This window comes from Protomyctophum parallelum (genome assembly GCF_964188405.1).
Source record: "Protomyctophum parallelum genome assembly, chromosome: 2".
NCBI classification, from domain to species: Eukaryota; Metazoa; Chordata; class Actinopteri; order Myctophiformes; family Myctophidae; genus Protomyctophum; species Protomyctophum parallelum.
The window spans coordinates 32361410-32484361 of record NC_139699.1 but is presented as its reverse complement, the minus strand read 5'-3'; the positions used below and the strand labels follow the sequence as shown (position 1 = coordinate 32484361).

Below are 122952 nucleotides of genomic sequence, written 5' to 3'. Positions count from 1 at the left end.
GTTGAAAGGGCCTATAGGCATCCAAGAAGATCCAAGGAATCCAGAGGAAAATGTTTTGTATGTCACCATGCAGGCATGAGGCCGATTTGAAAATGTTGGGTTAGCGAAAACAAAACAATAGAGTATAGACTGATAAACTTTGCATCAAGTAATGGGCCAAAATGGTGAACGCTTTTGAAAACTGTAATAGATCAATATTCATGAATGGGTAATTATTTTGTACTGTGTATAAAGTTCATCTTGGGGCATTGTTTTATATTGGACAATGTTTATGAAGGATAATAGCCTATACAATCAAATTAACTGATCAGTTCTCTGTGTCACCATGACTGATTATCATGCAAACATTGATGGAGCACTTAAAGATTGATTCAAACCTTTGGGATACTGCTGAATCCAATGTGATTATTATGACCACTGGTTCACAGTAATTGCGACTGTAGGTCTCAGATTACTATGAAAACCTGTCCGTCCGTCAGTCAGGTCACAGCCTCCGATCAGTCCATTACGCCTCGTGATATCATGCCGAGTCCTGACACGTCACACCACCATATATGGCGTCTATCACGCCTCACGACACGCTCCATATATGGCCGTCTCCATATATGAAGATCACAACACTGACCTCATCAAACCCTGGATAGCCATACATAGAGAAGACTGGATCATCAACTAGATCTGCATACAGTATAATGAGTATATGGAGCTGGCCTGCAACTCTACATCTGACCTCAAACTCTTAGATCTCCATATATGGAGCTGACCCGTTCTGACATTCCTTATGTTGATCCTCCCCACCCGTCCTTCCTTTTCTATGTCTCCCTTTTGACTGATATACCTGTCCATTCGAACTCTAAACAGGCCCGCCCAAAGTTATTTGTGCAGCCGTGTCTCGAAAACTAGAGTTCTCAACAGGCCCAGAAATTAAGGCCCGGCCCTGCCTGGAACCTCATCAAACCCTGTACACTCAAGGCACTGCCCCCGCTGCCACCCATAGATCTCCATATATGGAGCTGACCTGTTCTGACATTCCACATTCCATATGTTGATCTGACCTCATCAAACCCTGTACACTCAAGACATGCTCCATGCCAGTATACAGAATTCATTACATAATTGATCTGACCCCCCATGCCAATATGTGTGTGTGTGTGTGTGTGTGTGTGTGTGTGTGTGTGTGTGTGTGTGTGTGTGTGTGTGTGTGTGTGTGTGTGTGTGTGTGTGTGTCACAGTCTATTGTGACACAATTTGTATATTTCATACAAACCTGCACTTAACTGATAACTTATAATTATTTATAATTATAATTACTTATAATTCATTTGACTGGGGTGGGGGTATTGCATGGTTCTTGAGGACTTTGGGTGAGGACGTTATGTTCATTAATAAGTGCAGTGTAATTGTACTAAGCCTCAGGTTTTATACATGATAGCATGCACGGCTTGATAGACGCTGTGGATATGCACGGCTTGGGATATCCGTGGATATGCACGGCTTGGTTTAATTTTGCTCTCAAGATAAGAGTTAATAAGGGTCCTTTTTGGTTGCCAATTCTCCATCATTTACCTGGGGACCCCCTCCAGGACCACTCCTTTATAGCCTGGCGCGGCCAGACTCATAGCGAATACATCCTCGCTATGAGTCTGGCCGCGCCAGGCTAACTCCTTTACAGTATTTAACCTCGGTCCCAGGCTTACTTACAGTATCTCAGCACTAGTATGGGCTTTGGCTTGTAGAATGTGGGCGGGACTGACGATGCCCCTAACCAACCAATCAAGTCGCGCGTCAAATATCCAGGAAGTAAAAAGTGAAGAGGAAGGAACTTTTCCTCTCCTCCCTTCACAACAAAAATGGATTGGAATCAAGACAGTGATGTAAGTTGCTTTATGATGATCGACCGTCGGCTGACCGTATTATTCCCCGTTTGATCTCATTGTAACCTTACTGTGAGCGTTTAAGACCCCGCTGTCAAGTATAGTCTTCTTTTCGGAATGCTATCGTGTGTTGACACTTGCTGACAGGTTGTTAGCAGTCATGTTAGCTAGATCGCTGATCGAGGATGTGCAGTGCAGGCAGCATTAGCTCTCGTAGACGTATTCATCGATTCTGACTACGAGATTGTAGATTTAAAATGTCAGAATCGATTAATACGTCTACGCGAGAGTCCAAATCTTTAATGTATCATCATGCATCTGTGGTGATAAGGTTGTGCCAGGTCAGGTGCTGCTGCTGCATGCATGGCGCGTAGCGGAAACCTCCATCTACTTAGCCCAGAATCGAAAAAAACTACTCTACTACTAGCTAAGATGATGCTCGTTCGAATTCATCCGTTTCGCTTTCGTTATTCCATCTCTGACTTGCAGTGTTGCTACTATTCAGTCAGTGGCAGTGCTATTATCGACGGTTTAGTTCAGTTGGCTGTACAGCATACGGAAACGGGGGGCTGATCTGACGTGCATGCATGTGTTTACCAAGGGTGGATTCATCATTCATTAGATTAGAAACAGCCCATGTGCATTCTGCCTTCGTGTGCGTTCTCAAACAGCATAAATTAAATGATCTTTTGAACACATTCGGTGTTGTGATTCAGTGAGAGTGGCCAAATAACTTGGGAGATGGAATATGTCACTCAATCTGTGTACCAGGCTGTAGCACGACATTGGATGGTGACTCTCGGCAGAGCCAGCTTAAGCTTTAAGCTCCTTCAGAGTGTTATTGTCATAGTATGTGACAAATGAGACATGACGCACGTTATTGTCAGTAGGCTACCAGTAAGACGCCCTGAGGGCGAGAAGCGACCTCGCCCGTGTGCATTCATCCACCTGCCTGGGTGACGGCAGACTGTTGGGCGAGCCCTGGCACTTTGGCATGGGGGGTCAGATCAACATAGGAATGAATTCTGTTCTCCATATATGGAGCGTGTCTCAAGTGTACAGGGTGGGGAAGGAAGAGTCAACATATGGAATGTCAGAACAGGTCAGCTCCATATTGGAGGGGTGATGTCATGAGGTGTGACCATATATGGAGGTATGATAGCACGAGGCATGACCATTTATGGAGGTGTGTCGTGACACACCGAAATGCATATTTTCATAGTACATGCGAATGTAGGTGACATGTCATGAGCTCAATAATATACGATATATTCAGATAATTCATGCTAATTGTAAAAGCCAACTCTGTATGTGTAGTGTACCCTGAGACTGTCCCCTGATATAAAGGACAGCAAGTCCCCCATAATTTGAAAGTATGTATTGGTGCTTACTGCTTAGTCTTTCATGGTTATCCAGATTTCCTTGTTCATCTTTCCAAATGGAGTATTCTAGAACAATTTGCCCGTTTTCTGTTTGTTTGTGTCCCAGTGTCCCAGCCACAATGATGATTGCCAACACGGACACGGTGTGGGTCATTCACACAGTCATGGACCCAGAGCGCCAGGATATGGTGGGATGGTGCATGGGTTCATGCCTGGCCCTGGACAGTTTGGCAGAAACACAGATCAGGCAATGGACAGTCAGCCATCGAAGAAACGGTCACACATGGATGACAGCAGCAGCTGGGACATCATCAAGGCAACACAGTAAGTCAATTTAGTCATTGTGGGTCATTTTTTATGTTACAAAATGTAATGGAAACAACCCCAGTTCCAGGGGCCACCATACACGTTCACTTTAAAAGTCGGAGTTTGCCTCCCCCCCCCCCCCCCCCCCACACACACACACACACACACACACACACACACACACACACTCGCTACACACACTCTAGTATCATTGGAACAAGCACACACTGTTTAACTTTCGTCAGAAGCTTTTACATGGCGGGAGCGTCGCGGTACAAAGGCACAAATTAAATCAGAAATTTTGATGGCAGAAAGAAGATCCAAGGACAGCTCTCCTGGAATCCGAATTATGGAGGTTTGAAAATCCTCCTTTCAACTGGGGGTGGTGAAAGGGTGTCCTGATTTTAGGGACACTTGGAAATTTACCATATTGAAATGCAGAGTTTTTAGCAAAAAAAACAACGTACAAATTAAGGTGTGTGTGTGGGTGTAGGTGTTGTACATGGAGAGATTTGTGCAAACAGTGTGGTTTGGTAGGAGAAGGCGAACAAAGGCAAATGTATAAACCGTCGGGCCACCTTTCCATTAGTGTAGCAAGACAATGGAAATGGTTATGTTGACTGACAGAATTGGACAACATTTGCATTACAGTCCTATTTGAATATTTTCCATGACAATGTTTGTTACAACATAGCATTGGGGCACTAAGCATTAATGGAAATGCTGTAGAATTATGAATGATAAATACAGCCTATTAAATGATCAAGCTTTCATTGGTTGTGCAAATGAGAATGTGGGCCCCAGGCAAACGGTAGCAGGAAGAAGCAGATACTGTATATTTAAAAAGGCAGTTTGTTGACTGCCTACTGCTAGCCTACATGCATCTATGAAGCTGAATATCTGATTTGCTTAATCACATCTACATTTAACACACAGTATCAATAACATATCAATAACATAACAAATATTTAGATAAAAGTCATCAACATCAGTCACTGCTACATTAACGTTAATTAGACCTAACTTACCGTACAGTAATATGTAATGTAATATTATGTTGATACAAATCTGATATGTCCCAAAAGGCCATTCAAACTAGGAAGGGTATGGCCTGGTCAGCCTGCAATGACATGCATACGATCTGGTCAACCCAGCTTAGTAAGAGGTTCAAAGTAAAAAATATTTAGGACGACCATCGAGCCGATTCTACTCTATGTACGCACTTACACCGGCCTTCTAATGAGAGCGCAAAATCTCTCTTGGAAGAGCCACCCATCAACTTCTATAATAATATACGGCAACCTTCCCCGTGTTTCTTCACTAGTTCGATCCAGAAGAACATGAGGTTATATCTTATTTTCTTCTCTGGAATCCTCCCTCAAAGCAGACCAGAGGTAGAAAACTTTCGTTCCCTGATGTCATCGCTAGGGACACATGCATCAGTAAGAAGGAACTGGGGGTGGCAATGAAGGACCGGGAAGTCTGGCATGGTATTGTGAAATCCATGATCTCGACCGCGGTCTAAAAATGATAATGATGATGTTGGTACAGGAGAGACAGTGTTGTACCATAGTATTGAATTCATTGTATTTCCATTTTCCACACATCTGATTTGTGTTTTGATATATGGGGTAAGCTGAACCTTCAGCCACATGGTAATGTTGCATCATCGAAAGCATGGTTTCTGTTTCTGTTCAGTGCCAGGTAGCCTAGAGCTTGCCTACTACAAATCTGTATCCGGTAATGTAATAACACACACACACACACACACACACACACACACACACACACATACACAGTTTCCATATCCGCTGATTAGACCAGACATGCAACCTGGCAAATCAAATTGATTCCAATGTATGACGGAGGATACTGACGACTGGCGAAGATTGACTGAATTCCCTGAAATACAATTATTGAGTTTTATATTTTTTATCATATCATTGTAAAGGACTTTTGAAAGTGCATAAAAATGGAGACCATTTACCATGAAAGAGTAACCCAGAGTGAGTTGTGGCCTACCTCAAGTATACACAAAACCACAGACTGGTGCCCTGCCCAGGGATTTCCTGTAGGCGGAGCCAACATGGCTGCGGTGTGAAACAGTCAGCTCTTCTACTACAGTGAATGGTAGAGTGACTGATGTTCGTCAGCTCACGTGGCAAAATTCTACTTTGGCGCACGTAATTTCAAATACGTGCGCCCGCCTGAATTTCGTTGCGCTGGCGCTTTGGCATGGGGGGGGGGGGGGGGGGGGGTCAGATCAAAATATGGAATGAATTCTGTACTGGCCATACAGTATATAGAGTGTCTTGAGTGTACAGGGTTTTGTGTGTGTGTGTGTGTGTGTGTGTGTGTGTGTGTGTGTGTGTGTGTGTGTGTGTGTGTGTGTGTGTGTGTGTGTGTGTGTGTGTGTGTGTGTGTGTGTGTGTGTGTGTGTGTGTGTGTGTGTGTGTGTGTGTGTGTGTGTGTGTGTGTGTGTGTGTGCATCCGCATCCTGGTGGAGACCTGTGCACCAAGGGGCACTTTTTCTAGTTACATCCTGATATGAAAGAAAATATTTCTAAGGTTATGTGTATCCTATGGACAATCAAAATAGTTTGGGAATATTTAATTTTGTGGCATTATTATTATTATATATGGCACGACTATCACGACACATATGTGAAAAAGGTTACGGACTCCTGGAGTAGAGCAAAGGTCACTGTTAGATCTGAATCTGACTTCTTATCTCTGCAGTTAATCATGTCTTTTGTCAGGATAGCTAAGCATGTGGGTGCACACAGTGTATTTTACATGAAATTCTACTTGAAATTCTACTTGAAAACTTTTCATTCAACGACAACAACTATGACAGTGACACAGACGCAGAGAAGGCTCCCTTGACTCAAATACACCAGAGTAAGGCCAAGTGGGGACAAGGACGGACACATGTACACCGCACAGACGAACAGTCTGGTGAGACATAGGAGGACACTAGGCAGGAGGCAAACCATAGTCCTAGAGACCTAGACCCAGTGCCTTATGTCCCTCCAAATTTCGTGACATCAGTTTTCCCCGTTGTTTTCTACCATGGAGGGCGGGGCGGGCGCTCAGATCGGTATATTATCCAATGCAGTGATCCATGCGGCACCCGCCCCTCTATACCGGAAAGCACACTGGCTGGGCCAGGCTACCTCTATTGTGGCTCTAGCTATGTCCTATTAGTCCTGGCTGCTGAATGACATTTTCCCCTAGGGAATAAACGGGCAAAATCTTTAGCTCACATCTTATACCTTTTATTCTTTGTAGGTTTGGCATCCTGGACCGGTGTAAAGAGTTGGTGGACGCTGGATATGATGTAAGACAGCCTGATAAAGAGAATGTATCACTTCTGCACTGGGCAGCCATCAACAACCGTTCTGAGCTTGTCAAGTAAGTATTGGAACTATGGCTGCACGTTATTGACCAATACACACACAAACGCTTTCATAGACCGCTCATTCCCTAGGACTAGGAGCCATTCCGTAGAAATATTACCTTGTTCCTTACGTAAAGCAGGAAAACAGTTTTAGATGTTGGACACAGAGATACTGAATCCTTCAGATGTTCAATCAAGCAACCCTCTGTCATGCACATTTGGTTCCATGAAATGCAAGCATTGCAAAGACAACAAAATCATTCAATTTGGAAATTTAAATGCAAAGATAATTGAAATCTAAATTGAAAGGAGAAAATGCAGCCTTTTAGCATCAAATATGAAATATGGTTTGACACCTGCAACCAAATGGCCTAGATGCTTTTGGATAGCAAGGGGTGCAGTACTTAGTTTAGAGTAGACAGTACTTGTTTTAGACTAGTCATTTGGTTAGACCAGTCATTAGTCCTACAACTACAACCTACTGACTGTATCTCAAACCCTCACCCTAACCTCCCACGGGGCAGCACACCTAAACCTAACCTTAACCCATGTCTAACCAATGACTAGTCTAAACTAAGTATGCACCCCGATTAGGGATGGGTATCATTAGGATTTTTTCGAGTCCGGTACCGATTCCGGTTCTGCTTATCGATTCCGGTTCTTAACGGTTCCCTATTTCGGTTCCAAAATGATATAAAAGAGGTCAAATGTTTAACAAAAAAGCTCAATGTCAATTTAAGACATGTAATGAATAAATAGTGTAACATCCTCTTCCTCCTCATTCAGTTGAGCCATTTGTGGATAATATAGTAAAAAAATAAATGGTATAAACTTAAGGTCAATTGTTTTTCACAAAGCTTTGATTTTTAAGACTTTGATTTAAGACAGATGAATAGAGTATAGACCAACATCCTTTCCTTTAAAGGTATATTCAGTGATTTTACTCAAAAAACCTTAGGTTTCGTTTTTGGCTGTGGGACCCAGCCTTTCGTCCAATCAGGATAGAGAGTCAAAAACGAAACCTAAGGTTTTTTGACCCCCAGGGGTTAACTGGGGACAGGGAGGAACTCCTTATATGGCCAGCACACTCTATAGTAGGGAGGACTATCACAACAAAACAAAAAAATAAGTGATATTTGAATTAAGTGAAATCACTGAATATACCTTTAACAGTTGAGCCATTTGTGGATACTACAGTTACCTCTTACTACTACTGACAATGACAACAAATATGCCTGAGAGACTACACAACATAAACATCACTGCAACACAAAGTCAGAAATCTAGAAAAAAAATTAAAGATAGTCTCATGTGGTGCACAGTCTGCATGGCATGTCAGAGCAGAGTGTATACTGTATACTAAAGACATGTATAATGAATATTATAACATCTTCTCCTTTATTGAGCCATTTGTGGATAATTGGTGATTATTTTAAATGTATCTATATAATATCGATTCTGTATTTACCCAGGGCAATAGTGTTGTAGGCTACTTCTCTTATTACCAATAACAAATAAAAGCATGTCTGAGATCTGAGAGCGACACACACACGATTGACTGTGTAAATTAGCATCGCTAATGAAGGGGAGGGGGCAGCGCATCAATGGGGGATCATTGAAAACAAAGGCGGCTTGCATGCTGTGGTTTGCTACTAACAGAAATGTGCATGCACACAGGCTGCCCAAAGTAGGCTATATTTTGTTGTTTTTTCGCCACCTCTCGAAGTTAGACTGGGTATCCATTCTGGACCCTACGCCGTGATCACACACACACACTCACACACACACACACGGGTGCGCACTCGAAGTGAGTGCACCAACGCTTTCTCTCCTTGTCTCATGTTGATTCAATGCTGCGCAGCCAGCGTGCTGCGCACGTATGCAGTGAAGACTCAGACAAGGCGCAAGATTCCTGTCCCCTCTTAAAAGTTTCCTCCCATAAACTTCACTTGAAAATTACGTTTAAGAAACTTTAATAATGATGATGCCTCAGTGCCAGGCACAGCGCGTGTCACTGTCTCTAGACTCCTCGACAACTAACTCCATGCAGAGAGATGGCTCCGCCTCTGCAAGCCACAAGCCCACAACTCGTCGCTAATGCAACGCAATGTAGGCTTGTAGATCAGCTCTGTTCCCTGCGCATCTATTAAGGGAAGAAAATAAATAAATATCGTGTGACTGCGTGTCTGTGGGAACCGATAGAGAGAACCGAAATTGAATTATTGTAATGGGTACCCGGTACCCAGGCACGTTCGGTTCGGTACATACTTAGTCCAGAGATTCGGGACCCACCCCGAACCCCGATAGGAAGATAGCATAGTAGTTTATTATTATTTTAACAGTGATGCTGATGCTAGCATTATTTTGACTGTAACCTGTCCTGACATTCCTCTTCCAGGTATTACATGTCTATGGGAGCAGTCATTGACCAGCTGGGTGGAGACTTGAAATCTACTCCTCTTCATTGGGCTATACGGTGACTATGAATTCATGAATACATTCATGAGTACATGGATTTTTTGGTTCATGCAGTTTTTTGGATACTGTGTGTGATCACAACACTGATCACCGATTCAGGATTGGCTTAAAAACAATTTGGACCCAAACAAAGAATGGTTTCCGTTTACCAAGGTGTAATGACAGTTTATCGATAACTATGACTCATTTTGGACATAACTATTAGAATAACTATTAATAATTTGATAACAGGTCTTTTGTTTGTAGCATTTGAAATTGCATACGTGCTATAACATTTTTATAACATGTTTATACCACTAGCTATGATCCACAGGGGGTTCTCAACGTTTTTGGCTGGTGACCCCCCGGAAATGCTTTGGCCATGTTGACTCCCGCCCCGCCCCCCTCCCCACACCAATACAAATTGACTGCTAAAATAACTTTAATAATAGAGAAAATACATCATAAATAAATACTGAAACCAGATATAATCATTAAGGAAAGTCTATGCATGTACTATATATGTTTTTGTTTTTATATGGGGAACCCCAAAATAATTTGGCGACCCCCTGAGGCAATCGCCAATTGAAGAGGAGATGTTGATGTTGACTTATGTTGTCTGTGCAGGCAAGGTCATCTGTCCATTGTCATCCAGCTGTTGCGGTACGGAGCAGACCCTTGCATAGCAGATGGAGAAGGCTACAGAGGTCTCCACCTGGCCATCTTGTTCCAGCACATGGCCATAGCAGCGTATCTCATGGCCAAAGGCCAGGTTGGTCCTCTCCTTACTGTGCTTTTACCCATTCTAGGTGGGAACCCCTTTTGGTGTTAGCATTATGTCATGCTTTAGCTATTGAAAAATAGCAGATCTACAAGCTGCGTGCTACGAGCTTGTAGGTCTGCTATTTAAAAAAAAAAAACGAAGAACCACTGACATAGAAACATAGCTTTTTCAGAAAACTGTCAGAATGGGTTAACAGTAATGTCCTATCGTTATTGCGCTTTCATGAATGAACATTGCATTTCAATTTGAATCCTAGTATGCAAATGTATGTGCTCGTTGCCATGTTGTATTTGCATGCGTATCATAATATGGTACATAAAAATACAACACATATGTGATACAATAAGAAATCATTTGCCCTATATGATGCTTACTGTAACACACATTCAGTATTGCATTTGTAAGTCACACTTATACACACTATTTTTATTATTTTATTTTGTAGTTATTTGCTGATTTCTCTCTCTTGTTTTGCTGTTTCCAGGAAGTTGATGCCCCTGATTATAATGGACAAACACCGTTAATGTTGGCAGCTCAGAAGATTATAGGGTAAAGCTCTGTTCTTTTTAAAGAGAAAGGAAAATGTTACGTTTAGCCTGGAGCAGTGGTCACATCAATGTTGTTTTCTCTTCACATTAAATCCAGATCTGCAGGTTTTCTTAACTTCAGACAGGAAACACGACAGAATAGATTAACCATTTATTGCAACAAATGGAATACAGTTAGATTTGGCATTAAAGGCTCCGCTTATGGGAGATGTTCTCAGAATTTTGTCTAAGCAGCATGATAAGCAAAAACCGGGAACGTTAAGCAAAACCCCCCATGGGTATACAATAACAGGCGCATATCAAGACAGTTAATGAGATTAACTTGAGTCATGCAAACCTGAAACATACAGCTTGAATGCATTTTAACATTAAAGCCATAGAACATTGTATCAGATTAGAGCTATGCAACATTGAATTCTAGTTTACTTTTAGAGCCATGTGCAAAGTTTCCACATTTGAGCAATACTTAAGCAATACATTTACATGGATATTTAGCTTGAATCAGCAGACATAAATTCACAAATATTTGAGCCTATGCCAGACTCTTGAGCCTATGCCAGACTGATCAAAAGGTGGAGGCTGGGGTGGTGGAGGCAAGCTTGCGTGCAGCAGCATCAGTGTCTGTGAAGCAATGGAGAAGCTGTAGTGTAGCCGAGAACCGAATTTAAAGCTCAAATAACATGCATTTTAAAACTGCTTTTAATATTTAATATCATATTGTCTATGTCCATCAAAGTTATTTCTAATGGTTTGAGCCTCAATCACCACTCTGATATAACCAGGCATTGTCATTTCTTTCTGGACTTTGAAAGCAGTTTTAGCTGCAATACCACAATGTCCTGAGGTGGTGGGGGTGCTGATATGCAGATTATTTAATATTTGAGTCATTATAATACTGATGCTAGATAAAACCAGGCTTGTTTCCATTCCATGCCAGCTTGGAAAATCAACAATGGTGGACATTGTAAACAAAGTGGAAATGCAAATTTGTCTGAAGAAGGAGGAATTATACAAAGTAGGGTGACATTGATTACATCACGATGAGACCAAAATCAGTTGAGCTGTTCCTGAGAGCAATTTCCATTAAAGCACCTATATGATATGAAAGCCTGATTGTTCAAAATTGGTTATTTGTGGGGATAGAAAACACACATGGGAGCCCCAAAAACACAAAAGAAATGGAAAAAGTTGAATTTTATGTTATAGCTCCTTTAAAGGAACCGCTCTGTTAGAGCGTGAGCTCTGATTGGAGTATGGATGCATGACGTAGCGGTCAGCTGAGATGTGAATGAGGAATAGGATGCTAGGCTGATTGAAGCGATCAGCTGACTGACGGCTGATTACAGCTGAGGCATACAGACTTGCATGTCCCTGTATGAACTAACGCGGGCTCCATTATATACGTTTTAACTGGTGTATAATAAACTTCAATATTGGAAATAGCACCACTCTTTTTGAGTGGTGCTTAACCACTCCTACATGCATCAGTGTGTGTCCGTATGTCCGTGTGTGTATGTATGTCTAAGCACGGAAGTACCTTCGTGTGTCACACACACACACACACACAGTACAAATATCCTCAGATCTACAAGCTCACAACACGTTGCCGTGTGCAAGTACAGTACTATGAAGTACAGTACAGTACCAACAGCACCACTCACAATGCAAATGTGTGTGTGTGTGTGTGTGTGTGTGTGTGTAACTCTACCCAAAACCAACAGTGGAGCTTGGCAATAATTGGGAATATACAAAAAACGGTGGGATTTGTGGATGACTAAATTGGGAGGAAAATTTAACGGAACAAAGAAAAATCGATATAGTATAAATGCAGCAACAGTGCAGTTAATCTATGATAAAGTGGCGTATGTATTACATTATTGCCTGTAAATGTTGAGATTGGCTGATAAATTTCAATCTTCTATTGTAATGTTGCTAATCAATGTTGGGCCGCCGGCCAAATAATTGCCTAGTGAAAAAATTGCCTGGTGTGAACTAACCATAATTATTATATAACCACAACAACCGTGAACTCAAATCCAATTCAAGGACCCGTCATTCTACTATTCTCCCCTCTTGTGTCTCTAGTCTGTCTCGTTTAAAGTGTATTTCTTATCCTTTTATTAATAATTATAATCCTATAGGGCAATTGTGGTGGTCAATGTAAAAGATACAATTACAGAAATGTTACTGTACACTGTGCCACAGGCCAGAGCCCACGAACTTCCTGATTAAGAACAATGCTTCAGTGAACGCTGTGGACAAAGTGAACAGAAACACTCCGATGCACTGCGGTGTGCTGGCAGGAAACGTAGACGCAGTTCACCTGTTGCTGGAGGCAGGAGCCAGCATGGACGCAGAAAACATCAACGTGAGCCTTCTCCGCACACATGCATAACACAGAGCTTTTGTTTTTAATTTCACTCACCCCCTCACCGATAAGGCCTACTGTATCTGTCCTGACCCCTTATCCATAATTTATACATTATGGATAATTATTATGGACTGTTATAAGACTGTTATTCGTCTCAACTGCTCAATTAGTGCTACTTGAAATCGTCACTGTCTCTCAGAAACCTCTTTTTATGTTTTTAAATTCAAATGGCCAGCAGGAGGCGCTGAAAGTGTTAAAAATAAGCCCATCTACAAGCTCACAAAGCATTTCAAGCATTTAGATTGGCTATTGTCACTATTTTAGAAATGAAAAGGCCTAAAGAAAATAGGGATGCCAGGTAAAACTAGAAAGTGTCTGTATCTGAGTTCTATAAAGTATAAATATTTAACCAGTAAAGTGTAGTAGATGTGACTAAATAATAACTACAGTAGATACATTGGAACACATGTTCTTTTTTTTAACTATGTAATTAGTGTTGAACATACAGTAAGTCCAAGGTTCCCACCCGACAGTGACAAAATACTTGTAGATGTGTAGGAAATGCTAATGTAATACATAGAATGCTGTAGTGATTGATGGCCGTATGGCGTATCCACAGGGTCATACTCCCATCGACCTGGCCCACCAGGTAAACAGCCCCCTACTCGTCCACATGCTCAACCACATTAAGCAGGAGAGGATCCGTTCCAACTCTCGCTGCCTGCGGATCGTCAACAAGTACAAGGTGTGGAAACCACAAGCACACCCACACGACACTCTCAGACTCACCTACACGGGCAGACATCAATGTAATTGTGGTGTAAAAAACAAAGACATACGCTATGCCCATATCTAACATCATCTTATGATGTATCTGTCTGCAGGTGTTTTTGCAGTTTTCGTTCTGCGTTGCTATGTTAGGGACTGTGGGTGCTATAGTTGACATGAGCTCTGAGTCCTGGCTGCTTAAAGGGGTCCTGCTAGCTTGTGTGTGCGGAGTGGTCAATCTGGCTTCAAGGTAAGGATGTAATTACTGCTGCTTGTGTTCTTCTTGAGTGACCATTCTCTCATCATTCAAAATGAGGAACTGCTAAATAAACAATTGATTTGCTTCAATATACAGGAGAAATAAATATATTATACAGGGTCCAAACTATATTTTGTGATTCATAACACAGATGAACGACACGTTAGCTTTGCTTGTGATTGTCAATTTGTCATACATCTGAGAAACATCCACTATTTCCTCCTTCCTGCCTGGTGTGCTAACGGTATAAATTACAGTTTTCATGAATGTCAACCTTTTGTGCATTTGAACAGGAATTTGCCGAGTCCAGCCTTCCGATCTCTTATTCCGGCTACAACTCTCATGGCCACAGTCTTCTGGATGCTGGTCACCTGGTGCCTCTGGTTCCTACCTGATATCCTTCAGCACACCCTGATGTGTTCAATAACTTTGGTTTAGTTGCACTTTAAAAGATTAGAAGGTTAGACGGTCAGCTCAAAGTTATATCAAACCTTGATACTCCATTTTTACCGTTGCCTTTAATGGAAAAGCTACCAAACTCCTTAACCGTTCATCCACATGGTCCGAGCGCAACAGTGCAGGTCCTGTTCACGCTCAATGCCACTGCTCTCCTCTACTATTATCTCCGGGCCTTCGGGACAGACCCAGGAGTTGTCAAGGCAACCGAAGAAGAGAAAAAAATGGTAAGAGATACAATACAATTTTGATATAAAATTCTGGATATAAACTTCCACTGTTCCACTTATTTTTTCTTTAGTGCCAACTGAGGTACCCCTGTCTTTTTCTTGTGGCAATGTCTGATTGATTATTGATGTGTTTATTATATTGCCTGTTGCTGTCTTTTTATATTGCACTGTTTTTGCTCTTTTCTTTCTTTTTATTATGTTCTCTAATGTGTGTTTATATTCTATTGTTTGCCCTTTGTCTTCTTTTAATCTGTACTTTGATTGACCTGGTCATGTTAAATGTGCTATATAAATAACATTTGAGTTGATGATAACCTACGTCCCTATTACAGCCAATGACTAATCTAACCGTCTCAACGTTGATTAAACTAAAATAGCCATTCATTGAGGCAAAATTCTGAAAATTGTGAGTGACGTTTTTTTGTAAGTCGGAATTAAATGTGCATCTTACTTCATCACAAGGTTTAATGTCGATGTGCTTTTGGCTGATAGCCAAAGATAACTCAGCCCGTGTTCCTTTAAATAATGGTCTGTCGTACAATACTGTCTATTTGCAATACTGATTATTGGATTATTGTGATTTTTCTCTCAGAATGTGTTGATGCTGGCTGAAGCTGGTTGTCTAGACCCCAGGATTTTCTGCACATCTTGCATGGTAAGGCACAGTGAGAAGCGACACACCATTCACTTTAAGAACCCTAACCCTAACCCTAATTTAATAATTACTGTATGTGCAAGAATGCATATAATAATAATAGAAGTTATCAGTCATGAAAGGTAGGTAAACCCCATGAAAACTGTCTGTTTCTTATGAAAACCGTGTCCTTGTCATGACATATTTTACAAAAATGAAATGAAAACATGAAAGAATAGGTCGTAAAGGTGCCTTAGAAATTCACCAAGGCAACATAAATTGAAATTCACCCCTGTACTTATATTTTCCACAAGGGAAGTGTAATTATCTTTATTTTTGGTTGAAAAGTAGTAAACTAGAAAAGTGAAACTTTCCACTGTCCTTTGTTTAATTATATAATGTTTTCCTACTTTTATCCACTATATGTTCTTATCTTTTGTCAAAGAATACCACTTTACTGTATGTCTTTGTGTCGTCCCGTCACAGTTGAAGAAACCCATGAGAACCAGTCACTGTTCCACGTGCGACACCTGTGTGGCTAAACAGGACCATCACTCCATATGGATCAACGGCTGCATCGGTGAGACGGCCTGAATGTGTGCTTTGTGCCAGGATCAGACTACAGTACAAAATACTTTTGTCTTTCACGAATGACGATGGTCACCATGACTATGTCAGATTCCGCAATTATAGTGCCATGAATTCTTTCTGCGTCTTGAACAGGAGACTGGCAACACTACAAGTGTGACACTGGTCAAACAATTGCAGTCTCATGTAGTGTTCCCCAGTGGACCCCACATTTCCACGTCAATCAATCAATATGTAAATGATCTGACCCATGCCACTCTGTGTGTGTGTGTGTGTGTGTGTGTGTGTGTGTGTGTGTGTGTGTGTGTGTGTGTGTGTGTGTGTGTGTGTGTGTGTGTGTGTGTGTGTGTGTGTGTGTGTGTGTGTGTGTGTGTGTGTGTGTGTGTGTGTGTGTGTGTGTGTGTGTGTGTATATATATAATGTCTCTAACCAATTGTCTTGTATCTGCTGTCAGGTGCAAGGAATCATCACTTCTTCATTCTTTTTCTGTTGTCCCTCATGATGATGGGAGCATGGATGTTCTATGGCTGTATCATGTGTGAGTTAGCTAAAATCAATATCCTCAATGCAGACCTGTACTTTTTCCAATTTGGTCCATTATATATTGCTATTTTCATGCACTCTTTATTTACTCTCAGTGAGTTGTGAAGTTGTGATACTTTTACTTACTTGTTATTAACCACAAATCACATTATTAAATGAGTTTGTCCATGTGTAAAGGATTATTATTCTAGTGTTTCCAGTGTAAAATGCTGTGGTGTTCTTTCAGACTGGTGGAAACACTGCCCTCTGCATTATGAGGAGCAGGGGGTATGGGGCGTCTTATCAGCTGTGGTGAACTGCTCTCCCTGGGTGCTCAGCATCTTCTGCTTGGTCTTCTATCACACCGCCTGGTCCTCCGTATTCGTGCTGATGCAGCTTTACCAGGTGTGTATGTGTGTTATTATTATTATTTTCTGATCATGGCTACAGTTTTGTTGCGACTAGTTGCATTGGTGCGGTCTGGCCTTTCGATGATGTTGTCCGCACCATTAGTCAATTCCAGCATGGCCCTCTGTATTATAAAATGTAAGGAGCCATCTCTTCTGTGTATGGGTGCGACGTCACAAACCAAACACCAACCAGAACCTCACTAAATGAATGTATGCAAGGACATTGAGAGAAACTAAACGACTGATCCCTTGTGACGAGGACGTCAATCATGGTTTGATGTTTTCGCTGTGGTGCATCGCATCACTGTCATGGCAATAACAGTAAAGTGTGTTTCTCTTTTTTAACAGATTGCTTTCCTGGGTCTTACGACCGCAGAGAGAATAAACCTGATGCACCACCAGAGAAAACAACCACAACCCATCTCTCTGAGACAAAACCCCTACAAGTGAGTAACCTTTGTTTACAAATGTCTTTGTTTTAGTCTGCAGTCTGAAAGAAACACCCCGATGATCTGAGATCTGCGACAACTGTGTCATATTTTCATCAAGCCTATTCTATATAAGGGTGCACGGTGGCACAGTTGGTAGTGCTGTCGCCTCACAGCTAGAAGGTCCTGGGTTCGATTACCGCTGGGGACGCTGTGGGCACTGGCGGCGTGTTCCCTCCTCTGCGTCATCAGTGCCCATACCCGAGGCGGGGGTTGGCGATAGGGCCTTTCTGTGTGGAGTTTGCATGTTCTCCCCGTGTCCTGATGGAGGGGAAAGGAACTGGTCGGAAAAAGGAAGAAAGAAAAAAGAAGCAGCTTGGACTCCTCATGCATAGAAGGAGGCATGAGGTCAGTTCGCTGCCCCCGCAGGTTGGCAGAGGAAGTGTAGCGCCCAGGATTACATTAGATAATTGGCACTGGGGCCCCTTTTCCACCAGTTGGTTCCCAATGGGAACCGGTTCAGTTCTTTTTGGTTTTTAGTCCATGAGCCAGAGCTCCAAAATTGAAACGTTAATTATGAATTGAGTGGGCAAAACCATACCTATATTAGATTGTTATCACCATGAAACTTCCTCAATTGAGTACTTACACGAAGACAATGATTTATTGTATTACAAATTTTACATTTTTAATATGCAAATGAGGCATTATGTAGGAAAATATGCAAAATAATCGAAAATATGAAAAAGCTACTACTGTGGAAGGGTTATCATGTATTTATTTACTTGTATTGATCCTATAAACAATTTAATATAGTGTATAGTTCGTCCACAAATGTTGGACCTCTGGCTCATGGACTAAAAACCAAAAAGAACTGAACCGTTTCCCACTGGGAACCAACCGGTGGAAAAGGGGTCTGGGTGAAAAAGAAAACTGGGTTACAAAATCGTGGGATAAAAATTTAAGTAAAAAAAAAAAAAAAGCCTATTCTAATTCTATATCTGTTCACATATACAGAATAGATATATAAGATATATAATAGATATGTTTCATTCTCAACTCAAGACTCACCTCTTCACCCTTGCTTTTAGTTGAGTTCTATTGTTTTTTTGTTTTTGTTTTTTTTTTATGTGTTTATTTTTATTTTATGTTCTTATATTCGGTTTTGTTCTCTGCTATTGTTCTATCATTTTAACTACTTGTGTTTTATTGTATTTTATTTTTGTGTCCTGCCCTGTGAAGCACTTTGAGCTGCATTTATGTATGAAAAGTGCTATACAAATAAAGTTTATTATTATTATTCTCATTGTCAAGCACACTGAGGGTTCACTGGGTGAAATAATGCTTTAAAGTTCTGTTTGCCTCCTACGGAAACCTTGCAATTCATTTCTCCTCTGACACCTTTTCTGTACTCTGTACTTTTCTGTACTTCTCACGTTTCTTTCTGTATGTAGCAGAATCAATGTAGGCATTTCACACCAGACACCAGAGTGTGAAAAGACTCAAACCCCTCCAGACACGCTGCGACGCAGGAAACAGAGAATAGATGTGTATTCTTCTGTCTGATACACTCTGTCGGCCTTGAGTAGCGGCTAGGCGATATACATTTAAATTAGAACTGCACTCTGTCGAGTGCATACTTGCTTGTTGCACACTAGTAGGCCATACATGGCCAACTAGTGCGCAAGCAGAGCGCGCAAGTACTTTCGGCTGCTGTAAACTGTCAAATCTCATTATCTCTGTGAAGGAACGTTTGAAATGTCTAATTATTAGGTGTAACTATTTGCTACCTACCTACTTTATGCATATAAACACCTAGTATTATTAAGTATGGTTCAAGTTTCTATCTATATAAGAAATACAGTTTTATCGATGTAGATATATTCTGGTTCCCTTTTTAGTTTTTTAAAGAAAAATAAATCATTGATATGTGATGAAAAAAAAGTATATAAACTGAATTAAAATATGTTATACAGTATAATTATTCTATTATTTATTATAAATTGTCAATTGTTTTAAATGTATTTCATCTTGGAATATAGTGATATTAATACTAAATCATGATCAGAGTAATAGGTGTCTAGCCTAATCTTGACATGAAGGTGACGTAAGACATACGTATACATATACATATACTATATAGAGTATGTAGTTGTAAGTTGATTAGCGGTATACTGTGGTTACTTTGCGCCAAAAACCGTGCCAGCCAACCCGCCACTTGATGCGTATGCAAATAAAACAGCACATTGTGCCTGATTTGCTGGCACCAGAGTACATGGTGTGTATATGTATGACTAGCTCTCAATGATGACGTAAGAAATATGGTCATTTATGTAATCTGGTCCCAGCAAACCAGGCACAAATCTGCTGTTTTATTTGTACATTTCAAGTACATTTCAAATATCATGTTATTTGTGACTGCTGTTCTCTCACAGCAATATGGTACTGGGCTTGAACTCCACTGGGGCCTTTAATTATATTTAACGATCATGCCCTCCTTTTCTTCCTGTGTAGCTTGGGTGTAGTTCGAAATCTGGTCGCCTTCTTCCAGCTGCGTTGCTGTGGCCTGTTCAAGCCGGCTATCATCGACTGGACCCAGCAGTTCCCGCTCGGCCGAGACCAACACACTTTTGGGCCCCCCGACCTGGTCTGAACCACTCCCCATCCCTCTCAGGGCTGTGGATCCATGGTTCTGGACCAAATGGACAGGGCTTATTTATTTACTGAAGCTTTCACTGCACGTGAAGGGAGACCACTATAAAATAGGGGAAATCAACACAAAGCAACGTGCAACAAGTTGGTTTCTTGAGATGCTGCTGCCTTGATACTTGACTATAAACGAGCAAATGGGAGGTCAGCGACGTGTTAATTTGGGTAAAGCTGAATCAACGGTTTCTCTTTCTTGAAGGCTTAAATTGTATATGATGTTTGTATAATCTTTTTTTTATAAACACTTCTGCCTATTTTTTAATCACATGAAACGATCTTTAAGATGTATTTTATGGGTTTTGTAAAAGGGAAAAAAAAACAGGCATGTTTAATAATGAATGACCACTAGTACGCTGATATTGACATCTTGTGCCTGTCTTTTAAACCGCCTTTCTTTAGTCTCAGTGCATGCAGTCTCTGTGAAACAGGTTTTATAACAGATTATAAAACAAAGATCCAATTTTTGTGAGACATTCTTACAGGAGGACGAGCAACTTAAATCAATGGGTGATTGTTATTCTCTTGGCTGGTGAGTCCATGGTCAGTAAAACATTAATGTGAGTGGAGAACCACTGTTAACGGTATGTTTGAGAAAGATACACATTTTCTACATTCCAATTTCAACACACAAGGATGTTCTCTTTTCATCAGCCTTAATTATTACCCTGAAAAGAGAATTGGTAACAAGTTGCTTCAGTTACAGGTTATTTTGGCACATTATAGTACATGAATGGTCCTTACGATTCTTTCTTGAAAACATAGCAAGGCGTTAAAAGTGGTACTGTATGCTGCCATTTCATTAGCAAGATGGCTGCAGTTTACACTTTTTTTCCTGAGATGCCTCAGGCAGCATTTCCGTTAGGCCGATCCTAATGGAAGTTAGGATCGGCCTAATCCTTTGCTAGGATTGGCACGCAGACCATAATTCCAACCTTGTCCCTAACATTAAAGACAGGGCAACAGATGATTTTGAATGCTGGAAATTCAACTAATCTGGAAAACATTGTACCTATGTTATAATGTGGCCTTCACTTAAACAATGAATATGCTATCATTTTCGAGTGGTGCCTCTAGACAGCTACAGTATGTGTGTGTGTGTCTCTGGCTGGCTGGCTGTGTCCGAGCACGAAAATAGCTTTTGGTTGGTTTTCACAACCAAGTGTCACTGTTGCGCAGCCTAACAAACGCACACATATTAACTATGATTTGGGGTGTTACAGTACAGTACAGTAGAGGGACCCCCACACGGTAACTCGCCGGAACCGGGTTAGCACCCTGGCCGCCTTCCTGTGAGTCTGGAACTTCCGGGAACCCCCTGAGGACCCCTACACAGAGTTTCACCACTCACTTCACATGGGTGGGATTTTTTTATATCTGTGTTTGAACAACTCCAACATTTCCCATAATCCAGAAACAACATTTTATTTATATTTTTGTGTAAAGGCTGTGACGTCCGTTTTGAAAGTAGTATTTACCTGCCGGATACCTTGGTGCTTGCACCACTCAAATACTGTACAGGGACACTTCATCATATACATTTACTTGTAATCATAGAAAGGCTTCCAGAGTGTATAGCTAAGCTGGTTTTGAATGCTAGACATTTACAATATACATTCACAGGCCAATATACCATCCACAGTTAATATAACTAGCAACTTCCTCCACTTGTGATGTCATTGTGCAGTTCATGATATAATTATGTAAAAAGCAACTGATATTGTTCTCTAGATATGGCATATTATGTCCAATATATGAAGTTGTCTGTTATCTGTTGCCCTACCTTTAACCAGCTCCAACTTAAATCCAAGCAATGTTATGGTGTTGTTGGTATATTGGACACAGAACTTTCCGCCACGAAATATGTGAACGGCCTACCAAGTCAGATAAGTGAAGGAGGAAACTTATCTCACAAATGCAACTTGTTAACTTGAGTATGTTGAAAAACGATTTGCAGCTTTTGCAGATGCCTTTTGAAAGCAAAACGTAGCCACATCAGCATTTTGGCCAGTGCCACTATATTCTCCACTAGACAAGTTGGAAGAATTTGTCACAAATTTTCAAAGTCTGACCTTCCCGCGAACGCAGCATGTTCTTCCTCAAACTGAATTAAATTCAACCGAGGTTGGTGCACGCAGCACCACACCACTTTAGTGTTCAGCAGTGAATCTACTTCTTGTATTGAATCACCACTGAGTGCAATTTGTTATGTACAGAACTTGATAATTAAAAAAGCTATTGTATCGTGCAGTGTAGGTAGGCCTATTGGTTTTTGTTGTCCAATACACCACACCACAGAAGGTTACTGTATGTGCTAATGAGGTACTTGCACTGGATACACAACTCAATAAATGCAAGAATATTTTTTGCACATTTGTGTATTTGTTTGATTTTCATGAAAAATGTGCTCATTTGAAAATAAAGGTTCTTGTGGATCTTTACAACATTTAAATTACAAATTTGTCCATACATTTGTGACTATGTAGCCAGATGTTGATTATCCATTCTTGGATCCCCATTGATGTCACTGCTAGGTGGGTTTCTGAAGTGACCACAGCCCTCCTATGACTCAAAGTGAGTAGATTTTTTTTACCACTTTATTGTGAGGACTAATTTATGAAAATAGCTTGAACAATGAACATGGGTGAAGTTGTCCTTCAATTATGACACTCAAAATAGACATTCTCGTACGTTCTGTAGTTGCATTATTTACCCCCTCAAGTACCACTGGGGGTCCCTGCCTGACCCAAGATGTAAGACACGTACTGTACACACCATAGGGTACACACACAATTTACTTGATGTATTGAAATCCAGTGTCCTCTTGTGGTTATTCTATTTAAACTAATGATTGATTTTTGTAAGCTTTATAAAATAAACACTTCTTGGAAAGGTGATCGACCAATTTGTAACTAATCATGTAAAATAAAAATAAAACCCTGAACTTATAGAATAATAATATACCCAACAACTCTTTCAATGGATTTGATGAACTGTAATTAACAGAGCAAACAATTGCAAATTCAGCAGGATGTTTTGTTCACATCATTTTATTTCCACATCATGAGCATTTGACACAAATCCAAATGAGAAAGTTAAATTAAATGATAATAAATGTGATTATTGCCAATAGTTATCTCAATGGTTTGTGGTACATTTGGATCTGTTGTGCAGTGAGAGAGGGCCTCATCCTGTTGACAGATTTGAGAAAGTATTGGTGTGTAATAGCCGAGGCCTCCATTCCCTCTTCTTGCAGTGTCAATAGAGCAGCCTGAAAAAAGAAAGAAAAACTGTGTTAAGCCTTTCATTCTATGCCATTTTTCTATGCCAACACGGGATATTGCTACAGTATATACTTGATTACATGAAGACGGGTGTTAACCCGTTTTGACCTGAGATCAGATTCTAAAAATGTCTGTTTGAAAATGACAGTTTTCTGAAAAAGCTGTTTCTATGTCAGTGGTTCTTCGATTTTTCAAAAATAGCAGACCTACAAGCTCGTAGCACGCCACTCGGTGGCGCGCTATGAGCTTGTAGATCTGCTATTTTTCAATAGCTAAAGCACAACATAATGCTAACACCAAAAGGGGTTCCTCGGTTCCTCGGTTAATAGCGTATGTTTTGCTACACATTACCTCTTTACACAGATTCTCCAGATCAGCTCCAGAGTAAAGCTCAGTCTGATCCGCTAGCTGTTCCAGACACACATCGGCAGCCAGAGGCATCTTCTCTGTGCACACCTTCAAGATGGCCAGACGAGCCTGAGTAAGCACAAACAATATGTTCTTTTATGTTATTATTACATTTGAAGGAGACAAAGGAAGTCTAGAAGGGCCAAGAGGTTTGACCCAGTGGTTTTGTGGTTTAAAACAACAACAATGTGTTCATACTTTTTATATATATATATGCCACTATTGCCTCCGCCAGGCCGAGACCATGTTTTGCCCCTTGTCCGTCCATCTGTGAACAGCTAATCTCCGGCCAATCAGTTAAGACGACGGGTGGGGTTTAGCCAATGGGATACTGCCTAAGAAGGCATAAACGATGCAAAGTGTCACCAATCCGTGACGCTTGACAGGTCAGGTTGGCCAATCAGGGAAGCTGATGCATAGTTGCATACACTTGCCGAAACACAGGCGTGTTCTGCTGAGCATCCTCAGCAGACCCTGGGATAGATATGTTTTTTCCGTTTCACTGAAATCGTTGTTTCCGACACAACCCCGGGTCATATGAGACACATACATCAAGTTTGAGGCCGTTTGGTCGGACGGCGCCCGAGTTATTAGATACACAAAATCTTGTGTGTGTGTGTATGCCAGTCTGTGTGCCACCTTGAGATACAATGAGAAATTAATAGCATCATAATTAAAAAACACTGGATGCATGACTTACCTGTTGATCAGGTGGAGGGACATAGATTATGTGGTCTAGTCTCCCAGGCCTAAGGAGGGCACTGTCTAAGGAGTCTGGTCGGTTAGTCGCAGCTACTATCATCACGTCATTGTTGCATACGTCAAGGTACTCCAACTGGCAGCAAGAATGATGCATGCATGTTAAAAAAAACCTCAAGACTTATTATATATGTACTTTGTGGTACAATGGAGTATAAATTAAACATGAGTCAAACCCATCACTGGATGAGATTATATTATGGTTGAGAAGATATTATGTGATTTAAAAATCTCACCTGTTTTTCTGCGTGGCACTCCTCTGCCCCCTCTACCTGGAGAACCTTTCCTGTCCCTCTCCTCTCCAGGGTTTTAAGACCAACCCCGTCCAACTCATTTAGAAGCACAGAGAGGAGCCGCGTCTGCACACTGTGAGACGTCTGACTGTCTGAGCCAATCAGAGAGTCAATCTCATCCAGGAACAGGATGCACGGCGTGCAGGCCCTTGCCTGGCGGAACAGCTACTCACATAGACAGACAGAGAGACAGACAGAGAGAGGCATTTATGTTGGGAACGTACAGCCAAATAAATGGAGGGCCTTCATGAATAGCCTGGCAAATAAGCCAGACTCAAATCACACTGTCGTCCACCGGCAGGCCATTGTTTTTGTGCCAATGGCTGATTCGGTTTGGCTTATTAGCCAGTCTACTTCATGAGGTATTCTCAATTTATATTGTATTTCTTTACCTGAGCTAGAGCCTTCTCGGAGTCTCCTACATAAGGAGAGTAGAGGTCAGCCCCGCTGACAGACAGGAAGGTACAGTGGGAAGAGGCTGCTGCAGCCCTGACAAGGGTAGTCTTGGCACAACCTGGGGGTCCATACAGAAGCACTCCCCGGGGCTGCCTCAGGCCCAGACGAACAAATGCCTCAGGATACTTCATCGGCCACTCGATACTCTTGATGTACAGAGAAGATGTAATTGTGTTTACATGTGATCATTATATTACAGAGGTATTGAATATTGCACTTTGGCTTCCATTGTTAAATAATTTTGCAATGCAAACACAAGAAGCTTGTTTTTATGTTGTGTGTAATTCAAGTAGCATGCTACGGTTTATGACAGCACTTATGTACCTGTCTGAGTTTGAGTTTGACCTCATCTAGACCTCCTATCTGCTCCCAAGAGATTGGCACAGGCTCGGTTCTCCCAAGACTGCTCCTAAGGCACGAGGGACGTACAGTCTTCAAAGCATCCTCAAAGTGCTTCATATTTACTGTCTGCGGACTGTCTGCAATCTGAAATAAGTTCAACAACAATATGATTTCTGAAATTCTCAACAGTCACTGCATTCCCGTTTGGAAACTCCAGATCACTGCACTCAGGGTTCACAGTCACACTAGCAGAAGATTTGTCTGGCTGAAATGTGATGGTTGTGGCTTGTTTGATGAACAAAGGCACACAAATTGTCAATGTATCATCTTGTTAGCTGGCTAACAACAAGTACATTTAGGTCATACTATGATTATCATAGTTGATACATTACACAGTACATCTAACTTACAAAAATGCAATCAGTCAAAATAATTGCAGATGTTTCTTGTTGCATCCGAATCCCACTCTGTAGTTCTCCACTTGCTTGCAGCCGACAACATGCCCACTGACTGTTATGTTTCATGTGTCATCAGTTGAGCCACAACTATACATATTGTTTATATATTGTAAGTATGTCACTCTGTCTGCAAATTACATAGTATAGATTTTATACTTTGGCCCCCAAGGAGAATGTGTCCACCAGAGGGTGATCAAAACACAGCTCAACTGTGCAGTGTGAGACACATTTCCCTTGTTTTACGGTATGTTGTAGTTGTAGTTACCTGTGAGCTGTGCCGAACAGCATGCATGGCAGCTTCCCTGCACAAGGCACTGAGGTCTGCTCCCACATAGCCCGTGGTCCTCTTTGCCAGGTCTGCCATATCTACAAATGGACACAGGGGCATCCTTTTACACAGAGCAGAGAGGATAGCCTTCCTCTGCTGCAGGGTTGGAGCACCAATGATGACCTAAAAAGAAATACAAGACAAATGACTTACTTTATTATCAGTCAAATACATAAACCAGGAAACTACTGAAGCTAATGATCCATACATACCTCTCTGTCAAATCTTCCAGGCCTGCGTAATGCTGGGTCCAGGCTGTCAGGCTGGTTGGTAGCTCCGACAATAAGGAAGCCATCAGATGGGTTCATCCCATCCATTAGGGTGAGGAGCTGTGCAACCAGGCGGTTCTCTGGTGCCGACGATCCCGTTCTTCTTGGACACAGCGAGTCCAACTCGTCTAGGAACAGAACACAAGGTCCCTCTTCTGCTGCAGCCCGTGCACTCTCAAACACGGCACGCAATCTCTCCTCACTCTCGCCTGGCCGTGACCCCACCACCTAAAAAACAATTTTATCACTCTGGTTTAAAAATAAGGTTGCAAAGAAGTCCTTTCCATGTTTCTAGGTAGATAAGATATTCTTCTCCTAAAAGGTCAACACCAGTAAGCAGATTCAATTAAAAAAACATTAAAAGAAATAAGGATCCATACAGTAAAGCTTGTAAATGCTACATTTTACTACACTGATTTCCCTTGGCAAAACAAACAAGTTTCATTGACATTCTTGCTACCTCAGGTCCTTTGACTACAACCAGGCTGGCTCCAACTTCCCCCACCACGCTGTGGACTAATAGGGTCTTCCCCACACCTGGAGGCCCGACCAGCAGCACACCTCTGGGGCAGGACAACCCCAGAGATATTAGAGTAGCAGGATAGAGGAGTGGTATCTGGAGCATTTCTCTCAGGGATGACCTCACCTAAAACGATCATCAAAAAAGACAATTGTTACAAAACACAACATCCAGCTCCACCAGGAGGCCGGCTTTTGAAAAACATTTTTTTTTATATTACCGGTACTCCTCCAGATTCTGTCCAAAAATTCCGCAAATCGTTACACACTATCTCTATAGTCATGTGTGCAAGCCGGATCTGTCGGATATTTCATATTCCATCCTCATTGGCTAACATTGGCTGTCAAAGTTTGCAGGATTGGCCCGTTTTGAACAAAAAGCCTCAAATCATGAACGCAGCGTGCAATTTACGTGAAATCTTTCACAGACTTTCCTACTAGGCTGAGGAATATATCCCACCCTTTTCACATTGGCCTATTATAGGGCCACCAGGAGGCCACAACCTGACCTGCCCTGGTGGAGACCTGTGCCCCAAGGGGCACTTTATCTAGTTTAGTCTCATTTATCTAGTTTAGTCTCGATTTTGATAGGATCAATTTACGGATATTATTGAACAATGTTTTGTCAAAAAGTGCAAAAACATAGATCTGATTTCAGTTTATATATAGAACAATCAATTACAATCTATTTTATTTAACCCCGTAACGTAAGCCATATTGAATATACTGATCTACAAGCTCACAAAGTGCTGCGTGACATGTTTCTAGATCTGCTTCTGTTATTCTTTTTAAATGTTTGAAAGAACATTTTATATATTGGCCAAACCGAATAACCAATGGCTCTAATTTTAAGTATGATTTTTTTTCCAGCTACTGACCTCCTCCAGGCCGCCCAATGGAACACTGGGTTGGCTCTGTAGTTGACCTTTGTAGTGCCTCAGAGTGTGAGTGCCAACAATTTCCACACCGGTCTTGGGGGTGATGAATCCAGCATCTTCAGTATCAGGGTTGATCCTTTCGACAATAACATATTTGATCTCTGTATCGAAATCCCCAAAATCTATCACATAATTCCTGTGAACATACAGACCTTTCAGCAGATCTTTCACAAGTTCATGAACAAATTGTCTAGGTGCTTTCTTCCTGAACTCAGCACTCTGAAACACCACGGTTACGCCCACGCTTTTCACCTTGGGGCAGGTTACAGGTGTCAGCTGGCAGGGGTTCAGGCTGTGCAGTGTTGGAGGGTGAGGGACGAGGTTGGGATTGACGCATGTCCAGTTTATCTGAAGGAAGCCCTCAGCCAGGTCGGGTCTGGGCCAGGCGGTGCATAGACAGGAACCCCCAGGTACGGACACCAGCAGAGGGGAGCCCAGGTTCAGTCCTAGAGCTGACATCAAGCCTGGGCCCATTCTGCATCTCTGAGTTCCTCTGTCTGCTACATCCACTGTCAATACTCTGAGAGACATCCTCTTGCAAATTATGACTATATATAACCAAGACTCTCACTCTACACAAGGTGGATGATCTCAGGCTTTGCAACCCTGCTTAAACCTTAGAGTATACAATAAGACAGACAGACGTGTACACACACACACACACACACACACACACACACACACACACACACACACACACACACACACACACACACACACACACACGTGAGTAAACAAGTGAGGATAACAAGTTACTTTTATAGTCTTTGACGATTTTGACGATTCATCTGTCAATTTTGTGTTGAATTCAATCATTTCTATTCCATCAGGTTTAGTCTGACTCTGTACTGTAATCTTTTTATTTATTAATTTTTTTGGCTTTTGCCTTTATTTTATATATTTTTTGTAGGGATAGACAGTAGGCTGATGGGAAATGGGGAGAGAGATGGGGGGGCGACATGCAGCAAAGGCCGTCGGGATCGGGAGCCAAACCCACGGCACACTGCCAGACTGGACTACCAGCCAAGGTGCCTGGACCGCTGAGCCACGGCCCAGGCCGTAATCCTTTTAAATAGTCTTGAGAAAAGATGCTGCTATTTGTCCCAAAGTACTGCAAAAAAAAGCTATTTATTTATTTTTAAGCGTCATACCCTGTATAACATGTATATAACGATGTGACATATTTCAACTGTTTTTATTATATTTTGGCAATTTTCTCATGCCAATAAAGCTGAAAACCTCTGAGTTCTGTAAAGAATGTAACCTTGGAATTTGGATCAAGTCAGACTCGATTGATTGATTGAAATATTTATTAACAGTTTGCAGAATGGGTACATTTCACATGAAAGAACTTGATACAAACTACAAAGACTGTTACTGTGGACTACACATACAACAGCTAGCTGGGTGACCCAGCTAGCTTGAAAATAGTGGACCCAGCCTGGGTCCACTATTTTCAATTCATCCGAACATTTAGAACAAATATACACTTCTGTAAAAACAGGAAATCATTTAAGGAGGTAAAAATGGAAAAGAAACAAACAGTAAGGGGGCCAGTTTCGAATTGCAGACGTATAGGTGCCCTTTGAGAGCGGTTTTGAAGGAGTAAAGAGATTCGCATGTCTTAGTGGCTGTTGCCTGTTGGTAGGGCGCATTCCACATTTTGGTGGCATATAGTAGCGAACTGAATTTAGTCCCTTGTTTGTGCCGATAAGAACATCTATGTCTTGATCTAGACTTGGATCAATACTAGATGTATTTTTATCGAGTCTGGCTTTTACTTATTGGTATCTAAAGTCAGACTGTCTGACTCGATAAAAATACATAATATGAAAGTCTCGCGGATAGCCCCCAAATACAGAAAAGGTAAACAAGGGTCCCGAAAGGGGCTAGTCTTGACTCTTCATCCAAGGCTAGTCTTCATCTAGCCATGGTTCATGACTCTCGCATTCATACGAGAGTCATGATAATCATCATGATAATGATAATCATGATAATGATTATCATGATCATGATGATTATCATGATAATGTCATGATAATCATCATGGCAGTCATGTTCCAGGGCTAGTCTTCATCCAAGGCTAGTACGAAATGTAACGTTAGCTTACCGGACAGGGTGAACAAGTAGACATTTGGAATAAAGCGTTCAATCAATCTATAATGACCAAAACTGTTACATTAACGACGCCGACAGAAAAACTACCAGCTCAAGCGTGTACACAACAAAAGCCATGTGGTGTAGCGAAAAAAGATGGCCAACCAAAACGACCTGTTTATTTTAGACAAACTATAGAAGAATGTGAATATTTAGCTCGATTTTACTTTGGTCACTACTACTAAACAAAAATACAGTTAAAATCCTCTTTTGTTTGCAACATCATCCGGCTGTGATTAAATCAGTAGTAGGCCTACATTATTTAAAAGGAATGTCATTCCTGTGGTTTGTTTACAGTTGTCCAGCCATGACGCCAGTGCCGAGGCTCAATGCTGCAGCGCCATCTCGCGACGGTTGCCAAAGAAGCAGTTTCTTCTGGTGCTATCAACTTCAAGGCTCAGAAAAGATCCACGCAAAAGTTGTATATAATATAGATATAGTAGAGTGGGACAAAAGCAAATGCTCTGCCGTTATTTGAAACCCGACTTCTTCTACTATACTATTTTAATATGATATGGAGTAAAAACAAAACAATATGACTATTAGACTATAATTATGACTAAGACTAAGTAATAACTGCCGCCTCAAAGCTCAAAATGTATTAAAAGAGAGGCGTCCCCTGGCGTCACCTCGTGTACATGTAAGGAAATGTAACTTTATTCTTCATTCTCACTTTTGTTTTTACCCTAATATTATTATGCTGGTTGTGTTCATGTCAGGTAAAGTAGAGTAAACATGTTTTAAGTTGCAATAGTTCTGCACTTCTATTGTGGTCACAACTCACAAGTCACGTGGCCCTCTATTTATAGTTAAATAGAGCTCTGATATCAAACTGCTGGACGTGAAGGTCGTTCCTTTGCAAGCAAAGTAGCAAACACTCCAGCAGGACTGGAGCAGGGTGCGACTGCTGCCTGCACCCTGCACAGGTGATCTACAGCTAGCAAATCACGACAGAGATTGGTGCACTGACGTAACACTGAAGCTTTGCACTCAACTTTAATCTCACTGGACAACTGAAAGGCAAGTTTAATGGAGTATGAATGAAAGGACACAGACAAATTGTTCTAGAACACAGAATGGCTGACTGAACACTAATTGAATGAGTGAGTGGGTCCAGTGGTGACCTGCCAACATGTATGTATGGCAAAGTTTTGACACATTTAGCTTGAGGTCTGAAAATGGCATTATTGAGAGTAAAGAGCACACTATAGAGTTTGACTTGTGTGAAGTTAAGTAACACAGACAGACAGAGTTGGGTGTGTGTCTCTTCTCTTCTGTTTGTCTTTTGGAGTTCTGTAAGTTTATTCACAAACATACTATGTTGAGATTGTTATTACTCTGCTCCTTCATGCTACCCTCTGCTCCTGCCCAAAGCCCAGTTTTGGCACAGTACCCCTCCTATGCCGTCACATTCCCAGATCTCGCGGTCTAGTCTGGAGTGTGTAATCAACCCTGGGCCCAGTGTGTGTGTCCTGAAATGTCACTGCGACTCTAGGCCTTGCAGCAGTGTGTACGTGTGGGACTTAGGACTTCACATTGGGGGAATATCATGTATTTAATGCTTTGACAGCAGACTTCTCACCTCCATCTTTGTCTTTCTGCAGCAGCCAGCCAGTGGAGTCTTGGGACCGACACTAGCCATGTCGACCATCCTGCGATGCATCTCCAGTTCCTCTGTCACCTTGTTCCGGCAAGGTGTTCGCCAGAGGGTAGGTCGGAGATGTTTCAGAACCTTCCCTGCATTACACGACCAAGCAGTCTCTAAAGGTAGGGAGCTATGCAGGGTGTTGTCTCCAATCTATGTTAACCTCAGTTTGTCTGTGGAATGCAGATCTCTCTCTCTCTCTATCTCTCTCTCTCTCTCTCTCACACAGCATGGGAAGGGAAAAAAACAATGTTTCATACATAGACTTATGAGTGGAAAATCCACAAATTCACAGATCAGTGCCTTTTTGCAGCAATTTGTGTGGAGGGCTTTTTCAAAATGGGGAAACATACTGTAGGAAATAAACTTAGCTATGCTCAAGCTACTCTGTGACCATGAGTGTGTAAGAGGTCAGTTAAAGGTGAAACATAGTTCTGGCTCGTCTGTATGAAACTGAATCTATGCCACCTGTTTCACTCATGACTGTAGTCTGCTGTGCTCGGTTGACTTGACTTTAGTGCTCAGTGTCTTTTTGGTGAAGTTTTGTAAGTTACTTGTGGCTTTACTCGATTTAGCACATGTCTGAGAGGCAATGCAGGCCTCACGGTGTAGGCTGGCCCACAGCCAATCAGCTGCTGCAAATAATGTCTCCATGGCGGCGGTGTCACTGTACTGTGTATGGACAAATATGTGAAACATGATGCTGTACCCAGTCGTACTGTACACGCATGCTCACAGGGTTTTTTTTGTGTCAAATGTCCTACGGTAAAGTATGTTCTAGCTCAATATTGTAGTGGAAAGAAAGATCTTTGGAATTTTCAAGTGAATGTTTTCGTATATGTTAATTTAATTGTTTATTATATTGTCAGTGTTCACGAATCACAATACCACCCATACTGATCAGGTTTGCCAGTTTCGCTTTGTTCTGAAATTCAAATTCAAGGCGAGAGTTGACCTATGATGTCTATAATGGCCATTACATCAGCCTGATGATTATTTTCTGAAGTTAAGATCACTATTTTGCTGCAAACGCAACAAACGAGGACAATGTCACTTCCACTGAGGGTAGTGGTTAAAAACCAGTAGTAATAGCTTTCACAAGTAAACTTTTCAGCACAATCAAGGCAGCATTTCAGAGCTCTACAACAGATTCTTATGAAAATAAATCATACTCGAGAAGTGAGTGGAGCCTTTCATCATGCTGATTATGTATGATGATATTGGCCTGAAAGTTTTTTACCGTAAAACGCCCATAGACTTGGCTGCCACACAATGTCACGGGGAGCACCCACTTACGTCATAACAAATGTATTTTGCCCTCAACCTCACCTGAAAGTTTGTACAAAGGCAATTGTTTCGTAAAAAGTCCATGGACTTGGCTGTCACATGACGTTACGGTCGTTACGGGGGCACACACAAAGCCACACAATGGAGAAAAAAAAAAGTGTGTTCAGGTGTGGACCTGGTGGTGGGTGTTGATCAAATATATATATAAATTTATAACTGATATGAGGTTAGAGTTTAGTGGCTGGTTAAGACTGAGGTTGGGGGCCCAGGCCGTAGCGTAACGGTCTGGGCACCGGACTGGTGATCCAGTCGCGGTGTGCCGCGGGTTCGACTCCCGAACCCGACACGGCCTTTACCGCATGTCATCCCCCCATCTCTCTCCCGTTTCCTGTCAGCCTACTATCTGTCCCTTAAAAAATCAATAAAAAGGCGTAAGCCGCAAAAAAAAAAAAAAAAAAAAAAAAAAAAGACTGAGGTTGGGGTTAGATATAGTGTTAGGGTTATTAATGTCAGACAACGTGCGTCGTCGCTGTCAAAACGGTAGCCGTGATCAACGCAGAATGCTGTAGAGCATCTACTGCAGCATTCAATGCTTTAATAAATAATCATGTATGATGATGTTGGCCTGAAAATTTGTACGGCATAAATAGTTCAATTAAAAAGTCCATGGACTTGGCTGCCACATGACGTCATGGGGGCACCCACTTACATCACAGCAAGTGTATTTTGACTTGGCCTGAAAGTTTGTACGGAGGAAATTGTTCCGTTAAAAAGTCCATGGACTTGGCTGCCGCATGACGTTACAGGGGCACACACAAGGTCACGCGATGGAGCTGCAAAAAAGAGCTAATGTCTCTTAATGTGTGTGTTCAGGAGTGCCTTACAAGGACCTGGTAGTGGGTGTTCCTAAGGAGACGTTGCAGAATGAACGGCGTGTGGCACTGTCACCTGCTGGAGTGCAGGCACTGGTCAAACAGGGCTTCAGAGTGCAAGTGGAGACTGGAGCTGGAGATGCATCCAAATTCTCTGACCAGCTGTACAAAGATGCTGGAGCCACCATTACTGATGCCAAGGGAGCCTTTGGATCAGACATGGTCCTCAAGGTTAGTACATGGGCCATCCCTAATCTGCCATTTTTCTTTTTTACAATTTTAAAACCTTTCCAAATGGCTGATCTACAAGCTCACAACGTGTTGATGTAGATTGGCTAGTTTTAAAATGGCAAATATGTTTAGGGATCAGGGGTGGCTCAAGATGGGGCCCTATAGTCTTTGAGCAAATCTTTCCATCTGGCAAGGCTTCAAGGAATACATTTTTGTTAGGATACCGATTTTCTGTTCTAGGTCCGTGCCCCAGCTGTAAATGAGGTAGACCTTCTGAAGCCCAAGTCTACCTTGGTGAGCTTCATCTACCCAGCCCAGAACCCAGATCTGATGGCCAAGCTGTCCGAGAGACAGAGCAATGTGTTGGCTATGGACCAGGTACCCAGGGTCACCATTGCACAGGGCTACGATGCACTCAGCTCCATGGCCAACATTGCCGGGTAGGAGAAGTAGTTTTGAAACCCATCAATGCATTGAAAGGGACAAAATCATGTTTAATCAATGCTTTTAGTAGCCGTCTACTGACCTACCAAGATCTCGGTAGGCTGCATTCTGTGTTGAATTTGATCTTGATGACGGTTACCAGCGATGAGTGGCCAGTTAAGACTGATATGAGGGACTTACGTGGCCGGTTAAGACTGAGGTTGGAGTTGGGGTTAGATTTAGGGTTATTAATGTCAGACCATGCAAGTTGTCGCTGTCGATACAGTAGCCGTGATCAACGCAGAATGCTGCCTACTGAATTTACAAGATAATGCTGGAGACTGTTGCGGTAGGTCAGTAGATACTGAATAGATCTATTGCAGCATTCAGTCCTCTGATTAAACTTTTTGGCCCTTTCAATGCATTGATGACATTCAAATCCTCTAAGTAGACCTATGTGTATTAAGGCTGTCCCCGAACATTCAGGGTTCGAACCTAATCTTAATTAATGGGCTTGAACCATTCGTTTTTTCTTTTTTGTAACTAAAATATTTCTCGGCGAGAATACGATATGCATAATAAGAGTACTATGTTCATGTTGTGTTTACATGTTACATGTTTAGATGTTATTTATAATCAGGGGGGCACACAACCGATGCGCCAGTGCGCATACGTCGTCAAAATGTTTTCTGCGCGTAGATCAAAGGCATGCAAGGCGCATGCCCTCCCCCCTCAAATTAATTAGAAACGAATGGTTCCTGCCGAAGGTTCGAGTCCTAAAAACAGGGCTAAGGGTACAGCCTTAATGTGTATAGTATATAGACACATGCACACAGAAATGAATAGCTGATTGCAAATTGTCCATTCCTTTCTTATGCAGGTACAAAGCTGTAGTTCTGGCTGCCAACAACTTTGGCAGGTTCTTCACTGGTCAGATCACAGCTGCAGGAAAAGTGCCCCCAGCCAAGGTAACTGTCTAAGTAAATATATTTTACCAGCCAACCTAATTTTTAAATGTTCATGTGATGCCATGTAGTTAAGATTTGTCTTTTTGCTACGGGTGGTGTCGTACTGTAGCATAGTAACCAACCATCACGTTGAGCCAGCCAGCCCTCTTCCTTCTTCCTTCCAGCCTGGTACATTTACATTGTGATTGGCCAATTCTAACATTATAATTGGATCCTCTTTGACTGGCTCGTTTGGCCAGACAAAACAATGTGAAAACCTTGTAGTGTCCTCTGCATTTAGGCTGACTAGAATCTGAATAATTGTTGTCTTATCAAGTTATCACAGGCTTATAGGTGTAAAGACTTTTTTGTTTGTTTGAGTGCGCTCTTGTAGTTTTTGTGAGTGCACCCAGATGCCCTTTCCGCATTCTGTATGAGTGCACTCATTTATTAATCTAACATAGAAAGTTAGAAACCAGTGCCGAAATTATCTCATAAGTGTGAAATGGACGTATCTCTCCAATCACAACATTCAAATATCAGAAGAATGCTGTCTGAAAAGAAATTGTTGATGCAGTCAACAGCAGCAGACGTAAATCACTTCTAGCCATCAACAACGATAAGAGTTTAAAGGAAACCTGAAACTTTCCTCACAAAAATAAAGTTTGCCTAACGGACAATGCACAACGTCACTGTCTGTTTCCCATATTGAATGGCCTACTTGCCAGTGAACCTGTCTGCTGAGTATAGCACCCAGTAGTGGCTTTGCTGGCCATTGTTCTCTAGGCATTGCAACATCTAATGCCGTATGGCACGCTGGCTGTTCTACTGTGCAATATACCCTAACCCCCCCCAGGGGCCAACAGGCTACCACGTGATGGAGTGATAGTTTTTACGATTGATAAATGCGTAATCATTTATGGATGGTGGCACATCAGATGCACATGGGTACAATCGATTGCACCAATCGCATTAGGAAATCCAGCAATCTTCTAAAGTTGCCTCTTAATCATTGTAGACGTGTCCCTATGCTGCTGCTCTTTATGACAATAAAGGAGTCATGTGTCCCTCCAGGCCAGTGGGCTACCACGTCATAGTAGAGTTATTGTTTTTACGATTGATAAATGCGTAATCATTTATGGATGGTGGCACACATGGGTACAATCAATCGCACCAATCGCATTAGGAAACCCAGAAATCTCATGAAATTGTCTCGTAATCACTGTTTTCTGAGCATCATACGGAAATTGGATATATTGCAGAGAAAGGGACATGATGGCTGGCAACAATAGTGGCGTCATTCTGCTAATGGTTGGCGTGCCAGACCTATCGCAGATCTCTCGCTGAGGTCCTGGTGACCTGTGTTACTTTCAATCTGTTCAGCAACTGCTTTATTGGCACTCATTGTTAGTACACACACACACACACACACACACACACACACACACTTGTTAGAAACTGGCTATATTATAACCAGGACAATATCTTAAAACCTGTAACACCTGCATTGACACAGGTCTGGTGTGATCGAAAAAGTTCCTCTTGTGTCTTACATTGTTTTTAATTGCTTTCAATTATGTCACCAGTTAACCCAGATAATATAAATGGGCATTTCTTAAATATTTGCATTTAAGGATTTATTATAGTTAAAACATCTGAATATTTAAACCTAAACGCATAAACCTAAGTCTTGGTGTAGCCATGTTTCCAATCACTAATTTGCGGGTGGAGTCAGTCCCCTTGAGAAAAACTAAAGTGCATGTTGTGGACAGGTTCTGGTTATCGGTGGTGGAGTAGCTGGATTGGCAGCAGCAGGAACAGCCAAGTCTATGGGAGCCATAGTTAGAGGATTTGACACCAGGTAGAGTGTGTGTGTGTGTGTGTGTGTGTGTGTGTGTGTGTGTGTGTGTGTGTGTGTGTGCACACACAACCCCTCATATCACCTCTATTGTGGAATTCGGTTTTTTGTATTTGGATGCTGATATATATATATATATATAAAGTTGATGGTAAAGAAAACGCTCTATACTTTCCTGACCACCAGACCAGCTGCTCTGGAGCAATTCAAGTCATTTGGGGCGGAGCCTCTGGAGGTACACGTGAAAGAATCTGGTGACGGGGTTGGAGGTTATGCTAAGGAGATGTCACCTGAGTTCATCGAGGCTGAGATGGCCCTATTCGCCAAGCAGTGTAAAGAGGTGGACATCGTCATCACCACTGCTCTTATTCCTGGTGAGTTTCTTTTCCTCCCTTCACTGCCACTTAACCCATTCTGGGCTGGTGTTAGCATCATGTCATGCTTTAGCTATTGAAAAATAGCTGTAGGTCTGCTATTTTTGAAAAATCGAAGAACGACTGACATAGAAACATAGCTTTTTCAGAAAACTGGCAGGATGTAGAAGACATTTTTAGAATCTGATCTCAGCTCAAAATGGGTAATTCTGGGTGCCTGCCATGCAATGGCAGAAACACAGGTTGAAATCCGCAACACATACTTAATCGCAATAATCAAGACACGAAACTTTGACGTCTATGGCCGGCCGCACGGTTTACCAAAGCCCCACAATATATACATCGAAACGTGCGGCTCGGCCGGGAATGGTGTGCTTGTGCTTTTCTTTCGGGTTACCGTGCCGACGTAATTCGCAATAAACGACGCGAAAAATGCCCCATGCAAAGTCAATGGGGAAACACGGGTAAAAACAGAAAACGACACGTTACTTTGGAGCCACATTACTCTGGCATATTGTTACGTAGAAACACGACTTTGTCGTGGTTCAGACGGAATTCGAATACGTTGCACGGTTTGCCCGCTATCGCAGTTCAAAGTGTGTTTGGTCTGAGCAAAAATCTCGATTTAGAGTGTCGCACGGCCAGAGAGAGAGCGGGTCAGAGGGACAAGCCAATGTGAAGACTGTAGCGAAATTCTCCGAACAAATTGTCCTCACGGCCAAAATATTATCTTTAAACGCATGGGTTTCGGTAATTTTGTAGCCACACTCGTCCTCTTTCACCCAATGTCACAACCACAGCCCAGATTCATACGGTACGTGAACTACAGCCCTGAAAGCGACAGGTGTACCATCATAATGTGTCATACAACTCCATGTTAAATGCCTGAATGAGTCAATTTTTTCATCACAAACACAATTTCTTAACTCGCTCTCATCACCAGGTTTTTTATCGTACCAATACCACGATCGCACACGGCGTACCTCAATGTCTCTGGTCACTCACAGCGAAAACAAAAATCGCATTTGACGTTTACTTTTTGCGATAGAGCAATTTGTTCGGACATACGTTCTCTCACTGAGTCAGTGTGGTTTTAACTTTCAATAGTGTTTGCATTTGCATAGACTAGCCCTAGCCCAGGTGAAATTGATACTTTGTTAATGATTCAAGGTCAAGTTGACCACCTCTCAAACACGCGCACACACGAACGCACATGCACGCACATGCACACATGTGCACGCACACACACACATTGAAAGTCAATGGAGAAAATCGGGGAAACACGTAACTCTGTCATTTCTCGACCGTTTCAGAAGCAGGGCGGCTCGCCGGAACCGGGCCGCCCCCCCCTGAACAAAACCAAATGGACCTTTACAGCTCAGACATCTTAGCATTAGCATGTTAGCATGATAGCATTAGCATGTTAGCATTAGCATGTTAGCATGTTAGCATTAGCATGATAGCATGTTAGCATGTTAGCATGTTAGCATTAGCATGTTAGCATTAACATGTTAGCATTAGCATGTTAGCATGATAGCATTAGCATGTTAGCATGATAGCATTAGCATGTTAGCATGATAGCATTAGCATGTTAGCATGTTAGCATTAGCATGTTAGCATTAGCATGTTAGCATGTTAGCATGATAGCATGTTAGCATGATAGCATTAGCATGTTAGCATTAGCATGTTAGCATTAGCATGTTAGCATGTTAGCATTAGAATGTTAGCATGATAGCATTAGCATGTTAGCATTAGCATGTTTGCATGTTAGCATTAGCATGATAGCATGATAGCATTATCATGTTAGCATTAGCATGTTAGCATGTTAGTATTAGGTTGTTAGCATGTTAGCATTAGAATATTGGTGGCAACGTAATGCGCAATAAACCAAGACAAAATACCCCATTGAAAGTCAATGGGGAGACCTGGCTCACATGTAACCAAATGGACCCTTCTGAGAGGCTAAATGTCATCAAATGGTGGTCCGTGGCTCAAACGCTGCACAGACTTGGCGAGCTTCAGGCACCCAGAAAAAAATCTTGAAATTTTGTTTCTAGTTCTATTTTGTTTTCATAAAAAAACCTGTTTTATATAATTATTCACATCGTGTATATAAATCAATAATCCTCATACACTTATTTCTTACTTCTTCTCCATTGCCTTTCTGTACGTATGCAGGCAAGCGGGCTCCTATCCTGATCAAAAAGGAGTTTGTTGAGTCTATGAAGGATGGCTCAGTGGTGGTGGATCTGGCTGCAGAGGCAGGGGGCAACATTGAGACCATTAAGCCTGGAGAGCTGTATGTTCACAAGGTGAGTACATGAGTGAGTTGTATTATGGTGAATAGGCCTCATCTTATCTGCCATTTCTGTTGGGACTTCCTACTAAATCATAATAACTGACATATTTAAACCGGCTTAACATGTTTCTTTATCCAGTTCTGATATCCAGTATTTTAATCCGACATATTCAGGGTTTTCAGATCTTTATTGCCCTGGTGCAGCACCGTGCCAAGACAAGCCAAGGAAAAAGAGTAGAGTCAAATATTTAATACTAGAATTTCGCGGCCTCTTTGCGGCCGCTCATCCCAGAGTTACTTTGCCGCACACTATGGGAAGAAGGAAATTGCGGGAGTTGACTCCACATGTAGTAACGGATGGGTTATTAGTTATTATTACTGTATGTGTCCTTATTAGTGTAGTGTAGTGTAGTCAACACGTTATGGCTCATACACACTGCCCGGTATTTGCTCCGATTATGCTGTCGGGGAGCATTTTTGGCGCTGGCCGACAAAACCCCTGATCTGACGTTACTGGTAGATCGTGATCTACCTTTTGGGCACCGCTTAACTCAACCTTTTTTGTCCCAGGGCACACTTTTCATAGCCTAAAATTCTCGGGGCACACCTAGATATACGGTTTGTGTACACTGTATATATACCAGTGTGTATATATAGTAAATATATATATTATATATTATATATATATATATAAATATATATACATATAGAATATTAGTGGTCCATGACATGAAAATGTTTGAGAACCACTGCTGTAAAACAACATTGGACAATGATGTTTGACAGTCAGCAATATTGTTGCTTATTCTAGATTTATTTTCTGACTTGATCTGGCCTGTTAACATTTTCATAGACCTGGTTGCTTGTTTCCCTCAGTCAATGTGGCAACCCTGGTCAATGCCGTGTTGACTGTTCTGTATGATGATTTAGCTTATCACACAACAGCTAGGAGGATGCAGCAGGCTTTATGTCTTTATGTCCCCGAATTTATGGATATGGACTTATGGCTCCATCGGTGCCTCTTTCTTTAGTAGAAGTAGAAATTTTACGTGTTGCTGACTGTTTACCTCCCTCTCACACGCTCGCGCATACACACACACACAGCTGACGTCCTCTCCCACCGACGTCAGCTGTTCATTTATGTCCTTATTCATACACGCTTTGAGCTGAGAGAAGCTATAAAGCGCCTTTTAAATATGACAATGCTGTATATATATCAGCTGCACAGTTCAGGCAAGTGTCTGTGGCATATGTAACTTTAACAAAATAGGTTTGACAGCTTAAATCCGCGTGGCAGTGTTGTGTGTGTGTGGGACACAGGGTATTGTTGTGTTGTGTGTGTGTGTGTGTGTGTGTGCGTGCAATCAGAAGTACTGGCAGTAGCGAAATAACAAACGCGATCTGTCTAATCGTAGTAGTTAGGCACAAAACAAAGAACTTTCTAAGAACAATGTTAATGTAACTAAGACATTCGCTGAGCGACCTATATTTTAAATACAGAGATTTAGAAGGAATAAGCGAAATGGTGAGGCGACTATAGGTAAGGTTTCTCTGCGGAGAGAGGGAGATCCATAGGGGAGATCACATTACAGCAGCCAAAGAGGGAGGGGGGGGGCTGAGAGCTAGTGACGGGTGTGGCTTGGTTGAGTTGGTTGAGTTTTCATTGGCTAGTGGCCACATCTGTATGGGCACATCTTTTATGGGCACATCTTTTCATTGGCTAGTGGCACATCTTTTGCGCCACGTGACAACTTCTCCAATATAGAATAGATTATACTACAGGCAATTGGTTGAAGATCTCAAGCTGTGCTGAAATGGGCATGACAACAGCACACCTAGACGTTAATAGATGATTTGAGAACGGATTAATCAAAAATCCAAAAAATGGTGTTAAGAAACTTCACTTCTCTAACTTCCCTACTATTTTGAGGGCAATAATTAATCCATCAAAATGAATCAAATTAAGCGCAATAATAATTAATCAAATTAAGCACACTCTTTGGGCGCGCACTGGAGATTGTCCCCCCCCCCCCCCCCCCCCCCCCCGGCCAGCACCGGGGCAAAGCTTTTTCCTGCAGGAAACACTGCATTTTGAAGGTAGTCTTGAATGTGTGCGTGCATCTCAGTTGGAATGCTGTATTGACCATCATTGTGTTTGAATGAAAACTCTTTATTCAAGGGTGTAACTCACATCGGTTACACTGACCTGCCGAGCCGCATGTCCAGCCAGGCTAGTACGCTGTACTCCAACAATGTGCTGAAGCTGCTCAAGGCCATCAGCCCAGACGCGGACAACTTCTACTATGACCTCAAAGATGAGTTTGACCATGGAACTTTGGCCCACGTCGTCCGTGGAACCCTGGTTATGAAGGTACGTCTTCTTCATTCCATTAACTGAGTTGTCTACTGACAACCCTGCATGTGTCATGGCGTTCCTTTCTGTGGGGGAGAGAGATGGTTTGAAGACTGCTTGTGCCTGACAGGCATTTAAAACCCCATCCCAGCCAGGAATGGCTCACAGGAATTTTGGCTTTGACACATTGTTTACGGCAGGGAGGGTCAGGGAAGGCAACCTCAGCGAGATGTATCAGTTTACCCCTTGTGAAACTAGGCATCATTCAAGTGTCTTTAAAAGAGAATGTATTCTTTCCAAACCACTTGCAACTGGTTCATGATTGCTGTTTGTTCAGTGTAATCTCATAAGCAATCCACAACTTTGTGTTTGAAATATTCCCATCCCACGATGTGAAATGGCAGCCTCTTGATGTTCCTTTCACACGCACATCTTGGACACTAGGTTTCGCATTCTAGTTTGAACCTTGTGTTTTGTGTGTTTATGTTGCAGGATGGCAAGAACATGTTCCCTGCACCCCAGCCTAAAACGATCCCGCCGCCCCCCGTCAAACAAAAGACAGTGGCTGAACTGCAGAAGGAGAAGGCTGCTGTGATCTCTCCTTTCAAACAGACCATGACCAATGCTGGCAGCTATACAGCAGGTCAGATGCAGACATATATGCATTTTGTACTGTAGCTGTAAATGTCAAACACACACGCAAGTCCACAGATGCTCAATGATCTCTCTCTCCTGCATGTCTTTAGGTGTGTCCACGTGTCTGGCTCTGGGCATCATCGCCCCCAACACAGCGTTTACTCAAATGGTGACCACCTTCGGCCTGGCAGGGATTGTGGGATACCACACAGTGTGGGGCGTGACCCCAGCGCTGCACTCGCCCCTGATGTCTGTCACCAACGCCATCTCAGGTAAGTGGTCAAATGGCATTTGCGTGGCGTTCCAGTTTTGAAATGCGGACTTGAGTCCCAATTTTAAGTACCGGGTCTTAAGACTTAACTTAATACCTGGAGGCGTGGCCAATGCTGTTTGGCCACTCAAAACAGCCAAATGGCATGGACCATGCCTCCAGGTCTTAAGTTATGTCATAAGGTACTTAATACATTTCAATTAGACATTAAGGGCCCTGTTTTGCGTGTCTTAATTTATCATTGCCTTCTCTCTCTTTTAGGAGTGACAGCAGTTGGTGGTCTGGTTCTGATGGGAGGCGGTCTCACCCCATCCTCCCTGCCTGAGACTCTGGCATTGACTGCTGCCTTTGTTTCCTCCATCAACATTGCTGGTCTGATCTTATTCAAAATAACCAATGAAATTTAACTCACATTTTTGAGGGTCTGTGTAAACACAAACATTGAAGACAAAAGTATGAAAAACACAAACATTGAAGACAAAAGTGAGGACGCAAATTGTGATTGGCCAAAATGAGATGATGTATGATGATAAGAGCGCCCCTCACTACACACGGGAGTGATTTATTTATTTTTCAACTAATGATGTATAACCGAGAGCAGTATTCACCACCCCAGTCAAGTGAAGTTGTTAATGTCCAGAGCTCATGTTTTTGTGCGTTCAAGGTGGGTTCCTGATCACCCAGAGGATGCTGGACATGTTTAAGCGTCCCACAGACCCTCCTGAGCACAACTACCTGTATGCCATTCCTGCTGGGGCCTTTGTTGGGGGATACGGAGTATCTTTGGCTGCTGGATACCACATTGAGCAGGTGGATAATCTGCATTTTTTTGGGGGGACGGGGGGGGGACTGCACTTGCACTTGACTTTAACCGTGATAGTTTTCTCCTCCTTGCTGTAGATGATGTATCTGGGATCAGGCCTGTGCTGTGTCGGGGCCCTGGCAGGGCTCTCTGCTCAGCGCACTAGCCGCCTGGGAAACACTCTGGGTATGATGGGGGTTGCGGGGGGCATCGCCGCGACCCTGGGTGGCCTTAAACCCTCCCCTGAGCTACTGTCCCAAATGACTCTGGCCATGGCCACTGGAGGAACTCTAGGTATGTATGTGTACCCTTTTTGAAAGGAGGTACAACTCCCGAACATGGTAGAGACAAAGTGTACAAGTGTTTGTGTTTTAAAATGGGCCTACAATATGGGCCTACAATATTTCTTTCTACTGAACAGGTTTTAGTAGGAACACTGAAAGAGCCCCTTCATCAGGATTGTCAGAGGATGAGATAAATGATGGCTAACTTGTGTGTCTGTGTGGGTGTATAATAATGCCATATCAACATAAACCAAACGCACATATATCATGGATATTTGATTTTCAACATGCACTGTTGTCAGTCACAACAGAAGCTGTCAAATTCACTCTCTGACTTATAATAAGTCAGAGTGAATTTGACAGCTTCGTTATATACACTTGCACTAGAAGCATGCAATTCGAGAATATTAATACCATGAAGACAATTAAGTGATTCAGTAAAAAGATTCAGTAAAAAGCTGAGCTGAGATTTCCTTCTAATAATGTTCATTGCTGATGATCAGCATCACTGTTGTACTGTATAATATATATATATCCTTGGTTTCTTGGTTTTCAAAAATAGTTTTTTTACATTCATGGGTTACATGAAGCTTGGATTATATAAATGGTCAAGAAGGTCCACATTCTCAGTTAATCTCACATTTTCTGGTCGTTGAGGTGCATTCACATTGAGCACAACATGATTATTATTGTGAGCGATGCAATGACTTCCAATCGGCTCATCACTCCCTCAGGTACATCAAATGTCAAGACGATTGATCAAACTGTTCTCGAGATATGCTGAGGATGTCACACAAACGACGCAGAGATCCAGTGCATGTACAGATGCATAGTTGCATACTGTATATATGATATTAAGCCTATGATGCATCAGGAATCCGATCTGTTCTAGTTGTCCCCCTTGCCAGAGAAGTTGTAACTAGCATTAGGAAATTGAAAATACTAGTTGTCCCTCTTGCCAGAGAATAGTGCTTGCACGATTCTTGCTCAAATGTGAATCTCAATTAATTTTTTCTTCGCAAGAATTGAGATCACGATTCTCACTGTTTCCCTGAAAATATTTATTAATAAAACATAAGAGTAACTAAAAATGAATTGGCTGTAGAGCCAACTAGTGCTGCAAAATGTAACAATGCTTCACAGAATGAGATTGCATAGGTGATCTCGATCTTTTAGTTTTTGTTTAATGAATTGTGCAGCACTTACCACAGCACAGTACCAGAGCTTGCATTAGGAAATCAAAAATACACAGGCAAGAGATCCTCGCACATTATAACCACATTGGGTGTTCTAGAGGTCTTAATTTTTGACTACTTAAAATCATGACACTGCCTCTTTCAGTCTGGAGAACAATTGGACAGAAGTGTTAATACTGGCGTGTACTGGAAGCTTGGCAAGCAATGACACGATGATGAATGACTTCATGTTATTTACTTGGCTTTTCATTTGAATGGGACTGTTCTGCAACGTGACAGAACATCAATCATCTTTGTTTAGATTAAGAGATGAGGATGCTTAACTAATAATAATTTCAGATAGAGGTATGATAAATGGTGACTACGCACACGTGCGAGCGCGCACGCACGCACACACACACACACACACAGCGTGCCAGAGCATGTGAGTTTACTTTGAGTTTACTCAAATTAGTAACCCAATATAAAAAAAAAATATCTGAAAAAATGATTTGCTTTTTGACAACATACTTTGGAGCGTGACTCAATACTATTTTGTTCCTTTTGAAACTAATTCCCAATATGTAAAGGAAAGTAATTGGAAACAGGTGGTAGGTACCCTTTTGACCAGATACATTCTAGCTCTACAAGTGTGTTCATTTTAGTCAAGTTGCATGAGAATATTTGTGGCTGATGATTGAGGCTGACATAATCACCGACATTTTAATGTAATAAGAAACCCTTTCATGTATCTGTCTTCATTCTTTTTATAATTTTGTGTGTGTGTGTGTGTGTGTGTGTGTGTGTGTGTGTGTGTGTGTGTGTGTGTGTGTGTGTGTGTGTGTGTGTGTGTGTGTGTGTGTGTGTGTGTGTGTGTGTGTGTGTGTGTGTGTGTGTGTGTGTGTGTGTGTGTGTGTGTGTGTGTGTGTTCCATTAGGTCTGACCATTGCCAAGCGTATTGAGATCTCAGACCTCCCACAGCTGGTGGCAGCCTTCCACAGCCTGGTGGGGTTGGCGGCCTTGCTCACCTGTGTTGCAGAGTACATGATTGAGTTCCCCCATCTGGACACTCACCCATCGGCCGGCGTCATCAAAACGGTGGCATATTTGGGCACCTACATCGGAGGAGTCACCTTCAGCGGATCACTGGTGGCCTACGGCAAACTTCAAGGTTCAGGATGCTTCTCTTAAAACACACCAGGCAGCACTTAAATTCAATTTTATATTATTATATTGACAAGTTGTCTCAAGGCACTTTTATGTACATTTCCCCCCTGAGCAAGCAATAGTGCCAAGGGAAAAACTCCCCTTAACAAGAAACCTTGAGTAGAACCAGGCTCTGAGAGGGAGATAAGGGAGTGTAGATGGCGGTAGTCCCATGCAAGTCTAGGGACAGCCCTAAGCTTGTATAATTTAGGCATTTAGCAGACGCTCTTAATCCAGAGCGATTTACAGTAAGCAGCAACAAAAGACATGGTAATACATCAAATACATAAACATTGTCATCATGAATCATGCGTATGCTAAGAACCTAACAGTGGAATCTTCTATCTATAAATGTCTCTGTCTGTGTGTAATCCACGTAACTCGGAAACCGTTCGCCCCGCCCACTTCAAATCCGACACTTGTTCCACACCACTACAGGGGTGCACGTGCCCAGTGTCGAGTCGGTCAGACCTATGGTTGTCCAGGACCACCACAAAAATACCTCTGCCCGGGCTCTGGACAGGGCCCATGTCCATATATGGAGCTGGCCTGTTCTGACATCACAGCACTCCATATTTGGACGTGCCTGACACATAACTCCAAAGATGGCCTGTTTTGACATCTGGACAGGGCCGCTGCCCAGGGTCCATATATGGAGCTGGCGGTAATTACCACTTTAACAACAATCTCAACAATACCACCCCAGCATCCAGTCCAGCCTATAATTCCAAGTAGGCCAGTGCCCAACGGGCATCACTGTAGAGGCTCCAACAGGCACCGCTCTAGTCTATATAATGAACTATGCATACTGTATATACTATATGGTGCTATGTCTACATAAAATGCTATCCAAGTTACATAAGTTGGTCCTTTGCGTACGCCTGAAAGGTCGTCAGGGCTACGGCAAGTGCTTACGGGCTAAGATGGAGTCTGAAGAGGTGGGTTTTCAGACTACGGCGGAAGATTGGGAGTGAGTCTGCAGTTCTGATTGCAATGGGAAGTGCATTCCATAGTTTTGAGAGTTTGGGACGTGTAGAGCGTTGTCCCGGTGTTTTAGTGAAGGTACCTCCAGCTTCCCTGCGTTGGCTGATCTGAGTGCGTGGGAGGGCTTGTAGGGTTCGATCAGACTAGCAAGATATTTTTGGTTGCTTTGAATGCCAGCATCAGAGTTTTGTACTCTGTGCGGTCGCTGACCGGGAGCCAATGGAGGGAGCAGAGAAGGGGTGAGACATGTAAGAATTTGGGCTGGTTGAAGACCAAGCCAGCTGCGGCATTTTGGATCAATTGGAGAGGCTTAAGTGTGGATGCCCGTAAACCATTAAGGAGGGAGTTTTGACATGACTGATGTCTGGATAAGGAGCTGGGCTGACTCCTGGGTGAGGAAGTGTACTGTATCAAGAATTTCACGGATTGAACATTTATCATTAATCTGTGTGTGCAAACTTCAAATTCATGTAATACGTATAATAAATAGTGGTTTGAACAGTAAGACGGTGGTATAGATAGCCTCATACAGATCTTTGATTTTAGACACTCTTGACATCTTTATAAACATACTGAGCCCTGGCAGATTCCATCCTTTCATCTAGTTAAAGCTATATGGATCCACTGGTAATTCCAGATAGGGACACAAGCATTGTATGCGTGACATACAATGGCCTACCAGCATGTGCACTTAAGCCTCTCCAGCTGATCCAAAATGCCGCAGCTCGCTTGGTCTTCAACCAGCCAAAATTCTCACATGTCTCCCCCCTGCTCCGCTCCCTCCACTGGCTCCCGGTCGCTGCTCGCACAGAATACAAAACTCTGATGCTGGCATTCAAAGCAACCAAAGGTATGGCTCCCCCATATCATGCAAGTATGATTGAACCCTACAAACCCTCCCACGCACTCAGATCAGCCAACGCAGGGAAGCTGGAAGTACCCTCACTAACAACGCCGGGACAACGCTCCACACGTCCCAAACTCTTCTCCCTTCTGGCTCCAAAACTGTGGAATGCACTTCCCATTGCAGTCAGAACTGCACCATCACTTCCAATCTTTCGCCGTAGTCTGAAAACCCACATTTTCAGACTCCATCATGGCCCATAGCACTTACCCTACCCCCTTAGATAGCATTTCTGTAGACTTAGATAGCATTTGATACAGACTTATAGCATGTTATGTAGACATCACTATAATTGCATTGTATGTAGTCATAGTACATATGTATAGTATATATGTATAGTTTATATGTATAGTTTCAGTATATAGATATTCCACTGTTACTTTCTTAGCTTACGCATGTTTCATGATAAATGCTTTTTATGTGATGTATTCCCATGCTTTTTTGTTCTTGCTTAATGTAAGTCGCTCTGGATTAAGAGCGTCTGCTAAATGCCTAAATTGTGACAGTGGCAGTCTGGTTGTAGTTTGTCCCACAGCAGCCGTTTGCAGACTCTCCGATGACTAATTAACATAGTGGTCCTTTTTACCGACCCACCACTGATAAGGACAGCCATATATTTGTTTTTCCCAGTTGTCTATTATTGCTATTATAATAAAGGTGTTTAGACAGCATGATTAAATGTAAAACTGCACAAAAGGATTCAGTCAATACCAAAACTTTATTTATTTATTTATTGCTCCTTTCTAGGCGTTCTGGACTCTTCCCCTCTGATGTTGCCTGGACGGCACATGCTGAACGCGGGCCTGATGGCAGCATCCATGGGAGGTATTGTTCCCTTTATGCTGACTTCCAGCTACACCACTGGCATGGGATGTCTGGTGGGCGTCTCTGGACTCTCCACCATCATGGTAAGCCCTCACTTGAAAAGAGAGCAGCCGTTCATATTGTATTATGATGCATTATAGTCGGTATTTAATACTAAGTGTGTTTTGTTATTATACTGTATTTAAGAAATTGACTCTCGGAAGAAAAGTTTGTATCGGTACAAATTTGACGAAGATACTTATTGTAACCTTGTAGGGTGTGACACTAACGGCAGCCATAGGGGGCGCAGATATGCCCGTGGTCATCACAGTGTTGAACAGCTATTCTGGATGGGCACTCTGTGCTGAAGGCTTCCTACTGGACAACAACCTCATGACCATTGTCGGAGCCTTGATTGGCTCCTCTGGTGCCATCCTTTCCTATATTATGTGTGTGGTGAGTAGTAGACACAAACGACAACCAGCCTCTTAATTGTGTGTGTGGGATATTTTACAAAAAACTAAAATATGGGGTTGATAGACTAGTTATTGCAATTTGCATCACATATCGAGGGCCCTCTACACAACGCAGAAAGCCCAAATGAGGTACATATGATCTTGGGAGTCCTGTGACAATGCGCTTCAAACTTCAGACTTTTTCTTACAAAAAGCACAATATAGTGCAACAGCCAATCTACGGCAATGTGGAAGCGCATTCTGAGGGGTTTTAATTGAGGGCACCACAAATGTGGAAAGTTGAACTGCATGTGGTAGGAATGCTATTTCCTAGTCCTGACGGATACAACCCATGACTTAAAGCCCTGAGTAGCCTGACGCATATGCGCATACATTTATGCACTCTGCTGAGTGCCCCTTTTGTACACTGTAAAACCGTGGTATTTTAACTCAAGAGCATTACTGTACACAGTAAAATCGTGATATTTCAACTCTAAAGAGTTAAAATATCACTAAGAGTTAAATTAACTATTAAAATGATATACCTTCACCCCTCTTCCTCCAAGGCAATGAACCGTTCCCTGCCTAACGTGATCCTGGGTGGGTATGGTACCACTTCTACAGCAGGTGGTAAGCCCATGGAGATTGTTGGTACTCACACAGAGGTGAACGTGGATCAGTCCATTGACCTGATCAAGGAAGCCAACAGCATTATCATCACGCCAGGTACACACACGCATGATTTTTAACTAAAATCTTTGCTTCTGGTGCGGTCCTTCACATGAAAATGTTAGTATGTGCACCAATGGTATAATAACATTATGTTTTTCAGAAGACTGTTATAGAGGGTATGCGCGTGACATCATCATACCAGGAAGTTATGCAGGAACGCCTACTGAGTGGCAAAAAAAAATCTGGCCTTGACAGCCCATACATGCAAACAGAAAAGTCCTATATGATTGCATTAAACAACGTTAGACTCACGTTGCCACTCACTTTATGCCCTCTATAGGATTTAGACATTTGTAGAATCGGCCTCAGGTCTTGATGGGTTAACAAAAGGTCTGATTGCATGCTGTGTTCGAGTACAAGCTCAGAAAACCAAAGACAAATACATACATGTAGGCCTTTACTATGGAACAGTCCAGGACCATGGACAGTTTGTAATATTAAAGATTAGATTTGGAGAAGCCATGAGAGGGAGCTGTTTGTCCAGAAATTATCCCATATTGATGAACTTTATTTTATTATTCACAAAACAAATGCAAGGGCACTCGTGTGGTCCGACACACTGGTTTGATTACAGTGCAAATCGTGTTCATTGTGCACCGACTTCTCCACAGACTACCAACAAAGCAAGGAAGGGATGAATTGGGGGGCTACAGAGGACACTTATTGGGTCTGACTGGGTAGGACTGTTCCAAGGAGACTTGATTAGTGGCAACACTGAACTCTACAAGATACCTGACCAGGGTTAAACAGGGGTTGCTCAGATGCACGGAAAGGGGCTCTTTGCACGCAGGGTACCCACCGCACACAGCTCCAGAAAATGAGGATTTCCTTTCAATAATGTCTCCCAGACATGGAACCCCTATTATTAATACAGAGAGACCGTGGTCAGAGGGAATACCACTAGGCAGAAAGGACATTGGGGAGATGTAAAGGGGGGGGGGGGGGGGGGAGAAGTGGAGAGGATTTATTTTATTTTATTTTTGCTCTAATAAGAACATGCTTTCCATCTGTTGCACTACAAGGTGTAGTCTGTGCACAGTGTGCAGGTTGTCCATTTATCACTAACAGACGTTAAACCTTATAACACTATCTCAGTGGGAAGGGGAAAAAAATTTACCACAAGAATTGGGTTTGACTTAAATTAATAACCCACATCAACATAATAAATGGGGCCAGAGAAAAGGTTTGAGAATTATTTTAGTAGGGTTCAGTGAGAGGCTCTTCCTCTATGAATGTCACTCTCTCCGCATTTTTTTGTGTGTAGTGTGTAGTGTGTGTGTGTGTGTGTGTGTGTGTGTGTGTGTGTGTGAGAGACAGAAGGATGATACTGATTGTGTTTGAAAGCCCAGGGTCATCTGGCGATTGAGCTGCACAGTTCAGGTTTATTTGTTTGTCTCCGTGGGGCGATTTGGTTTACAGCAAGGCATAACACAGGCAGGTAACATGAAACACAGTAAAAAGGCACATAGTACACATAGAACATTAAAACAGGATGGCAGTTCAAGGTATCAGTGTAACATTATAATTCATAACTTTTCCAGAAAGTTGTATAAATAATTAATACAAGTGAGTCAGGTGACAAGTTACCTCCTCCTATCGGCATTTAGAGCCTGGATAGCTACAGGCACGAAGGAGAACTTATACCTGTTGCTTTTGACCCCTGGAACTTTTAGGCGAATGCCAGAGGGAAGCAGCTTGAATTCAACTATGCACACCTGTAGTAGGTTGCCCATGTGAAAAATGGTTAGAAAGGCATTACAGCAGTCTCAAACATGCTAAGCTGTGCAGACAATTTAAATCTACATTTTTACAAAACCTTATGGCTACTGTTAGTTTGCAAATAGTCTTTACATAAGTATGTATTATATTTGTTGCCCCAAAGGTCACTTAAGAAAGAGCATCCCTTTTTTATTTGAAATTTGGGTTCATGATATTATTACTGTAACGATTACATTGTGCAAGACCAGGATGTAAAATCATATCCGTCATCTTTGCCCTCATGCCTGTTTTCTTAATTGTTGACTTGAGGTTTTATAGAACTTCTAGGGAACATTACATCCTCTCCTCTCCATCCTAATTCCTTCTCCCCTTCTCTTATTCTTGCTCCATCATATCCCTTCCTTCTCCTGCTCTTCTCCATCCATCATCTCATCCCTACTAACCTCATGAGGTTCCTTGATATTGTGCTGCTGTTTGTGGTCTTGCCATCATTACTTTCCTGTGTATATAAACAAATATTCACTGTTGCTGCTTGTGCTGGTGTCGTGCAGCAAGTTATTTTTGTAGAACCTGTGGAGTTCTTCATGAAGCAGTTTTATTCTTTGCTTGGTGTTAGTCTAGTCTCTTCCGTTACATTACGTAGCATCCATTCAATCTATATATATTTTTTTCAACAAGACGAACAAGTCACTTTCTGACTTGGCAGCAGATTTCACCTGTTTCTGTTTTAATCTGCAGCTAAGCCAATCAAGTGCAGCTATGGGAAACTGAACAGTAACTGGAAATGAGTACCGGTATACCAGCTTCGGGAATCCCAGAAATACATTATGAACAGCCTTATGCACATAAGTTGTAATTATTGCAGCCCTGTTGTGATCACAGGAATATTACTGGGTCATATTATGTTTCCCTTTAGCCAAAACTGTTCATATCTGAGGTACAACCTTATGGGTACAACCCTAACCCAAACGGTTCATATCTGAGGTACAACCTTATGGGTACAACCCTAACCCAGGTCTGACTATTTAGGTGCTAGTTAGATGCTTAGTGCTGGGTGGTGCTGCTAGTTATGTAACATGGATGAATGGATTTCCGGTTAACAGGGGCGGCGGTGGCTCAGGGGTAGAGTGCCTGGATGGTAACCGTAAGGTTGCCAGTTCGAACCCGGGCTCCCCCAGAGTTACTGTCGAAGTGTCCTTGAGCAAGACACTGAACCCCTAATTGCTCCCGATGTGCTAGTTGGTGCCTTGCATGGTTTCCGCTGCCATCGGTGTATGAATGTGTGTGTGAATGTAATGCACAATCTCTGTAAAGCGCCTTGGATAAAGGCGCTATATAAATGCACCATTTACCATTTTACCATTTACCGGTTTCAAGTATGCTAGTTGCTTTGTAACACATGTTCTAATCTCTTGGCACTCAAAATCACCACTTCCCATGTTGATGACGCCAATTTGCATACTCTGATCTTGCACTTTTTAAGTCACACTGAATAAGCGCATCTATTAAATGTCTGAATTATAAATTGGTTGAGCATCTTCACTCTTGGTTATACTGTAGAATGAACAGACTTTAACTGACTTTAGCCCAAGGAAGCCATTCAGGTTTCGGTTTCCGCAGGTTTTTCCAACATATTAGATTAAAAACGATAATCATATCACACAGGCAATTCTTGACACATTGTGAGTACCTCTATTTATCATTCACAATAACAATCAAGAATAAGATTGGCATTAAATTATTTGCTTTATCATTTTGTCCAATTTCTGCTGTTTGTGTAGGTTGGGGTCTGTGTGCAGCAAAAGCCCAGTATCCAATTGCTGACCTGGTGAGGATGCTGACGGAACAAGGGAAGACTGTGAGGTGAAGATCTACACAGAAAAGATACTGCACATAATGCGTAACATCTCTGTTAAGTTTAATGTTTTGATGTCCTTATTAATATTTTTTCCATTGTTTTTCCAGTCCATGATATTTATTTTGACCAGACTAGTTTGTCAAAATAAATAAAAAATAAAAAAATATTATAATAGCTAATGTATCAAAAATACATTTACAAATTGCATAAAGTCCATATAAAATGCAAGCAGTTAATAAATAATTGGCACTAACTTCTGGACACGCCCTTTGGACAGAGGTTGCACCACCTCTGCTTGTCACAGTGAAGTGGCAAATGTCCACAGACTATCCAGTTGTCATAACACACATCTGGTTGTGGTTGTGAAGGTCCTGGGGTGTAGCGTTTCTTCTGAGACGGCACATGTGGTGGAGAGGAGGATGATGGTCGGCCAACTTTGGATGCTGGCTTGTTGACTTGCTTCAAACTGTGGGTGACTGCCAGGCAGAACCTTTTGAGAGGCATTGGTTTCTCGTTCAGTAGAGACAACAATCCCTCTGGTAGAGCAGCCAGGAATTTGAGATGCACAGATTTCAATATTTAAAGTACCTTTCCTTTGACTTGGCTGGGGTCTTGTACAAGTGTACCAGCAGGTCAGAAAGATCAATGCCTCCCATATGCTCATTGTAGATCCAATCCAATGATTGACATCGGTGGCAAGGGAGTGCCACCAATGTGATTTGATTGGACAGTGCTGAAGCACTTTACATGCAGGGTTGCGCTCAGGTTCTGGACATGGTCTTGCATAACATTGCCACCAGTTTGGCCCCTAGAGGTGTAGCACCTGCTTCTAATTACTGTACATTGCCAACAGTTTGGCCCCTAGAGGTAGCACCTGCTTCTACTTACTGTACATGGGGCAGCCTTGAAGAATATGGATAGTTACCCCTTGATGCCAGATGAACTTGGCCTGGCATTGCTAGACTGACGTGGATTCACTCACATGCTCCTCCACGGTGATATCGTGGAGACACATGTGAGTAAATCCATGTCATCGGCCTGCCAGGTTAAGATGAACTGGCATGGCAGAACAATTTAAAAGCAACACTTGGCCCATGAGAGACACTCAAAAGCATCTCACTGTCATTGCAGTACTGATTATGAATTAATTAATGAATATCACATTGAAACCTGATGATTTATGGTGCAATTAGTCCTCCGATCCATGGCTGGGAAGTGAAAACACCCATGAAAAGGTTAAAGCAGTCTTGATCGGATTTTATTTTATTTCTTTCCATAACACACCAAAACCTAGTGGTGTTAGAGATGGCTCAATCAGACCGGTTTTAAAATCCAAACGCAAAGTGAGGTGCTGAACAGATTGTGTTCCGACCTCTCAAACACGATGTCCCACATTTGATTCTTGTTGGTAACCTGTGTTGCATGTCCCTCCCCCTTTCCTCTGTCTCCACTATTCAGTCTAAATAAAGTATTTTGATGTGTGGCAGGTTCGGCATCCACCCGGTGGCTGGTCGTATGCCTGGCCAGTTGAACGTCCTCTTGGCTGAGGCTGGTGTTCCCTACGATGTGGTCCTAGAGATGGATGAGATCAACGCGGACTTCCCAGGTAAACGGGGATTGATTACGTTTCTCACCAGTGTTTGTTTACTTAATTATCACGCTCCTGTTTTCATCACTTTACTCAGACGGTTGGATGCGATGGTAAACCAGTGCATGTAATGCCGTAAATGCATCCCCTTTCATTTGTGTGGAGCAACCCAGTGTTGATTGCATATTGATGTTTCGACATGCCATGTATCAGGGCAACCGACTGTTTTCATAGCGACCAGGCATGCAGTTCTGAAACACATGGGTCTGTTTATGGCGGGGGAAGATAAGTGCTGTACAGAGGAACCCAATAACGCCAGCAGTGATGATAGCAGCACACTTCATTAAACGCTAGTCGGACTGAATAAATGTTTGGGTGTGTGTTTGATCCACAGATACTGACCTGACACTGGTCATTGGTGCTAATGACACAGTGAACTCTGCAGCACAGGAGGATCCCAATTCCATTATTGCAGGCATGCCTGTCTTAGAGGTCTGGAAGTCTAAGCAGGTTAGTAGTCGACTAAAATGATTTTTTTAGTTTAAGTGGGGTCCTGGATGGGGTTCATTATCGCCCAAACCACACCAGTGGGGTAAGACGCAACAAAATGGTTTTAGCGTTCGTCACAGTGGTGTTGCATGTCGATGCAAGTGATTCAATTCAAAAGATGTGGTTGCTTGCAACTACATGAGTCTACTCTCAACTGTTTGGTTGCAAGGAGTTGCATGGCGACTCATTGGTGATTTGAGCTGAAAGTTTCAATGTCATTAAAGTCCTTTTACAATATGTCTACAGCAGTGTTTTCAATATCACCAGGCACTATGAATGATTTTTCTTTTTAATGTAAACCCAAGGCATCTCTTCCGAGAAAATGGGGGTCTATGGCCAAATTCAATTTGGCAATAAAATTAAACAGTTTTATTTTGTTGCTCTCCATCCCAGGTGATCGTGATGAAACGTACCCTAGGTGTTGGCTACGCTGCAGTGGACAACCCGATTTTCTACAAGCCAAACACATCCATGCTCCTGGGAGATGCCAAGAAAACATGTGACCTCCTCCAGGGCAAGATCAGAGACTCCTATTACTAGTTCTATCCTTCATTAACTTAACCACAAGCACTGCCTTGCATCCTCTGACTGGTCAATATTGTATTTCCAGATGAGATATACATACTGTATGTTAAACGTATCCTCAAGCACTGCCTTGCATCCTCGGACTGGTCAATATTGTATCGTCTTTCCAGATGAGATATATATATACATACTGTATGTTAAACGTATCCTCAAGCACTCCATTGCATCCTCGGACTGGTCAATATTGTTAAAGCTTCATGGACAATGGCGTTTTGGATCTTTGATAAATGTGCTGTATTAAAGGTGCCAAAAAAAATAATGTATGATTTCTGAATCTGGGTACTACAATGCATGTGATTTGTAAATAAAATATTTAAATTTGAAATTTGAAATCAATTCTTAACTGTCTGTATAGGATTCACATTGACCAGGTGTTAGTCATTTGTCTATCTGCGAAACTATTTGGTTAAAAGGGAGATTACGGTAGTCATTTGTAGACATAGAAACCAATTGCAGAATCTGCAACGAGATAGTATGTGACTTTTCCCTGTGTTTACATATACATATTTTTTCCCATTTCACCATTACATTAGTGTGGTGGTGTTTACCTGCAGAAATGTACTGCCCTCTCGCTGTATTTTGGTAGACGGGGACGTTTTGGGATCCGATGGTAATTTCGACAGGGCATTAGTCCGACATGTGGGAACAACGGTCGGACTAGCGCTCGAACATGCGCTGCTCCCGTGCTTGCGGTTATGGTTGGGTAGGTTGACTGTCGGACCAATAGTGTCTGAACTAAAGCCTGTACCAGACTACAGAAAGTGTGTGTATATATATATTTTTTTTGTTTTACCCATTTTCCCCCTATACCAGCAGTCATCCACCACTGGAGTAAACACAGGGCAAAGTTACATACTGCCTTTTACTGGAAAAATCATGTGAACACAATCTTCACATAATGTAGTACGGAGTCCATGTGCTGAAAATTAAGAACTACACTTATCTTGTGTATTGCAATACCATTTTCTAGTCAAGAGTTTAATTGCAGTTCAATGTTACAGTTCAATACATTACACTGACAGTCATTGCTTCAGAGTTTTCCAGCAGATGTTTTGGCCTTAGTGATGAGTGAGTGCAGGTAAGCAAAGAAAAAGAGTAGGTTATCATATTCTCCAGTGTAATCCTGAACCAGACAGTGCTCATGGTAGTCCTTTAGGAAGTAGTAAATAGCCTCTATAGTAGACAGGTATGTGTCAGGCTTGCCCTTCTGGTGGCGCCAAAAACACGTTTTCCTCGTGGTCAGCTCTACCTGGAGCAAACCTGCAGGGAGAGAGAACACATTGGATATAAATGTGCTCTGAGAATCTACTCCGATTCCAGAGCTCAGGGTGCTTGCGTCAAAGCAAACTGATCATTTATTTACGAATCGTCAGAGCAGATAGTTTTGTTGCCATTTTCAACTTTTAAAATGTATTCAAATAAATGTTATTTCATCCTATGTATAAACATGGTTACCTGTTTTGTAACTGAATACTCTAGAGTACCAAAGAAGCCATAAAATTTTACATAGCCGATTCACCACCAGACACTGTGCGCCGACATCATTGACACACAAAGCAAACGCTCTCATAGTGTCTCTTCCGGATTTCCCAGTATGTTGATTATCACATGCTGGGGGTATTTCTAGGGTCTGATTGCGAACATTTTCTTGATTATCGGGTGATAACGGTTGAATGGGATGCAGCAGCACAATGAATTCAGTTTTTGTCAAACACTCGGACAACCCGGCTTTTCACTAGGGTCCCTTTTCCACCGGGGTTGCACCGGTTCAGTTTTTTTCCCCACCTAATGTGTGTTATATTGTAGTCAGTGTTTCCGAATGACTTTGTTCGGAACTGGAACCAAAATATGGCCGCCGGTTCCAAGAATCTGGAACGGAACCAGTTCTACAACCAAAGTTAGTTTGGTAAAAAATGGGTCAGTTTGCGCTCACTGCTCCCAAAGCACGGCACTTTATATTTCCAAACGCTAATGCTCTGGATTTCCGAACAACCAGAGGGCTGGATGGAAATTGCCAAATTTATCTGTCAATATGCTTCTGTTGGATTATTTAGGACTGTTATACTTTAAATATCTCTCTCTCACACTCACACTCACACTCACACTCTCTCACACACACACACACACACACACACACACACACACACACACACACACACACACACACACACACACACACACACACACACACACACACACACACACACACACACACACACACACACACACACACACACACACACACACACACACACACACACACACACACACACACACACACACACACGCACACACACACACACACACTTTTCCTTTCCATAATTACTTTGCAGTCTTTCATCTGTGATGATCTTGTTGGTCTGGTTCCATGTGCTGTCAATGAAGACCACCCTCTGGAGGGGACACGCTTTTGACTCCAGGCCCTTAGCCTCATCTGGGGCCCCTGACCCCAGATCAGTTACAATGTGTGTGGCCTCTGGTGGCTCCCCTGTTCTCAGCCTCTTCAGGCAGTGCTCGTCAGTTGAGTCATGTGACCTCTTTGCAGCTCCGTGGCTCAAGCTCTGCATCATGTCTTGCATCGTGACAGCGCCTGGGCCAGGGAACACCACCACCACCTGGATAGAGAACACACAGTGTGGTCTAATCAAATGCATTATTCAAAAGAATATTTGTATACCTTCAGGCTGCATGCACAGAAGGCTGTAGTAGTTAATGTTGTGTTAGTTACTCGATAAATAATCCAGGCATCAATGTTACACTGAATGCTGTACTGTACATATACTGTAGGGTCAGATAAAATGTACAGAGAAAGAGCAACTAACGTTTTCCCTTTCATATTCAGGTATACATGGGTAGGTGTATATGGTGACATCACTGGGAGCGAGGATCTTGGCATGGACAGCTGTGCTCTTGCCATCAGTCTCGTTAGGATGCTTGATGATGTCAATCTTCACCGGGAGCTATAAACGGCATATAAAGAATCTGGTCAATATAGTTAATCACTTAAACCCTCCATTCTTAGAAAAAAATGGACCAAGTTACAACTGAACTTGGACCTCTTTTTTCCGCCTACACCAAATCTCAAATAGCCGATCTACTAGCCCCTTTTGGGACCATTGGTTACCTTTTATGTTTATGTAGTTGGGGCGACTACCGATCATCTACAAGATCACAACAACCAATTAAGCACACTACAAGCTGTTCAAAGAAAAAAAGACCATGTAAAAACACCCATGAAAAAAGGGTGAGATTTTAACTTTTCCAGTTTATTTTTTATGACCTTCAGCAGTCTTCTCTAAACAATGGTGTTTCTGACCTTGACCGAGGGGATTTCATTCTCGACGACACCCACTAATGAGCAGCATGTGTAGCAGAAGAACATCCTTGATCCTCCACACTTGTGGCACTTCAACCTGCCCTGCTGCTGTGCTTTCTCTAGCACCGCGTGTGGTGCCAGCTTCAGATCCCGGAGAGGTTCACTGGGATGTTGAGGCCCATGGTGGTCTTCCATGTCTTGATTTTAATATTTTGACACGCTGATGCAGGATGACCTATTTATAAATACCTGCAGTAGTGTAGAATGATGCAACAAAAGAAAGTATTAGCTATGAATCTCCAATAGTGTGTGTGCGCGCGCACACGCAGTATATATCCAATTATATCCATAATATAATTCAAAAAGTTAAACTTTCATATAATTATGGCATTCAGCTCATGAAAATCTAAAAATCCTATCTCAAAATATTAGAATATTTTATGAGACCACAAAATATATATATTTATAATACAGAAATGTCAACAATCTGAAAAGTATTTTAATTTATGCACTCAATACGTGGTCTGGGCTACTTTTAAACAGGCATGGAGGTGGTAAGCCTGTGGCACCATTGAGGTGTTATGGAAGCTCAGATTTGCTTTGATAGCAGCTTTAAATTAATTTGTATTGTTGAATCTAGTGTCTCACACCTTCCTCTTGACAATAAAACTGATTCTCTGTGGGGGTCAGGTCAGGCCAGTTGGCTGGTCAGTTAAGCACAGTAATACCATGGTCAGTACACCAATTACTAGTAATTTTGGCTCTGTGGACAGGTGCCAAGTGCTGCTGGAAAAGGAAATCAGTATATCAATAAAGCTTGTCAACATACAGAAGCACACAGTGCTGTAAAATATCCTAATAGATGGTTTATATTGACTCTAGCTACAATTGATAAAACGCAGTGATTTGGGGCCATGTTATCTGCATGGTCAGTGAAAACTTCACACTGGAGTCAACACAGCCATCTACCAGGATAATTTAGAGCAGGGGTAACCAACAAGGGGCCAGCCAGTCCATCACTAGTACACAGTAAGCGGGTGTCAGACTGACAGGCAGCCAGTCCATCACTAGTACAGTAGTACACAGTGAGCGGGTGTCAGACTGACAGGCAGCCAGTCCATCACTAGTTCACAGAACGTGTATTAAGAAGAACTCAGAGTCGCAGTGATGGTCCCAGACATGTGTTGGGCCATCAACTACGGAGTTTGTTTGTTCTATTGTTTGACTGCTATCTCCCGTAACCCCTGTGTTGTGATGCACAACTTGTGCATAATAGTCATGCATATCAGAACAGAAAAGTATAAAAACCCACAGAGCTAAACAGCCTCTCACTCACTACTATACCTACACAGGCAAGCAGTGGCTACTCTACTCTGACTATGGAAGATCTGGGGGGAAAAATCATAACCATCAATAATCATTTCCACCAGGAATGGGAGCATGCATCCTTCCGACTTAGCCATGTTTTCCAGCTCGATTTGGCACCTGCCCACAGTGCCAAAACTACTAGTAATCTGTGTACTGACCATGGTATTACTGTGCTCAACTGGCCTGAAACCCAGGAAGGTGTGAGGTGAGACAATTCAAATGAGTTTAAAGCTGCTATCAAAGCAAATCTGGGTTTAGTTCCATAACACCTCAACAGTGCCACCGATGAGTAATCCTGGGACAGAGGCTACAGTGCCACAGGCTTATCACCTCCATGCCACACCCCATTGATGAAATAATGTGTTTAAAAGTAGCCCAGATCACTTATTGAGTGCATACATTAACATACCTTTCAGATGGTCAACATTTCTGTATTATAAATATGTTTTAGTGGTCTTCTAAAATATTCTAATATTTTGAGATAGGATCTCATGAGCTCGATGGCATGCTATAATCATCAAGAATAAAACAAAACAAAGGTTTAAATATTTCACTTTATGCACAATGAATCTAGAATATATGAAAGTTTCACTTTTTGAATTACATTATGGAAGAAAATGAACTTTTCCACAATTCTATTTTTTTTAGATGCACCTGTGTGTGTGTGTGTGTGTGTGTGTGTGTGTGAGAGAGAGAGAGAGATATTTATATATATATCAGAGCTAAGAGACAAACGGTTTAGATATGACACAAGGAAGCCACCTTGCACGTTTCAATGTTTTCTTTTAAACTAACAGTATGAGTTTTTGATTAAATGATTGAATATTGATAATTGAGTGGTACGATTTTACAAAGATGCTGATGAGGCCATCAGTTGACAGAAGACATCAGACATGCATGTACAGCATGTTAGCAAACGTTAGCAATTGTAGCTAGGCAGCTGCTATAACAACAACACATCGGGCAACATTAATACATCGGGCAGAACAAGGTTGGTTGACATGCAAAACACTGATGATAATAAAGGTAGGAAAAGATAACAAGACGTTTTCTTCCACTCACAGCAGAAATACGGTGAGCCCAGTCATTTACAGTAAAGTTGCATGCCATTCATAAACAGCATCATAGATGTGCTCTTCTTCTACGCCGGAAGTAGCAAAGTCAAGCACTGAAGCACATCCCCTCCCCTCTCCTCTCCCCTTAGAGTATAGCCTCTTATCCCAGAACAGTGCCTCAGGCTAGGACGCGACGAAGAGCAGCAGCACAATAAGCACATCACATCTGAAACTTTGTTATTGACGTTCTATCAAAATGTAGGCTTGCCTTGGACCAGTCCAAAACTACAAAATACATGTCTTTCTTTTCTTGAGCTTGTTGGCGCGAGGTTATCAAGGAAGGAACAAGTACTGGGTGAGTGGGCACCACTCTGATGTCATCCCCGAATCTGATTTGATAAAAAAAGAGGCATCATTAGTTCAGAAGCAAGCTACAATGCACATCACAATTTGCGTCATGTCATCATGAGTAATTGTCTCCACCAGGCCGAAGGCATGTGGGGAGAGTATGTTTTGCACTCCGTCCGTCCGTGTGTGTGTCCGTGAACAGCTAATCTCGGCCACCGTTAACCCGGTCGATGCCAAATTTTGCACACACACTCCCTGGATGCCAACGATGAACCTCTGCCCCAAACTTTCCAGAACGGCCTGTTATAGCGCCACCAGGAGGCCGCTTTGTGCAAAACAACCCGGTCGATGCCAAATTTTGCACACACACTCCCTGGATGCCAACGATGAACCTCTGCCCCAAACTTTCCAGAACGGCCTGTTATAGCGCCACCAGGAGGCCGCTTTGTGCAAAACAAGTTTTTGCACAGTACACCTACAGATTTTGTCCAAACATCACGCAAATTGGTACACAGTCTCTCTAGAGCCATTCAACGAAACCGGTCTTTCAGATTTCTCACACTCCATCCTGATTGGTTAAGATTGGCTTCCAAAGTTCACAGGAGTGCTGTACAAATCGCCACAACTCCTCAACGCAGCGTCCGATTGCGATGAAACTGTGCACGCATATTCCCACTAGGCTGAGGAAGAAATCCTGGTGGAGACCTGTGCCCAGAAGGGCACTTTTTCTAGTTTAAACATGTTTGTTTGTGTTTGTGTGTGTGTGTGTGTGTGTGTGTGTGTGTGTGTGTGTGTGTGTGTGTGTGTGTGTGTGTGTGTGTGTGTGTGTGTGTCTGTGAGACGCAACTTGGCCTGTTGTAGCGCCACCATGAGGCTGATTTGAAAACTGTCAAGTGGCATTTCTTCCTCAGCCCACGGCTTGGGGTATCCGTGGATATGCTTTGGATATCCGTGGATATGCTCCTGAGAAGGAGGATTCTAAAAACGACGTATAAATTACCAGCCTTGTTTATACTTCATTGTGCAACGGTCCAATGCTGGAAAATAGCAGATATGCAAACTCACAGCACATCTCATTCAAGACACTGAACTTGCATTATAATGGTTAAATGGGCCCTAAGAGATGCAGAAATTAACTAGAAAAAGTGCTCTTCTGGGCACAGGTCTCCACCAGGAGGATAGGAGAGGGTGTGATGTTTGGCAAAATGTTTAGGAGTAATTTAAACATGTTTGTGTGTGTGTGTGTGTGTGTGTGTGTGAGACGCAACTTGGCCTGTTGTAGCGCCACCATGAGGTTGATTTGAAAACTGTCAAGTGGCATTTCTTCCTCAGCCTATAGTGGGAATAGGCATGCACGGCTTGAGATATCCGTGGATATGCACGGCTTGGGATATCCGTGGATATGCACGGCTTGGGATATCTGTGGATATGCACGGCCAAAAGCTGTGTAACTGATCTGACAGTGCCTGTTCCTCTCCGACGCTGATGTGCATCACTTCAATGTCCACAACTTCAGTCATATTAATAGCGTGGTGACTTCTCCTTGTACCAGCCATCCAAATACACTTTCCAGTGCAACTAGTCCTTCTGTCACATTCTCTCTCCCCCTCAGTCTGTGACTCCACCATGGTCACTCCCACATTCATTTCCACCACACTGCAGTCCCATTTACACACCTGTCTTCAACTCCCTCGTCAGCCACCTGTGAACACTTTGCCAATCAACCTGCTCCTATAAAACTGGACTCTTCACAAACTCTCATTGTCAGTTCATAGTTTGTTGTCATGGTTGCTTGTCTGTGGATTCCTGTTTTGACTGCATTGTCATTCTGCAATTGCCTGATTCCTGCCTACTGCTTCCGTGTAAGATCTGCCTTATTCTTTATTAAATACTTTATAGATATCTACTACTTGTTTGTTGTTACTCTGCACTTGGGTTCGACTCTGTCTACATCCATGACAGTATGAACTGACCATAAACATGAACCCAGCAGAGTTACAACAATTCAAGAGGAAGGTGGGGGAATTTGAGAATGTTGTGGATCGTCTCGTGGCCTCTCCCCCTAACCTGCATGCTGAACTTAAGAGGCAGATTTCAACCCAGCAGCAGTGGTTCAAAGAGAAGCCATGGTTTAGCCATTTTGTTCCTCACTTGACTGTTGTCCGTGGGAGGCTTAATGATTTTGAGACCAGCTTGCTTCCTGCTTCCCAGCCAGCTCATCACACTGTACGGCTTGGAGTGATGAGTCTGCAACCCACCTGCAGTCCCGCCTGCAGTTCCAGCTGCAGCACTGACTGCAGCACCGCCTGCAGCACCGCCTGCAGTTCCAGCTGAAGCACCGCCTGCAGTTCCAGCTGAAGCACCGCCTGCAGTTCCACCTGCAGCACCGCCTGCAGTTCCACCTGCAGCACCGCCTGCAGCCCCGCCTGCAGCTTCGTCTCCGCCTGCAGCACCGCCTGCAGCTCCGCCTGCAGCACAGCCTGCAGCTCCGCCTGCAGCACCGCCTGCAGCCCCGCCTGCAGCCCCGCCTGCAGCTTCATCTCCGCCTGCAGCCCCGCCTGCAGCTTCGTCTCCTCCGCCTGCAGCTTCTGCTCCTGCAGCTCCGCCCGCTTCAGCCCGGCTCCTACAGCTCCTGTTGCAGCCCCGGCTCCTGCAGCTCCTGCTGCAGCCCAGCTCCAGCTCCTGCTGCAGCCCGGCTCCTGTTTCCGCTGCAGCCCGGCTCCTGTTTCCGCTGCAGCCCTGGTTCCTGCAACATCGCCTCCCGAGCCTGCAGCACCTCTGGCATCGCCTCTGCCTGCAGCACCTCCGGCATCGCCTTCAGAGCCTGCAGCACCTCCGGCATCGCCTTCAGAGCCTGCAGCACCTCCTGCGTCGCCTCCTGAGCCTGTGACATCCCTGCCTAAGGCCCAAGTTTCTCCTGCCTCGTCTCTGCCTCCCGGTCGTCCGCCAGACGACCCCTCCGCCTCGTCTCGCCCTCCCGGTCGTCCGCCAGACGACCCCTCCGCCTCGTCTCGGCCTCCCGGTCGTCCGCCAGACGACCCCTCCGCCTCGTGTCGGCCTCCAGGCCGTCCCCCTGAAGTCAGCAGCTCTGCCTCTGGCCATCGTCCCGGCCGCCCACCTGAGATCACCTGCCCAGCCCCGGTGTCCCTCCTCCAGACCCCCTCCACCCACCCTGCTCGTCCCTCATTAAGGTTGTGGGACGTCTGGAATCCGTCCCTTGAGAGGGGGGTACTCTCACATTCTCTCTCCCCCTCAGTCTGTGACTCCACCATGGCCACTCCCACATTCATTTCCACCACACTGCAGTCCCATTTACACACCTGTCTTCAACTCCCTCGTCAGCCACCTGTGAACACTTTGCCTATCAACCTGCTCCTATAAAACTGGACTCTTCACAAACTCTCATTGTGAGTTCATAGTTTGTTGTCATGGTTGCTTGTCTGTGGATTCCTGTTTTGACTTCATTGTCATTCTGCAATTGCCTGATTCCTGCCTACTGCTTCCGTGTAAGATCTGCCTTATTCTTTATTATTATTTACTCTGCACTTGGGTTCGACTCTGTCTACAATCTACATACATGACACCTTCATTCAGTCTCTCCATTTTTCCTGTGACCATTTTCCAATATTGGTCTCCGCCAAGTCCCTCCTTATCTTTCCGTTTGGCGCTTTAATCATAGAAGAGCTCAACTTGGGTGTTTCCAATAAATGGACATCAATGCTTTGATAGTTTGATTGTTCTTAATATTTCTCAAACGAGCCTTCACTTTCCTGCAGGTAATTCTCTGGGGTGTTTTGGAACCAAACACATACATATTCAACGTTTCTTTACCTATAACTGGCAGGTTAAGTGCTCTGGGAATATCCTCTTTAATGAAACTGCGGGTGCAACCCCCATCTAATAGGCACCTGGCTACTTGGCGTTGGTGCATCTATCCAAATGGTAGCTGTCTGCAGTAATACTTTACTATTGTCAGAGTTGCTTGCTACACTACTAACTGCATCTGCAACACTGTGGTCAGCCTGTCTGTCGTTGCCGTGGTCGGCACGTCTATCATGCGCTGCATATTGACTGGCTGTTTGATTGCAAACTGTTTTGTGGTGTCTGCGCCCGCACTCTTCACAGTGAATGCCCTGCGTTCTACAATTACGCGCGACATGCCTGCCTACCAGACATACAAAACACCTGCCTTGTTTCCTCAGTGTTTCTCTTCTTAGTTCAACAGTCAGTTCAGTACAGTTCTTGGATTTGTGATTACCATTACAGAATATGCATTTTGAATCATCTCTGAAACTCGCAGCATGGAATGCAGCTGTCGAGGCAGCGCCGCCGCTGTAGGTTTTCCTTTTTTCCGTTATTTTCTCCCAGTTGCGCTCTGAGCGCTCTCTTGATTCTCGCTCTGGGGGACATGCGTTCCTTGCGTAAGATTGGCCGTTCTCTCACGGCTCTCCACTTATTTTTGTACAAATGACATTAGGTTTTTTACACTGAACGTATTGTTCAGTGTACTTTCTACGTGAGCGAGCTTATGTTGGATATTAATGATTTCTGCCGTCTTTGCAAAGACAACCTTAGAAATAATGGCGTTTAATGTGTAACACTAAACTATATGGGAAACATCACCATGGACCAATCAGAGACTGCAGGTTGTAGCTCGTTGAAACGCAGTCACTGATTGGCCCCGGTCATTTTCAGATTTCTACAACTTCCGCATACTCTCTGTCTATGGGATGAAGTCCAGACTCATATGCGGGGAGGAAGCGTCAGTGAATCCACGTTATTAGTCTGGCCAGTGCCATCCTAAGAACCCCCTGATAGTGGGGCTGAAAAGAACAAACTGTAGAGAGTATTGCAATAATAACAACGAATAAACATCGCATAGATGCACCTGGGACGTATCCTCAGTGATGTATCCCAAAGTCATCAGGGTTTCGGGTCTCGCAACATCATACCCCTCAACTCAGGTGACCCAGCCAGGGTGATCAAGTCACGACTTACGTCCCAGTAGCTATCCACGATCAGTCCCATTAAGGAAAGACAGTCCACCGCTCCCGAACTACTCTGCCGGGACTGGGAGGTCTGGCGCGTGGAAGGACTAGGCTCTGTGGGTTGACTCCTGTCCGGGCCCCTCGTACATCTCATCAGGTCCACTCCTGCTCTCACCAGGTGCAGCCAGGACCTGCGCGTTGCACCACCATACTCCCAGCACCAGACACTTCACTCAGGAGTGGTGGATTCTTGAGCCGCAATGGTCCCGCAGGCTCCACCGGGGCCAACGGTGGTGCTGCAGGCTCCGCTTGCGGCTTGAATGGCCCCCCTGAAGGCCTTACCGTGGTCTGTTGGGCCTCCTCCTCACGGAAGACACAGTCTGGGGCGCCAACCCATACTGCTCCTGGGTGCCGTCTACCGTGTCACCCGTCTCTCCGGTGGTCACCAGACTATACCCGGTTGGTTGTCACATACTATTCCTATGAGTCACTGTAAATAGAACAACTAAGAACGAAAAAATATTGCATGGATGCACCTGAGACGTATCCTCAGTGATGAATCCCAAGGTCACCGGGGTTTCGGGTCTCGCAACATCATACCCCTCACTCATATAATATATAATTCTATAATAATAATGCAAAGATACAGTCTACCATTCATTGTCAATGGAAGCCGACGACATGAAGATGCAAAGATGCATCCAACGTTTGTAGCTGCTGCTGCAAAATCTATGACGCTATAAAGCTACAAATTGAAGCTGAGCTGGGTTCAACTTACAGATGCAAAGCTAAACAGCTACAACTGTAGCTGCAATGACACACGCCACTACGGACGCACGCTTGATGACGTCATCGACTGTGAGCAACAGATTTTACAAAGTGACAACGCGACAAATTATGCTGTGATCTTTGCATCTTTTGCATCTGCCCGTGTGCGTGCAGTTTTTTAGACAAACATGATAAAAGATAATTTAAAAAAATCTTGTATAGGCTATCTCACGGGAAGTGCATTAAAAGGGGCAGTGTTCCAGACCTGATGGATTCATATTGATAAAAATAAAAAAACTGTTTGTCTTACATTTTTAATAACCCTTCACCCAGGCTTTCTAAATCTTATCTAATTGATACAATCTCCTGTTTTTATTTACACATTTGTTCTCTGCTGCAGAATACCCAGTATCATGTTCTTGTGTTAGATCCTATTTTAGAGCCGAATAAAATCGGTTCGGCGCTGTAGAGCCTACAATGTGACGTCATTTTAGGTTCGGGGGGGTGGGTGCCGTCCTAAAGTCGGCTCTTTGGTGCTACTGAAATTTTCTGACGAGCCGAAATCATTTCGGCACTACAGCGCCGAAACAGCGATAAAATAGGAGTATGAATCGGCCCTTACTCTGTGCTAAACAGAATCTAAGCCTGGAGTTTTGAGCACCAGTTTTGAGTGGTGCAGCGGTGGTGCGGTCAACGTTCTGCTCCCTCCTATCACAGTGGAATTTGTTGGCACGCTCTGCAATCAATCATCCTAACCTGGAAAGCAGACACCTACAGAGTCCTGTTACATTAACAAAGTCCAAGTTTCACAAATGACCTGTCTCAATCAAATATTGGCTCAAAATTATAGGGATTTAAGAAAAAGGGTAATCTGATCCATGCTCATGGTACGTAAGGTTTATCAGTGCAAATGCTAATATCCAGTCAATTCTTCAAAGCCAGATGTAGTTGTGTGATGTGAAACAGACTTGTTATGTCACGTTTCAAAGATACCTGGGCTGCCCTGTCACACATTTTATGCGCAATGAGAGATCGCATGCAGACTTGCACGTCAAGCAGATGTGTATCGAATGTGGACTTAGTGTATGTAATCTTGGATTCTGAACATGTGTGTGTGTGAATCTGCCTTGGCGTATACTGTGCCAATCATCTGATGCATTTAGATTTATTACCAATGAATGAAACATCAGGTTACATCATATAATATATTAATCTCACAATTCTTGCCTGTCTTTATTGCAGCCAGGAAGAACTGGAAGTCTTTTGTTGGGCTTACCACTAATACTATGTGGCCTTGATCAAAACCTCCATGGGCTCAAAGTCAGTCTGACCTGACTGCAACATGTATGCATTCTTTAGCAAAGCTCTTTGTGTTTTCACAGAGATTCCTAATTTTAAAAATGACTTTTGCCAACCACCACACTTTTAAAATATAGACTACTGTTTTTTGTCATTAAGCTTTCAGTAATGAGCTTACTGTACTGCCATTAAACATATAGGCACTCTGAATCAGACTTGGGAGTCTAAACAATAACAAGATCCACAGCCATCCATCAGATAATGTCAAATACAATCACATTGCAGGAGCGTCTGAAGGTCCAGATGGATTTGAAACATAAACTGTTTAAGGTACCTCATTTCAGTATTTATCTGAGGGTGTCAAGTTGTCAACAAGTCTAAACCTTAATCAGATCTCATGTGTTCACGATAACGTGTGATTATTAAAAAAAAATGTGTCTTGTTTTCCAGGTGTATGCAGACTGCTTGGCCCAGACAATCTACTCAATTATTTTATTGAGCATTCCCTGACTGGAAGGAACAAGGACCTGATTGCATTCTGGATCTCAGGTAACCTGAACTAATGTGGCAACACTCACTCTATCTCTCAGATTTGATTCACTTGATTTCCATATTGGTGTCGTTTAGCTCAATATTCTGAATAGGACTGGGCTATATATATCAATATTATATCAATATTGTTATATAAGAGTAGAATAATCTGGAATTTGGATTATAATATTGTGGTATTTACTATTTTATACTGGTTAAAATGGTCAAAAATAGCAAATCTATTCTACACGTTGTGGGGTATTTGTGAACATATTGTGCTATTTTATTTCTTTGAAAGGTATGGTGTACTAAGTAATCTATTCTATATCACGTTGTGATGGTATTTGCGAAAATATTGCCCTATTTCTTTTTTTTAAAGGTATGGTGTACTCCTCAGGTAGCTGGCAGAGATGTAAACGCGGTTGGCTGTATTTAAAGACATATACAAACAAACAATGGATGTAGTTTATCTGTGTATTAAATTGAATATTATCTCTAGATAAGTACTAGAAATATTCTTTTATAATCAGGGACACACGCATGTGTTTAACTCATTCATAGCTAAATTGCAGTAGCAATAGTTCAGCACAGGCCAACTAAACATAGATTTTTTTTTAAGATAAAGATGATCAGGGCCAACGTTTCTCAACCTTTTTAATTTCAAGGACCCCCAGTTTGTTATGCATTAGGCCATGGAACCCCCATTTGATATGATTTGTATCTCTTTAGACAACCTACACTACACAGTCAAATCCTAATTTAAGTCTCAGAGTGTATAACTGGAACAAAATGGACCCAAGATCCATTTGTTTTTTTAGCCTTTGAGTTACAGCCCCATGGACTCCCGGAACGCTCTTAAGGCCCCCTTGAGGCCTCATTTTGAGAACCAGTGCTCTAAATAACTTATATGATGATTTGTGCAAACTTTGTGTCTGTCTTTTAAAATGTACACTTTTCTAAGCATGTTGTACAGATCTAGTTTATTTGTTGATGTCCAATATTGCCCTATAAATGTCTTGACACACAAGGCCTAGTGTCAGTTGCATGGAAGTTATGCTTCCATGCATTGCATAATGTTGTCAAATTATTATTGTGATTATTATCCTAGAAGCCAGTATAGAGGGTATGCGTGTGACATCATCATACCCGGAAGTTATGCGGGAACGCCTACTGAGTAGCAAAAAACTACTTTCTGACCGTGGCAGCCCATACCTCCAAACAGAAACGTTTTATCTGATTGCATTAAATGACATTAAACGACGTTTACCACTCGATTTGCCACTCACTTTATGCATGCGCATTCCCTCTATGGTAGGGGTTCTCAACCTGTGGGTCGCGGAAAAATAATAATATATATACTAATATTTTAAGATATATTGGTTTTTGAAGGGACAGACAGTAGGCTGACAGGAAACGGGAGAGAGATGGGGGAAGACATGCAGTGAAGGCCGTGTCGGGCTCGGGAGTCGAACCCGCGGCACACTGCGACTGGATTACCAGTCGGGTGCCCAGACGGTTACGCCACCGCCTGGGCCAATATATATTTTTTTAATGTTTTTGCAACTGAATGGCTGGAAAATTGAAATTTTGAGTTTACATGATGATGTATTTTCTCTATTATTAAGGTTATTGTAGCAGTCAATTTGTATTGATGGTGGGGAGGGTGGCAGTGGGGGGTCGCGAGACTTGTCGGGGTTTCCCCCAGCCAAAAACGTTGAGGACCCCTGCTCTATGGACATAGCGTGCAATCACAAATGTCAGTCACTGGTTTGGCTTTATGCATCTGATTGAAGGTCAGTGTGATTTAGTTTTGCTGTCAGAGAACGTGTGAAGTCACAGCGAGCTGTCTGGGTTTCCCGTCTCTCGTCTAGTCTAACCCCATGTGTTCTGGGGTTTCCGTGCAAGGCTGAAAACATAAGAGTTCCCCACATTGCACAAGCTCAGATTTTCTCTGGGGAAAAGAAGGTTCATGGCCCTGAAATGTATCAAGTTCAGCTGCCTGGGCCTCCCCTGGTTCTAACTATACGATCCAAGACTCCCCTGTGGTCACTTCCTTCTTCCCTTCATCTTTACCTTGTTTCCTTACATTCCCATCCTGCCCCAGTCTGCTTGTCTCACTCTGTCCTTTTCTATAAGCGTTGCAGTCCCTGCCCCCCCCCCCCCCATAGACTTTTCAAAAAGTATTGATATTAAGTATTTTTTTCTTCTTTATAATTATTTGATCTCTCTCGAGATGCCAACTTGTGCCATAGGCCAGGCAATCTAGCCCATTTTAGACCCAAAAGTCAGACTAATTAAAAGAGAATTTTTTTCAACAGATATCATTTCTATGAGGTGTCTAGAATAACATACTAAAAGTCCTAAGAAATCCTAGATGCGGAAATATGTTTAATTCTCATCAATTCAAGATGTGTGCTAATACCTTGAGAAAACTAAACACCCTAATGGGCTTTTTTTTTCTTTTGTCCTATCACAATGAAACTTTCCACAATTAATCTTTTTTGTATTACAAGTTTCTCTGAAACTTAATTTGAATATGCAAATTAGCTTAATATATATTGAATATGCCCACATTTGCATATCACGAAAATTACTTTTCCCCAAAATGTATAATATTTACATTGTCGTTTGTTAATGATATCAAACACACTGATCAGACTTTCATGAACCATTTCATCGAAATATTGTGACTTCATAGAATAACACCATTCATATGTATGACAAATGCATAAATCCGTCAAATCTTCCTCCAACCATCCTACTGCTAATGGTTGATGGCAATGCTGCTTTTGGACTGGCCTCTAACCTGAAACCTGCCGGGCTTGGTTGTACCTACCGGGGGCATAACCCCCACCCGTATAGTCCTCAGGGTCACAGAGGCACACAAGCCTCCCCACCACGACAAGGTAGCAACAACAGGGGAGGTTCCCCTGCTAACGTGGCCCAGGAAAGAGAAGTCTGGAACTCTCTGCAACCCGACTTCGGATGAGCGGATGAAGATGAATGGATGGATGAATTTGCAACACATTAAAGGGATTGTGACATTAAAAATAAATGAAATAATGTCACATGTGAAACCTTTAAGGAGTAGGAAACGCACAACATAATTGTAGCGACAGAGCTGTGTGATGGAGTCTACCTGCAGGAGACAGAGCTGTGTGATGGAGTCTACCTGGAGGTGACAGAGCTGTGTGATGGAGTCTACCTGGAGGAGACAGAGCTGTGTGATGGAGTCTACCTGGAGGAGACAGAGCTGTGTGATGGAGTCTACCTGGAGGTGACAGAGCTGTGTGATGGAGTCTACCTGGAGGAGACAGAGCTGTGTGATGGAGTCTACCTGGAGGTGGGAGAGCTGTGTGATGGAGTCTACCTGGAGGTGACAGAGCTGTGTGATGGAGTCTACCTGGAGGTGGGAGAGCTGTGTGATGGAGTCTACCTGGAGGTGGGAGATGTGTGATGGAGTCTACCTGGAGGTGGGAGATGTGTGATGGAGTCTACCTGGAGGTGGGAGATGTGTGATGGAGTCTACCTGGAGGTGGGAGATGGCCTGCAACAGCTTCAGGCGCGTCTGCAGAGTACAGGAACAAGAAGACTGGAATGGACTGAGACACTGCTGCAGCCAGGGGATGTCCTCCCAGAGGTAGGTCACCTGGCCTCTGTGACCCTGAGGACTATACCGGTGGGGGTTATGCCCCCGGTAGGTACAACCAAGCCCGGCAGGTTTCAGGTTAGAGGCCAGTCCAAAAGCAGCATTGCCATCAACCATTAGCAGTAGGATGGTTGGAGGACGATTTGACGGATTTATGCATTTGTCATACATACATTTGTCATACATATGAATGGTGTTTTTGATGTTATTCTATGAAGTCACAATATTTCGATGAAATGGTTCATGAAAGTCTGATCAGTGTGTTTGATATCATTAACAAACAACAATGTAAATATTATACATTTTGGGGAAAAGTAATTTTCGTGATATGCAAATGTGGGCATATTCAATATATATTAAGCTAATTTGCATATTCAAATTAAGTTTCAGAGAAACTTGTAATACAAAGAAGTTTAGTTTTCATGTTAAGATTCATTGTGGAAAGTTTCATTGTGATAGGACAAAATAAAAAGAAAAGCCCATTAGGGTGTTTAGTTTTCTCGAGGTATTAGCACACATCTTGAATTGATGAGAATTAAACATATTTCCGCATCTAGGATTTCTTAGGACTTTTAGTATGTTATTCTATACACCTCATAGAGATGATCTATGGTGAAAAAAATTATCTTTTAATTAGTCTGTCTGGAAATGCTACTTTGCCTGGACTACCATGTATGGCCTACATGTGCGCAAGCAGAGCGTGCCATGAGGTGCACGCACCACTGGCATCACCGCTTAGTAGTAAATCTACTTTGAGTCTACTTTGAGTGCTACTAACTAATGTCTAATACAACTGCTGTAGTAAATCCTTTAGACCCGTTATTGACCTTATACCAACCTTGAAACGTACCTTAGTTACATCACCATCAACAGCCAATAAGGGATCACCATTCTTACCCCGACATACATACATACGATCACCAAACGTACCTTAGTCATCAAGAATGGTGGTGCCTTATTGGTCGGTGGACAACACCGACACACCCAGCCGATTGCAGTACGTGCACGCTCTGCTTGCGCAAGTAATTATACCAATTTCAAAGTACGTTTCTTAATGTTTTAGATAAAATAGCTTCAACAAAGAAGGTTAGAATAAAACAAAGAACACAGCCATGGATGAATAAATATTGAGGAAAGAAATTTATTTAAGAAATTTAAGAGAAACAGGATACCAGAACTAGATAGTAAATTCAAAAAGTTGAAAAATAAAGTACAACAAATGGTGGAAGAAGCCAAAAAACATTTTTTAAGAATAAGATCGAAGAACATAAAAGTGACTCAAAAAAGCTCTGGGCAACCCTGAAGTTACTATAGGGACCAAAGATAAGCCCAAAACGAAAAACGAAAATGTTGGTCTTATGATAAATGGTTCCTTAACCTTTGATAAAGCCAGTGTGGCAGAGAACTTTAATGAGTTTTTCACCAATATTGCTAATAATTTAGTCCAGAAACTCCCTGTTAGTACAGGTGAATAATGAGAAACCCAAGTAAATCATTATTACAAGGCCAAAGGCATAGGGAAATAGCAGTTCTCTTTCTCACAAATACCAAAGGAAACAGTTGCAAAGATTTTAAGAGGATTAGATGCTGCCAAAGCAACAGGCCTACGTAGATGCCATCCCTGCCACTTTTTTGCGGGATGGAGCTGAGGTGATAGCTCCATATGTAACACACATTATAAATCTTTCAATCTCCCAAGCAAAGGTGCCTCTTGAATTTGAAAAGGCCAGAGTTACTGCCCTACATAATAAAGGCCGGAGGGATGACGTAAGTAATTACCGGCCAGTATCTATTTTAAGCATTCTTAGCAAAATATTAGAACGAGTTATCCACGAACAGATTTCAAATTATGTAAATCAGTTTGACATTTTTTATAACTTACAGTCGGGTTTTAGACAGTCACACTCTACTGAATCCTGCCTACTAACTGACCTGATAAAAAAGGAAGTTGACAATGGCTAAGTACTGCGGGATGGTCATGCTGGACCTTCAGAAGGCCTTTGACACAGTCAATCACCAGATATTATTATATAAATTAAAGGCAATAGGTTTTAAAACTGAGGCTCTGTCACTGATACAGTCCTACCTTTCAGACAGATTCCTAATGGTCGAAACAGGTGGTTTGCTCTCGGAGCCGAAAAAACTCACCTGTGGAGTTCCTCAAGGAAGCATAATAGGTCCTTTTATTATTTTTGTTGTACATAAATGACATGGATGCAGCCTGTTCATGTCCTTTATTTTTGTACGCAGATGATTCTGCACTACTGGTGACAGTTGTGTGCTTGGAATCAGTTAGTCGCTCTCTAGAAAACAAGTTAATAAAAGTCAACAGATGGTTAAGTGATAACAAGTTATCCCTGCATTTGGGTAAATCCGAATGTATAGGTTTTGCTTCAAGACACAATTTAAGAGAGATATCCAACTTTTCAGTTGAATGTAACGGAGTTATACTCCAGGTGAAAACATCTGTTACATAATTATCTAGGTTGCACATGCACACTAGACCAGAACATGACCAGTGAATCGATGGCTCACTCATAGGGGATTCACACTATGGTCCCGGGTGCGCACTCGGGACCACTTGGCAGATGTTGTGGTAGTGTGAATGATGCGTACCGTTCCCGGGAGCGGATCGCCCAACCGTCCCCGGGACCGCATGGGGGGAGGGTCTCTGGACCGTTGAAGTGTATTCAGATACGGATCGTTCCAATGTGAATGCATGCAGTCGACGAGCCAAGCGTCAACAAAAAAAAACACAGCCTCTGCACGATGCGTAACACCAGCGCATTTCTCAACGCCGCCCTTCTCCTGTTGAATCTGCTTATACGCGCAGCACCGCGCTGATCTTATTCTGCGGACTACACGTGGCTCTTGGGCTTTGCTTGGCACAGTCAGTTTCCAAAGTAAAACAAAATAATAATAATGCTGAAGTAGAATCCATAGCAAACTAATACACTGGAGCACAGAACTGACTGACACTGTGAATAGCAGGCAGGCTGACAAGTAGTATAACGGCAAAAAGCCAAAGAGGCAATGCAATTCAGTGTGTCTGGATTTATTTGAGACAATGTCGCACAGTTGATGGTCAGTGTCCGTGCGCGCCAGCCATCAAGCACACCGTCATCAGGAGGATTAAAGTGTGTTATGCAAGTGTACCCGGGTGCGCTGTTGAATCTCGGGCAATGTGAATCATGGCCATCGGGGACCAGGCAACCGTATTCGAAAACGGTTCCAATGAAACGGATTCAGTCCGTCTCAGTGTGAATCCCCTATCTGTTATTGGCAAGATCCACGCAAGGACTAAGGCCCTCATTTATCAACCGTGCGTACGCCAAAATATGGGCGCACGCCGAAATTACCGACATTTTCGGCATTTAACATTTCCGGCAAAGCTTGAAATTGAACTTGAGTAGGACAAATAGTCACGTCTACTCTTCAGCTGGCGTACGCTGTTTTTCTGTTTTACACAAGCGGAGCAGCCTTGTCTGAACTGCTGAGAGGCAGTCACAGGCATCTAAACATATATGTATTCACTCCTAAAATGTTTATATAAAAGGTATGTATAATGTATATGGGCTACATGTAAAAAATAAATAAATAAAAATGTTAAGGAATACATGTGTCATATGAAATTAGTAGTAGATAAAATCGTGCAATTAAAAACAATGTTGCAAGAGATGCTTAAGCCATTTAAACAGTGTTTTGCATGAGCGCATACATGCGAGGATTTGGGCTGTCTGTGCTGAAATATTTCCATGACGGGACGTTGGAGAGTATAGTGCAGCAGTCCCAACGTGGTATAGCCTACTGTAGCCTAATCTACAGCATGAAGGCCGATGTCTTTCTTACGGTATGTACGGTATGTGCAATATAATAAACCCGACGCTCAATGCCAAATGGCTGCAATTCGAAACTGGCCTCTGTAAAATCTGAATCCCCCCCCCCCCCATTTTCCCTCACTGTATATTGTATCTTTTCCCTTTTTTGCTTCCCATATGATGAATTCCTGTTCTGTACTTTAGCTACATAGAAATGTCTATTTGTATGTCTCAAAGGGGTTGATTTAGGACTTCTATTTTACTTACTTCTATATTACTAATCTAATTACAGTATTATGATCTGGGGGCGTGTGGTATGTCATATTGCAATTTTGGGCATGTTAAGAAGCGCTTTTGACACCCCGCGGAGTGCGCAAAACGGCCTTGAATTAGTCATGGGTGTGTTTAAGGCGTGTTTGAGACGTACCCAATCAACATGTCCGTACTATTCTATTTACCAGTCAGCTGATGTCACATACGGAATGCGCACTTTGGGGATCGTAGTATTACATTTCTTCAGGCTGGCACCATAGAATACATGACATGCCTTTGTCACATTTGGGTTAATTATTCCTATTGCACTGCATGCTGTCACCTTTATGCCTCAAAACCCTAACCCTAACCCCCGAACATGCAAGTTTGTTTGATATTGTTTAATTCGATAACGATAGAACCATGTACCATACAGCGAATGAAAGCAAGATTCCTAAGGAATATGGAGATTTTTACATTTAATAAAACGGTTGAGAAATGAGAGAACCATGAGTGTTTATAGGCTAATATCAACGTTTTTTTCTGAAAGACAAACGGGCTGTGAACTTGAAGAGCTCAATCACCATCCCGACACGGAAGAAATATAGCCTAGTGCATGCATGTATATGCACTGTTGCACTTGCACACAGTAGCCTACACCCTACACACGCTCTTTATTTGTTTCTATTGAAAAAAAAACAGTAAAATAACGTTTATTATATTTTATTTCATTCAAATCACGAGGAAGGAATGAGTTGAATGCGTGCTGCGTAATGCTGTGGCCCCGATGGTATGGTCTTCGCTGAGTTCGCTCGTAGCATTTTATTTAAGAAGACTTGAATCGGGTGTGATACAGCGTATGAAAGCAAAGTTCCCAAGGATTATGGAGATGTTTTTATTTATTTTAAAGGTTGAGAAATGTAAGAATTATGGCCGTTTCTAATCTCAACATTTTTACCAAAGAAAGCCTCTCTCTTTGCCCAGCAGAGAGCAGCTGTTGCAGTGTTGCCATGTCCCATAGAAACAACTAAATAGGTCTATAAAAATAATCCCAAAAGAAGCGCATATAACAGGGGTCTGTAACCTATTTTAAATGAAGTGCCATGTTTTTATTTTCTAAATAGTGAGTCTGCCATATCCAGATTAATTTGAATGACACCACATTAAAATAAAAAAACATATTTTGATTGTCCACAAATATAAAGTTCTTCCTTCTTTTTAAATATGTTCTTGCACATTGTTATAATGATCATTATATATCCCCCTGCAGTCAGAGTTCATAGTTTTAATGAATGAATGTGATGCATTGTGAGCTGGTATAGATCTGCTATTTTCAAAAGTAATCTTTTTATTTAATTTTTGGATTAGCCGTCCTTAGTTGGGCAAATGCATTCATCTGGGGATCCTTGACATGGGAATGTGCTGTGTGAGGATCACTGGTTTAAACAACATTAGGAGAAAAGCCCAAATAACCACTTTAGAAACAAGAAAAGCAACCACACGAAAGCAACTTTACAGAAAAATAAGCCGCTTATAATAAACAGACATGGCAACACTCTAGCAGCCTCACAGAGCCGCTCAAGTGTCAAATCAAACAGTGCTTTTTGCGTTTATGAGGTGGTCAGACCCACGTCTAATCGTTATGCGCTGAGTGTCTTTAGGTCAAGGGGCTTAATAGCAAATTGCGCAAAGCGAAAATAATTAACATATGGACACTCCCACAATGCTAAAATATTCAGCAACGCGGTAAGCCATAATGTGTGTGCGTTCAACACGGGCCAGTGCGTTCAACACGGGCCGATATGCCTTTCATAATACGAATGTGCGCAGTGTAATGCTTAATTGGGTCGTCCACTCACAGTTGACAGTCTTTGTATTGAGTTTGTGCTTAAAATGTACTGTAAATTCTACAAACTGTTAATAAATATTTAATTCAATCAATCAAAAACCGTGCCAGGCTCCCAGCGCAAGTGGGAACTGCATCGGAGATATATAGGTATATTACCCAGCCAAGCAACCACCAGCCACATGAGGCTATATACGGTTTTTGCTGCACATTCATATGACAGTTGACAGCCCGGCCGGCGGCGGTTACGCACCGCCATTCAGAACCACCGCCATTCCGAAGTTACTTTTTGTTTCGGAATGGCGATGTTTCCCCATGGAAAAATTCGCCCCGCCATTCCGAAAGGTATAATTCTCCGGAGCGCACAAAGCGCACCAACTGCACAGGTTAATTATTTCCCTCTCTCCCCCTCCCTCTCTCTCCCCCTCTCTCTCTGTCTCTCTCTCATTCCCCTGAGTGACCGGCTGCCGCCACCACGCAATCAATCAATCAATCGCTCACTCACTCACTCCGCAGTCCGCACCGATCCCAAATAATAATATAAATAAACAACCCCCCCCCCCTCCCTTCTCTCGCTCTTCTCTGTCTCTCTCTCGATCTATCCTCTCCCTCTTCTTGCTGTCCGTCTCTCTCTTTCTCTCTCTCTCTCTCTCTCTCTCTCTCTCTCTCTCTCTCTCTCTCTCTCTCTCTCTCTCTCATAGTCATCATAATAATAATAATTATAGTCCTCGCCTTGGACATTGGCGTAGCTGCAGCCGTACGTCATTTCTTGAAAGCAAACAGTGACTAACGTCTGCGAGGCAATCTAAATAGACTGTCGAACGTCGGAACGTGCATGGTCAGTTGGTCACGGACGGACCACTGTGATAGAGAGAGACAGACAGACAGACAGACACACTGGACAGGAGGAGCACCATGCAAAACAGCAGCGTGTGTGTGCCTATTTGTTATTGTCTCCACCAGGCCGAAGGCATGTGGGGAGAGTATGTTTTGCACTCCGTCCGTCCGCGTGTCCGTCCGTCCGTCCGTCCGTGTGTCCGTGTGTCCGTGTGTCCGTGAACAGCTAATCTCGGCCACCGTTAACCCGGTCGATGCCATATTTTGCACACACACTCCCTGGATGCCAACCATGAACCTCTGCCCCAAACTTTCCAGAACGGCCTGTTATAGCGCCACCAGGAGGCCGCTTTGTGCAAAACAAGTTTTTGCACAGTACACCTACAGATTTTGTCCAAACATCATGCAAATTGGTACACAGTCTCTCTAGAGCCATTCAACGAAACGGGTCTTTCAGATTTATCAGACTCCATCCTGATTGGTTAAGATTGGCTTCCAAAGTTCACAGGAGTGCTCAGTTTCAAACAAAATGCTGCAAATCATGAACACATCGCGTGATTTCCGTGAAATTGTGCACCCACATTCCCACTAGGCCGAGGACGAAATGCCACATGAACAATTTCAACTCAGCCTCAAGGTGGCGCTATAACTGGCCGAAAAGTGTTTTTACCTCTAACTGCACGGATCTGTGGATAACCTGGTGGAGACCTGTGCCCAGAAGGGCACTTTTTCTAGTTTAATTATGGTTCACAGGTTCAGGTTTTCGTTCACTAATATATCTTGTTGTATATTAAATTAAAAATACTTTAATGATTTAATATACAACTAACAACACACAGTGAAAAATTGCGATATGTGTGCGGGGGGTGAGGCGGGCAGCAAGGGAAACGAAGCGAGAGGAGAAACAGACAGCTTTATTTAATGTGTCATGTAGGTGCGTGCGTGCGTGGACATGACAGCAAGGCAAGCGAGGTGAGAGGGAACAGACAGGGTAGGCCTACAACTTTATTTAATTCATGCAGGTGTTCGTTGTTTATTTATTTAACAACACACCAGTTAGTTGGGCTTGCAAGTTGCGTGTGCGTGCAGCTTGTGTGCGTCTGTGTGTGTGTGTGTGTGTGTGTATGAGAGAGGGGGGTGAGGCGGGCAGAAAGGCACGGTAACCATGGTTTCCAGATCGTATAGCAGTGGTTCAGGTCGCAAAAACGAGGGCGAGGCTTGATTTCTTAGGGCGTGCCAGATCAAATTCAGCCGTGACATTTATTAACGTGAGAACGAAATTAAGGAAGGATCAGCTGTTTGCGATCACTTTATAAATGCCGTGGAGACGTGGGTGTACTACGAAACCTGCACTCGAATTTGTGGCAGATTTTACACTCGATTGATAAATGAGGGCCTAAGTTCCTAGCTAGGATCGCCAAATTCCTAGACCAAACCACTATGAGGACACTCATAGGACACACTCATAGAATATTAGTCCAATGTCACTTTGATTACACCTGCCTAACCTGGTACAGCAGTATATCGAAAAATACCAAAGATAAACTACAGACATCACAAAATAAACGAATGCGGGTAGTTCTGTATCTCTCCCTATACTATAATCTGTAAAATAAAATAGCTAATTGTGCCTGATTTGCTGGGACCAGAGTACATGGTGTGTATATGACTAGCTCGCAATGATGACGTAAGAAATATGGTCATGTATGTAATCTGGTCCCAGCAAATCAGGCACAAATTTGCTGTTTTATTTGCATACGCATCAAAAGTGGCGGGTTGGCTGGGACGGTTTTTGGCGCAAAGTAACCACATTATACCGCTAATCAACTTACAAATTATATATATAGTATATGTATGACTAGCTCTCAATGATGACGTAAGAAATATGGTCATGTATGTAATCTGGTCCCAGCAAATCGGGCACAAATTTGCTGTTTTATTTGCATACGCATCAAAAGTGGCGGGTTGGCTGGGACGGTTTTTGGCGCAAAGTAACCACAGTATACCGCTAATCAACTTACAAATTACATAGTATATGTATGACTAGCTCTCAATGATGACGTAAGAAATATGGTCATGTATGTAATCTGGTCCCAGCATATATAGTATATGTATAACTAGCTCTCAATGATGACTTAAGAAATATGTGGATTAAAGGACCCAATGCCAGAGTGTAATTGGTTTTCGATGGTGACGTAATGACGATATGTTTTAGTGTTGGGAGGATTAAAGGTAATGCTCCTGTGTATACATGTATGTAATCTGGCACCACTGCCGTATCAGGCACAATTTGCTGGGACGGTGCATACGCATCAAAAGTGACAGTTTATAACGGTCGAAAGTACTTGCACGCTCTGCTTGCGCACTAGTTGGCCATTTATGGCCTACTAGTGTGCAACAAGCAAGTATGCACTCGACGGAGTGCAGTTCTAGTTTTTAACTGTATCTTGAATATATCAAATAAATCAAATCAAATCAAATAACCAGTAAGACGCCCTGAAGGCAAAAAAATTAAACGGAGCTTCTTAAAACTCATTCAGTGCCACATGACGCCTGATGACGCCTTTCCCGTGACGCCCTCGTTGCCATTGGCGCCTGATGACGCCTTTTTGAAGAAGAAAAAAATAAAAGATTTCGAAAATTCCTCTAATATGGTGTTCAGGTGATGATATGCACATTACATGCACAATATACAGGGCCAAAACTGGTATCCACCTGGTGGCACTGGATGTTAATACAGCACAGTTGAGAAGCAGGAGTTAAACTATTAACACAATTGGGAGGGGCATTTGGAGACTACAGTTTTTCCACCACTGGTTCAGGATGACCCTTATGGGTCTCAGTGTAGAAATAGAGCCTTATAACCAGTGTTGTGACTAACGCCCTTACATGCGTTACGTTACATAACGTAATTACTATTTGCAGTAACTTGTAACCTAACGCTTTACATTTCCCCATTCCATAACGGCCTTATAGTTATTGTGCGAGCGTTACCCGCGTTATGGCGTTATGTCAACTTATGTGATCAGTGAAAAGTCTCGCAGTTCCGTGAGTCTATCATACAGTACATCATGCGTCTCTGTGCTGCTGACTGCAGTGCAGAGAGAGAGAGCACTCTCTGTGTTGACAGTTTCGTTTGTGCTGCCTCTCATACTAGCCTGAGTCAGCCACATGGCTTACACCCTAACTTGATAAAAGCACGTCGCAGAAGAGGTCATTGATTGGCTAACGTAGGGACAGATTTCAGGGTAAGCCAATCAGAGACAGTCTACAGGGTGGGCGGGCTTACTGCGTTTTGTAAACAGTAACAGATTTATTCACAGACACACGAACCCTTGTAACACATACATAGATACTATACACAGACAGAAATCGCCGGTAGAACGAAAATCATAATACAGTACCACACGCTAAAATGGCAAATGCGGATCATGACAGCGAGATCGGTTGCTTTGGGAGTTGGAAATTTAAACACTATTTTGAGTACTTGCGACCCAAGGACGACAAAAACATTGAGGTGAAATGTAAATTGTGTGGCGGACATAAAACATTGTCCTCCAATTGTTTTGAAGGCAAGTTGAGGCTATACAATAAAGATGCCCGTCAGAATTCCTGAACATGTTTTATTGTTCCACTACATTTCATAATGTTAGGAGGGAGTTGTGTTTTCTCTTACTGTGCGAAAAGTAAAGTAAATGTAACCTGGCAAATAGGGCACAGGACACAGACATATATTGGGGTTCTTTATTTCCCAAGAAGTTGGTGTTGGTTGGTGTAAAGATTAAAGAATGCCACAGTTTGGCAAATATGGCATGCAAGCCTGTAACATAAAATAAATCTAAACAAAATACGGTAGTGGCACTATCTAGAATAAAACAAATAGGAAAGATACCACAATGAAATGAGATATTCCATTTCAATGAAACAAATAAAATGACATTAATTGTGAGTTAAACCTAAAACTCACCACAAACAGTGTATGAGGAATGGCCAACTCACACACTGAGCAAACAATGGTCTCCCAAGCTTCACCCTTTTCCACTGAGAAACACATTACATTCACAACATTATAGTAACCTCTATAAAGAGATGAACCTTACAATTGACTTAATGTAGAATTAGAAATAGAAATACAAAGAAGCAGTACTTACAGTACAAAGACACAACAACTCATATCAACCAAGTTGATATAATAGCTAGTTCAGCTTTCACCTCTTGTTTACAATCTGCAACCATCAACAACATGTATTCTTAATCATCTGGAAATACACTCATACTATACTGCATCAAGAATGTGTTTACATTTGTATCTGAAAATATACAATGCAAGTATTGCATTTTTACCATCAAGATCTTCTCAAAGAATCCCCACAAATACAGGTTGCTTCTTATTATTCAAGACGTTTTTCAGTGTAACCCTTGACCCCCAGAACATGGCACTCTTAAAGTGACAGTGTCACCTGGTGGATTTACATATAACTACAGGCATATATGCCACTGGGCTACATTCTCCCCTGCTAAATAGTCAACGTCCCGGTGACTAGCACACATTTCTCCTTTAACAGCCTCTCTGAAAAGGTATACACCCATGTTGGTGATCCCCTGTGAGAAACACCTCTGGGTGTAAGGAAATAGAGTTACAGATTGATCTCGGCTCATGGAAAGGATTACGATGCACCCCTGCATGTTCTCTGCAACTCCTGCGAGGAGCGGGAGTCTGTACATCTACCACAGGTTCACTGACAGACACATCCACATCAGGTTCAACCACTGAGTCAGCAGCAGGCTCAGCTTCAATTTCGGCCCGACTGCCTTGTGACACATCACTAGAAGTGGTTGTAAGTGATTCAGTGCTGACCTCCTGAGTCACTGCAGGGAATGATGTTTCAGCAAGCACTACAAACCCCGGGTCTGAGTCCTCTGGGCAAGACTCAGAGAGCAAGGGCATTGGAGTGTTGAGAGGAGGCTCACTTCTAACCACTATAGGGGTTGGTACCGGACTTGCACATGCCCTCAAATTAACCCTGTGAACTCTCTTGACGGGGCCCCCTCCCACTGGTTCAACTGCATGTGTAGTGCCCTGCACCTCTACAACCCTGTACACGGTAGGACCCCAAGCATCCTGTATCTTGTTTCTTCCCGAGGGCCGGTGCCTCAGGTAAACTAGCTGACCAATGCTGACAGGGGGACAGAACACTTTGCTCTCTTGGTGTGAAACTCGTTCTGCTGCCTTTTGTTCTGCATATTCTTTTGCTCTAGTATGCGCTTCATTTAGTCGTTCTTGATGGACTACGAGCCAGTCACTTTTCTTCTCCACCATTTGCTCACTGCCCAGCAGCGCATCAACAGGTAGGTGGGGGTTGACCCCATAAAGAAGGAAATAGGGGGAGTATCCCGTACTGGCATGAGGCGTCACATTATAGGCATAGACCAATTCCGGCAGGTGTTCAGGCCAGCGGCGCTTCTTCTCGGGGGGCAGTGTGCGTAAGAGATCATGCAGAGTCCTGTTGAACCTCTCGCATTGTGGATTGCCCTGAGGGTGGTATGGACTTGTGCGGGTTTTCTTCACTCCATAAAGCTTACACAGTTCTGCAACTACTTGACTTTCAAAGTTTTTTCCTTGGTCACTGTGGAGTCTTTCCGGACATCCAAACTTCATAAACCATTCTTTGAGCAGGACTTTGGCGGTAGTGTCAGCCTTCTGATCACGAGTGGGGAAAGCCTGCGTGAACTTAGTAAACACGTCCGTGACTACTAACACATTTTCACGCCCATCTGAAGCGGGTTCAAGGACAGTGTAGTCGACTGCAACAACTTCCAAAGGTCTTGTCGCTAGAAATGGCTTAATGGGAGCCTGTATCCTTGGCTGAGGCATTTTGGTCATGATACACCGCTGACACTTCTTGACCCACTGTTCAACGTCATCATACATGCCCACCCAAAAACATCTCTGCCTCAATAGATTCTGTGTGCGTTCGATGCCTTGATGTCCCATCTGGCCATGTACACTGTCCAACACTTGTGGTTTCATACAGTCTGGTAACAGTAGCTGAAAGCATTCTCCATCATGAGGATCTTCTATGACTCGGTACAACAGCCTATCTCGCTCTTGAATGCGATGCCACTGTTTCAGCAAGGACAAGGTAGATTTAGACAAACCCAACCTCTCTTTTTTTCCTGGTTTCCGCTGCCTCTCCCAAAACTTACGTAAGGCAATAATAGAGGGGTCAGCATCCTGGAACTGGCGAAGCTCACTGTGGGTGTACCCTGGTAGAGTTGGGGTGTTACTCAATGTCTCACCCTGGTTATCTTTGCCATCCCCATTTTCCAAGGCACGGATCTGCTTTACCTTGTAGCAATTCATCCCCGCTGTTGCTAGAGCTGGCTCTAACGGTGTGCCTTTATTAATTACATTGCAAATGGTCACACAATCATCATATTCAGCATCATCAAGGTCAGGTTTGGGCTCCCCTGCTAACGGCTGCCTAGAGAGGGCATCGGCCGCAGCATTGCACCGTCCTGGACGGTACTTAACTTCAAAGTCAAAGACGGATAACTGAGCCACCCATCTCTGCTCTATGGCTCCCAACTTTGCTGTAGATAGGTGACATAAAGGGTTGTTATCGGTGATCACTGTGCATTTGGATCCAAGGAGATAGCCTCTAAACTTTTCCGACACAGCCCACTTGAGAGCAAGGAGCTCCAACTTCATGCTACTATAGTTACGGTCATTCTTCTCAGCATTGCGAAGCCTCCTGCTAGCATAAGCAATCACTCTTTTCCTATCCCCTTGCTGCTGGGAGAGGATAGCGCCTAAACCAAGGCCACTGGCATCTGTTTCCACTATAAAGGGACAAGTAAAATCAGCATAGCCTAACAGCGGGGCACTGGTCAGTCTTTCCTTCAACTGCTCAAATGCATTCTGACACTCTGATGTCCATGAATTGTTGAACAGCTGCTTTGATCTTGCAGGACTGCCTTCCTGGAGGCAATAATTTACGAGATCATGAAGAGGACCAGCAAGCTTGGAGAAACCTTCTAAGAATCTTCTATAGTAGCTACAGAGGCCTAAAAATGATCTAAGCTCCTTGACAGTGCTGGGTACACTCCACTGTCTAACTGCCGCTATCTTGTCTGGGTCTGTACCTATGCCGTCTGCTGAGATCTGATGACCCAGAAAGCGCACCTCTGGCTGTAAAAAATGGCACTTTTCCAGCTTCACTTTTAACCCAGTCTCTTTCAGTCGCTTCAACACCGTCTCCAGCCTCTCTAGATGATCTTGAAAAGTCTGAGAGTAAAGCAGGATGTCATCAAGATACACTAGCAGGATCTGGAACACTAAGTCATTCATGGTGGCCTGCATAAGTCTTTGGAATGTAGCGGGGCCATTACATACTCCAAATGGCATCCTCAGATACTCGAATAACCCAAAGGGAGTGGTAAATGCTGTCTTCTGCCGGTCATCTTTATGCATGGCCACTTGATGATACCCACTGGCCAGATCAATTGTTGAGAAGAACCTCGCCCCACACAGAGCATCAAAGCTTTCATCGATACGAGGTAAGGGAAAAGCATCGCGCTTGGTCTTCGCATTAAGTCTTCTATAGTCTACACACAGTCTAAGACTTCCATCAGCCTTCCTGACCAAGACAATAGGCGCTGCGTAACTGCTAGAGCTCTCCTGAATAATTCCCTTCTTCAAAAGCTGGGTGATATGCTCCTTAACTTCACTGTACTGAGTCGGTGGAATGCGGCGGTATGGTTGTGTAACTGGCCTGTCATCCGTTAAATGTATCTCGTGCTGAACCTTGTCAGTATACCCAAGATCATCATCCCCAAGGGCAAAGACTTCAGAATAACTGGTCAGTAAAGCACCCAACTCAGCTTGTTGTTCAACAGTGCCACCCATATCAAGTTTGTCCAGTAGATGTTGTAAGCTGCTATCAGACAGCTGCAGTGCTTTTTTATTGACAGTTATCTGTTCCACCTTAGCTGATACTCGTTGAAAATTAACCTCACACCCTTGGCTATTTTCCACACACTTCACGGGGACCAGCATGCCTAATTTGGTCCTTGGTTGAAGCCAAACATCTTCCTGGGAAAGGTTGATGACTTGGACCTGAAACAGAGGGCTGTGGGTGGACACTAGTGTGGGCATGACAATAAGGCCACTCGGCAAGGCTACATTTACAGGTTCCAACAGCATTATAACACCATCCCCAACATCTCTGAGACCTTTCGCTGAGATGGTAGCAACCGTTGTGGCAGGGATATAAACAGCATCTCGACCTGCTACACGCCCCATAGATGACTTGTCATTGAGGTCCACTTTATGCATCTGCTGAAATATCTCCCTCCAATCAGAATCCAGCTTGCCACACAGGGTGGTATCGAACTGAGCGTACACCAGCTGTTTGCACCTGCTAAGTATATTCATGCCCAGGAGGCCCGGAACAGAGGAACGAGAGTCTTCAGGCTCCTTCACTACTAGAAAACCACAGTCCGGAATTGTCATCGCCATCGCCTCCATCTCCAACTCAATATAACCCAAGTAGGGTATTCCCAACCCGTTAGCTGCAGTTATCTTGAGCCATCCTGTTGTCGAAAGCATATCATCATCTTCTCCTGATAAATGCTCCCTGAAGAACCCCTCACTGATAGTGCTAACTTGGCTACCTGTGTCCACCAAACATGTCACACTAACACTTCCAATTTTTACATCAACGGTATGACATTTACCAACAGCACGTTCCAGTATTTTGTCACGATCATGGTCAGGTTTACTTGAGCCTATGGACTTTCCTCGTATTGCTTGGCTCAAAGCAACCGAGGGCTCTCGTTTCCCTGTGCTGTAGGGGAACCTGATGGTGCACTGGGTCTCTGCGTACAGTGTCGGGCTATGTGCCCCACCCCCCTACACTTGAAGCAGATAGGCTCCCCGTCATCTGTGAACCTAGGTCTGACCTTAGGTTTGCTTTCATCTCGGTTGTGGCTCTTTTCACCCTGTACAGTAAGATCCCTTACTGCACTTCTCAATTCTCCAATCGCTTTACCCTGTTCAGACACTACTTTTAATACATCTTCTAAAGTAACAGGCCTTTTCTTTTGAGCATCAATAGTAGAGCAATGAGTCAACTCCTCCGTGTAATCACATGTCACTGCACTGCTTTTGACTGTTTTAGGTGCACAGGGCTTATCCTCTACTGACCACATGATGGCCTCATCACGCACTTCAATGAAAGTAGCATCTGGTTTATCTCTGATAAACTTCCGTAGTTCCCTCCTCAGAGACAAATCGCTAACCCCCTCCATGAACTGGTCTCGTATTGCCCGCTTCTCATCAGCTACGGCAGTAGGTGACTGCTTCATTACTGAGCTGAGCATTTGTGAGAGAGCATGTGAAAAATTACGCAAGTCTTCTCCCTCTCTTTGTTTACGACCATAGAAAGCTTGTAATAACTGGGAAGTACTGCGCTTCTCTCCAAAGGCCTGTCGGAGATACCTAAAGATGTCACTTGTTGGGCCAGAATCCCCACCCATATGTAAACGCACTTCCTCTATGGCTGGACTCTTTAGAAGTGATAGCACAAAGTCTACCTGGTCAGCAGGGGTCTGATCTCTGGCCCTAATCACACGTTCGACCTCTTCTATGAATTCATCAACAGAGCGACCATCTTTGATTATATCCCCACTAAAAGGCTGAATAGTGCGTTCTCTAGGTACATATACATATGATCGTCTGGGCTCATTACCTAGGGCAGCGATAGTAGCTAAAGCTTGATCATGTTTCCTGTTTAGTTCCAGCACTTGAGCTCTAAGGGCATCCATACTGTCTGCCGCAACTCCCCCCACGGCTCCCAGGGCTGCGGGCCCAGGAATCACATTATGCACATCTTCTTCATCCCCAGACATTGTGAACAGTTTCAGTTATTATTAAAATACTTAACAGTCTCTGAACACCCAAAAAAACAAAAAGCAGCTGTAAGTTATGCGGATACGTCTTCTCCTCTGGTCATCGGTGTCACCCGGATCCTGGCTCTGGTCGCTGAACCTCCCGCACAGACGTCCTCCACCTCTTCACCACTACCGTATTTTATGTACCGTACGTTTACTATAAGAGCCCAATTGTTATCAGGGCCACCAACTATCAGAAACCCCACTCCTGGTACCAAAATGTGTAACCTGGCAAATAGGGCACAGGACACAGACATATATTGGGGTTCTTTATTTCCCAAGAAGTTGGTGTTGGTTGGTGTAAAGATTAAAGAATGCCACAGTTTGGCAAATATGGCATGCAAGCCTGTAACATAAAATAAATCTAAACAAAATACGGTAGTGGCACTATCTAGAATAAAACAAATAGGAAAGATACCACAATGAAATGAGATATTCCATTTCAATGAAACAAATAAAATGACATTAATTGTGAGTTAAACCTAAAACTCACCACAAACAGTGTATGAGGAATGGCCAACTCACACACTGAGCAAACAATGGTCTCCCAAGCTTCACCCTTTTCCACTGAGAAACACATTACATTCACAACATTATAGTAACCTCTATAAAGAGATGAACCTTACAATTGACTTAATGTAGAATTAGAAATAGAAATACAAAGAAGCAGTACTTACAGTACAAAGACACAACAACTCATATCAACCAAGTTGATATAATAGCTAGTTCAGCTTTCACCTCTTGTTTACAATCTGCAACCATCAACAACATGTATTCTTAATCATCTGGAAATACACTCATACTATACTGCATCAAGAATGTGTTTACATTTGTATCTGAAAATATACAATGCAAGTATTGCATTTTTACCATCAAGATCTTCTCAAAGAATCCCCACAAATACAGGTTGCTTCTTATTATTCAAGACGTTTTTCAGTGTAACCCTTGACCCCCAGAACATGGCACTCTTAAAGTGACAGTGTCACCTGGTGGATTTACATATAACTACAGGCATATATGCCACTGGGCTACATAAAGTAAAGTAAAGTAAAGTAGTTACTTTCATAATTTACAGGTAAAGTAAAGTAACAAATTACTTTTTTAGATAAGTAACGATAACTATAATTCCTTACTTTTTAAAAGTAACTTCCCCAACACTGCTTATAACATACAAGTTTATAACTCTGAGTGTACAACAACACTCTAGTTAACTCTAGGTTAGCACTCAGGGTTGGACAGTGTGTGTGACAGTGTTTCCGAGCTCCTGTTGGCTGCAGCCTCTTCACTCATCCTGCTGGGAATACACAGCCTTGAGTCTGAAACATGTTTACATTTGGTGCATGTTACAAATTATCTGCTAAGACTAACTTTGCGTGACTTGGCAGGAGTTCTCACCTTGCTCAGATGTTGTTTGGGTCAAATGTATTTCAGGGGTTTGCTCTTTCAATTTGAAAGAGCAAGGGCCCCTCCAAGCCAGATGTGAACCCAAACAGAAGTTAAGGATATGTGTGTGTGTGTGTGTGTGTGTGTGTGTGTGTGTGTGTGTGTGTGTGTGTGTGTGTGTGTGTGTGTGTGTGTGTGTGTGTGTGTGCATGCATGCATGACTATGCATGTTTCAGTGTCTGGAAAAACTGGGTTGGACATTGATAAGACTCTGGTTTCACTCAATACAATATAAACGTATTACAACAATTTACAATGTTGACATAATTCTTTATCTACCTCACAATCTTATGGATCGTACAGTATTTCTCTATGTGAGCTTTCCTTATCAGATTGAGTGATGTGATGATTCACAAGCATCATGTGTCTCAGATTGTCCAAGGACATTAATGTTTTCCCAAAGTTTCCTTTTGCTGTAAGCATTTAATCTCCTTAAAGTCAAGGCCAAGAAATCTGATTATCCCATAATTTAGTCATCTGAACTTGGAAATGGGACTGCAGCTTTGTCAGTGTCTGGAACACCATACATGTTCAATATGTAATATGTTTCCTGGAATTTATTACGTGCTACTATTAATTATCTTTTTACTTAAAGGACCACTTCACCACTTTTCAACCTATCTTCATATAATAGGTCCTCTCTAATAATCGTGATAAAATGGCACAATTATTTTCTACTCAGTCTGTATCTCATATAGTGCTGTGACATCATCGTTAAACAGATTTTTTTTTTAAACAAGATTTCTTTTACAAAAATGTTTAGATTTTTATTATCGTGGGAACGATGACTTCCATTTTCCCATTGCAACTTTTCAGGACTAAAGCCTCTAGTTTCTATTAGCTTGGATTCCCCATCGATGATGTCACTGGTGGACGGGTTTCTGAACTGCCCACAGCCCTCCTATGAGACACAGACTGAGTAGAAACAAATGGTGCCATTTTATCATGATTATTAGTGAGGACCCATTATATGAAGAGAAGTGGTGAAGTGGTCCTTTAAAGCAGGGGTTCTCAACGTTTTTGGCTGGGGACCCCCGGAAATGCTTTGGCCCCGCCCCACCCCCCCTCCTCACCCCAATACAAACTGACTGCAAAAATAACCTTAAGAGAAAATATATCATAAATGAATACTCAAACCAGATAGGCCTATAATCATTAATGAAAGTTTATGCATGCACTATGTGTACTAAACTCTTTCCATTTTCCAGCCATTCAGTTTTTGAATTTTATTTTGGCACCCCCCCCCCTTTTCTAATACAATAGCAGCTACAGTATCATCTGTAAATTGTATTTATACACTAAAGTATATCATTTTATGTGGACTAATCAGACCCGAGTCTATGGTTATGATTCAAGAGTAAAACATTTGATCAATGTTGGCAAGCCTACGAATCCGTTTATTTCTTCTGGCCTGTAGGACTGAGTATTTCCCTAAATGGCGTGTTTAGCTTTTCTTACAATGTGTTGGCAACGATGAGGAACAAAGGTTTTTGTTCCTCATCCAAAAGCCTCTGCTATGTCTCCTGGACACAGACAGAGTCTCATACTTAAGCCATCTGCAAGTTCACAGTGAGTTTATAGATTTTCGGCATTGTGACTGTATGGAGTATGAATTTAGCATTAGTATCAGAATGAGGATGTAGGACTAATAATTTGTTTATGACAAAGCTTGCCATAACATCGGTTATTATCAACGTGTCACAAGTCAAGTCGATGAGTGACAGAGTCGTATGATGAAGCATGAATCCATAAGCCATTCGATATTTACCTACTAGTGTAAATAGTGCAGCTCAGTTCAGGAATACACATCTTAACAAAATGAGACACACTTCAAGTGACCATAACTCATTTTTCTCTTCTCTTTTTTTTTCTTCTTTTTTTAAAATATAAATAACACGAATAACTTACAACATTGAATGATAACATAATGATATATGGCAGTATTGTATTGAGATATTGAAGTGATATCATGCAGGGTTTAAGAGAATTGACTGCTGAGATGAGTATATGTTTTCCCTATATTTAATATGAGAAAATAGATTTATTTAAATGAACTTACTGGTAAGTACTACTTAACTCTTTTGCGAGACCACAAACGTATCTTTGTTGAAAATTGGAATGTCTTAACAGAAATAATAATACAAATAAAAAAAAATACAAATACACAGCTCTCCTCAAATAAATAGTGGGTTTCCACAACAGGGATGGGGGAGGATCCCATGCGAACAATTCATAATTATGATCATTCATTATTATGATGAAAAATTGCATAACATACACAGTTAAAATGGTGTTGAATATGGATCTCTCAGCAGCAGCAGACTGGCATGTTAACCACGTATGCTCTATTTTATACTTTGTCGTATGACGTATGTGTCTTGCTACAATAACCCGTCTACCAGCTCGTTGCTGGTAGATCTGCTATTCTGGCTAATTTCCTTTTTCAATTGAAGATACAATAAAATATATATACTAAATAGCGGCCAAAATAGGGATGACAAGTTGAAAGTGAATAAAATCGTACTTTGATCATGATAATGAAGGGGCCAGGGAGCAGCTAATATGTGGTTTCCAACGCAGATCATTAACATGGGCAACATCGTTCCATTTCGTCGCTGTTGGATGGAAACCTTGTATGTCCAAAACGTACTGTTCAGAAATGAAAAAAGGCTCTGTGTTCCAATGGATTCAAACTATGTATTATTTTATAATATGCTCTTGTTAATACTTTTTATTGGTTAAATACTTATAAAACCCACAGACACACACACAAATAAATCTAAAATAGCAGCTCTACAAGCTCACAACAACAAGATTGGCTATTTTTGCTACTTTTGTGTGACACTGTAGTATTATAAAACAAAAACAAAAAACAAAAGGATGAAATATGGAGATACAAGGTTTCTGCCCAGCAGTGATATGTTTGTTTACGTCTTGTGTCACAAAATCACAAAATCTTCTGAAAAATCATGTGTCACACTTCTATTTGTATGTGCTCTCTACTGTAAAAAGACAAGTCCAGCTTGCTTCTGCACATTAACCAAGCCAAGCAACCTTGAGCTATGCATAACCATTTCGGACCTTCCTTTTGTTAATACACAGCAAAATCCTGTGAATCCTATAACTCTAAATTAACACTCAGATCTATATACAGTGCATATAGATTTGAGAAGAGAAAACATACAGTCCTGACTGCACACAGTATTACAATGTTACCTGTTTTACTGTGACAAATAAACGTATTCAGTAGGACAGTAGTAATTCAGTAATCGTAGTTGTTTTATAGTTTGTCAGTTGGTCACTATGTATTAATTTTATTTAATTTCAGCTGTATTACCTTTAAAAGATGGTGTAAGTGATATTTTCTGTTAAAAGGTTAAAGCATTATATTCTCATAGTAATCATTTCTGGAGTGTTTGTTCAGTAACAGGGGTTTCCCTGTCTCTCCAGCTCTTTAGTAAACCGTAAACAATACATTTTCAGTTCAGAATACCATTATTATATAATAATAATTATTATTATAGATTGGCTAATGGGAGGGCACAAATGTGTCGTCACAGCATCAGCCACAAACAAAAGGGTACTTTGACAAAGCCCTCGACACTATGACTCAGACCAATAGAGCGTCGCAGTCCCTCCCCCTTTCAGAACGACGAGTTGCCCAGGAAATGATTCTCCATTCATTTTCTCCATAGGCTTTTCAAAAAGTATTTATTTAAAGACGGTTACGCCGCGGACAAATTCAATTCAATTCAATTTTATTATAGTGTCAAATCACAACGAGTGTCAAATCACAAAGCCAACTCGGATCGTGACAAATCATGACAATGAACACAATGTTTTGAGCCGATCAAATAATTTCTAAGAAGAAATACAAAACAAATAGTGTTGTCGCCTGCCTTTATTTTCTTCTTTCTAATTATTTGATCGGCCCAAAATATTGTGTTCATTGTCATGATTTGTCACGATCCGAGTTGGCTTTGTCCGCACCGTAACCGTCTTTAAATAAATACTTTTTGAAAAGCCTATGGAGAAAATGAATGGAGAATAATTTCCTGGGCCACTCGTCGTTCTGAAAGGGGGAGGGACTGCAACGCTCTATTGGTCGGATCTCTAGTGCGACGGTCACGTAGTGATCCAAACTCCAGAGGTTCGGTCCGTGTAGTTTTATACTGTTCCAGTTCCAATATCGTCTGCTCACTTTTTTGTTTAAATCACTTCCAATTTCACTTGATTATCCTGTATGAGTTCTCTTTCCTGATTGGATACAACTGGTATCCTGACCTTTACTATACAGCTGGATAAATGGTGAGACCCCTGTTATTGAACAAACACTCTATAGCAAACATTACTATCAGCATGTAGAGCTATTTAACACTTATTTTAACAAAATCACACCTCCTTTAATGGAAAATGTTATGAAAACAATTGACTGTAAGTCCATGATTAAGGGCTGGTCAACAACTTGTCAAACAACCTTGACAATTTCTATCAGCTCGTAATGTGCCCATCGGAGGACTGTTGCTCGATTGTATGCAAATAACAAAACAACAACAAACATGACTAATTTACAACTCAGGAAGAGTGGTGCGTAATGTTGGTAATACATGAGCTCTGTGTCTGACGGCGTACATAACATAATGTGAATGAAATCATATACACATATTTCCAACGGATAAGTCCAGCCTCCTCTCCTCCTCTCTGCTGATCTGTGATCAGTCCACCCTCCTCTCCTCCTCTCTGCTGATCAACTGATCAGTCCACCGTCCTCTCCTCCTCTCCGCTGATCTGTGATCAGTCCACCCTCCTCTCCTCCTCTCTGCACTTCATGGGGATGAAGTGCGATGCTACGTGCTCCCTCCTGGTCCTCTTCCCCCGCAGCGGTTTCCCCTTCTGGGACAGAGCTATGAACATCTCTTTGCCATTTCTAGTCCATTTTGCGGAGGAGTAAGCATTGAAATAGTTTTCTAGGAACACCTCCTTGAAGTTGCAGTTCTCATTGTAGTTCTTCTGTAAATAATAATAATACAAAAACAATTAAACCCACACTGTGTGCGTGCGTGCGTGCGTGCAGCCTGCAACCAAGATAAAAAAATGTATTGCAGTGGAGATTTCATTTTTATTTTAATAATATTATTTTATATTTTTATTTAATAATATTATATTTTAATAATTGCCTAATCGTACAGGTACTTTTTTATTCTTTTATTTTTTGTCACGTAGGAGAAATGTTACCTTGCCTTGCAGCTGTCCAGTCCTGTTCATGGAGATGTAATACTGGCTCTTGACCCCCTTGATAGCCAGTATGCCCCCCTCAGACACCGTCCTGATCTCCAGGATGCCTGGAGACACACAGACAGTCAGTCAGTCAGTCAGTCAGTCAGTCAGACAGACAGACAGACAGACAGACAGACAGTATCAAAGTGTACTTAAAGTACTCATTAAGAGTTACGAGTAATTATGATTACTCATTTCAGATTTTCAAATGTATGTATATCTAGTTGGATGTAAAAACTAGAAATGGCCGATATGTATAGGGCTGAACTGGTTAACACAAATTCGAAATACTCAACAACAAAAAGTACAGTACAGTACTTGAGAAAATGTACTTAGTTACTTTACATCACTGACATCCAGTTTTCAGTATTCATCTTCATTAATCAGTCGGTGGCTCTTGGCTTTATTCAAGCTTTGTTAACTGGCTTGCCGTGGTGGAAACTGGAAAGTAACGAAGTACATTTACTCAAGTACTGTACTTAAGTACAATTTTGAGATATTTGTACTTTCCTTGAGTATTTCCAATTTCCAATACTTTTACTTCTACAAAACCTTTGTACTTTTACTAATTCAAGTGCATTTTGAATTCCAGACTTTTACGTGTAGAGTATTTCTATATTGCAGTATTGATACTTTAGTATAAATAGTATAACACATTTGAGTACTTTCTCCCAGCACTTCTGGCTTTTAGTGGCTTGGGTGGCCATTACGCAAACCGCAGCCTATGCCATGGCACATATGGGAGGCAGATTAGGGCCTCCCTCCCATGGGGTTGAGCGTTGAGGAAACTACCTCCTTGCCTGTGCTTTGCACGCTACACTTCAGACCTGCCTACTAACTCTGTGGGAGAGCACAAGGCTATTGGCAAACTACTTGGCGTTGGGGTTATGTTGTGATGCATCTGAAGATGTCAGAATGTGCCAGGAGGTTTCTTTTATTGCATAAATTAGCATTGTTTAGTAGAAACTAAGCTAATACAATGCAGCTGATGTGACTATACACTACTATACAGTACATTCCTGTACATGTAAACATGTTATTTGTTTATTATAAATATTTATTTGTAGTATTTACTTTCAGGTGTAGCAATGAACAATTTATTTTGTGTGGACATCTGAATTCACAATGTCTATCACATCTTACAATTTCACACTTGTAAGATGTGATAGACATTGTGAATTCAGATCAAGTATAGCATTAATACACAATAAGAATATAACACATTTTTGCTGTCTGGAGGATTAAAGGGACATGTTTACAGACAATGAAGCCAAATGTCAGTGTTGATGAAGTATGCTATTTTCACTTTCCTTGAAGCAGAGTCAACTCCTACGTTTTACGTTATGCAGCTATAATTGCTATATTTTTATATAACAGCAATCCTCACTTTAACTGCAGAATTCCAACATATTCCAGCTGGCTTTGACAAAAGTGAGGAAAAAAGAAAAATAATCTATTCTGGAGAAACCTTGGCTGAAGTACCTGTGACTCATTAAACCCTGACCCAGACTATAGACTCACTGGACCAGATCTGTCTAAAAGGAACCAGACTTGACCCACTGGACTAGGTCTAAAAGGACAAGACTGACTGGACCAGCTCTTGTCTAAATCGCTTATTTAAAACAGAGTTATACTCGGACTCACAGCAGACCCACTGGACCAGATCTGTCTAAAAGGCTTCACTTGCAAATGACACCAGTGGATCGTATCTGTTCATATCATCTCATCATGACCTAATCCTAATCTATTGCATTTGCATCCATATACTGTATCATGCATTGCTCTTCTGACTTAAAGTAAGTGTTTGAGTAGCTACTGTTGTGTACAATATATGAATACAAAGAGAACTTCTGTTATTCTGTGTGTTCTGGTTTGAGTTTGGAGTTAAATTAACAGTGTAGTAGGCATGCTGTCTTTCCAGATGGCACCAAACGGCTCTATTGGAGCATCCAGGTGGGTGTCTCTGGTCTCTGTCACACTAGTGACTCCTACAGGTTGGTCTCTGGTCTCTGTCACACTAGTGACTCCTACAGGTTGGTCTCTGGTCTCTGTCACACTAGTGACTCCTACAGGTTGGTCTCTGGTCTCTGTCACACTAGTGACTCCTACAGGTTGGTCTCTGGTCTCTGTCACACTAGTGACTCCTACAGGTTGGTCTCTGGTCTCTGTCACACTAGTGACTCCTACAGGTTGGTCTCTGGTCTCTGTCACACTAGTGACTCCTACAGGTTGGTCTCTGGTCTCTGTCACACTAGTGACTCCTACAGGTTGCCTGTTCAGCAGGGAGCAGAATTGTCAGTGTTTCCCAAACATTGAGTCCCGACTCAATGTGACCAATTTCTATGGGTCACAACAACTGGAGTAAAAATCCCATTTTCTTTTCCTACATTTAAAAAAATATATATTTATATTTATTATTAATATTTTTATATTTCAAAAGATATAATAGAAATAATAATTAAGAAATAGCTAAAATAGCCGATCTATACAAGCTCGCACAGTGGCGTGAACGTGAAGCAACGCATTGCAGGCTTGTAGATCTGCTATTTTCAGTAGTTTGGGTACTGGCTCCCAGGCAAACGTCTGACCTCTCTTTTGGGTCTCAACCTGAAAGGTTTGGGAACCCCTTATTAGTGTGTTCCTCTGCACTTGTTACATCAGGTGAAAACAAGTGGCTGGTAATGGTATGGTAGATTCGTACCCTCCATAGACAGACCAAACAGTAGGGGTTGTCTACTCTACCCCCTCCATAGACAGACCAAACAGTAGGGGTTGGCAGTGACAGCCAGGGAGAAAATAACATGGGGGGGGATTTGCCAATGACTAAATTGGGGAGGGGAAAAACAAAACTGTAGAAAAAAATATCTGCATTAAATCAGTGCTAACTTTAAGAAGTGTCACAGAATAATTTGCTATACTGCCCAAAATGCTAGACGGATCCTAGTGGAGAGTGAAAGTCTGATGAGACACACACACACACACACACACACGCATGCACACATGGCACACTCACACAGTGTGTGTGTGTGTGTGTGTGTGACACACACACACACTCATGGCACACACACACAGAATTTTGGGGGAACTGGATAAGTAACGTAATTTTTGGGTGATCTCTTGTTCTGTTGTTCCTGGATAGAGTCATGAGGATCCATGTTGATTTGATTATGTTGTTGAGCATGTGGCTAATTTCTAGGAATAGTGATTCTTGGAGAGTATGATGTTCACATTCATGTACGTGCATGGGCTGAAAACCTTTGAACCTTTGACCAATATTGTAATTACATAATAACAATGTAACTACCACTGTCATATCCTAAATTGTAATTGCAATATCGCTGTTGTCCTCAAATGCATATCTACTTTCAGCCTGTCTGTGTTGAAAAGGAAAAACTGTATGAAACATTATACAGAAATTTGGAAAGTGGAATATAATGTTGTCTGACATGTCATTTAATACAAATGATTGTGGCCCATACGTGAATAGAGGGCATAATATGCCTGTTATTAGATTTCACTAGAAAGCTGGTCGAGACCCCTGCCACCCACCACTGACCTTCATTGATCCAGTTTAATTTCTTCTATTAGAGATTTAAACTATTTTTAATGTTCTGTTTCCTTAAATAGCACAGCGGGGAGACACTAAAACCTACCAGCGCAGCCCATGTTTGCTGCTTTGGCATGTCACAACCTGCAGTGTTGTGACAACCTGCAGAGACATCTCGTCTCTCGTGAGGCTGGCATGGTCCTGCTACAGCAGATTTAGAGTCAATTAGCAGGGGTTTTATTTAGATGTTCACTGTGCCGTGGCTTGGCATGTTGGCATGACCTTATGGTCATGCCAACATGTTGGCAGCCTTTGGTTAGTCACATATACGTTTGTTTGTGCGAGTTTATCTGTTCATTGATTGATTGATTGATTGATTGGTGGGTTGATTGATTGATCTTTCTTTATTTAAGTGGCATCATGCTTCCAAAGAAGCTCAGAACATATGAACTTACAGGACACCTTTCCTGTTCATTTAACATTGATTCAACAATGAACAGACATGACAATTTATCACAAACAATGATCACACAAATAACCAGCCAAAACACCCAAGATAAATATAGGGCAATTACGTATAATACAAGATAAAATACAACACCCTAGTAATTGGGCCTGTTAACTCACACACATCCAGACAGGAGACCTGATAAATCCTACTTGAAAAGCTGAGATTGCCTTCTATTCCATCAAACTTCAGCCCTAAAAAAACAACTTCTGGCCATCATCTTCCCTTTCATCAAATAAAGGAACCCTCAAATAATTTTTACATTACAACAAAACATGTGTCTTCCATCAAGACAAATAGATAAATATATCTATTAGCTCATACAGTGTGTGATCTGTGTTTGGTTAGTTGTCAGGTAATGTCTTGATATGCAGTATAGGACGGTGTCCAGACAGAGACTGATAGTTAGATAGACCTTTATTGTCCCAAAGGGGAACTTCAGTTGTCATGGCAATACCACAGTTATGAAACACAGGACAGAGGTACTTTGGAGTAATTATTATTAATAACCATAATGGAAACCAAAGGAAGTCTGTCTAAAAGGCTTCTTTAAAAGTTTGTTGATACCACGCACACATTCAACTAAATGTAACCATTACATTTCTATAGTCGTTGCAGTAACACACTCGCTTCAGTAATCCAATCTTTTTATGGTTCATCAGACATAATTCTGTTTGCTTTTTGCATGCTATTATGAGTCAATATCACATTTTCTGCTTTTCATCGCCAATTGTTGCGCAAGTTTCTGTCCACACAGAGGCATTCACTGTCACGCCAGCATTCCTGCAACAGCCGCACTGTCAGATAGGAGGAAATGATAGCTACCTCAAGCATTCTCCCCATCACCGGGATTTCCAATTGCATCTAAATACATGTGCTTTGAAATGCTTTTACTTCAGTACTGCCAGATAATGAAAAGCTGTGGTTAGCCCTCAGTGGTAGTAATGGGCTTCAACTACTTCACAAATCCTACTTTATATATTCTTTCTTTTAGCAGTGCTTCAGAAGATAAGGCTAATTATGTCATTTGACTCCCGATTGTGTGAGATGAAAGTGTTTGTGCTCTGTGTATCGTGGTAGTTCAATTCAATACCAGAGGCAGTGAAAGCTGTCCGCCTCTGTTATGATAAACAGAAACAACTTTAATCATGGTCTTAGAGGATATTAAGTTAACTTTCTGAGAAATGTGAGCAGGATTATGCTTAGTCTTTGCTATTTCTGTCCACTAGTGTATCTCGCTGACTAGTGTGATAATGTGTGTGTGTGTGTGTGTGTGTGTGTGTGTGTGTGTGTGTGTGTGTGTGTGTGTGTGTGTGTGTGTGTGTGTGTGTGTGTGCGCACGTGCACGTGTGTCTGCATGTGTGCATGCTTGTTGCATGTGTTCATCTGTGCGTGTGTGCGTGCGTGCGTGCGTGCTTGTTGCGTGCGTGCGCGTATGTGGGTGTGTGTGGGGGTGGGGGTGGGTGGGTGTGTGACTGTGCAAGCATCAATGTCTGCCAAGGAGAGTGTTTGTCCAGATCTGATAGAGCCCTGGCTGGCCAGCAGCCTCCTAGTCCCCTTTGGTTTACTTCATTACAGCCTTTGTTTAGATGGTGTTATGATTGGGAAGGCCAGAGCCCACACCTGCTTCACTTTATTTCTGTCATTTTGGCTGCTCTAACAGAGACACATGACCCATTAACACCGTGATTACGCTGGGGAACATTGGACAATAACACCTCTCACATGCTCCCGACACCTTGAGGGGCCAACAAGTCTCATTACTAACTGAGTGCAGAGAGCTCTCACATCAAGTCAGCCAAAACACTGTCTTCGACTAAATACTCCCAGGCCGACATCCAAGTTCAAATCTATACTCCTTTTTCTATACTCCTTTTTCTATGCATTTTTAGCACAGAAATAGGCAAACCAAACACTAATTATAAATGATAATCAGACAGTTAATGAAGTGCATCCTTACTGTAGCAGTTGGTGGGATTCTGTGTCCCGTTAATGTTGCCGTAGTCATCAATGGTGAGGAACCACTGTGTGCGGCTGAACAGCTGCCGTATGCGCACATCGCCTCCCTCCATGTAGTCGTAGTTCCTGGTGTGGCGCTCGTGTTTGGAGCAGTTCATGATGGCGGCCAGTTGCTCTGGCGTGCGGTCACCACAGGCCACACACACACTGCCAAACAGGAAGATCATGTGCACGTACAGTCCTGAGGGCAGATTCGGCAGGTTCCATGTCCGCGTCCATGTGCGCATTATAATGCACTGCAGTGGGGCTCTATGAACACCATACTGAAATGTGAGATCGAGATCTGTACGCGGCCCCTCTGCCCCGTGACCCCAGACCCCTGACCGCTGACCTGTGACCTAGTGGTGTCGTCCCTCTCCCCCACGGCTGGGCCTGTGGATGGAGGATGGCTCGGAGGAGTCGTCTCCTAAATGGATGGACTGATCTCGGTCTCTTTTTAATCCTCACAGATTGTGTATGCTTCTTGCAGCAGCCTCTGGAGATTGTCCAACAGTAGACATAATGTCCAGTTTAGTAACTTCTATTGGGAGTCACTGTGGGAAAAGAGAAAATAATTTAAGCTATAGCTCATTGAATTAAAATAAGGCAGACAGTAAATTGAAAGTTTAGTCAACTTGTAGATTGTTTTAAACTAAAAAGTCTGAAATATTAATCGAATACTAACATCAATGTTGTATTATGACTGACCTGTCCTTTGCATTATAGAAACTAGAAAATTGTTGAATTTTATAGATGCAGCTGAACTGAACATCTGCTTCTCTGAACGCGTACCAATACGAGTCTTTAATTTTTTTGCTTAGCAGTAAATCAAACTCTCAGTAGTGTGTGCTATGAATTAATTTTTCTCTTTGAAATACTAGTAGTGAAATATTAGCCCACTTATCAGTTGGCTTCCCCTCTCCGTAATCCTCTCTCTTGTCTGTAAACACAAGTCTCAGAAAACTCATGCTTCCATGCACATATATAATTTCAAAGAAAACATCACAAACATCACAGAAAACGTCATTTCTTTAGCTTGTGAAAAACTTACATGCACCGGCGGTGAGCGATGATGAGAACCGAAAATAGATGTATTCCTTTTCCCTAAGAGTCTTCCCTAAAACTTGTAGTGTCTTTGGTTGTCGGGTTGTAGCCTTGGTTGTAAACTGAACCCTGTGCTGCTGGTTAGTTAGGCAGGAGCCAAGAGCCTCTGTCACATCGCATGGATGTCTCTCTAACTCTGGCAGGCTAACTCTGTGCATCTTGCTCTGTTGTTGTGCACTCTGCTTAGATAAATGCCTCCTGCTGACCTCACTTGAGAGCAATTAGATCCCAGCCAGTCAGCTGTCCCTGGGCGAGATGTGGAGGAGAAACACCCTCTGCCTGCCTCCTCTGTCACTCGCGCAGCAGACATAAGAGGGAGCTATAAACTTTTGCAAAAGCCGACTTTCCTTGGTATGCACCCTAAATACCTCACCATACAACTTACGGTACTACAACAACCCCTGTGCCTTTTCCAGGAAGCACCCTTTGCTCTGAACCATGTCTGTGGCTTATGGGGCTGACCCACACTGAATAAAGCCATGGATAAGATATGTGCTATAAATTACAAAGTTTCCTATCATTTCAAATGTCATAATCATTTAGCAGGTGTACTTTGTTGCCTTGAATCATCCATAGGGATTTATTGACTGTCTTGAAGGTAAAAAACATCAAAGAATTGACTAAATCCACATGCTTATTGAGCGTAATGGGGGACGCAATAAGTTAAGAGTGGCAGGCATCCATCAGAATGGTGCAAAACAGAAGACACCAATGCTCAGAGGTAGTCATCTCTGTGTCAGGGGTCAGGCACTCTTTCACTTTTCTTGTTTGTTATTTAAAGCCACAATTTATCACCTTACAAGCTTGGCCTTTCCTTGGACTCGCCACTTCAAAAGTTTATATGACGTTCTCCCCGGGGGAGGTCAGAGCTGCCCACCCCTGCCAGAGACTTCTGGCTGCAGCAGGCTGCCCTCTCATCTGCTGAAGTGGTGGTCGTAAAAGCCTGATCTATTTGGGTGTCACTCACGCCTGTTCATCTGTCCCTTCTGTCACCTCGGAGATAATTCACATGCTATTCTGCTGCACGCGTAGGCCAGGAGACTGCAGGGCAAACCTTACCTTACTACTGCAGGGCAAACCTTACTACTGCAGGGCAAACCTTACCTTACTACTGCAGGGCAAACCTTACTACTGCAGGGCAAACCTTACCTTACTACTGCAGGGCAAACCTTACTACTGCAGGGCAAACCTTACTACTGCAGGGCAAACCTTACTACTGCAGGGCAAACCTTACTACTGCAGGGCAAACCTTACCTTACTACTGCAGGGCAAACCTTACCTTACTACTGCAGGGCAAACCTTACTACTGCAGGGCAAACCTTACCTTACTACTGCAGGGCAAACCTTACTACTGCAGGGCAAACCTTACCTTACTACTGCAGGGCAAACCTTACCTTACTACTGCAGGGCAAACCTTACCTTACTACTGCAGGGCAAACCTTACCTTACTACTGCAGGGCAAACATTACTACTGCAGGGCAAACCTTACCTTACTACTGCAGGGCAAACCTTACCTTACTACTGCAGGGCAAACCTTACCTTACTACTGCAGGGCAAACCTTACTACTGCAGGGCAAACCTTACTACTGCAGGGCAAACCTTACCTTACTACTGCAGGGCAAACCTTACTACTGCAGGGCAAACCTTACTACTGCAGGGCAAACCTTACTACTGCAGGGCAAACCTTACTACTGCAGGGCAAACCTTACTACTGCAGGGCAAACCTTACCTTACTACTGCAGGGCAAACCTTACCTTACTACTGCAGGGCAAACCTTACCTTACTACTGCAGGGCAAACCTTACTACTGCAGGGCAAACCTTACTACTGCAGGGCAAACCTTACTACTGCAGGGCAAACCTTACTACTGCAGGGCAAACCTTACTACTGCAGGGCAAACCTTACCTTACTACTGCAGGGCAAACCTTACTACTGCAGGGCAAACCTTACTACTGCAGGGCAAACCTTACTACTGCAGGGCAAACCTTACCTTACTACTGCAGGGCAAACCTTACTACTGCAGGGCAAACCTTACTACTGCAGGGCAAACCTTACCTTACTACTGCAGGGCAAACCTTACTACTGCAGGGCAAACCTTACTACTGCAGGGCAAACCTTACCTTACTACTGCAGGGCAAACCTTACTACTGCAGGGCAAACCTTACCTTACTACTGCAGGGCAAACCTTACCTTACTACTGCAGGGCAAACCTTACCTTACTACTGCAGGGCAAACCTTACTACTGCAGGGCAAACCTTACTACTGCAGGGCAAACCTTACCTTACTACTGCAGGGCAAACCTTACTACTGCAGGGCAAACCTTACTACTGCAGGGCAAACCTTACTACTGCAGGGCAAACCTTACTACTGCAGGGCAAACCTTACTACTGCAGGGCAAACCTTACCTTACTACTGCAGGGCAAACCTTACCTTACTACTGCAGGGCAAACCTTACCTTACTACTGCAGGGCAAACCTTACTACTGCAGGGCAAACCTTACTACTGCAGGGCAAACCTTACTACTGCAGGGCAAACCTTACTACTGCAGGGCAAACCTTACTACTGCAGGGCAAACCTTACCTTACTACTGCAGGGCAAACCTTACTACTGCAGGGCAAACCTTACTACTGCAGGGCAAACCTTACTACTGCAGGGCAAACCTTACCTTACTACTGCAGGGCAAACCTTACTACTGCAGGGCAAACCTTACTACTGCAGGGCAAACCTTACCTTACTACTGCAGGGCAAACCTTACTACTGCAGGGCAAACCTTACTACTGCAGGGCAAACCTTACCTTACTACTGCAGGGCAAACCTTACTACTGCAGGGCAAACCTTACCTTACTACTGCAGGGCAAACCTTACTACTGCAGGGCAAACCTTACTACTGCAGGGCAAACCTTACTACTGCAGGGCAAACCTTACCTTACTACTGCAGGGCAAACCTTACTACTGCAGGGCAAACCTTACCTTACTACTCCAGGGCAAACCTTACTACTGCAGGGCAAACCTTACCTTACTACTGCAGGGCAAACCTTACCTTACTACTGCAGGGCAAACCTTACCTTACTACTGCAGGGCAAACCTTACCTTACTACTGCAGGGCAAACCTTACTACTGCAGGGCAAACCTTACTACTGCAGGGCAAACCTTACCTTACTACTCCAGGGCAAACCTTACCTTACTACTGCAGGGCAAACCTTACTACTGCAGGGCAAACCTTACTACTGCAGGGCAAACCTTACCTTACTACTGCAGGGCAAACCTTACTACTGCAGGGCAAACCTTACCTTACTACTGCAGGGCAAACCTTACTACTGCAGGGCAAACCTTACTACTCCAGGGCAAATCTTACCTTACTACTCCAGGGCAAACCTTACCTTACTACTGCAGGGCAAACCTTACTACTGCAGGGCAAACCTTACCTTACTACTGCAGGGCAAACCTTACTACTGCAGGGCAAACCTTACCTTACTACTGCAGGGCAAACCTTACTACTGCAGGGCAAACCTTACTACTGCAGGGCAAACCTTACTACTGCAGGGCAAACCTTACCTTACTACTGCAGGGCAAACCTTACCTTACTACTCCAGGGCAAACCTTACTACTGCAGGGCAAACCTTACCTTACTACTGCAAGGCAAACATTACTACTGCAGGGCAAACATTACTACTGCAGGGCAAACCTTACCTTACTACTGCAGGGCAAACCTTACTACTGCAGGGCAAACATTACTACTGCAAGGCAGTTACTTAGCAAGGCAAGGCGTGCAGGCATCAAATTAGTCACCGATCCAGACCGATAGTGACTAAATGTTGGATTTGCAGCAACACAAATGAAATGTGCTAAAACAGATGTATTTTCTAATTGTCTAACAATGTACCGAAGGTACATTGTTAGACATGATTAACCACATGACTTAACACTGTATTACACAATGGTGGTGTACAGAGATAATTTGTCATATCGCCCAACCCTAGTAAGTTCCACTACTCTTTATGACTGCATTGTCAAGGAAGATTCTGCATATCTCACTGCTCCAACCAATGAGGCAACACCTCCACAGTGCAGTAGAAGGAGGGGTTCCAGACAGAGAGAGAGGTCTTTGAGTTGGGGTTTTAGTTAGTTTGTAACTTAATAATTCAAACTTTTTCTTTTTTCAAAAACAGTTTACACTGAATTTGCACAATATCAGCAATACAAATTCCTTCTGCCTGGTGGCTGTGTATGCATGGCTCATTTATTTTTATTGTTTTAAAGAGAAACCAAATTGTCAGGTTAAGGATGGTGTCCTTGACCTCACATAGGCTTGCAGGAGGGAAAATCACAGCTATCCTTATTACTGTTTATGGATAGCTGAGTCCTCCACACTATAACAATAACATCCCGTAATTACAATAACCAGGTTAATTGGGCCTGGCAATACAACTTTTCCTTTGACAACTGTAACCCTGATGTCCCTACTTTGGGCGTGTAATTATAGCCAGAATCTTTCCAAAAATGTCTAAATATATATAGTATATAAAATATAAAATTTCAAAACGGCACATCTACTAGCTGAGGTCACGTGTTGCTATTTGTCGTAGGACGCTTTCAATGATTAAGATCATTTGTGTTCCGTTTGTTTTGTGTTCAGGATTGTGAGCTCACAGCATGCCAGCTTTGTTTCCACCGTCTCTCATCTCTCCTGCACAGGGGTTTTCCATTAGATCTGTACGTTATCACTTATCAGTTTGATTCCACAGCTTGGTGGTCTATCCATGTAATAACCTCATAAGTGCTTGTTGAAATAAGAAAAAAAGATTTATGGGTAAGCTGACAAGCCACTGTAACAGCTGAAGGCTACGGATGTTCTTGGAAATGGTGCAGTTGTGTCTCAGATAAATTGTTTATCAGTAGCTCAATTCGTCACGACTTCACAAATTCAATTCGTCATGACTTCACAAATTCAATTCGTCACGACCTCAACCTTTCACGACTTCATTTTTTTGTTATTGTTATTATTACTGCTGTCTGAAAACAGAAACAGAAATTTTGCTCTTCTGTACTCATACACTATATATATATATACAAATAAAGCAACCTTAAGCTAATGATTTGGCATGCACATGAAAACGTGTGACATGTGTGGTGTGTGATTTGTACATGTGTGTGTGTGTGTGTGTGTGTGTGTGTGTGTGTGTGAGCAGGTAGTTTGGTTTTTATTGTTGGATTGTTGTCTGCGTAGATGTAGGATCAAAGGCCCCCCAGAGCTGTCTGGAGTTTACAGTAGCATAGGAAGTGCTGTGGCCACAGGGCAGGCACAACAGACATGCGTGAGTGAGCCTCTTTAATTCTCATCTGCTTCTCTTCATGTTAACCACTCCTCTCATTTTCCCCTTTTTTCCCTCTGTCTTTTTTCCCTCTGTCTTTCCACCTGTCTATCTGTTCATCTGTCCATCGTTGCCTCTCCCCTCTCTTCCTGAGTTACAGTATGTGCTGCTTCAAAACGAAGGGGGAGTGGGTGTTTTTTGAAATCTCACCTCTCCTTTTAATCGACACCCATTGTTGACACTGTCTGCTACAACCAGTTAAGAGTGAGAGGTGTTAGATAATTGCAATGCAACACGCGAACACGCAGGTTCCATGTGAAACTAATACCACTCCAGTTGCAGGCCAAAGGCCCCACCCTGGCAGCCTTTCCACAACAGTCAGTATTCTCATCACTATTGTCATTCAATATGAGCATTTATTTAAGCTATTTTGGCTGAATGTTTTGACCTTCTCCACGCCATAACTATTGTGGGATTTTTCATAAAATTTTAACTCACAGGGACAACCAACAACTAATAGAAATGGAGATAACGTGCTTCTTCGTGCAGGGCTGTCTGTGTGTGCTATTTGTATGAGGATGATGCTGCTGGTGTTGTGATGGATTGCAGGCTAGAAGTAAAAGGAGAAGCGTTCAAGTTCATGCTGGCGTGCGTGTGCTGTCTTTGTCGATATCTTTGATTCGTTAACTTAATATGAAAGAATAAGGTTGCAAATACAAGCGGCCAAAATGAGTATTCTTCGACGGGTGGCTGGCATCTCCCTTAGAGATAGGGTGAGAAGTTCAGTCACACGAGAGAGACTCGGAGTAGAGTCGCTGCTTCTTCGCCTGGAAAGGAGCCAGCTTAGGTGGTTCGGGCATCTGGTTAGGGAGGTCCTCGAGGCACGTCCCACTGGGAGGAGACCCCAGGGCAGACCAAGGCGCAGTTGGAGAAAACACATGGACTCACTGGCCTTGGAACGTCTCGGGATCCCCCAGGAGGAAGTCACTACTGCTGCTCTGGAGAGGGAAGTCTGGAGCTCTCTAGTGGAGCTGTTGCCCCTGCGACCCGACTATGGATAAGCGGTTGAAGATGCATGGATGGAACTTAAATCTGTAAAACTCAGACACCTGTCTGTGGGTTCATGGCATTGACATTTGATGCAGTTGTGAAATGAGTCTAATAATCCCTAATTGGCACAAGAAAAATATCACTCTGTGATTTAAGTGTTAGACACACAATTTATGATAGTTTCCACTATTGCATTGTCATCTGCCTCCACAGACAGTCTGCTTTCCACACTCTAAAAGCATTCCTGGAGAGAGAAGCACCTCTCTCTCTCTCTCTCTCTCTCTCGCTCTCTCTGTGTGTGTGTGCGTGCGTGCGTGTGTGCGTGCGTGCGTGCGGTGTTTCTCTGATGCTTCACTCTGTCTTCCAGTGATATGACTGCATTTATGCTGTGAGAATGGATTATGTTTAAGGTCAGACTATTCTTAGGTCTGGTTTTAGACTGTTTGGGTTTAGCTATTGCTTTCTAAATTCCAGCATAATTGGGGATCTCTAGGGATGGAGCCCCTCACCATTAGTACCAACTATAAATAGGCCCTAACCATAGTTCACAAACACACATACACATTGCACACACATACGTATGTGCATACACATGCAGACATACACACACAAACACAAACGGCAAATATTAACTCTCTACACACATCTTTCAAATAAAATAAATGGTCAAGAATTGTAAAGGCCCACTTTCATCTCATTTCATAATTTCATCTCATGCCAATCTCACAGTATTTTATTCTTGCTCCCGTTTAGTTATGATATTTTCTCATGTGCTTTCTCATGTCGCTCGTCTCTACAGATATCACTGCGCACCCCCTTCCACTTTTTATACATAAGCTGTTATGGAGATCAAATTAGTCCAAATATACAATTTCACAACAGCAAAGTCCAAATATTTGAGTGGGCAGATTATAAACCTTACCGAACTGAGGTTGTACTCACCATGTAAGGCAGTGTCTAGAGGAGTGGTGACGCTACGAGTGTACACAGGCTTTATGGTACTGTGTACTTAATGCTGAGCGTGCACATGTGTGTGGATGGACATGCATTGTGTGCGCGCACACAAGCACATGTACGTGCACGCACGCACAGACACACGCGCACGTGCCAGGCTCTCCCAAATGAATGTCTTCATGTTTGGTTACATAATGATGATATTTTTTGATATTGTAATGCATCATTTTAAAAGCCGACATAGCCAAATCATTGTCAGAAAACAGCCACTTAAGCTGATTCGTGAGCTCAGCTCCGAACCAATGCACAACCATATCAGTGTGATTTGTGCTCGGCATGTTATGCTTTTTTTTACCGCTGTTACACCATGATGTGCACGCTGCAGATTCAGCTTGTTGTAATAGGGCCTTGTTGGAGAATGCGGCTCAGTGTTGTGCTCCATGCAGCGCTGGGGGAATACTCTGATCCACCTAATGCAGGAACAGCTGTTAGGGATCACTGTAGTCTTACTGTAGCTCTGCTCACCACACGGCCTTATATCTGCTCATGTATCAGAAAAAAGAAAGAGCATTGCTTGTAAAAACACACTCTGCTTTAGTGGCTTTAAGGGGGAGAAAGAACTTCTAAAATAAGCAGTAAGGCACTGAGTTAGTGGAAGGCCTACTGCTTAAGCTCACTTTGTTTCTGCCCAGTTCTTTTTTATTTATTGTTATTGTCTCCACCAGGCCGAAGGCATGGTGGGGGGAGAGTATGTTTTGCACTCCGTCCGTCCGTCCGTCCGTGTGTCCGTCCGTCCGTGTGTGTGTCCGTGAGCAGCTAATCTCGGCCACCGTTAACCCGGTCGATGCCAAATTTTGCACACATACTCCCTGGATGCCAACGATGAACCTCTGCCCCAAACTTTCCAGAACGGCCTGTTATAGCGCCACCAGGAGGCCGCTTTGTGCAAAACAAGTTTTTGCACAGTACACCTACAGATTTTGTCCAAACATCGCGCAAATTGGTACACAGTCTCTCTAGAGCCATTCAACGAAACCGGTCTTTCAGATTTCTCACACTCCATCCTGATTGGTTAAGATTGGCTTCCAAAGTTCACAGGAGTGCTCAGTTTCAAACAAAATGCTGCAAATCATGAACACATCGCGTGATTTCCGTGAAATTGTGCACCCACATTCCCACTAGGCCGAGGACGAAATGCCACATGAACAATTTCAACTCAGCCTCAAGGTGGCGCTATAACTGGCCGAAAAGTGTTTTACCTCTAACTGCACGGATCTGTGGATAACTTTGTATGCCAACTCCCTAGAGGCCAAGGAAAAACCTTTGCCTGGAATTTTTCACATCTGCTCATCCTGGTGGAGACCTGTGCCCAGAAGGGCACTTTTTCTAGTTGTTAATGTTATTATATATATATATATTCTTTACACATCCATTTGCACAAATTGAGCGTTCTTTGGGTTGCATCTAGCCCAGATGCAATCCTTCCACTGCATGATTTTTTTTTCTGTACACCTGTACCCTACCTCAAGGAAGATAGGATGAAGAACGGACATCTACGTCATGCAACGACATTTTCCGGCCGATAACATCAGGGGGGCGATAATATCGGACATCCCTACTCAGTATTATTCTAGTTGTGTCAGTATTGTGCAGTGCTGTGTTCTCGTTTTGGTTTCTCTGCAAATAATCCAATTTGTTTGACGTCATGGTGACAACTGACATCACTGCAGATTAGATTTATTCTTGGACAGCGTGCAGTGTGGAGCTTGTGAAACTCCACGGGCTATTAGGCCAAGACTGAGGTCATATTGATGACATCACTGTGGAACTCCAAATTTGGGCAAGAGTGGAGGGCAGTGTGGACTGCATACTTGGGTAGATAGTTGGATGGATGTACCTATCCCCAATACCGTTCTTCCCCTGTAAAAAGAGAGAGAAAAGTTAATTCTGAACTAATCAGATCAATAAATGCCTTTGTGAATAAGCAATCTTGACTTCCGCTCCTGAGTTGTGTATCAGTCGCCACAATACATACTTCTCATTACCCAGTCCATCACAATGAAGAACAAGAACCCTGAGTCCCTGACATATTGCATCCTTGTTTAACGCCGGTTTTTATGTTAAACCACTCGCATATTTCTCCCTGGTCTTCTACTGCACTCTGGAAGTCTTCATAAAACGTTCTAACAATCTTCTCTGGGATTCCGTACTTCTTCATAATTATCCACAGGCTTCCGTGATGGACAGAGCCTTTTCGAAGTCTACAAAGTTAATGTACGTATAGTGTTGCTTGCCACTCGTTAACTTGTTCTATAATGTCTCGCAGTATGAAAACTTGCTCAGTTGTTCCCCTACCTGTCCTGTAACCAGATTGTTACTTTCTCAGCCTGCAGTCTATTCCATTTCTTATGCGATCTACAATAATCCTGCCAAGTATCTTTCCTACTACAGAGAGTAGGGTTATGCCTCTCGAGTTCTTGCCTCTCGTACATACTGTGAGGATTGATGCCAACAGCGGGAAACAGAACCAGGGTTTGAGCCCAAACATGGCACCCATTTATTAAACAGAAGGGTATTTTTCACAGGCAAATCAATATTCAATCAATCAGCTGGTCAGGGGCTTTCCAGAGAGCAAAACTAACTAAAATGTTCAGCATTAAATAACTTAAATGTTCTTCATCTCTGGGGCTTTCTCACAAAGGGGGTGCGAGCAAGGTCCTTCCCCGGGTCCGCAGGTATAGTAGGCTATACTGTAAGTCTTACTTTAGAATCCCTTTCCCCAGTGTGGGTATCACAGTCTTCAGTTTACAACAGTGGTCCTCAACTAGAAATGATGAAGGTCCACAAATCATTTTTTGAATAAGACCGAGGTCCGGTCCCATGCGCGGCGTCCATCGGAGAGCGGGGCTCTATGCCCGTTTAGTATGGTCAAGCCAAGCTTATACAAATCAGATCGCCTTCCACCCAACCAATAATGGGGTGCAGAGTGCAGGCCCGGAGTGGAACTCCAAATCAGGCCGGGAGTTATACGCCCTGGCAGGCCACACTGCGTGCGCGCATAGCGCGCGCCAGAACTTTGGGGGCCCTTGGGGGACATTTTGGGGGCCTTTGCAGCAATTTCACATGAGAAATGTACCATCTGATGTTATTTATATTATTAAAGGACCACTTCACCACTTTTCAACCTATCTTCATATAATAGGTCCTCACTAATAATCATGATAAAATGGCACGATTTTTTTCTACTCAGTCTGTGTCTCATAGGAGGGCTGTGGGCAGTTTAGAAACCGTCTTCCAGTGACATCATCATTAGGCAGATTATTTTTTAAACAAGATTTTTTTACAAAAATGTTTAGATTTTAATTATCGTGAGAACGATGGCTTCCATTTTCGCATTGCAACTTTTCAGGACTAGAAAGCCTGCAGTTTTTATTAGCTTTTATTCCCCATCGATGATGTCACTGGAAGACGGTTTCTGAACTGCCCACAGCCCTCCTATGAGACACAGACCGAGTAGAAAAAAATTGCGCCATTTCTTCATAATTATTAGTGAGGACCTATTATATGAAGGTAGGTTGAAAAGTGGTGAAGTGGTCCTTTAACTTAAAGGACCGGGGTGGTCCGCAAAGAGGTGGTCCGCGGTCCGGTCGCGGACCGCGGTCCGCCAGTTGAGTACCCCTGGTTTACAAGCTTCACTTGAAGCTATCCAGCCGAGCGAGACGAAACGGAGTCCCTTTATGTGTTTGTGAGGCTGCGCAGGTGTTTCTCATTTGAAGGTTTCCATCAGGTAATTTGGGAGATATCTGCCTCCGAATACATGGCCCAGCCCTCGGCGCTTTGCTCCGCCTCGCTCGCTCTCTCTCTCTCCAGGGCGGCGCCGCTGTGGCGCACGGTCCCGCCACGAGACGCCACAATACATACATACATACATACACACAAACACACACACACACACACACACACACACACATACATACCCAGCCAATCACCAAACGTATCTTAGTTACATCATCAGCCAATCGTTGATTGGACACCACCAACATATGCAGCCGATTACAGTACTTGTGCACTCTGCTTGCGCAAGTAACTCTAGGGAACGTGCATGCAACGTTTCACGCAGATGGGTGCAGTTATAGGTGAAAAGCTGCCTCATGGTGGCGCTATAACAGGCCGTTCTGGAAAATTTGGGGCATTCAGGGAGTGGGTGTGTAAAGTATGGCATCGACCGGTGGAGGGTGCCCTGGGCACGGCCATAGCTGAGCTGTACCGTTAAGAGCAGCCTTACACCTCAGCATTGATTTGCTACACCTGACCTACAGGGCACTGCTCCAACGTGAAACCTTGACTTTGAACACAGACGTGAGTGTCGATTTTACACTGATGCACGAAAGGCAATGTAATCTCTGTAAATCAATGCAAAGTGCTGACAGTGAGTATGTGTGGAGGAGTGATTACGTTCGTTTGTTTATGTGTCTGTTGAGATCAGGTTTGACAAGTTGATGGGCCAGGCCAAGAAGCTCACTCTAACTGTGCTTGACATCTCTGTCGAGAAAGAAAATAAATCTTCCGCGACTCCAGGATAAAAAGTTGAATGTTCTCAAATAGAAACGCATTCAAAATATTGGTCAAAACATTGAACTGACAGATACAGAGATCTCCATTATGCCCATAAATGGACAGGGACTGAGAGATAAAGAGAGCTCCATATATGGGCATTAAAGGGACAAGGACTGACAAATACAGAGACCTCTATTAGACTATAAGAGAATAATGCTGAGGGTGATCTTGTTTGTAAACTGGCCTGAGCAGCGGTGGCCGAACGGTTTGCGGAGCGGTCTTGATATCGGAAGGTCGCTAGTTCGTATCCCCGGACCGGCACGTTAAAATTACCACTGCTGAAGTGCCCTTGGACAAGGCATTGAACCCCTACCATGAAATGTTCTATGAGCAGGGCCTGGCTGTAAACAAGTTCTTGAGCTTAGTCCAGTTACCCTGGGTAAACATAGTACCTTTCCTTTCCTTTTGCCTGTCATTGTACAACAATGAGAAATATAAGGTGCTGATTCACTGTTCAGAAATGACACCAGGCTCCAAACGATCGTTAACATGCATGACTGACCAGTGTTAACACATGGGGCTGCAGTGTGTAGAACTGCTGGTTTATTGGAGCCTTCCTCAGCGGGCCCCAGTGTGTAATGGCTCCCAGCAGCCTAGATTTATGAAGGAGTTATCACAAGTTAAACTGTCAGATAAGACACTGTCTTCTCCGAGGTTTCCTCCAGGGGGGAGATCACTGTAGTCTTCAGAACTACAGTCTCCTTCCTCTCTGGCACAAAATGGTTCCAGATGAGTCTCTCACTTCCTCTTGGTCACAATCTCTCAGTCTGTCACTATCAGTCTGTCTCTCTCTCTTTCTTGTTTCTTTCCTGTTTATTTTACTCTCTCTCTCTCTCTCTCTGAATCGCTCTGTGTGTATCTCTTTCTCTCAGTGTGCGCATCCGTCTTGTTCTCACTCTATAATTACAGCTGTGGTGCAGGTTGTTTTACATTAATAACATGTTTGGGCCCTTGAACAGCATGCTAGTGAATAACATACTAATAAAATGGCAAGGCTCATAAAAAGAATATGAAAGAAAACCTCAAACTCAACTTTATTGTCACATCACAAGACTAGAAAAAGTGCCCTTCTGGGCACAGGTCTCCAGTCCACCAGGAGGATAGGAGTGTGTGTTATGTTTGGAAAAATGTTTAGGAGTAATATAAACATGTTTTTTGTTTGTTTGTTTCTTGCAACAATTGTCTTCATTTTGTTGAGGAAATGCAGAGCCAGATCACTCATAGCATCTCTGAGGATAGAATTCTGTTTGAGCAGGACATGTGCAGCATTTTGTACAAAACGGGCTACTCCTGAAAACTTTGGAAGGCAATCTTAGCTAATCAGTGTAGAATTTGAGGAATCCAACAGGCTTGTCTTGATCACATGACTACAGAGATCATGTGTACCGATTTGCATGAGATTTGGATGAAATCTGTGCAACTAACATAAACAATGTGTTTTGCAGAAATCGACCTCATGGTGGCGCTATAACCGGCAGATGTGGAGGGATGCAGGGAAAATGTTTTTCCATGGCGCATACATAAGTTGTATACAGATCGATGCAGTTATACTGTAGGTAAAAACAGGAAATGGCCTGTTATAGCGCCACCGTGAGGCTGATTTGGGAAAGAAATAGTGGAATGTCGTCCTCAGCCTAGTGGAAATGTGCATGTATAATTTAATGGAAATTGGTTTGTGATTTGTTGCATTTTGTTCGAAACGGACCAATCATGTGAGCTTTGGAAGCCAATCTTAGCCAATCAGGATGGAAGATGGGAAATTGTGCAGATGTGTGTTGATCACATGACTATGGAGATAGTGTATACCGAATTGTGTTACGTATGGATAAAATGGGTGCGAGTTATCTACAGAAATATGTTTTGCCTAAATCGGCCTCATGGTGGCACTATAACAGGCCGTTGAGGAATATTTGGGGCAGTGCGTGCAAAACATACTCTCTCTCCCCATGCCTTCGGCCTGGTGGAGACAATTACACTAAGTATAAAGGAATGTGGTGAAATTATTTTGTGCAATCTTCCCACAACATGTGCATATATAAGGGTATATATAGTGTACCAAACAGATTCAAGAATGGTAGTGCGTTAGCAGTGATTCAGCCACATTGCTCCACAGTCTCGTCTAATCATAAGGGCTCCACAGTCTCGTCTAATCATAAGGGTGTATGGGATTAAGAACCGTGGGATACCATGATAATGACAGCCTGTTAACTTCATGAAAGGAATCATGTGTGGGTCTGCACTGCAGGGTAAATGGGGCACTTAATGTGCCTGGCAGTATAGGGACGTGCACGCAGTATAGGGTAATGTTCATTTGACTCTGGGAGTGTCCTAGCTCTGGTCCATAGCCTTCTACTGCTTCTACCATTCTGCCCTGCAGTATAAGGCTATGGGACTTTCAGTTTTAAATCTCAAATCGAAATCAGACCAGCCTCTCTTCTTTAGCGTAAATAAAAAGAACGTTTTTGCTACTCACCAAAACAAAGGCGGATTGTGTCATTAGAAAGCCTATTTCCTTAGTGGACGCACTCTGAGCCCCCCACCACACGTATAAACGGTACTTTTTGGCCAGAAAGGGATTTTCTTTCACCAGAGGAAAAATATTCTCTATGAGGCAATTCTCTGGACAATATCGGTTGAAGGCGCAGTGGACTAACTAAAAGTTTTTTCCGGTGGAAACAAAATCCCCTTTTGGCCATAAAGTACCGTTTATACGTGTGGTGGGGGGCTCAGAGTGCGTCCACTAAGGAAAGTAGGCTTTCTAATGACACAACCCGCCTTTGTTTTGGTGAGTAGCAAAAACGTTATTTTTTTTTCCGCTAAAGAGCTGGTCTGATTTCGATTTGAGATTTAAAACCGAAAGTCCCATAGCCTTATACTGCAGGGCAGAATCGTAGAAGCAGTAGAAGGCTATGGACCAGAGCTGGCAGTGTACTACTAGTGCAGTGGTTCTCAAACAGCGGTCCGGTCCTTGAGGGGGTTCCACGTGGTCCCCTGCACTCCCCAGCTTAAATGACAGAGAGTTTGTTAACCAAATGGACCCTTATAGATAGTTCCCGCTCTGAAAGATCCACAACCTATCTCGTACCATTAACAAACATACAAATATACATATTCAAAAATGGAAGGAATTAATACAATTTAGACACAATACACCCCAAAAAAATTATAATAACAAAATTAAAAAATTAAATAAAAACAATTTAAGTAGGGTCAGTGTTAAGGATTGTTGATGTCCCTCGCATTCATCCTCTTAAAAAAGGTTGCCAAATGGTGTAAAATCTTAAAGCACCAGCTTTACTCTTGTGGAGTAGCGAATCTTCTCCAATGTCAAATGATGTAGAACATCATTAACCCATGATGTATAGGTTGGCTAGCCAAAAGAGATGCAAAGGCTATCATATTCTTGTTTTGCCGGCTAAGACGTATAGATCTTGGGAAATGTTTTAAATATTGATTGCCAAAATGTTTTTAGCTTTGGACAAATCCAAAAAGCATGTGCAAGGGTAGCTTGATCTTGATTGCAACGATTACATATGATATAGGATCCATGGTAGGAACAAACTTAGATAGTTTTTCTTTGGACCAGTGGAGGGCTGGAGGCGATGTGTAACCTTAAACTGATGAAGAGTCGTTATTTTGATCAACGTTGCCTGTTATCTCTCCTATGATACCTCATCAATACAGCATGGAATTGTGGACAAAATCTTATCCAACGATAACAAAATAATATACATTTTGGGTTAATAAGCCACAGAACATTAAATGGTGGTCCGTGGCTCAAAGGCCAAATAAAGAATGGACCTTGATATGAAAAACCCTATAGGATTATAGGGATACCATGCATAGAGACTTGACCCTGCATAGTGATGCTTGACTGCCAGCCGCCAGGTATGCTAGACGGAATATAGGGAGTATTTCTTACCTTAAAGTACATTGTTAAACATGACAATAGGGTATTATGACTTCTGGAACTAATGAGCTGGAGATTTGTTGTTCCTCCCATACTGACAAAAATGTATTCCACCATCAGCCAGTGGAAATTGGATCAAGCAGAATCTTTAGGCACTATTGGGAAATAGCTGTGAAATGCGACATAACGTGACCACTGTAGCAGGTTCAGCGGAATACAACAGACACATTCACTTCATAGCAGTTGCCTGATAATGATTGCTATATGTTATATTTCATTGTAGCTTCTCTGTTATGCTTAACTTAGACTTTATTATACAAGGATGTGACAAGCTTACTATGCATTGCACGTGTTGTGAGATTGTATATGGGCTATTTTCGGTGCACGACACCAGTGCCAAACACAACAACATATCAATCAAGCTTTAGATTCTGGACTATAGACCGATTCCGTAGCGGTTTCATGGTCGCAGCCTACGTATTTCCTGTAGGTGGACTCGACGTAGCTGCGGGGATAAAACCCTCACCAGGCACACCTCTTCCACTACAGTGAACGGCAGAGTGACTGATGTTAGTTTGCCTCAAACTTTACTCCTTTACCTGCTTTTTTACTAACACTAACATTACAAAGATGCCCAGAACATCGAGATGAACCTGTGTAGTTTATGGCTGCTCCAACAGTAGTGGCAACATAAAAAATAAAATAAAACGGAATGTCTAATATCCACCGCGGTGGCTGAGACCAGAGCCATTGAGTAATGGTTGAGACGAAGCAGTGAAAGATACATATCGCCAGTCTTACCCAATACCAAATCTTTCTGTTTTATGAACACAAGGCTGCTGTATTTTATACCTCATACTAAGCATTTAAAGTATGAGGTATAAAGTACACTGGCGTTATGTATCTTTCACTGCTTCGTCTCAACCATTACTCAATGGCTCTGGTCTCAGCCACCGCGGTGGATATTAGACATTCCGTTTTATTTTATTTTTTATGTTGCCACTACTGTTGGAGCAGCCATAAACTACACAGGTTCATCTCGATGTTCTGGGCATCTTTGCAATGTTAGTGTTAGTAAAAAAGCAGGTAAAGGAGTAAAGTTTGAGGCAAATTAACATCAGTCACTCTGCCGTTCACTGTAGTGGAAGAGGTGCGCCTGGTGAGGGTTTTATCCCCGCAGCTACGTCGAGTCCGCCTACAGGAAATACGTAGGCTGCGACCATGAGACCAGCTACGGAATCGGTCTATCTATACCTTAGGGTTAGTTCAGATTTTTGGACTTAAAGGGATAGTTCACAATTTTTTAACTTAAGTGTATGATATACTTGCCATTAATATAGTGGTTGCAACTGTATTATTTGATTGCCCGAGTCCCGTGGTGGGAGTTCTGCTCTGGTTTTGGTGAATATTAAGTAGTTCCGGTCATTTTGTGGGGGGCACTGGGGCCACACATTAAAAGTAAATTAATCCACAAAACTAACGTCATTTGTATTGTTGACCTATTTCTAAAATATTAGTGCAACTTTCGTTCAACTTTGACCCCTCTATCACATGGAACTATTTTTTTGGGCGTAGTGATATCGACACAAAAAACATAGTTTATTTACTTTTGATGAGAATGACCGGAACTACTTAATATTTCACCAAAACCAGAGCAGAACTCTCACCACGGGACTCGGGCATTCAATTAATACAGTTGCAACCACTATATTATTGGCAAGTATTTCATACAGCTTAATCTTATAGGGCGGCTGTGGCTCAGAAGGTAGAGCAGGTCATTCAATGATCCCTGGGTCGGTGGTTCGAATCCCGGCTCCTCCTGTCCACATGTCGAAGTGTCCTTGGGCAAGACAATGAACCCTTCATTGCCTCTAATGAGTTGGTCGGTGTGAGCTTGCCACCATTGGTGTGTGAATAGTGTATATATCAATATTAAGAAGTTCCGGTCATTTGGTTGGGGGGCACTGGGGGCCAGGCATTAAAAATAAAATCCACAAAACTAGCGTAATTTGTATTGTTGACCTATTTC

General features: G+C 42.7%; 5 protein-coding genes across 5 annotated transcripts; 2 read left to right on the top strand and 3 right to left on the bottom strand.

Moving 5' to 3' along the window:
- The first annotated feature begins 1800 nt into the window (after positions 1-1800).
- zdhhc13 (zDHHC palmitoyltransferase 13) lies at positions 1801-20586 on the top strand. Its single transcript, XM_083759557.1, has 17 exons — positions 1801-1874; positions 3363-3580; positions 6854-6976; positions 9361-9438; positions 10047-10191; positions 10688-10752; positions 12957-13119; positions 13742-13867; positions 14007-14140; positions 14443-14545; positions 14710-14832; positions 15428-15490; positions 15956-16049; positions 16512-16595; positions 16827-16984; positions 17338-17435; positions 19932-20586. Exons 1-17 carry the CDS (start codon positions 1851-1853, stop codon positions 20068-20070), a joined length of 1938 nt encoding a protein of 645 aa, XP_083615683.1. The 5' UTR covers positions 1801-1850; the 3' UTR covers positions 20071-20586.
- A 2611-nt stretch (positions 20587-23197) lies between these two features.
- On the bottom strand, positions 23198-32047 carry afg2b (AFG2 AAA ATPase homolog B). Its single transcript, XM_083790048.1, has 11 exons — positions 31917-32047; positions 28118-28793; positions 27181-27366; positions 26664-26948; positions 26389-26574; positions 25648-25809; positions 25260-25469; positions 24811-25032; positions 24516-24650; positions 23759-23884; positions 23198-23394 (listed from the first exon to the last, which is right to left on the bottom strand). The coding sequence occupies exons 2-11, from the start codon at positions 28706-28708 to the stop codon at positions 23257-23259; spliced, it is 2241 nt and encodes a 746-aa protein (XP_083646174.1). The 5' UTR covers positions 28709-28793; positions 31917-32047; the 3' UTR covers positions 23198-23256.
- On the top strand, positions 31857-57500 carry nnt2 (nicotinamide nucleotide transhydrogenase 2). The gene is made up of 21 exons (XM_083790038.1): positions 31857-32101; positions 34140-34369; positions 34610-34809; positions 35673-35760; positions 37512-37600; positions 37784-37971; positions 40150-40283; positions 42450-42641; positions 43116-43266; positions 43370-43531; positions 43792-43902; positions 44195-44340; positions 44431-44626; positions 46729-46962; positions 49633-49793; positions 49966-50145; positions 50711-50870; positions 54377-54458; positions 55941-56059; positions 56436-56551; positions 56984-57500. Exons 1-21 carry the CDS (start codon positions 31975-31977, stop codon positions 57128-57130), a joined length of 3213 nt encoding a protein of 1070 aa, XP_083646164.1. The 5' UTR covers positions 31857-31974; the 3' UTR covers positions 57131-57500.
- Positions 57501-57623: 123 nt separating this feature from the next.
- Positions 57624-63012, bottom strand: dtwd1 (DTW domain containing 1). The gene is made up of 5 exons (XM_083790060.1): positions 62922-63012; positions 60492-60740; positions 59998-60135; positions 59502-59790; positions 57624-58435 (listed from the first exon to the last, which is right to left on the bottom strand). Exons 2-5 carry the CDS (start codon positions 60684-60686, stop codon positions 58206-58208), a joined length of 852 nt encoding a protein of 283 aa, XP_083646186.1. The 5' UTR covers positions 60687-60740; positions 62922-63012; the 3' UTR covers positions 57624-58205.
- Positions 63013-96850: 33838 nt separating this feature from the next.
- Positions 96851-105260, bottom strand: fgf7 (fibroblast growth factor 7). The gene is made up of 4 exons (XM_083759126.1): positions 105029-105260; positions 103940-104531; positions 97883-97989; positions 96851-97657 (listed from the first exon to the last, which is right to left on the bottom strand). Exons 2-4 carry the CDS (start codon positions 104223-104225, stop codon positions 97442-97444), a joined length of 609 nt encoding a protein of 202 aa, XP_083615252.1. The 5' UTR covers positions 104226-104531; positions 105029-105260; the 3' UTR covers positions 96851-97441.
- Positions 105261-122952: the final 17692 nt, after the last annotated feature.

Excerpts from the sequence above, each read along its gene's own strand:
- afg2b (XM_083790048.1), bottom strand. The coding sequence starts at position 28,708 with ATGTCTCTCAGAGTATTGACAGTGGATGTAGCAGACAGAGGAACTCAG. Across the intron at positions 26,949-27,180 it reads TTGTAGTCAAAGGACCTGAG|GTGGTGGGGTCACGGCCAGG; the intron begins GTAGCAAGAATG and ends ATTGTTTTTTAG. Across the intron at positions 23,885-24,515 it reads TCCCTCCACCTGATCAACAG|GCTCGTCTGGCCATCTTGAA; the intron begins GTAAGTCATGCA and ends GTGCTTACTCAG.
- dtwd1 (XM_083790060.1), bottom strand. The coding sequence starts at position 60,686 with ATGGAAGACCACCATGGGCCTCAACATCCCAGTGAACCTCTCCGGGAT. Across the intron at positions 60,136-60,491 it reads ATGAAATCCCCTCGGTCAAG|CTCCCGGTGAAGATTGACAT; the intron begins GTCAGAAACACC and ends TGCCGTTTATAG. Across the intron at positions 58,436-59,501 it reads CACAGATGAAAGACTGCAAA|GTTTGCTCCAGGTAGAGCTG; the intron begins GTAATTATGGAA and ends CTCTCCCTGCAG.
- nnt2 (XM_083790038.1), top strand. The coding sequence starts at position 31,975 with ATGTCGACCATCCTGCGATGCATCTCCAGTTCCTCTGTCACCTTGTTC. Across the intron at positions 34,370-34,609 it reads GATCAGACATGGTCCTCAAG|GTCCGTGCCCCAGCTGTAAA; the intron begins GTTAGTACATGG and ends TTTCTGTTCTAG. Across the intron at positions 43,903-44,194 it reads TTCCTCCATCAACATTGCTG|GTGGGTTCCTGATCACCCAG; the intron begins GTCTGATCTTAT and ends TGTGCGTTCAAG.
- fgf7 (XM_083759126.1), bottom strand. The coding sequence starts at position 104,225 with ATGCGCACATGGACGCGGACATGGAACCTGCCGAATCTGCCCTCAGGA. Across the intron at positions 97,990-103,939 it reads GAATCCCACCAACTGCTACA|GCATCCTGGAGATCAGGACG; the intron begins GTAAGGATGCAC and ends GTGTGTCTCCAG. Across the intron at positions 97,658-97,882 it reads CTGGACAGCTGCAAGGCAAG|AAGAACTACAATGAGAACTG; the intron begins GTAACATTTCTC and ends TATTATTTACAG.
- zdhhc13 (XM_083759557.1), top strand. The coding sequence starts at position 1,851 with ATGGATTGGAATCAAGACAGTGAT. Across the intron at positions 13,120-13,741 it reads TGGACGCAGAAAACATCAAC|GGTCATACTCCCATCGACCT; the intron begins GTGAGCCTTCTC and ends GCGTATCCACAG. Across the intron at positions 14,141-14,442 it reads GTGGTCAATCTGGCTTCAAG|GAATTTGCCGAGTCCAGCCT; the intron begins GTAAGGATGTAA and ends GCATTTGAACAG.